At 44.4% G+C, this 144,179-nt stretch overlaps 4 protein-coding genes across 4 annotated transcripts; all 4 read right to left on the reverse strand.

Annotated features, from left to right (window-relative positions):
• Nucleotides 1-12,405: 12,405 nt before the first annotated feature.
• On the reverse strand, nt 12,406-18,515 carry LOC126544332 (dnaJ homolog subfamily B member 1-like). The gene is made up of 2 exons (XM_050191615.3): nt 17,109-18,515; nt 12,406-13,344 (listed from the first exon to the last, which is right to left on the reverse strand). Exons 1-2 carry the CDS (start codon nt 17,481-17,483, stop codon nt 12,841-12,843), a joined length of 879 nt encoding a protein of 292 aa, XP_050047572.1. The 5' UTR covers nt 17,484-18,515; the 3' UTR covers nt 12,406-12,840.
• An 8,184-nt stretch (nt 18,516-26,699) lies between these two features.
• LOC126543536 (zinc finger protein ZIPIC-like) lies at nt 26,700-32,782 on the reverse strand. The gene is made up of 4 exons (XM_050190648.3): nt 32,661-32,782; nt 29,463-29,546; nt 28,995-29,160; nt 26,700-27,468 (listed from the first exon to the last, which is right to left on the reverse strand). The coding sequence occupies exons 2-4, from the start codon at nt 29,491-29,493 to the stop codon at nt 27,063-27,065; spliced, it is 603 nt and encodes a 200-aa protein (XP_050046605.2). The 5' UTR covers nt 29,494-29,546; nt 32,661-32,782; the 3' UTR covers nt 26,700-27,062.
• Nucleotides 32,783-37,369: 4,587 nt separating this feature from the next.
• Nucleotides 37,370-50,635, reverse strand: LOC129380254 (uncharacterized). Its single transcript, XM_055061057.1, has 5 exons — nt 50,547-50,635; nt 44,674-44,814; nt 43,410-43,566; nt 39,512-39,640; nt 37,370-37,429 (listed from the first exon to the last, which is right to left on the reverse strand). The coding sequence occupies exons 1-5, from the start codon at nt 50,612-50,614 to the stop codon at nt 37,397-37,399; spliced, it is 528 nt and encodes a 175-aa protein (XP_054917032.1). The 5' UTR covers nt 50,615-50,635; the 3' UTR covers nt 37,370-37,396.
• A 26,471-nt stretch (nt 50,636-77,106) lies between these two features.
• Nucleotides 77,107-107,376, reverse strand: LOC129380255 (venom metalloproteinase antarease-like TserMP_B). The gene is made up of 12 exons (XM_055061058.2): nt 107,295-107,376; nt 107,076-107,205; nt 102,047-102,082; nt 101,839-101,963; nt 92,654-92,725; nt 92,470-92,600; nt 91,438-91,487; nt 88,627-88,735; nt 86,066-86,206; nt 83,194-83,368; nt 81,475-81,603; nt 77,107-77,368 (listed from the first exon to the last, which is right to left on the reverse strand). The coding sequence occupies exons 1-12, from the start codon at nt 107,334-107,336 to the stop codon at nt 77,342-77,344; spliced, it is 1,167 nt and encodes a 388-aa protein (XP_054917033.1). The 5' UTR covers nt 107,337-107,376; the 3' UTR covers nt 77,107-77,341.
• Between the last annotated feature and the right edge of the window lie 36,803 nt (nt 107,377-144,179).

Here is a 144,179-nt window from a genome sequence, read left to right on the forward strand (position 1 = left end):
AGTGCTTCGTAAGGTACAATAAATTGCAGTTAACAAATATAAAAAAATTAATACATACAAGTGACAAAACAAATGTTACAGTAACAAAGATATATACATGTCAATAAAAGTAACAAATATTGGCGCAGTTGTTTTAACCAAGATATTTCTCTTTGCGCAACTACTTTCCAATGCGATCAAGTCCGATCCAGTCATCCAGCTGCCGCCGTTGTGTTTACCGTGTTGACCATTGCTGGCTCAGATTTTCGCGGCCATAGGTCCTCGAAAGCAGGGCCCATGAACAATGCCCATGGCCTTCCGGCAGCCACGAGAACGTATCTTCAAAGGCGTACGATGTCACAGTGCGATTCTCAAGCCATGTCGCAAGACAACGATGGAAACGGCAGTGCGGTGTCGGCGCCAGGTGTGCCGTGTACCGACAGTGACACGGACCATGAGCAAATGATGCACGATGATAGCTTTGGACCTCAGAATGACTCAAGACATCCTGAGGCGCAAGTGTCCATCGCAAGTGATAATGAAGTACCACCGATAACACACTGAGGAATTCGAAGAACCATCTGCTAATGACTTGCTGGTACTGGCACTGTACTTTTCACTGGAGTTCGGCTTGCCGGAAAAGGCAGTTGAAGCTCTGCAGAAGCTCATCGCGCACATACTTGATAGTCGCGGCATTCCGACGTCAAAGTACCTGTCCACAAAACAAGCAGGAGCCAATATCCGTGATGCCCGGTTCCATTTTTACTGTGCACCTTGCATGAATTTACGGGCGGAAACATCGGGCGATCTACAAGAACGCAATAGTCTGCGGGCCAGCTGCTCTGTCTATAAAAGAAAGTATACCGGGCGGAATTCGCTGCTAGACGGTCACTCTTTTATCACCTTGCTTAATGTGTAGCAACTTTCTTCGCTGCTATCGAAGAAACCCATCGCAAATTTGCTGGTTAAAAGGCCGCAGTCCATTGACCAAGTACGGGCCGGCACAGACATGAACGAGGTGTCTGACATTACGGATGGTTCTCTGCACAGGGAGCTGAGACATAAATTGAAAAGGCATGATCTGACACTCACTTTCAATGCTGACGGCAGCCCAGTTTTTAAATCCTCGAAGTTTTCTATTTGGCCGATACAGCTGACTGTCAATGAGCTGCCACCGAAGACGCGGCAAAAAAAATGTCGTTATGAGTGCCTTATGGTAAGGTCAGTCACACCCCACCATGACGCTGCTTCTCGGCAACTTTATCCAGAAATGAAGGACCTTGCCACTGGTGGTGTGACTTGGAGGGCTGGCACGGATATGGTTCATTCTGAGGTGAGTAGAATTATTTACGTAACTGTTTTCCCTCATGGCAATTTGCGCAATTGCTGCTTTTTTAACTTACAAGTAGCTAATGTCAGACCTGCATGCCATCGGGACTACTGTTTGAAACAGACACCTAAGTTTGTATGCCTAATAAGGAAGGATATGTGACAAATTTAAGATGGCATAATTGATTTCCCTGCTTTACAGGCATGAAGCTTCTAGACTCAGGGCTTGACCAAGCGTGTTTTAAAAATATACTGTAGGTTTTAAGACGAAAACAACAGTAAAAATGATAACTTATGCTGCAAGTGTACTGCCTCAGCTGTTGTGCGGACGCTCCGGCTCGAGAATCACTTCATAACTTCACCAGTACAAAAGGTATTACGGTTGCGGGTGGTGCCTGCATCGTGCAAAGACCGTGGATGGTGAGCACAGCTGGTGAAAACTCTGGCCATTTTATGAGTGGTGTAGCTCTCAGATACCTATAGCCACTTTCAGGCTTCTTATATTGAACAAAGGTATGCAGACGGACAGTTTATATGGATTATTGTACTGCTCCTCACAATTGATTCTTACTCCGAAAATGCTGCCTTTTGAACCTCTACAGTACATAATCACATGTAAACATTAGAAAATAAATCAGATGTTATTTGGAATCCACAATAATCAGGTTTAATGTTGTTGGACAGTAATCGCATTGGCAATTCACTGCACTGGTTTGGTGATTATGGTATTATGCTGCCAAGTATGAGGTGGCAGATTCAATTCTCTGTTGTGGCAGAAGCGTTCCGCAGAGGGCAGAAAGCCAAAATGCTCATTTACGGTGGTTTGGGTGCATGTTAAAAAAAGGCTCAGCTTATCAGAACTAATCCGAGCTGTCGGCTGCAGATGCAGAGTCCCTCATAAACCAGTGTGTAATTTCAATTATTAAATCTGATAATTTTATTCAACCGTAAAGGCAAGATCTTTCATGTTCCATTTGCACTTTTCTTTCTTTGTCAAACAGGAACTATCAAGTGTCCTATGGATAGGAACCTCAAGGATGAAAGAAATGCAGAAAATACTAAGAAACACATGGAGAAGGCATCGTTTCTGCACCAAGTACACAAAGGTGTAAAAGGCCCATCTGCTCTCATCAATCTGCCGTACTCTGATGTAATTTGGGGCTTCACCCCAGATTACATGCATTGTGTCCTGTTGGGGGTATCACGGCATTTTACATAGCTTTGGCTGTCTGCTGTGAATGAGCCACATAAGATTGGCTCACCACAAAGTCTTTCAATCATTGATGAGCGCCTATGTGCAACAAAGGCCCATCTTCGTGCGTCGCGTCTCCCTCGATCTCTTTCAGTACGAAAGTATTGGAAAGCGTCTGAATCACAGCAGTAGTTGTTGTACTTTTCATTATCATGCCTTGAGGGGCTTTTGTCAGCACAGCTTTTTAACCATTTTTCACTTCTTGTACAAGACATTTGCACTGCCGTTGCAAGACAAAGCGAGCAAAGACAATATAACTGCTAGTACAAACTGCCTTGTACGGTTTGGAGTTGATGTGCAGTTCTTATATGGTGAAAAGCACGACCAACAATGTACACAAGCTACTGCACATTCTAAAGAGTGTTGTCCTACAAGGTCCCCTTTGGGCACACTCTTGCTTCAGTTTTGAGGCCTACATTGGTCACCTTAAAGAGCTAGTGATGTAAGCCAAAGGGGTGCCTATTCAAATTGTCGAACAAATCATGATGGCCAGTAACTATAGGAGTTTGAGTGCACAAGCCAGTCCACATACTTTGCAATTTTTGGCAAAGCCTAGCTGCTAGAGTAACGATGCTGTTCTCTTTGTGAACAAGCCACGAGGTGTCCGAACCACTGCTCAGCTTTGTTCGCAAACATCTTTGCAACATTATCTGTGGTCCTGTTGTGGAGCATAACCAAGTCATTGTAGCCGGGAACATGTTCCGCAGTGAGCAGTACTCAAGGCCAAACAAAACAGACAGCACTGCTTTTGTGACAGCTTCAAAAAATATTTATTGTGTCACGTAAGTTCTCTATTGAATGTGCCTATAGTACAAATCATGTAACGGAATCTCGGAGAGCAGAGCAGGAAATTTTATTTCAATTATCAGCAGACGTTAGCCCATGCACTTACATGGACTGTGGCGGGAAAATATTTTTTCTACGGCTAGCGCAGAAAACACTGCTGGCGAGCTGAGTTTCTGGTAAGCTGAACTGAGTGCACGTATCAATTTAAATGTAGACGCTTACCTAGAAATTTTTCTTTTTAATTTTAATATTATAGGGACTTTTCAGAAGCTAGCTCACAATTAGAACACAACTTTTTGTTAGAAATTCAAGCAGGGCTTTTACAGTTGCTAACTAAAATGCGCTGGAAGAGTATGGTGGCCATGAAAAGAATGCAGTTTATATTAATACAACTTTCTACAGCACAGTTGACGAACACCCATGTGTTCTTTCTTCTGCGATTGCGGTTGAGAAACCCTTTTTATGCTCATCCTCTGGCTCTTGGAGAGTGAAGGCAGCTACGCCTTGGTCATGACTCATCGTCATAGCCACATGTTCTGCCCATGTGTTGTTTACTGTAAAGAGTTTTTTTTTGCTTTTTATATTTGTACTGCTAGCACTGTTCCGAGCCACATGCCCTTCCACTTGTGCTTTCCCTTTCTGATGCCTAATAAAATAACATGTTCTGTACGCCCATTCACTCTGATAAAGGCCAGCGCACCGACCAATATGCTAGCAAATTAATACTGCTAGGCTGTTAATTGTGGGACTTTTTGTGGCTACATATATATATATATATATATATATATATATATATATATATATATATATATATATATATACCGCCATCTGAACAACATTACTAAGAAGGACGTCTACCCGCTGCCACGTATAGACGATGCCCTTGACTGCCTCCGCGGTTCCAGCTATTTCTCTTCCATTGATCTTCGTTCTGGATACTGGCAGATTGCTGTTGACGATATGGACAGAGAAAAAACCGCGTTCATCACACCTGATGGCCTATACCAATTTAAAGTCATGCCGTTTGGATTATGCAACGCCCCTGCCACCTTTGAGCGTATGATGGACTCCTTGCTCCGTGGTTTCAAATGGTCCACCTGTCTATGCTACCTCGACGACGTCATCGTCTTCTCGCCCACGTTCGACACTCACCTTGAGCGTCCAAATGTCGTTTCGGCCGTCGCCAAATTACTGTTCTGGGCCACCTCGTTGACGCTTCCGGAGTACAGCCTGATCCCGACAAAACTCGCGCTGTCCGAGACTTTCCGGTTCCGAAGACAGCCGCAGACGTTCGAAGTTTTGTCGGGCTATGCTCGTACTTTCGTCGTTTTATTCAAGATTTTGCGACAATTGCTAGACCCCTGACTAATCTATTGAAGAAAGGCGTACAATTCTCGTGGGGTACTGCAGAAGCCGCCGCCTTCTATCGTCTCGTCACTCTTCTCTCCTCACCACCCATTCTCGCCCACTTCGACCCTGATGCCCCTACAGAATTGCGTACTGATGCCAGTGGTCATGGCGTAGGTGCCGTCTTAGCCCAGCGTCAGCGTGGCCAGGATCGTGTTATTGCTTATGCAAGCCGCCTCCTCACAGTATCGGAGCGCAACTATTCCATTACGGAACGAGAATGCCTTGCTGTAGTCTGGGCGGTTGCGAAGTTCCGTCCTTACCTCTACGGTCGCCCTCTTTCCGTAGTCACTGACCATCATGCTCTCTGCTGGCTCTCATCGCTAAAGGATCCTACAGGCCGGCTTGGTCGTTGGGCTTTGAGGCTACAAGAATTTTCGTATTCTGTGGTCTACAAGTCTGGCCGCCTGCACCAAGACGCTGACAGCCTGTCGCGTTACCCTGTTGACGACCCTGACTCCTCCAATATTACCAGTGCTGCTTGTGTATTCTCTGTGTCGCAGCTGCTTCATTTCGCCGACGAGCAACGTCGTGACGCCAACATCAGAGGACTCATCGACCGCTTTGAACACTCTCCGGCCGACGCCACTCTACGCCTCTTCGTCCTCCGCGACGGTGCTCTGTACCGTCGTAACCTTCATCCGGACGGCTCTGAGTTCCTACTTGTCGTACCTAAACACCTCCACTCAACCGTTCTAGAAGAGCTCCACGACGCACCAACGGCAGGACACCTCGGCGTATCTCGAACCTATGACCGTGTACGTCGCCGTTTTTTCTGGCCGGGTCTTGCCCGTTCCGTACGACGTTACGTCGCCGCTTGTGGCGTTTGTCAACGACGCAAGAAGCCTTCCCAGCTCCCCACTGGTTACCTGCAGCGGCTCGACATTCCTGCCGAGCCCTTTCATCGTGTCGGCTTAGACCTTCTCGGCCCATTTCCGGAATCTACATCAGGGAACAAGGGGGTTGCAGTCGCGGCTGACTATGCGACCCGCTACGCTGTAACCCGCGCTCTTCCGACCAGTTGCGCAACTGACGTTGCGGACTTCCTTCTACATGATATCATTTTGATGCATGGTGCTCCGCGTCAACTGCTAACAGACCGTGGCCGTACGTTTTTGGCGAAAGTCAGTGACGACATCATGCGGGCCTGCTCCATTCAGCATAAATTTACTACCTCCTACCACCCTCAAACGAACGGCCTCACTTAGCGTTTGAACCGCACCCTTACAGACATGATATCCAAATACGTTTCAGACGACCACCGTGACTGGGACCTGGCTCTACACTACATTACCTTTGCGTACAACTCTTCCCGTCTCGAAACTGCCGGCGTTTCCCCGTTTTACCTCTTGTATGGCCGAGAACCGACGCTACTACCAGACACCGTGCTTCCGTCCACCACAGCTTCAACTTGCGCTTATGCCCGTGATGCAATCGCCCGTGCCGACCATGCTCGTCAAATTGCGCGCGTTCGTCTGCAAGCCTCTCAAGACAAACAGAAGCGACGCTACGACCTCCGTCACCGTAATGTCCATTTTGCGCCCGGCACCCTCGTGTTGCTTTGGTCACCATCGCGTAAAGTTGGCCTTTGTGAGAAACTGCTTTCCTGTTATACCGGCCCATATCGCGTGCTCCACTAAGTGACCGATGTCACCTATGAAATTGTTCTAGACACGCCCACTACGTCCTCCGGTCTGACAACCAGTGACATTGTCCACGTCACCCGACTCAAGCCCTACAACTCTCCACGTGCCTTGGATATTTAAAAGCACCGTGACGGCGCTTTTGCCGCCGGGGGGGGTAGTATTACGATATTATCGGTAGATACCCGAGAGACGAGTCGCCGCGAGGACGACGACGAAGTGGGTCTGTGCCTTTTTGCCGCGAGCGAGTGTCGGCCTGGCGATCTGGCTCCAGTGTAAATAACCTGTATATAGCTTCTTTATTCTGTCTCTTTCTACACGTAACAATATATATATATATATATATATATATATATACACATTCTTGATTTAACATGTTCTTCTGTCCTTATGTTTAGCTGCTATGATGCTGTGTGCATAAGGTAGCTATCTTCTGCTCAAGTCTCAATGTTGTGCAATAAATGCTATTCAATTCGAAAGAACTTTTCTCTGGATTGTGGACATTTTTATTAAGAATTGAATCGTGTCAGACTTCCATGGGCCTTGCTCGAAGCAGATGCCACCCAGCATGCTTCTTGTTGGTTGTATTTGCAGACGGCAAGTGTAACCAGTGTGTTTGGCTAAGATCATTGGAACGACATGATTTGCATTCCAGCCAAACACCACATCAGGCAACACATACCCCAGGTCCTTGTGTAAATTGGAAAATGTTCACACTAGTAGACAATCTTTCAAGAAACTGTTCCAAATGGCACATGATGATTACCAGCTTTACCTAAAAGCTGACTGAAACCAACCACAGTTCATGCGAGATTTCTAATGCACACTGCTGAGAAAGGGCATCAGTCAAAGCCGACTGTGCAATGCCATTTGAATGCAGTAGCTTCCAACTGGCACTGTAGTTAAAGCTAGTGCAGTTTCATTTGAAGACCAGTAGATACTACTGGAACCAATTCAAATCCAGCACAACCCCAAATGAAGACCCATAGCCAGCAACTGGGATCAGTTGAAACCAGTAACAAACCACTTGCTTTTCAACTGCGCCACACCAGACCAATTCATCCAACTTGAAAACTAGTAGTGCCACTTGAAATCCAGCACGGTTCAAGTTGAATACCAATAGCCTTCTACTGTGACCAGTTGAAACCAGCAACAGACCACTAGCTTTTGAACTGGGACCTCATCAGACCAGTTCATTCCACTTGAAAACAATTAGTACCACTTCAAAACCAGTAGTACCATTTCAAAACCAGTGCAATATTTTCACCTGGGATCTCACTTTGAGAAGCCTCCTGGTGGTTCCTACTCGCTTTCCACCGCCTTGGCAACGGCAGACCATGGAATCTGATATCATATTTGTAGAAATATCAAAACGTGCACCTGAAACGCATATATCGTCCTACTTCCTTGAACGTCATGCAGTGCACTGCTGCACAGAATTTTACACCAATGCTTCCAAGTCTCCCTCTGGTGTCGCTTACGCAACTCTGCAAGCCTCGTTTCTCACATCCGGTGCATTAAACCCCCACCTCAGTGTATTCGCTGCGGAAGTATTTGCGATACTAATGATCATGAAACATACAAGGGAGACAAATGTCGCTAAAGCTATTGTGTTCGTGGTCTCAGTGAGCGTCGTTAGAGCGCTAATGAGCTTACGAAAACATAAGAACCCTGCTTCTAATTGCTACGCGCAGCCTACTTGTGCAACCAAGTCATTCTCTTTTGATGGGTACTTGGTCACAGAGGCATAAAAGGCAATGTAGAGGCTGACGAAATCGTTACGTCTGTAGCCTTCAGTGACACACAAATATGCACACAATGGCCGCAGGCCTGCAACATTTCATACGGCATTAGTTAAGGAAGTATTTCTCAAGGCAATGGAATGCTGAAGTATTAAATAACCTGCATATGATAAAACCTAATCAAGGAAGCGAGAGGGCAAGAAAGACGCAAGAAAGAATAGGCCTTACCTACGGCACTAGCCGTTACCTACTCATCGCAAGTGATCCTCCAACATGTAGTAAGTACGCCAAAAGCCTTACAGTTCGCTATCAACGTCCTTCTCCAGTGCCTGAAATAGCCAAAGATACAAACACTTCCCTTCCCTGTATAGTAAGCACATACGTACATTCCAAACATTTTTTTCTCAGCAATGAACCATTTTCTTTTTTATTCGAAAACGGTGTCGAAGTTTTAATAGAAACTGACATCCAAAAAATAATTTGGCCGTCTTTTTTTTTTTCCATAACCTCTCTTAAGATTTTGTAGAAGCGAAGCAAGCATATCTATAGGGCACGTACGTGCCTCCCAGTCCTTGCGTCCAAGAGCTGTGTTCGCGTAACAGTGCAACAGCCATATAAAAACATCACTTAATTATGCTTCGTCGCAAATCTTTCCCCTTGCAGCCGTCTTACAGCCTTGTCTCCATGTACCATTGTTAAGGCATTACACCATGTGTTTGGTGCACTTTAGACACAACTGGCCTTTGTGCCATTAAAACACATTGTTGTAACATTATTGTAATTATTGTATTATTGCATTATTGTATTATTGTAATTGTAACAAGTGAAAGGCTCCGGAACTGGATGTTCAAATGGGGTCTCATGGAATAGTCAATCAGGTGCGCTTGTATTTAAAAAGAGATCCCGAAAAGAACTCTGTTGCTGCGAAAGGTGCGCCATCTACACTTCAAAAAGAAACCATCTGCTTAAAGCTCCAAGACTTCGTAGACAGATGGCATCGCGTGGACAAACTTTCCTGCGTCCCACGATTGATTTCCGTCGCTTTCGATGGAGCCACCGTTCTGCATATGGGTGGTAACTCCCGGGAAGATAATTTGGTTTTCTCGTGAGAAAAATTGCGGACCCACTTAGGAAGGAGCTTCAAGCATCGAAATTGCGTTAAAATGTTTTAATTTTCATCCGTATTGAGTCATTGTTTACGTTTTTCCTTGATTTTGTTGACAACGAAAAGATTATTCGTCAAATAAAATTACGGCACATTATGTTTCAAGAGACATTCTAACAAAAACGCAGCAAATGAAAACTCAGCTTCGTAACAGACAAGTATGTGGCTGTAACCTTTAAACACAGTTTTTAAAAATATGTAATAGGGTCATATTGTACACTGTCAAGATGCTTACATGCTCAAGCGTGTTTTCTTGTCGCATCGGTAAGAATTTATAGAAGCCAACAACGGAGCTCTGTAACTAGACGTGCGACGACAAAAGTCGTAGCGATAACTATGTAATCATTCTGACAGCCTTGGACTCACACTGCGTTCACTGCAAACAATGCATTCTCAATGCATTCTCAATGCATTGTTTCATTCTTTTCGAGTTAACTTTCCCTTCAGGCCTTCACTATTTCATCGCTGACCATCTTTACCTTGTACGCAATTAACAGACATTTTACCTTCGTCTCTATTATTCTTGGAGATTCAAAACCACAGTTTACATTCAGATCTAGCAGCCGTTGGATTGCTCCTATTCGCATGTTCGAGTAGCCCTTTTTGTCATCCTATCATTGTGCAATGCCGTTTCTATCTGTCACACTATATTGTAGCCCAAGAGGAACTAGAAAGCACCACTAAGTTATTCTCACCTTGTAAAGTATATATTTTGAGACTGCATTTGCATTAATGTGTGGGGAAACGGTTCCTTCTTCAGATAGTCAAAGAAGGGTGACACCTTTATTTTGAGATAGCTTTTATTGGCCCATATCCAGTGATCGACCTGATGTCCACCGGTACCTATAGCTGGAATCTCAAGGACACTCGCGAGAACTTAACAAACACAAAACAGCAGTGCTGAACAAGGATTCGGACTCCTGAGCTACAGACCAGAAGTCGCAGATTTTTTCCTTTCAACCACTCCCTGCAGCAAGGAATACTGCGCTTGCGCTGTGAAGTAATTTACACCGTTGATGGCCAATTGTATTTACTACAATGTGAGCGAATATTCGAAGCTTCGAATACGTATAGTTGGTGTGTAACATTTCATTCGTATTCGAAAATGAATAATTCGCTCTTTCCGAACATCTAAGCTAACAAAATATTTCGCAACAACCGACTGCTAAAATCTGGTTACTGTCCTCCACCTGCTGAACAAAGTATCCAACATTATAATTATCAGAAGCTAAACAGCGACTAAACTTTTGAAGGAAGGCAAGAACAAAATTGCCAATGAAAGCTTTGCTTTCGTCATTGCAGCGGATGTGTGGCACTGGTTAATACTCCTTGGCTTAGACCTTGTACACACGCATAAATACCCAAGAATGCGCGGACGTGGGAATAGCCTTCGCGGTAGCACATTTGATAGTGCAACGCGCGCGTAATTCGGGAGTTGTGGGTTCGGCTGCCACTATCAGCAAATTGTTTTAAATTAATTACCATTTATTTTGTTAGCCAACGAGAGCACTCTCCGTATGTGGCGTAAAGGTACGTCCTCACTTGCGGAAATAAGCGCGCGCAAGGCGTAGCGCTTAAGCGTTCCGAAGCCCACACCACGGCGCGGTCGCGGAGAGCGACGGGCAGGCGAGAGTTCTCGCCCACTCTCCAGATGCCTCGGGAGCCCGCGAGAATTCCCCGCGCGTTTCAGTAGTTGCTCCGGCCCGGCTGCTGGGACAGCGCGCGCGCGCCAGTCGGGCTCGCCGGCGAGAGCATTGACCTCACCACCCACGTGATGACTTCGACGCCTGTGATTGGCGCCCTCGGTTTTGCGGCAACGCGGCGCCGCGAAAAAAAATTTGTTCGGGGATCCATCCTCGCACAGCAGAGAATTCTTGCCGCGAAAGCGCCTTTCGCTGCGCGTGTTTGTAAGCGCGCCGCTTTGCGCGTGCTTATTTCCGCCATTGAGGACGTACCTTTAGACGATGACTTTCAAGATAGCAAGAAACGCGAGAACATAGAGCACATGAAGGTGTCAGGAGTCGGCGCTCACTCGCCATCGTAGATCGCTTTCAAGATATGGCCTTCGCGGCTGCGCCAGACGTAGCCACCGCGAGTGTGCGCTCGGTCATGATTCATAATGGTTCGACACCCATGCATAAGGTGCTAAAGAGCGATAACGGCTTATAATGAGCTGAACGAGATCAGCGTACCTGGCTCCGCCACCTGGAGTAGTTTGCTTGTGTCATCAATTCACCTTGCACTGCACGCCGAGGGCAGCAGTTCGTGTGACCGCAGTGTTGTCGTTTGCATTGGCCGGATCAAGTTTGATAACATCGATAATGAAAACCGGGCTGCGTGGAGATAAGCAAGCGGCACAATGCTTACGCAAACTAACACAACTCCGAGAGGAGCATCAGCGTAATTTTTTTATGCTCCATTTCCTTTTAGCGTCTCATTTTCACACTCCAATAAAAAATTACTAATCATTACCCCCATGCTTTCCACTTGTAAATTATTTCTTGGTTTCATATGGTAGTGACAAGTTTTCCTTACGAAAGACGGCGCTCTTACAATATCTCTGCCCTTGGTTTCCCTTCTTGTCGTCCATTACATGACAACCGGTTATATTTCTTCTGGCTTGCCAATTTGCCTATCTTGCAGTATAGGCATGCAGCAGCTTTCTGACTGGGGGGGGGGGGGGGGGGGGGCATGCTTTCCCACCCCCTCCGGTAGATACGAATGAGACAAGTACGGCGTCATGCGCGCACAGGCAAGTATAAAGTTATCTCACTCGATGACTACGAGCATTCGGTGTGACAACGCTGACTTGACGAATAACACTGGCGGCAAGAAGCGAAGGCTTCCTGCTGTCTCTCGTTTCCCCGCGAGAAAACCGGAGGCCAGACCCCCTTGTCATGACTTCAGGCGGCTTTCTGTAGACTCGAGTTATCTTGGTCGGAACTCAAGGCACCGTATTTGCGCTTTTCAAAAGCGGGGGCCGACAGGTGGCCGACTTCCCTCTCTTTATGAGAGTGGAAATCCTCGGTAGGTGCGCCTATGGACCTCTGCAATGCTAACTCTTAGAATTGGAGTGCAGTGCTGACACACAGAAAGAGCTCATAAACGTAGTAAGCAAGATTTTAATAAGCTATACAGCGCAGTTACAATGGCTTAATGTGGGAAAATACAATTTAGTTCCAACATGAACAGTTATTTTTCAGAAGATTCCCTTTTTTGAATGCCACAGTAATTTGTTACTACACCGCCAACATGGGGTGAAATCGAACAGCTATAAAAGAACATCATCGTCAATGGTCATTAAACCACACCTGGATAATTTTCGTGCAGTAAACAAACATATGCAAGACAAACATAGTACAAGTGATGGTGTGAGTTAAACGGCAGGCACTGTTATTGCACAATATAAGGCACATTGCAGTGTCGTCCACGCGCAGTTGTTTCCCGTGACCGCTGTTCTTCCAGGTGAACAAGCCTTGCACCCTAGGAGATCACTGTTTGCCTTTTAATGGTAGCGAATGCGTGCCGCTGAGACCGTTACTTTACTAAATCAGGGTAAATGATCTCGAAGCTGACCAGAAGGTCCCCACGTTTTGTCGGGTCCTTCGGGTGAGGCAGCCCTTCGTTGCGGATGGGCTTGATGGCCGAAGGATAGATGGGCCCCTTCAAGCTCAGCGGTACCACGCCGCCGGTAAGGGTGGGAACGCTTATTTCCACCCCGCGCAGAGAATCCGTGAGGGTGATTTTGGCTACGTAGTGCACGTCCACCCCGTTCCGCTTGAACAGCCTGTGCGGCTTGTCGCGAACGACGAACACGATGTCGGCTGGGATGCGCCCGGGCAGCCGGTCTCCTTCGCGTTCGAAGCGGATCTTCGTCCCCGCCTTCCAGCCAGGCTTCACGTTGATGGTCAGGATCTTCTGCTCGCGATACTGCGAGCTGCCGTCGGGGGCAGTCACGGTCCGGGTGACTTTCATGTTCTTGACGCATCCTCGCAGAACCTCCTCCAAGGTCAAAGCAAGGTCGTGGCGGATGTCGCGGTCCTGCGCGCAGAAATCACGTGAAAAGCTTAATCCTCGGCGAGCGTCTGTCGAGATCTCGAATAGTGACGATTGCTCATGAGATCGGGGGGGGGGGGGGGGGGGGGGGGGACAGTAATCCCTTCTAACTGGTCTCGCAGTATTATGACTTTGCCGAATTCATGTTCTTAGATCTAAATTGGGCGCTCAAGTGACCGAAAGCCTAATTCTGACGTCATGTGTAAACATATGGGACAAGAACATGCCGGCTCAGAAAACAACGGTCTGCACGCCAAGTTCCGAACGACTGAGGAGGTTCCAAGAGACTCAGGCGGTTGCGTTTATAAAAGTAGAAAAAAGTGTACACTTATTATGTCTGCAATAGTAACTGTTTTACGGGCACCTATCATATGTGAAAGCATAAGCCTATCAGTAAAAATATTGTACATTGCCGAAATGTGTGAATATAAAACATATTTTAGTTAAGGGCCGAAAGTTACTTTAAGGAAACAGAAATGTTTTTTTGGGTGGGGGGCAATAAATATTTGTCGGTAGAGGTTAATGATGATGCCATCAACTTGCAAAGCAAGAGTCAGGGGATCCCCAGAGAAACATCATGCTCCTGTATACTGGAAGCGTCGAGACATGGTTAGCTTGCTGCGGGAGTAAGAATAATGTGCCTAAATTTTGTACTATGACTTTGGACAACCGACGCAGTTCTGATAATCAACTAATAATGCCGCCCTCAAGGTGAAATTACGGCAATATTTTGTATCATTTAAGCTCTTAATTTTTTCCCTTCGTATTGTTCTCAGAACCTAACAAATAAAAACAAAAGAAAAAGAAAAAAGAACAGCGCGAAGAACGAGCATAGGGCTGCGATCTGTGTTAAGCCAATATTTCATGAAACGGGTAAAGCTTCAGCGCTGTCGATTTGGGGCCCCAGTTTTGCAGCATAGCGATGGAGTGCCGGCTCGACGACAATACACAAATACCCTGATCACACGATCGAAGAGACTTCCGGAACAGCGGATAATATTGTCGGTGGGATCACTCCAGTTTAGGAGCATTACACGGACACTTTGTATCGTGATTGAGCCCGATGAGGGTCGAAATTCTCGACAGCCATTGGTTCCCTCCTGCAGCTTTCGTGAATAAGTCAATCGCGACCGAGAAATTCATCCCGATCGGGCTGATCGCGATAGAAGGTGCGACCCATGACATCCGTGTTAATTACGCCATCTGCGGAATCAACACATTTTATCAAGTACAACACGAAAACTTGATTCCAATAATACAGTTATGGGATTGAAGACCTGTATTTGTTCTAGTCAGAAAATTTTGTTCTTGTAGTTTAATGCGAAAGCATTATACGCACCATTAGGCGAAAATTCGTCGGAATGATCGAAAGATGGTAAAAACACGTCAGCAAACGCTAGGAGCGGTATCACATTTCTCAGAGAGGTTTCTGTAAACAAGGTAAATTAACAAATATGAAACTAAAATTTGGTTAAATTTTGATTCGGATGGGAATCGCATTCGGGCATCCGACGTGCGAGAAGAGCCCGTTTCAGCGACGCCCAGGCTGCAGCAGCGCTCTGTTGTGGCGGAGTGCATGCGTCTTAGCGCACGTGATGGTGCAGCCAATAGGAAAGGAAATGGCGCCACGTAATGAGTGTTTAAAAAACTTTACGAAACTCTGACAGTCACTTAAGCATCCTTACCCGATTTGAATGCAAAAGCATTGTGACTTTTGTAAATAATACGTTACGTCCATGATACGTGACGTAATATGTTGTCACGTGTCCGTCAGAACTCTAGCTTAATCCAGCTTGATATAGTTCGTACCGTCCTTAATCCCCCTCATTTCACCGTAAGACACCTTAATGCGCCTTGCTCTAATATGTAACAACCTTAATCAACCTTAATCCAGCGTGCTCCAATATGTACCAACATTATTTAACCTTAATCAACTTTGTTAAACCTTAGTGCACTTCAATCCACTAATAATCCACTTTAATTCGTCTTCCTTCACATTTACTTCACCTTAATTCATTTTACTCCACCTTAAGCAGCCATATTTAATTCTATATTTTATTCTGTATTAATACTGATGACATACAAGACACTGATGAAGTCCCTGTTGTGATGACTTTTGGTACCCCTCGTTGCCCAGAGCACCTCCTTTTCTGTCTTATGGGACGTATAATGCTTTCGCATTTACTAAAAGCACCAATGCCCAATTGAAAGCCGCTGAGCGAGCCTTCCATCGAGTTATGAACTCCTTGTAGGCAAGCGAGCGTGTTGAGACGGTTGGCACGTTCTGACTAAAGCCAAATATTAAGTGAAGCTAAAGCGATAGATTCGTGTTCGAAAATCTCTAAGGCGTCAATATTATCCTGAACAGAATCATAAAAATCGAGAGATTGAGGTAAACGCAGGACTTGATTGGAGACTCCCCCGGGACATTCAAGCACTTGCCCGACGACGAAAGCACTCCTCAGTTAAATTACATCATTAGTACTCAACCACTCGTTGCAAAAAACATTATTGCATTGTATTATAAGCTACTTGTCCAGTTCTCTTTCGTTTTTTACTAAAAAATAATTCATTGAGATAACCCTTGACAACGACGCAGGCGGCCAAAAGGTTTCGATTTCGCTGCGACTCAGCGCCGCCCACGCTTTCGTGTTTCAGTAGTTTCGTTATCGCGTAGTGCTGCTCTCGATTTGCTGGCTCGCGAAACTCGCACAAACTGCAAGTAGTAGAGAATTCAACTTGCATGTGATGTCGCGGGATGACCGTACGGTCGGTCTACGCCAGTTGACCAAAAACCAGCTGCGCCGCGGCGAATCCACCGCTCGGTGGCTCTATATTGACTCGGTACCGCCGTCTGTCGGGCGCCGTTTTATTCACCGACGGCAGCAAAGGATGCATACAAGGTCACCACTTCCTCGGTTGGGTGGCGGGAGATTTGAACCTCCAAAACGGTATCCGGACCCTTCAGATGCAATTTTGTCGTAATGTAAGTCTTTTTATTTTTTTTGGCACGAAAGAAGCCTTCAGAAGTTTCTGGAATGGTATTTAAACAGTCCACGCCGAAATAGTGTAAAAATGCAGGCGAACGCTTGCGCAGACAAGGAACGCACGGAAAAAAGCATTTCACCACATGGACTATCATGCTATAAACTATAATGCGACATTGCAATAAGTAAGCAGTCTGAAGTGTTTGTGCAGCAATTTTTTTTTTTTCATTACCTCATTTCGTTGAGAACAAGGCGGGTCACCGGCACATGTGTAGTGCTCCTACAAATCGCTACAAGTGTATCAGCCAATTCGTTATGTGAATGATGTCATTTGTGTGAGCTGTTCGGGAAGACGACAGCAGGATCAAGCGCCTGACAGCTAAGTCCATACCATGGTGGTTCGCAAATGAAACTTCGCTTTAAAACGTGCCTGTAAAGCATCTCATACACACCTCGATTGTCAGTGCCACACAATAACATCCAGACCAATTTAGTTGAAGCTACATATAATGGGAAGCGCGGAGGTCTAATTATGGAGTGAAAATTACATATAATTCCTTGGAAACTCCGGACGGCCAACTTCGCTAAAGAAATTTCACGCGACAGGGACGCGAGGCACCCCCTGAACCACAAATAATAACTCAGGAAGTAACTATTTCAATTCTTTTCCAAGCTATTTGAACCATTTCAAACTATTTCAACGTCTGCAGCGCGCGAGTTGTTGCTAGGTAATCTGGGTGGCAATGCGTAAGTGCTGCTTACCTTGGGCGCAGTGTCGAAGTGGAAGGTGTGGAAGAGGTCTTCACCGAACGAGAACGACTCCTTGAAGCCGGGTTTGGGTCGGCCGCACGAGTTGTTGGCGTAGGGCTCGGCCCTCTGCACGTTGGATTCTCGATGAGCAGCAGCACTTCTGGCCTTCCGGCAGTCTTCAACTCTTCTGTCGTACTCTTCGCGCGTCTTCTTGTCGCGGAGCACCGTGTACGCCTCGGTGACCTCCTTGAACCTATCGGCCGCACCAGGAGCTCGGTTCTTGTCGGGGTGGTAGCGCAGTGCCAGTCTACGGTAGACTTTCTTGATCTCGTCCTCGGTGGCGTTCTTGGTGACACCCAGCAGCTTGTAGTAGTCCTTATCTGCCATCGCCGAGCGCACGTCAATCACCTAGCTGTAGACCCTCTGATTTCGTAACGGTCACTCCTGCGGGTCACACGTGTCACTTCTTCGTCGTCGTTTCATTCCGACAACACGTGGTACTGACTGCGGCGATTATGCATATTTTTTTTCTTCTTCTTTCCCTACACTTTGACCCAAAGATGTATACCTCGTTCACAAGCTTCCTTATATTTCAAATTACACTCTGCAGACGTTAACGTCGTATATCGGTCTTGTTGGTTAAACAGTCTTAAAATTTAACAATGCAGCAAAGAACGAGGAACGCTTCCTTGGCACTGGCAGAATTCATTGTACCGAGCGTGTGGGGTGCGTCTCCTTGGCGTTGTCGTTTTTGCAACCTAACACACTGTGTGCCTCTGCAGTCCTTCGAACCATCTACGTGCGCGCCGTGCTTGCGCCGTTGTTGCAAGGACAACATGATGTCGCCAATGACACAAAGGTGCCCCGAGTGTTGCTAAAATTGCTAGCACGCCAAAGGAAACCTAAACGAAAAGCATGGCCGAAAACCTATTGGAAGAGCCGTGACGTCGCGTCTCAGTTGCTCAAATACAGACGCCGGCAGCGTTTCCACCGTGTCTCAACAAAAGGTCTCAATCGTAGGTAAGCTGATCGCGGCGTTGACTCATTTGTTTTCTTATTCCCACATGTAGGTTCTGCCCCGACATGCACTTTGGCGCATAGTGGCCCAGTGTGTAAGCTGGCAATGCCTGTTTACCTAACGCGTTCTCTTCTAGGAATCCCTCAGTTACTCCATTATTCTTGTGGTTTAAAACGCTATAGGCTCCCTGCCCATCCGCAGAGCTGTCTTCAGAGAAGACGGCATATACATGCACGGCCTCTGGATAAAAAAAAAAGAAAGAGATGTGCGCCCTGCCACGTCAGGCGGGCTGCAATGGGAGCGAATGTCTCAGCGGTAGTTGCACTCTCGGCCATTTGGCTGGGCCGAACAGCGCTAGCTGTCGGGGACAGGACGCGTTGGTTTCCACGGGCGACGGTGTTCGAAGCGCGTTCCTCACGCGTTCCCTATGCCACTCTCAGACAAAAGTCTGCGAACGGCGTCTCCCGCGTCGGATGACAGCGTCTTTGATGCACATGGGAGGCAGCACCTTTCCTTTCTTATTCAGCGGCCCCGATACTGGATGTGTATTCTTCTTTATATCATAAAGAATTTTAATCCAGCACCTGGGGCAGGTAGTATAATTTTAGTTATTGAGCTGGATTACTGAAAGAGGTGTGGACACTACTCGCACGATAAATGGAAATGGATAATCCACTGATTACAAAAATTTACGAAATTACTTTTTCATTATTCACCTCACGGCACTTAGTGCAATTTGCAAATTGTAGGCGGTGAGTCCGCAAGGTGTATCCACTAAGAAAAATTTTTCGTATGGCATGAATTTGGAGATACTAATTCCCGAAGTAGGCGACGAAACAATTGGGACACAGTTACTTTTATGTGCTTCCATGAATAGTTTGCCCCTATTAATCTTCAGCCAATTTACGGCTGTAAATGCGAAGTCCACATATTCATTCCATGGTGCGGACTTTTCTTGGACTGCCCCACCTTTATCCGCCTGTAGTTCCGCGGCACGGCGCTGTTTGCCAGTTGTTGAAGATGGCGCTTGTGCTTCACACGTCCACGCGTACAAGCAACGAAGTGCGATTCGTTTTCTATGGAGCAGGGGATGAATACCCACAGGACAATGCAGCCCACATATGGGTAAAAGTGTCTCGCTTTGAGAAGTGTGACGTGGTGGTGGTTTGTGTTCACAAAAGAACGCGAAGCCAAGACAACAGTCCGACGGTGGTTGCACAGTCAGCCGGACGAATACTACCACAGAAGCATCTCAAATATAGTGCTGTGGTAGGACAAATGTGTGAACAAGTGTGATGACTTTGTGGAAAACTAGTCTAGGGTACTTAGAATAGTACGAATATTTGTAATCACCTGTATGTGCCTTTTTGATTCGCCCTCGTATATAAATGGAACAACAGTGAATTTTGATAACATTGATCGGGCATTTATTGAATATGGTGCGATCATAAGTAGAACGTTAGGCAATATAATAACATGAGCTTGCTGGCGCAACCCACAGCCCCGTTCCGAAGGGGACGCTCACAGCATCATCTATCGCGGCCCACTCAAGAGGCCGCGTTTCTGCCAGAAAGGTCGCCTTCGTGCGTAGCGTCTCGCGCCAGCGTATCCCGGAAAACATTACCATTACATAGGCCGTTTATGACTGGGTTCTGGCGGATCTCCTCTCCGTGGACATAGATCAACAATTTTTTATAGGTGGGCCAATACCAAAGATAGTGCAATACCGGACCGACCCACGGCGGAGGCGCTGTTCGCCAATAAAGGGCACACATACAAAGCTTCGCTGGTCATCCATCTTCAAAGAGTCGAAGGGCACTCAATTTTTGGACGGAAGTGGTATACAGCTACCCTCCGGCGGTGGTCAATGTCCCTCCGTCTACGTGTCGTGTCGACACGAAAAAGCATTTCGTGTCCAGTTTGTCGAGAATGCTCCGCAGCTGTCAATATAATGTAAATATCTTGGAAAAGAATGATACTCAAATTGGCCTCTAAGGATATTCTATCATAGAGACAAGTTTGCTCTCAAATAGTTAGCTTACAATGAAGTGGTAAACGTTAAAGAATTGCCGTCTGCTATCAATACATGGCCGTCTGTGTAGGCAGTATGGTTACAGAAAACGACTGTAACTCTTGTTTTATTGAGACCACCGGAAGACAAATTATATGACCATTAACCGCAAAGAGGATTGTAGCATTAAGCCGAGTTTCGCCTACCTTTTACAATTGCCTAGTTCACAGTGATGTTGTAAATATTGTGGAATTCCCGCCTGCTCCCAATACATGGGCTTCTACGGGAGGGAACGGACAGTGCTATGTTTATAATAATAATAATAATAATAATAATAATGCATCTATACATAGGTGCGTCGCTTGAGGTAAAGCACACCGCAGCTTCACTGCTCATCCTTCTTCACAGAGAAGGGCTGATGAGCTTTTTAACGAGACAACGTTAAGGGCCCTGTGTCGCAGAAAATCCGGCGTCGCGGTCCCGCGTCGACCGCTGATCCACCAAAAATCATTGCGAACCACGCAAACGCAACCACGCATACCCAACCACGCGAACTCTCCTTGTAGTGCAAAGAAGTCACTCAGCTCATTGATTTTCTCAAAGTAAAATATATCAGTAAAATTGTAAAGTACGACTTACACACTACCTACGCACATGATAGCGTCGGAATGTAATTTCAATATACGAGAAAAGACGATTCTGTTACGTGGAAACTCAGGCAAATACCTTTTTGCAGCGTTTCAACCATTCATAGACCGGCCACGGCGTCAACGATTGGCGCGCGCCGGCGCACGCAAGTATTCGCACATAAATGACATTCTTCCTTCGAGGCCACGGAACGGTGCGCCCGGTTCCCTGCAAAAGCTGACCACTGACGCACTTTGACCTTTTGACCCACTCGTGCCGTAGATTTGGGTATTCCCAAATCTACGGCCCGAGTGGGTCAAAAGTGGCTTTCGTTGTGAGGCTGAGTCAACTAAATGTTTTCCTCGCGGCGTCCGACAGCGTAGACGTCGTGAGCTGTGGTGTTGGTGGGAGGCCTGGGTTGATTAAGTTCAATTAGCATCGTCAGCCTACTTCTCGCAAAACAAACTTTAAACAAAGGTGCCTTCAGCAATGCGCAGGTTAGCTACACAGCTTGAATGCTAATATGATTAACGTCGCGAGCCATCGCGGGATGGGTTGTGCCCGAATTTTCGGTGGTATTTATTACAAAGAACGCTGCCCTATGATAGCCGAAAAGTAATTCAATTTCGCTTCCTTTTCGGACAGAGCACTTTGAATTTAGCGCTGCTTATGACAGATTGCAAGAAACTATTCGCCTGAAGTCGCAAGAAGCGCACGTAAATGCAGGACGAGCCGCGGGATCAGTTGTAGTGCACAATGTTCAGTCACAGCATGTTGCAGTCACCGTGGTTTCTCAAAGCTACATCACCTATCAGTTCGATGGCTTTGTAGAAATGGCTAAGCTGGAACGTTATTTCAGGGGATGCATTGTTTACATTTTCGTCAAGCGAGCACACAACCGGTGATCATGCAGCTTATATGTAAACAAGCGGCCTAGCTGACATCTTGCTGTTGGAAAGGCTTACTGCATGACGTAATGTTCCCTTCTAGTTCATTACATTTTACCATTGTGAAAACGTCACGATGGCAGTCTTTCTTGTGACTACACCCTGCGTCATGACATCATGGCAGTCACCTCTTGGGAAACGAAACCGAAGCAGGCTATCAAGCAGCTATTGTAATAATTTATTAAGACACGCTGAGACTTGCGAGTACTTATTCGGCGTTCCGAAGTCGCGGACGATCATATAACGAAAGCAAAAAAAAGAAGCACAAAACTCATTTCAGTACTCCATGAAGACATTCGCTTGCATGTGTTCCAACTTGGCTTTCATTCTCGTTTGCATTAGTTTTGGGGAACAACTTTGCACTGCTCAAATTAATATGGTTCCGGAATTACAAGAATGATCGGTTTATCAGACAGTACACGCAAAAGCGCTTGTCTCCGCCTACCTTGTCGCCCTTTGTCTGCTATAACGCTGTGCACATCCTAAATTTCTGCAAGAGCATACTTCTCCTTCACAGCGCGGCAATCTGTTCCTGATCGAAGAAAGAAGAAAATAAAAGGGGAGGCTCTGTAAGAGGATATGGGAGAGAGCTTGCTATAATTGCAACAAGTGTAATACAACCAAGGTAAACATGCGGGGCTGGGTATTGGAAGCAGAGTACCCACACGTTGTTGTTGGTTTGCTGCTGTTGCCGCTACTGCAGTGGTCCAACAATAATGTGGCTCACATCGTGGCTCATTCAGTGAATCAGTACGCGCCCACTTTCAAAAAGAAACCACTGCTGCGAAAGGAGCACCACCAGCGTTTCAATGCGAAAGCAACCACCTGTGAAGCTTAAGGAACTTGAGAACAGATGGCGCGACGAGTCCACCCAGTCTCACGGCTCCCGCGACACTTTCGGCTTGTTCTCGAACAACACACCGCACGAGCCAGGAAGTTGACGAGGAATCGATTTGGACTTACGTGCCGAAACACTGAAGGTTTGCGTTCCGAAGAGCATCTATGCATTCAATTTGTTTTAAGTACTCTCACCTCTCAAATTGGCAGTTCCTCTGTCTTAAAAAACACGAAAGTTAGTGCCATTTCACTTTGTGAACGCGGGTGCCGTGCAGGTGTATGGGTGCTATAGCACACACGACGCTTTCGGCAGTCGGTGCGCTTGGACACCTGCGGTTTTCGCGTCACAGATTGTAATCAAGACAGGGCACAAGACAAGACGCATGCAGCAGCCGCCTGAATAGAACGCCCCATTGTAAGCATTCGCTTACCGTCTGAATTACGTAGCATGGTGTCAACGCGCACAGGCAAACATGAACACGTTCACTCGATGACCACGGACACTCACTGTCAAAACGTTGGTGTGAGGAACCGCGGCCACAGCACCTTCGTGCTGTCTGTCCCTTCAACGCAAACTGAGCGGTGAGAACACAGCGCACGCAAAACTACGAGCCGTCGGCCCACCTATATAGACTGCTGCCCCAAAAGAGATCGCTTTCACGATAAATCCCGCGTGACTGCCCGCGGCCTAAGTACACTACCCTCCGCCCTACCCTTTCCTGTTGCCATGGGCGCGAAGGAATACGGAGCGCTTCCTGCCCTTGCGCACGCGAAATTGAGCCGCCATCTTCGGCTCACCATCGCGTACTTTCACTCGCACACACAGCGTACCGCGCGCGAGTACGATGTTATCATCAGACGAACCTGGTACGTATGCATCGCGAATAAGACGTGTAGCAACTGCCAGAGGAAATCAACCCAGAGCGCCTGTGCCTGCCTTCCTCCTCCGTGACGCTTCACCTCGTTTCACAATCCCCACATCGCTCAAGGTTACCTATACATTCCTCTAGTTCGCAGTTGCCTCGGCGTGCGATCCTCTTCACCTCCAGGCACCTTCCTCCTTTGCTTGCTTAGCGGCTTAAAACATACACCGCCGATTTCACGAGCTGGTTAATTACGCTTGCGCGTAAAAACCCAGCGAGTAATATGGATGAACAGACGCACTGAATTTAGGGTTTTTACGTACAAGCAACACAATTTCAAGATGAGGTGTGCCATAGTAGATGACTCCGGAATAATTTTGAACAACAGAGGATCTTTAATGTGCCCCCAAAGCACGGGACACGCGTGTTTTTGCATTTCGCCCCCACCGAAATGCGGCCGCCGGCGCCGGGTAGAATTCCGCGACCTCGCGTTTAGAAGCACAACACCATATTCGCTAAACCACCAAACCGGCGATAAAAAGACGTGGACGCAGAGCCCACTAAATACGGCACGCTAAATCATACCTGCCAACTCGCCTGCCGCAATGGATGTTTCGCCAATAACCCAAAGGATTCATCTATGGCAATGGTTACAAAGCCCCTAAAGGCGAAGCATCCGTTGCAATAGAAAATTAGACAGCCATATGAAGTAAGAACAGTGATTTTACCAGCGATATAAATTTGTAGACATTCGCTTAGTAATTAAATTAACAAGCATGGTGTCACGTGTGCACAGGTAAACATGAACATATCACTGTCGATGACCGCGGACACTCGCTGCAAAAGCGCTGGAGTGAGGAAGCATGGCAGCAGCAGCGAGCGCATTGACCTTCGTGCTATCGGTAGCTTCAACGCGAACTAAGTGGCGACAACGCAGCGCACACGAAGCTATCCGTCCTCTGCGAACCTAGACTCTGCCTCCTCAGCAGATCGCTGTCAAGATAGGGCAAGCGCGGCCGACCTCAGCCGCGCCATCGCAGCTATCGCCGGAGTTAATCGCCCTCCCCTCCCTTCCTCCACTTCCCCCTTCGGTGTCATGCGCACGATGGGAGATGGCGCACTACATGCCCACTTTCTAAAGTCCCTCAATCATTTAAAAGTACCGCCAGGCTTTGATCCAGCCGACAACGCCTGCGATAGGCTGATCGGTGGCATGTGACCTTGCTCCGCCCCTTTGCCGCCATGAAAGTTCCTGCGCGCCGGGCGAAGAGCGCGCGTTTAGCCTGTTGTGCTTTGCACATCGCTGCGATAATTTCGTTCCGGGAGGTCCGAAATGCCTTGTTGCTGTGCGGTTGGGTGCGGAAACCGGACGAAGGATGGCAAGAAGTTATTTTGCATCGCGCGCGGCAACCAGAGCCTAACCAGACGAAAAGTATGGTTACACAGAATTGCACGGACGGACTTTGAACCGTCGGTAACAGCACGACTATGCGAGGCAAGTAACATACAACGATACAAAGCTGCGATAGAAAGTATACACGTGCGTGTGTCGAGCGGTGATAGTATTTCACTCGCGTGCATGAATGTTGAGGGCCGATGTTTGTGGAGATTACTGATTTTAGTGCATTGCGAGCCCGTTGACTTAGCAAGTGCAGTATGACCTAGCATGCAAGTAAATAGTGGAGCAGACACGCATTAACTCGCTGACAAATATCCGCATTGCGTTACGTGCGATAAAAAATAAAATTCAGCAGCGAATTCTACTTTTACACTTTCCTCTGTTTGTGCGCGCGTTGTTCTGCGCTTTACAACATGTAAAATGTAATTTCCAATATCCTAATCGTATTTTGTGCATTGCATATGTGAATAAATATATTGCTAAGTGCCTGCATTACTCTGTTTTTAAAAACGAATACTGCATAGCCACAGCTACTGGCCGTCAAATAATAAAGCGTAATACAGTATATCAAAGTACATTACATACAGCTGCGAGCTCGTTCCTTCCAAGTTTCCCTTACACTCGAAGATGTTTTAGTAATCGGCAATGCCATTTTACTGATGAAAAACACACAAGTGCAAATGAACATAAGAAAAACGCCACAAGCGATACACGGATTGCCAGCAAAATACAGTGCAGTAATAGCTGGGTCAATCCGCGTGCGTTTCGTATAAGGGCCCTCTAATTCTTACGGGGCTTTAGCGGTGCACGGAGGTGAAAAGGGATAAACACAACAATGCGCGTCATGATTCGAGTTTACGCGGCGACGTCGCACGGTTCACGAGAACAGTCAACCACATTCACACACGCGCACACACTACGCTCGATGTTGGTGTGCCGCGAGATCAGATCGCGCTGGCAGCCCGAACACGATCGAGGAGACACGCGGACACGATCCATACCGCCTCTTCATCATGTCACGACAGTTGCACTGGCTCGTAGCATTGAACCACAAGACACAGCAGTCGTCGTGTAATCGCTACACGACAGACACACTCAGCGACAAGAAGACTGTTGGCGCACTCGTTTCCACAAACACACAGGATGTTGTTTAGTTGCCGTGAGGGTCGCGCGCTTTGAGAATCGCACGTTTGAGCTACGTTATGTCGAAAGTTTTCCGGTCCAAGCGACTGTCAGCCTTCATTTTTACACGACTTCTTCGTTCAATGCAACCGCTATGTGTACGCAGCACACTTACATGCAAAAGATTTCACAGAGCATACGGGATTAAGCGTAAGCAATCACCAAGGCTCGCGCGGTGATTGAGGGCAAACGAACGAAATGTAAACACGCGGAATCGAGGCGACCAAGCCCTCATTACGCTCTCTTGAGCTATTTTCTTGGAGCACTCATTTAAAATTAAAGGACTAAATTTAGCAGTTCGGGTCCTTCTTTAGTTTTTCTCCACAGTCAGGCACCAGTAGGTTTTATTTCCGCGCGTATGCAGATATATTTTCACCTCACGAATGCCGCGGTTTAGCGTGGGCGCCGTCTGCTACAGGAACTTCCTAGGTGGCGCGCGCGGCAGATGTCGCTACCTTGGAAATTATAGAGGGACCTTACCACTTTCTTGTCTTGTGCACGTGACTTCGAGGGATCGAGCCGACATCGTCGGATAACCCTCGCATGTTTTCACTAGCACACACAGCATACGGCGCGGCCACGATTTTCTCGCACTTGGCCTTTACCCGTAACATCCCGGCGACGTTGACGCCGATGGCAGAAATGCGTCTGGAATGTACATATATTTTATAGCAATAATACGCGCTGAACAAGACTACGACCTTTTATAACAGCTAGTATTCATCCTCAAATGTTATTATCGCTAGAAATCAAGCTATTTGACGAATCATAAATGAACATAGTGTGATGGGCTCTGCAGGTTCAAACAAGCAGTCAAGGTTCAAACGAAAGAACGAGGGCTTATCTAAGGTATTCCGGCTCACTATGAGGATTTCATTTTTAAATTCTAGGATTCGCGAGCTTTAACATGGCGTCCTTAGTTTGACGTCCTCGAGGCCATGGTTACCGCATCGTCCACGTACATCACACTGCTGCGCTACTAGAACATCGTGTCTTGTGCGGCCTAATATTGTCAAGTAGCACAGCCCGAAGCACGTGTGCAAGCCTGCCCTATATACCGGTACACGTCCCATGCCAGCTCCTTACTCCTGGGCCGGCACCGTCGCCTGCTTGAGGTGCGCCGAGCGCCTGTGCCTGTTCGCGCTGCCACTCTGGGTAAACCGTCGTCCACACACGTCGCAGACGTGGGGCTTGAGTCCCGAGTGCGTCCCCAGGTGCCGCAGCAGGACGCACCGCTGGTTGAATCCCCGGAGGCACTCGGGACACAAGTAGGGCTTCGCGTCTCGCGTGTGCAATCTCCGGTGGGAGGCCAGCGAGGAGGAGCTGCGGTAGCGCTTGTCGCAGACTTCGCACGCGTGCTGCTTCTGTTCGCTGTGGGTGTCCATGTGGGTGGCCAGGGTGCACGGCTGCGCGAAGCCTTTCTGGCAGACCTTGCACACGAACGGTCGCTCGCCCGTGTGCGTCCGCTCGTGAGAAGTTACTCGATGCCTGTGCACGAGTGGACGCAGAAAAGAGATCAACAGACTGAATTTACAAAAGCTTTTTTCGGTAAGTGCTTCTTGCCATGGACCGGCTGTTTTTGTCCATACCAAGTCTAAGATTACCAATACCTGGCACCTAATGATGCGAACACTTCTAGTGTAGGAACCTTGTCTCGAATACCGTCCAATCTCTTATTCGAGAGCGCCGCTGAGGCAGAGACAATGTATCAAAATCAGAATCAGAATTTATTGTTAGAATTTGGGTCATATTACAAGTATTTAGTATGCAGGAGGAGGTCCCATAGTCAAAGACTGTATCGGGACCTCCTGTACAAGAATAGTTATGATTGACATCTCAAACAACAGTAGCATATAATAAGGTATTATATAAGCAACAGGAAATGAACGTTAACAGAGCAAAATACAGAATTCATTACAAATAATAACAAGGTTTAGCTTATCTTACGGTAACATAAAGAGTTGCATGTGAAGAAAATACCAGTAGTTTATTTACAAATAATGTATGCTGTAGTATAGCGAGGTTTTTTTTTTTTTAATTGCAGCAACGGAACTCGCTCTGATATCTCCTGGAGCAGTGATTTGTGAAATTTAATTTTGTACTAAAAGGTCAGTTTATTTAGCTGGTATACTGCCGTTTGCCTCCTGTCACTGAATTGTAAGTAATGGGCTAAAATATGTCCGTTCGTCCGTCTGTCTGTCGGTCGGTCTGTCTGTCGATCTGTGCGTTCGTCTGTATATCTGTCTGTTTGTCTGTCTTGGACTGCGTCGCTGAAAGGGGCAGCGCAAGTACACGCATTTCGGAGGCCACAATAGGCCGTACTGAAACGAACGTGTACCTACTTGGTACACGTCACAAAGACATTCTTAAAGAAATGGTGGGTTTTTGCTAAAGGAGGCTTCCACTGTCGCAGTAAATTACTTGACAGCTGAAAGAATCGCCGAAGCCTACTGACGGCATAAGTGGCAGAATACGCGGATACTCACCCACACTCACTACTCAGTTCAGAGGCCTTGTACTCACTCACACGGGTCGGTACTCACTAAAGTTGGTACACGCACCCGCTCATATTCACAAACACTAGCTCGTCTCATAGTCGTTTTCATTCACGCTGACCAAGCTCTCGCACTCATCGCCAGCAACCTACCGTCGTACTCACCTAATCACATAACCTTACTCACTGACTTTCAGTTGTGCTCGGGTTACACGCGCTCACTCCCGATCATACATACATTCACACATTTCGCCACTTGCTAAAGCTGAATCTCATCCCCTCGAAACAAGTGAGAAGGGGATACGAGTCAGTGCACTTGTGAGCGAGCATGCCGACCTATGGCTAACAGGGGGAGAGCATTCTCAAGGTACCATGTCAGCAGGTTTGTTTTTCAGGCCCATTGGTTCTGTAATTTAAGAGCACCACGTAAACTGTTTGTCTTTGGCCAAGTTTGTTTGTTTCTTTTTCTGAAAGTGTGTTCATTTGCCCCCTAAGAACATGGGGTAGCGATGGGACTCACCGGTCATTGCTGGAGTAGGAGCAGTAGGAACACTGATGCTTGCCCTGAACTCGTTCCCGGTGCCTATTTCGTCGGTGCCTTCCCAGGTAATCGAGTGACGAGAAGCATTCGCCGCACTCGTCGCAGAAAAGAATCAGACGCGCCTCAGTCGTCATGCCGTTGGTTTCTGCAATGAACACGACATACTAACAGCGTAAATTCTCCGGTTGGTGCACAAATTAACACGTGGACGACATCCCAACCCCGTTCTTCGCTGAAGACAAGCACTTTCTTCATCAGATCACGTAAGGTATGACTGAAAACAAATGAGCATGGAATGTAAGCATGCACACAAGCAGAAGATAAGGAAGCGATCAACAAAGCTGTAATCAACAATCACCGCACCAATCATCTAGATAAACTCTGCTTGCACACTGCTGGTCAAATGAAAAACAAAATGGAAAAGAACTGAACAATATTTGTACTTACGTGGATCAGATGAAGATGATTCGCGGTCCATGCGTTCTCAACGGGCTCGCATACAGTAAATATTCGGAATAGGGGAAAGCACTCCTGTAAAAGAATCGTATTTCATGTAAAACAGTAGATACTGGTAGAAGACACAACCTAGTATGAAGGACGGCGAGAAGAAGCCGTGCTATTTAGAAATGTTGAAACGCGAAGGGGTCGACAAACGAATGCTTTATTCGAATTTACACGGCCGGGCATTTCTTCATATCTAGGTTTTTTTTTTACCCCGAAGCTTTCTATGTATCACTGATTCGTCCGTGAGCGCCAAAAACGCACTGCAGGAAAGCTAACTTACACATCTGCATAGAGTTACATTACAGTTTACATTCACAATACTGCGCCAGCGTCGACTGGCCGGCCGGTCGTGCCTGATAACTGCGCGAAGCGACGAGCTCAGAAAGAGTAACGCATGCGCACAAAGTTCACTGGAAGCGCAAGTAGCGTCTGCTAGGCATGACACCACCCCTGTCGCGATTAACCGAGCTTCCCTGCTTATCGGAAACAGCAAGTGCGCGTGAACACAGGCTCGTCTTATGATCTGGAAAAAAAAATCAAAGCCCCTTTCTTAAAGAAAGGTGTTTGAACGCCACGCTACCCTGGCAAACTGTATATATATGCATTGCATTACGCGCGTCACGCAATGCATTTTTGGCCGTCACCACAGGTAGGCCGTGGGTGCAATGCATGGCAGAAGAAGAGGCCGCCGTGCGCGAACGAAAATGTAGAGTCGTCTGTGAAAGTGTGAGTGTGTGCGTGTAATCAACGGCTAAATGATCTAAGATAAAGGCTATGTAGCTTAACTAAATGCGTCTTCATTCAACTTCAACGTTCAAAACATACAATCCTAAACAAGCAATCGATTCACAAATGCGTAGCAACGGTTCGCTGAGCATTTCTTGGGTTCGTTGTGTGGTCGTTAGCTTTGGACTATTAGTTTGATTAAGTTCGCATTGCGGGAAACCTTCACGTTCAACCATCTTTAAGAAAGGGGCTATGATATCTTTTCTTTTTTTTTTGACGTTCGAGTGTTTTTTCCGGGCACTTAAGTAATCCGTAATTTACTCACTCAAATCAATCTACTAATAACGTACGTAATGTAGGAAGCGTAGCTGCCAGACGTGTTTGGGTGTGTGTGCTTTTCATGAAACACTTAGTGGACATGCACTTGTGAAAAACCAAGCGGGAAATTTCCGTCATCATCTAGTCTTATATACCCGTGGAATGAAAATTCTCAACTAGGCTTCGTAACATATTGAACATTGCAGTCATCCGCAGGCTGACACGCGTTTCTTGTCTATAAATGCGCCGTTGTAAGTAGCAGGCGTGATAACTTTATCATTGCTAAAAATATGATTCTAAGTTATAATACCAGCAACACAAATACGCTTATAATCTGGAATGCTGGTAGCGTATGCCGTGGTATTGGCACTTGCCGTACCAATTAGAACCCTTTGTTTGGTGCGTAAACACCAGTGGTGTTACACCTTGGAGATATAAAAGAGATCAGGTACCCCACAAACACATAAGAGAATCGTTATTATCACACATCACTCGCTGCTTCCCCAGACCCAAAATATCCGTTATGGTGGACTGACGTTCACTGACCCTAGCCGATTAGATTCCAAGCAGCATCGGGAATATATTAGATACATAACTTTGCGGCCATTGTTTATGTAGCTGCAAGTACGCCCAGCACAACTAGTTTACGTTTCTTTTAACCTACATTGCTCGCGTGAAAAGAAAAACACGGCTTATACATCAAAAATAGACAGCCGTCACCTTGACATTTCTCCACGTTGGCGCCCTTGGCAAAAGTGAAATCAGTGCAAAGCTGTATTTACAAACTATCACTAAATCAACTACAGAGAAACTTCATATCGCTTACGTGTTGGAATGCGAAACCGTTATATAGTCCTTTTGCTGAGTTTTTTTTTGTTGTTGTTGTTGTTGCACGGTCCATGTCTGCGCAAGCTCTTGCCTGCGTTTTAACTGCGCATCGGTAAGGCCAAATGAAGAGGCTCAAAGCGGTAAATTGAAAACTGCCTCAACCAATTTCTGATTATGAGGCACGCCATAGTGGAAGACTCCATAAATTTCGACTACCTGGGCTGCTTTACCGTGCACCTAAATTTAAGTACACGAGTGGTTTCGCATTTCGCCCCATCTAAATACGGCCGCCGTGGCCGGGATTCGATCCCGCGACCTCATGCTCAGCAGTCTGACACCATAGCCACAACAAGCTCAAAGCGTCTCAACACGCTTGTTTGTCCGAGGGGAGCTCATAATTCGAAGGACCGCTCAGTGGTTTTCAAGTGGACGTTGATGCTTTTTATTTCATACACTCATTTTATACACTCATGACGTGGCGCCACCACCCATTGGCTGCGCCACCACGTGCCCAACGACGTAGGTTGTAGGCCAAACGTTTAGTAAGCCAGATGACGGCGACGTGACGTGCGCAACGACGCAGACACTATAGGCGTACATTTAGCCAATCAGAAGCATGGAACCGCCGCAGCTTCTGGGAAGCGAGCTCGTCACGCAACCCCGTGGGCCGTGGCCCTGGTGCGATTTCCACCGAAACCGAAATTTACCGAATATTCTTTTCGAAGGCACTGGTTTGATTTGTTTGCAGGAACCTATCCGATAAATTTGACGTCAATCCGAGTATTTCTTTGCGTGTTCTTACTCTTTGCCGTCGGCCATTTTTGTGCCGTCATTCGGTGACGCCGCCGACTACAACGTGGGATTTTCCGCGTACTTTTCGCATGAGAAGCCAGTTCCAATATGCACTCTCTGGAGCTGCACGCAAGAGAGACCTATTACAAAGCACGAGAGATCATATTCCATCTGTTTCATTTGTTTTAAGTTACTATGTTTTTTTCGTTGTTTCCTATGCAGTACTCGAAGGCTACTTTGCTCCTTATATGTACAGCATCGGTCCTGGTTATAGCTCATCATTGTAAGGCAAAATCCTTTTTTATATTATACTATGTCCATAATTCTGCAAACGAGAATATGGTTTGCAGGTTCATGTGGCTTTTCTTGACCTAGATCCCTAGATGGGTCCTTGAATGCACGAGTACTGGTTCAGCTGCAGAGCGTTCCATCGCTCTAGGCGGGTGAGACGGTTGCGTGCTGCAAAAGTTATCTTACGTTTGTCAGCTGACCAGTTGTCGCCACCTTCAGCACGCGGTGTCGTCCTTCCTCTTTCCAGACCACGTCGACGCTGACTTCTGCGGCGATAAGCAGCAACTGGAACCAGTTGGCGATCTTCCTCCTCGCCAAAAGACCTATGGGTTGTACCCACTATGAGACAACTGGCAGTGATAGTCGGGTGGATAGCCCGGATTGACAAGAGTAAGTAAAATGTTAGGGTTCAGCTTCATTTCGTGCTTAACAAAGGATAAACGACAAAAATACCAATCCAGAAGAAATACCGAGAGTGATTATTCATTTACTTCTCTCGGTCATGTTGTGTACAGTGCTATTCTCCCCGTGTCAGTTAGCTTCTTTTTTTTTTTCAATTTGTGTACTGCGAGAAAAAAGCATGAGTTTGCTTTCTCGTGCTTCAGGATCGTTTTGGATCCCATTTCCAACTACTTTGGTGTCTGAAGATAACGGGTCAGTATATCAGGGCTTGATCTCGAATCATGTTCTTGCCTTTGAAGCTTTGGCTGTTCATCTATTTGTTCTCCCTTTCCGTGGTTATGCTACAAATGTATGAATAAACAGATTACTGTGCACTTACTTTACTATTGCGACAGCGTAGCGAACCCGCCAAGTTGAAACGACATCGGCAACTCTTCAAGCGTAAACATGGACGATAGCTTTACAGTTATTACATTAAGTCGCAGACACCTCGCTCACATAAAAGTATACCAAGCGAGCCCCACCCTTCAACGGAAACCATATTTTTTTCGTGTTCAGCATGGTAGCAAGCACGCAAGCATGCACGCACACACAGGCAGACCTACAGTGAGAGAGAGAGGGAATCCTGAAATTTATAATGGCAGTTTTTTTAAACAAACAGCTATGCTAGGATAGGAAATTCTGCTTGCATGTGCTTCGACATTTTGGCGGACACACAGTGTCGGCGAACGAGTCGACAAATAGGTAAAAGTTTAAAAGACTGCGAATTTTTATGTAATATTTGTCAATTATGGCACGTGTTCATGCAAAAACGGCTCATCTGCCGCGCATTTCCTTCACGTTTAATAACCTGAGGTGGCAAGTTATTCCGGAGTACCCCACTAGGATGTGCCTCATAATCTGGTAGTCATTATGACGCGTAAAACAGCAGGTGAATAAAGGCACGTTATAAACTCAACGTCAATCATGTTCGATGAAAACTCCATTTCATTTCACATTTTAAGGCGCTGGTGTTCCAACATATTCATTATCATGTGCACTGCGCATTGTGCTAATTGTGCATTGAGAGCCATGATTTTCGACAAAGCTAGGAAACTCCCATGTGACGAAAGTTATTGCTGGGGAAAGCGCAAAGCCAATACGGGCTCGCGTTCCAGGCGAAGAAAAAAAAATGCTTCGTTAAGAAATGTGAGGGTGTCGGTTTGCTCTCACTCTGAGAAGCCGGAGACTCCACCGTTCTACGCTGTCGCTCGTCGCCACAGTTTGATGACCCGGATGTGATCATGTGATACGCTCCTGTGGAAGAGATGACCAACGCTACGAGTGCTTAATGCCAAAACCCTTCCGAGGAACGCGGGAGCCCTCCTATTCGGCCATCGCCGTCCCCCTCCCACAGTACTGGGACCAGTATCCCTCGGAATGGATTCTTCAGGTCGAATCGCAATTCCAAATAGCTGGTATATGCCCTCAAACCTCAAACTTTCATTAAACCATCGCAGCACTCTCACCCACCGCCATTGACGAAGTAGCAGACTTGTTGAACGCCACACTGTCTACAGCCGACTATGACGATCTCAAGGCAGTTCTGCTACAGCGCACAGGAGCTTCACAGCGTTCTCCCATCCTGCGCCTTTTGTCCGCTGAAGACCTGGGTGACCGACGCCCTAGTCGACTTCGCCGAATGAGGCAGTTGCTAGGAGACGATGCGAGATCCATCGACGACTCGCTGTTGCGCGAATTGTTTTTGCAACGACTCCCGGCTAACGTGCGAAATGGTCTAGGTGACAGCTTCTACCATGGCTCTTACCGGACTTCCCGCGTTGGGCGCCAAATCATCGAAAAAACCACCCGAACCATCGCAGCCACGACATCGTCCTTGTGTGACAGTAGGACAGCCCTGCACACACTTTCTTGCTCTTCAGCAACGGAATCTTCACTCGACTCCTTCTGTGAGCGCCTGGAACGCATCATATGTGCCGTGGAACATCACCGCACGTCATCGCGTCGCCCCGCGAAGCAGTAATTCCAGCAAATCAAGCAAATGCAGCAGATCACCTACAAAGCCTGGCGTCTGCTACTACGACCACCCTTTTGGAAATGACGCTCGTCGCTGTCGGTGTCCCTGCGCTTGGCAGTGAAATAGGCCGGCCGACGACGAGGGGTACGGCCCAACACAGAAGTCGCATTTTCTAGGTGACATACAGAAATACGGGACAACAGTTATTCGACACAGGAGCTGACATGGGCATTATTCCCGCCCAACGCTCCGGCCGCAAAAGGACACCTGTGTCGTTTTTGGAAGCCGTCAACGGCACCGGGATTCCAGTTTTGTTCAAATACACGGACACTCCAGGCGCACTTCTGCCGTTGGCGTCACCGTGAGGTACCGTGTGAGTGAAAGCTTGTGAGGGTGAGCTGGCGAACGCGGTTCAATCTCGCGTGCCCTGTCCTGTGGCGCGCGAGGCAGGGGGAGGGGGGGGGGGGGGGGAGGGCGATGGAAAAGGGTCGTTGTTCTCCGGCGGCTGCTAGGGTGCCTCGATGTTCTCCTTACCCGTCAATCTGTGCAGAGGGGAGACAAACGCGGCGTCTACTAAGGCTTTGGTCACGTGAATTGCGGAAACCGTAGTAGACGCCTTTGGCGGAAGCCGTAGGGACACGCTGCCCGCGCACGTACGTCTCGAAAGTGATCGGCGACGTGGCCAAAGTGCGCGCCCGCGCGCGCCTCATCTTCAAAGCGATCTGCGATGTTTGCAGAGTGCGCGTAATGCTGGTAGCTTCGTATGCGCTGTGCCTTCGACGTCTCGTTTGCGTTGAAGCGAGAGATGCATGAAGGTCAATTAAGTTGCTGCTGCCGCGATTCCTCACTCCAGAATTCTGGTAGCGAGTTTCCGCACTCATCGAGCGAGATGTGTTCATGTTTACTAGTGGCGCTTGACACCGTGGTGGTTAATTTAGTTGAGACACGTTGGCGGTCTAGTTGTTTTGAATCCATGATAGAATGTGTAAGCGCGACTGAACTAGGACGTAGAAAGAGGCACACACACGAAGGCAGCGCTGTCTCTGTGTGTCTGTTTCTTTCTACGTGCTCGTTGAGTCACGCTTACCTGTTCTATGATTGTTAATTTAGTTAGTAAGCGAATGTTTACAAGTTCATATGGGCGATAAAATTACTCTCCTTACGTCGTACAGCTATCTACCAATGTGCGATCGCAATGGGTGCTTCGACTTTTGAGCGGAACTAGGAATTTTTGTTCTTCCCGCTACGTCATGCTACACCTTAGCCTTCGATGAGCGTACCGCTGGATTTCCCTGGTTGCAGATGTTTTCCGGTTGCAGCCGTTCACAGAATTCATTTTTCTGTGGGTATAGGTTGGGTACTGAATTTGTTATGTTAGCTTGCCATTGTTAGCGTCAAGGAAGGGACACGGCTACAGAAACAGGCAGCTGGGGCTCTAGGCCAAACCCCAAACAATGTACACGGAACGCAGTGTTCCCGCCTAGTGTGTCATGAAAAGTGCCGATAGAACGGGAACAAATAACTCCTATTTGACGCTGTTTTCTTATTTATTTATTTATCACATACTGCAAGACTGGATGTCAGGCTTTAGGCAGGAGTGGGGTACATAACAATACAGTATATACGAATACGATGTACATTTGGTCGAGCAACTACGTCATTAGAAGAACCCACATAAGCCATACAAAGCGAAGTACAAACAATCTCTTGCTCATCAAAAGTGTACTATTCACGTAGGTCGCGACATTTACTACTGGTAGACTGACTGTACTATGCATGCTGAGCTCCTACATCTGAAAAAGAACCAAAATAAAATCAGTCTTAACATCTTCTATGGGCACCATGACGATGATTATGACGCCAACAACACATTTGTTCACTTGAAATAAATCTAAATTCACATTGCCTACGTAGAGAGTAAGAATCTTTAAATCATAGTTTATTATCACTGCAACTTGGTGCATTGTGGCCATGTCAGCTATAAAAGAAATGGCGTGCACAGGTATTTTTGTTAAGCTATCCTAGTAGCGAGTGAATTTCGCTTTGACCGGTGCTTATATTATGTTTTAACCTATCACGTGCCCATATCAACTTTGAACCAATAAATATATATTAGACCTTTCATGTGTGATGTCATATTATTATATATCGCCGAAGATTTGCATCACATTACAAATGCATTGTTAAACTGCTTCAGCAGATGCAGTAAAAAGAAAGTCTTTTGGAATACTTGTGGATTGTGGAACAAAGGCAACAGCGTCACCTCTAGTAATAAGTAGAATTGATCTAAAAGAGTATTGGAAACAAGATGCTGTGGGCGCTCCATACAAGAATAAATGAGCGTCATCTGCTCTGCACGTATTCATAAAACTAATCAGAATAGATCAATTGGCAATATATATATATATATATATATATAATTTATGTGAGCATGCTTGTGCGCGTGGCAGGGCAGCCTCAACGGTAGACGTTGAACTTCTATGCAAAAATGATGGTTTTATTTCTATTTGTTTCTGCAGCGTCCTTTCTTGCAGACCTGAAAAATAAAGAAGGCGGTAAGCAGCATTGTCCAGGTCAATAAGGCAGTGGAATTACTGAAAAAAATTATGCAGGGCTCATCATATTATCAGGAGTGAATGAAGTAAAGCGACGTTCGTTGAACACAGCAAATGCAACAATGCATCTTGCAAGCATTACACCAGCAGATGTCCCGAAGTGGAAACACCGTAATGGGACCTCTCCTACTCAGTACGCAAAAAAAAAAATTGTGTGTTTTGTGTAGCAAAACCACATTCTGATCATGAGTCACGCCGTAGTGAGAAACTCTTCATTGAATTTAGACCACCTGGGATTCTGCACCACGCACCGAATACATGTTTCACGAGCGTTATGGATTCCAGCCCTTCTGTAATGCCGTCGCTATGGCCGGGTTTGGATCCCGCGCCCTCTGAATTATCAGCGCAACGCCAAAGGAACTTCACCACCACAGCGGGCAGTAAATAAAAGAAAGTATGCTGCGGGCCATAAACACTAGGTTGAATGAAAGCAAAAACACTTCAGCCATTATAAAACAATAGAAATACAAGACGGGAGAAAATTCCAGTAAATGGTCGCACAGAACATCTCAAGTAACAACAAGAAATAGGAACGATCAGATGTCGTGCTGTTTATGAACTGACAAGCAAAACGTCAGCATGCAGGTTATTCAGAATATAAGAATCGCAGATGTGCCGGCACAGAAGCTTGACCACCCCTGTTCACGTAATTGTATGCAGCGAACGAAACATTCTCCAGCACACCGCCGCCTTGATTTGCTCCTGATAGGTAAATTCGAATTATCTTACGTACCGTCATAATGCTTATTGAAACTGAGTAACACCATGATTGCTTACAGGAGCAGGAACATCAGATATGGGCACCAGAATGCCAAAAAACCAGAAATAGCAAGGAACGCAAAACGAATGTGAAAACGCAAAAATATTTTTTCTCAGAAAAGAAATCTTTAGAGCTGCATAGCCTGCCGATGTTCACATGTGCGGACTCCATCCAGGTGCGCAGTGGCAAAAGTGGCTTGCGGCACCGTAGCTATGCCAATGCCGCCACACAAGGTTGTTCCCGGTTGCACAAGTGGCGTGACGTCAGTCATTCAACAGAAAAGTCGTACAAAAACACTCATCTACGCGCCAACTTACCATCGTGGCACAACGCCACCATTTAAACTTTGTGCACGCACCTCTGTGCTGCGTTTCAAACAAAGGATGAGAACACTACGAAGGCTAGAGAGACTCTCACTGGTGAAATCGGCGACCAAGGAGGAGTACTTCACTTATGAAGGAAAGGTAGCAGAGGCGCGAATTAGAAGTAAAATTAGGCCTGGTCTTTCTAGTTCACGAAACCTGACGCATTTGTTACATGGATTGCGTCGGAGAGCAATACCTATTTAACATAATATGAGCGAACTGACACGTTTCTGCGCCCAATATTCACGTAGCTCCACTTTCGCTTCGACAAAAACATATTGCGTCGCATTGTAGAAGTAGAAATATCCAAAAGTATTGTGTGATTTGACATAACCTTCTGACCGAGGGTAGTAGTTGGTATATATAAAAGTTATTTTGTAGGAAAAGCTGCACATCAAGCACAACTGTGCTTGAAAGCACCGGCAATGAGACCTCATAACCACACTACTTTCGTAGCTTCTGCAGCGTTGTAAGGTATATATTAACGGGGTTAATGGTGCAATAAGAAATGCAGCACGACTTACGGCTTCCACCACAGTGTAAAGTTCGCTTCCTGTGGAATACCTATATTCACACAATGCCTATATTTATGAGCCACGTATTAGGCATTCAACTCAAGAATCTTTAAGTTCAAGCCGCTCTGCTTAGCATCAGGACAGTGAGCAAATAACCACACGACATATGCAAGACGCACAGGTCCTGTGGCTCCTCGCTCACTGTCCTCGTGTTTTTGGGTCCAGTTGCATGGAATAAGTGACCCTGTTTTATGCTTACATTAAATGTAAGTCTGGTTTATTCATCGAGGAGCAGTAACTGTTCTGTTTTCGTCAGAATAACCATTAACACCAAATGCGCTTGAGCGGCAGGACGATTGTTACCTTAGAAGGGCCCGACTTGCTGCATGGTGTGCCATCCAGCGCAACAATGGCATAAACCCTCTGCAGAGCTGATGACCTTGAGCGAGCCGTGCAGATGACAATACATTTTTCGTAATGTTGATCCCTCTGCTGCATTGGAAATAAAAATGTTTGTTGGTTCTGAAAGAGTTCTATTTGCCAAAATATAAAACAAACATGTGCAGACGCAACGCAAATTTCCGAATCTATGGCTAGTTGACCTTCCGTCAAACAGTTAATGAAGTGCCATAAGTATGCCCATTTGATTGCTCTGTGACTAAAGAAATCTGACGTGCTCGCATGGGCTCTTAAGTACCAGTGCCGTGCAAATGCGACAACTCTTACATTCCCTTCTATTTCGTAATTTGTGATTTATGTTAAAGGTACCACCTGCTTCTTCGCCAGTACTCCATTGTTGGTGAGTGTCATACTAGAAAACTCATCGTGATCATCCTTGTATTTTTTATTTCTTCTTAAGAGGAAGCTTTAGCTCGGGCCCAACTCCGACGCGGCCTTTTCAAATACATGTAAAATGCAAAAACGTTTTTCTGCGCTAACCCCTGGACCGATTTTAAAGAAATTTGTTGCATTTGAGAGAGAAAGTTAAATTCTAGTGACTGGTGGAAGCGGAATTTCGATTTAGTGCTTGAATGTTTTTAAAAAGATTTTCAAATATTCCATCGACCGAAAAAAAATAGAAGCACGAAGTTTACAAATTCATAGCTCTTCACCAAGAACAGATATCGCGGTTCTGTAAACGGCATCCATTAGATAATTCAAAGCGGACAAATTTCGTATGTCATTTTCCCTGTTACGTGAATTTGTTACGTTATTTACAAGGGTGTTGCAAAAGCTGTATGTACATATTACTAAATTTTTCTATATTCGTGTGCAACATCTCACTTTTGTCAACTTTATATGTATCATTAGATGCAATTCACAGAACTGTGTTATCATTTTTGGTTGTTGAGTTACAGAGTTGTAAACTTGATAGTTTCATTTATTGAAAAGTTTTAATTGTTGCCAATTTTTTTCAGAAAAATTGACGACCTAACTCAAAAGTTCGAAACCAACAGTCACTAAATTTTGTTTTCCTTTTAAATGCAACAAACCTCGTCCAGTTTCGTGAAGCGGTTACCCGAGTGCAGCGTTTACAGAGCTTTAGCTCGGTGCACCAGAGCTAAAGCTTCTTCTTAAGTATTTTGAGCATATCGCCCGCTTTTTGGCCAAGCTCTATGACGTAGTTTGTCTGCGCCATGGTATGAAAAATCATGAACATCAAAGCAGGCGATGACCGCAAAGAGGCAGTTGGCGTTGGCACGATAAAAGCATACTTACGATTATGACCTAACAAAGATTGAGAGCTCTGGCCACTAATGCGTGTAATTTGTTTTTCACAACAAATTTCTTCTTTGTGATGCAAATGCTTCATTTTTTCAGGGTTCACTTTCAGCGATTTCACCGAATATTTCCAACCGTTGTCTAATCATCAGCCCATGAGTCAATGAGGCATGGCAATATTTTCAGACCAGTCATTAAAGGCGGACTTCAATTGGCTCACTTTAATGTTATAAAAATACATTCCTTTCTTCTTTTTTCAAGCCTTTTCTCATCCGTTAATTCTGGCGTTCTTGCTACTTAATGTCGACAACGTGATACTACCGAATGCAGTACTTTCGACAAATGTTGCTTCATGTCCTCATTTGCAAGGATTCACACGTGAAAAGTACCACTCAGCTTGCTATCTGGCAAATAGGTTCTGAAATGAATACTTATTCGCCATCTCACGTAAAAATCTGTATTACGATCTAATAGATACGCTTCTCCTACCTAGGTGATACCACTCACTATACATCGGCTTACCTGGACATGACGTCATTGCGAGAGTTTGTGAAATGCCTACATCTCCAACCTTCAAAACACTATTCTACAAAGTGGACAAAAAAACACTACATGTTCAAGACTGGTTAAGTAGGAAAGAATTTTTTATCTGTGGCTAACGGTCGTCACTGAGATATACCGGAAATTATACAACACTGCTTCATTAACTGTAAGGACGCCATGTATTCTTGGGGCGTTCTCCAAAGTACTTTTAACAAGAATTTTGATGTAAATCTTTACACCATGCGATACCTTGTGTCGGCTAAATGTGCAGATGTGCCTTCTGACATGCGGCTACTTATGGGCTTGCACAGTTTACGAAACACTCCAATGTTAGATTGGAATGCAGAACCATTTGCATCCTAGCAGTCACATTTAACTCAGATGAATTCACAGCTGCAAGCCTTCATTGACCAAACATATTTCCAAGCAAACCGGTACCCATTGCCTTTTTGAAGTGTTTCCTTGTGTTTCCCGCTTAAATAACTGTTTACGAAAATAATTGTACTGGAAACTGTCTCTACTGTGCTTGTAGACACGGCTGTGACTGTTTTGGGCGCTATGTATAAAGCTTACGCAAGTAGGTTTTGTACTTGTAATAAACATCATGAAAAAATCTGACTGTAGCCTGGTAATTCGAGCTTCGGGCTTGCGTGCAGAAGGCACGTTATCCATTTTTTAAAATTATTAGCTGCACGGCAAGACAGGCGCAGCACTTAGCCAATGTCACGAAAGTGCGGGAGGGTTTAAAAAAGGCTTTGCATTGTTATGTATGTGTGCAATACGTAATGCATTGCATGGTAGCTTTCTGGGAAGCGTACGCACAGATACAAAAATTGCGTAACATATAAAGTGACCGCTGACAGCACTTTCTCTACATGCAAATTTGCTTTTGTTCATGGTTGTGTACGCGGCCCTGAAATCTGTTTTCGAGTTACAATGTGAACTCGCCAGACCAACGGCTTCTTAAAGCACCGCACGTTGTTTCTCTACACTGAGGCCAGGATTCAAAACCACTCCAGTAAGAGCTAAAAAAAAAATATGGTTGGAGGTTTTTTTTTTGCTATGAACGCTTGAAGTACAGATCCACTAATTATTCTGATAACTAAATAAATTGTCTTGGCCAAACAGCTGTCTATACAAGGAGTCGAGGAAATTCTATTCATTCGGTTCTCACCATTTTTCTATGAAGGACGTATCTATGAAAATTCCGGCTTGTATTCTGCGTGCGTCATTCCAAACTCTTTGTTGAAGGCGCAGAATTTTTTTGAAACTACCGCAGAATGGGTTTGCTCTCCGCCGTTTCACATGTGTCGCAAAATATCAGTGAGAAGAGCTAGATTTAGCGATTTCCAACGAAGTTGCTGCAAGTGGGTTTGGAAATTTATAAATCCTGAAGCTCGCTATACTCTTAATTTAAGAGGCATCTTTAGATTTTTTCGGTATATTTAACGGTATGTTCTAGCTGCATCGATTATTTATTGGCTATAGCGTTCAAAACAGGAATATATAATTTCAAACGCAACAAACAGTGTATAAAGTGAGCTTCACGTCGTCACATTTATTCTCAGGCCTCTCCGTAGAAAGTCCATGGTTTCACTTTTTCTGCAAGACAGCCATGTCAGAGTACGTCAATAAAAGAGATAGGCCATATAATTTCTTACTGCCAGAAGTAAAACGCCGCAAGGTTAACAGCAGAATGCAGACAATGGTTCTGCTTTATTCGGTCCCGTACCTGTACCCCACTGCGACTCTAAATAAATATAAATGTTGCTTGCTGCTAGGAAAAACACATTTCCACAAACGGAAAGCTCCATATTCGTGTGTGCCTGGCGGCCGCGCTTTAAGGTGCTTCGCGTATATTCGATGATGGAAAGACAAGATGCGGCCCTGTTCTTCCGCAATACCGATGTGGCCATTCCAAGACAGGTCAACTACGCATGTAAGGGTGGACTAAAAGCGAATACATATAAATTGTCGATGATGAAATTTACCTTACCTCAGCACGCAAGATATGTTCTCCTCGCTCCAGGCGTGTTTGGCACTTCCGCTTGTTTTCCTTTTCATGTTTTGTTTCCGTCTTGGGTTTGACAACCTGTATTGTAGTCGCAGAGGGTACGATGTTATTCTGTTGGAACAAACACGTGGCATGTGCCCTGTGTGAGGAAAGGAAATGCGCCTTCTGAATTTCCTGACATGTTGTTTTTAGCAATGAGCCACTGGAACTAACGTTATACAAACGGGCTAATTTTGTAAATTCACCACGCTTTAGCAGGTCTGAGACAACAAGGTGCTCAAACATAGCTCTCGCAAATCCCGCCTACGAAATCTTAGAACATTAGTCGCACCGCCCCTTATACTTAGTATTACTCTCATTTCAACGCCCCTTCCTAGAAATTTTCTTTGCAGCTCTATAATTACGAATTGGTATCGCCCACGGACTTTTTCTTTCACCTCGAGAAACTACAGCTGGCTTATGGAGCAACGTAGCACGCAGTTTATATATATTCGCTTATTGTAGGCTTTCTCTATAATAGTAACGCCCGCGTGGCCTTTGTCAAGCCCCACACTTTTGACTTTTTGCCCATGTTCCCGACATTGTGTAAGCATGATGTCAACTAAGTCGGTCGGTCGGTCTGTGGGCCGGTGGGTCGGTGGGTTGGTCGGTCGGTCGGGTCGGCCGGTCTGTCTGTCTTTTGATGCGTAGAAATTGTTTTCTTTTTTAAATTTTCCAAGAAGAAAAGGTCGCGTCGGTAGGGTCGGTCGGGTGGGGTGGGACCGGTCGGTGGGTCAGTCTGTCTTCTGATGCGTAGCAATCATTTTATTTTTGTAATTTGTAAAAAGAAGCACAGACAAATATAAAAAAGGCACCCTCTAGGTGGTGTCGCTGTAAGCCACTTAGCTTTTTGAACTTTGAGGACCTGGTTGTAGCTGTAAGGCAAAAATTCTTTTGAAACATACCAATACGCTTGGACACTACAATAACATTTATTTGTGCGTTTCCGGCACGTATCGCAAAGGGGGGTATTAAAATATCGCTAAATGTTCTTTACGGGGCATGGCAAGGACCAGCAATTTGGGCCTGTTGGTATAACATGGTAATATATTTTTAATAGCGCGAGGATGTGGAAAGCAAAACAAAACGACTAAGGAAAGATCGTTCTTTCTTCTCTCGTTTTTTCTTCCCGCGTCCTTGCGCTATTAAAAATATTTGATCTGCAGTCGCTCTCGAAAATTAGGATCACGAAAGGAAGATTACTTACGTCACAAAGGTTGAGATGGATGCCTTGCTGCAGTCAGAGAATTCAAGCCGAATATCACCTGTGGCACTTGGGCTCATTATGAATCCAGCATTAGCCTGGCACGCTGACGAACTTTCATACCCATCATGAGAAGAACCTAACCTGCTCCAGAAAACACATCCCTCTTGCGACAAAATAATAACAGCATGCGTGCACAACAAGCTCTCTTCTCTAACAAATATTGAAGCAACAGTGCGTCAATATCTTTAAAGCAGGCATAAGGCCCGCAGATTTAAGGAGAATATAGAAATCTGGCACGGAACAGGAGGCTTATATTGATTCGGAGGAGGCAGAGAACAGAGAATCGATATTGATTCTGATACATAATGCCGGCAGTTTCTTTTATTTTATCTTTCAACAGAATATTTAGTGCATAGAGTATAAAGCCCAATGTTGCCTGTCCAGGATGTTTAGTAGAAAACTGGAAGTTAACTTGCAAATAAAGTGGACAGCCCCAAGTTAATCATAAAAATATTTAATAAATCACTTTTTAGTGTTAACAAAATTGTTATTTTTGGGCTTATCTAGGAATTGTGAAACGGAAACGGTGCAGTTGTGAAGTTGAGGGAAGTTCATAGAAATTCCCCGAGCCACACTTGTTGAAATATTCGTAGCCAATTTTGACTAAGTATAGTTGCACAATCCCTGAAGATTATGAAGGGCTGGGATCGGGGAGATTGATTGTGAACCGAAGACCCAAAAACAAGCGCCAATTTTAACCAAAACGTTTCTTTTGTAGAAACAACCTAAACCCATTGCTTTCCCGGCATCAAACGCTAGCGGGCCACCATAACACAATATTAAGCCAAGAGAACGCGAGCATGGGTCGTATAAAGTCATCGTGTACGAAAGGATACATAATCGCAAAAGAGCAAGCCCAACAGCCAGATTAGTGAACACCAGGCCAGATCTAGTAGATTGCTGAAGCGGAGAGTCACATCTGGCTAATAATGATTAGTATATGACAGAACGATTAGACCACAGTCAACTAGAAAAGTAATTCTACTAGTTCTTTTGATGCTCTTTATTGTTTTCTGCATGGCTATTTTTGGGAAGTGTCAAGAATTAATATATTGAAAGGGGGCGATAATCTAAAGATATCTGATAAGGAGCCATGATTTTCCTAGTATTTCCCTTCAGTATTGCATTGTGCACGTGCGCTGATATAAAAAAAATGATCAAAAATATTTTTTTATAATATTAACGTTAACCTTGTGATTAATGATTGATGTAATCTCCGTCTCCACCTGAAACAAATTATCACGTGTGAGAGCGGTATATGATGTGTTCGTTGTGTTAGAGCAAGGAAATGAGAACAGGTGGAGTAAACTTGAAGAAAATGGAAATTTAAAAGTAACACTAACGAGTGAAAGAGATGCACGTGCGAATACGATTCTTATGGGAGCTCTCGTGGTTCTGAATATTAGTTATGTTGCGTTTCTAGTTAAAGGACACTGTAGACGTAAAGCATTGCTGTGGAACTGGCGTCCATATCGTCTACATTTAGTTCTCACTTCTCTCTTCTCTTCCTCTGTCCCCCCGGTTCCCCCGCTTCTTCACCTTCTATTCGAAGGCTCATACCGCTTCACCCTTCCAGGTTTCTTTTGCTAACCCCTCCTGGGGTAATACTTGAAAACGTTTCCAATCGAAGCACATTCAACTGAGCCCCGTTCACCAATGTACCACACAGTCTTCAATATTCCTTTCTGAGTGGCTGTCTTTGTCACAGAGTAAGGACCATAAAATTTGGCACGGGATTCTCTTACTCCTTTCCTAACTAGAATGAGGTCGGTGACTTGAATGTCTGGGATATCTGAGCAATGTCTCTTCTCAAAATTTTTTTTCATTCGTTTACGGTACCTCTCCTCCTGTGATTTTTGTTTCCTCTCCTCGACCATCTTGAGATTTTCTAACAGCCCCAGTTCACGGTCCTCCTGAAGAATAGGGGTCTCTCCTGAAGAAGCGAACTGCGGGCTGCATCCCAAGCCACTGGTGTAGGAGCGATTGTGATGTCTGACAGCTGCTGCTAAAGAGCATTTCCATCCACCAGGGAAACTATCGTACATCCTGATGCATTGTTTCACATCTCGTATAGCACGCTCTGCAAGCCCATTCGCCACGGATGGTATGGCGCAGAGAATTTGATTGATATATTGTGGTCTCGAGCCCATCTTGCTAGTTTTTCACTCTTGAACGCTGGACCGTTTTCACATGCGATCTTCCTGGTTGTCCTAAACATATCCCGTTGGAGGAGGGCGATGACACTATTCGCATCTTCTTTTCCTGCCCGTGCCGCGACCATCCTGGTGCACTCATCTATGGCCAGAAGAAAAGCTTGCGTTTTTCGGACTCCTTCTCGTTTCTTATTTAGCTCGGCAAAATCCAGGTGTAAAACTTCAAAAGACACGTTCGAGTGGCAAGGTATTATCATGGCGTCCGTAGGCTGCTTATATTTCACTTTGTTGACTTGACAAATGTGGCATGAACGAACATATTGATGGATGTCTTCTTTCATGTGAGGCCACGTAAATCTCTTGACTAGTTTGTTGTAGGTGCGCGAAAATCCGTCGTGTCCTCCAGATTCAGGGCTGTCGTGGTACAAATAAAGCACCCTGGGAACCAGCGTTGGCGGGACTTGATAGCGACTTGCCATAAAAATTAATTGTTCAGTGCCTTCCCACAATTTTACTCCATTGATTTCTTCCGGTTGTTCTTTGTTGGCCTGTATCATCAGTTTAGACAATGCATCTGCAACAGTCAAAAGGGGTCCAGGTCTGTGGGAGATGGTGAAATCAAGCTGCTGCAAGTAGTTCATCCATCTGGCGATACGTCCCTTAGGTTGGGTCATATTCAAGAGATGAGTGAGTGCCTCGTGATCCGTGAGCGAAGTAAACTTCGCACCTTCTAGGTACGTACGGAAGTGCTGAATTGCTTTAAGGACAGCAAGAGCTTCCTTTTCAGTAGTGGTGTAGTTCACTTCAGGTGGCTTGAGGGTGTAGCTGTAGTAGCCTACTACATGTCGCTTTTCTCGGCCGGATGCTTCTGGACATTTCTGGTACAAGACGGCACCTGTTCCATAATGTGAGGCGTCGGTATTCAGTTCAAAGGGTCAAGTGAAATCTGGTATGCGTAGAATAGGGTCAGCAGAAATTCTGTGCACCAGATCACGGTAGACTCTCTCACATTCCCCATTTCACTCAAATCGAACTTCTTTCTGCGTTAGGCGCGTGAGGCATCTTGTTTTTATTGCAAAGTCTTTTATGAAAGGTCTGAAATGTCCTGCTAATGCCAAAAACACACGCAATGAGCGGACGTCATATGGTTTCACCAGTTGGGATATTCTCTCGATGGACTCTCGTTTCGTGCTTTTGGTAGTCCCATCAAATACTCTTCCAAGAAACACAAGTTTTCTTTGAAAGAATGCACTTTTCCTAAAATTAACCTTGAGTTGTGCCAAGCTCAAGGCATTTAATACCTGAGAAAGGTGTTCCTGATGTTCAGCCTCTGTTTTGGAGAAGACGATAATATCGTCTATGTACACGTTACAAAAGACACCTAGGAAAGGCTTGAGGACTTCGTTCATAATCTTCTGGAACCATGCTGGCGAGTTTTTCCAGCCGGAAGGAAGCCGGTTATACTCGTACAGATCGAAGGGCGCGATAAAAGCAGTGTACATTTTTGTTTCTTCGGTTAGCGGGATCTGCCAAAAACCTTTGCACAAGTCAATGCGTGAAAAACTCCGGCAACCACCTGTCTCATCTATAATCGTGTCTATCTTCGGCATGGGAAATGGTATAAGTCTTGCCTGGCGATTGAGAACCCTGTAATCTGTGCACAGTCTGGAAGTTCCATCTTCCTTCGGCGCAATAGTTATGGGAGAAGCGAAGGGTGACACCGAAGGCCGGATTATATCGGCGTCTAGCATCTCCTGCAATTTCCTTCAACCATATCTTGCGTTCTCTTGACATGTTATAAGGTGATTTTCTGATTACGGTCTTGTCAGTTAGTTCGAAAGGCACCTTGTGCGACTTCATCGCTTGTGGATAGCTTCCTGTGCATACCAGTTCAGGGTAGGTTGTTGCAATATCCTCCGCGCACTTGACAATTCGCAGGTTATCTTTTCTATCTTGCTGTGTCTCTTCCCTTGATAGTCCTTCCACTAAAACTGCATCGTCCCAGTATACGTTGATTTTTAGTTTCTTTATATCTGGTCTGGATAGCAGAAAGTCGTGCGTCACCCCCATTATCACCAGTACTTCACTCTCTATTTCATGACCTTGGAACTCGATGTTTACTGAGGCCTATTGATTATGCATTGTCACTTTTCCATCGTACGCTTCCACCCGTAGTACTCTTCCACTGTGCAGGTGACTTGAATCTACCAGCTTGGCATTTATTACAGACACAGAAGCACCGCTGTCAACCAAAGACATCATATGTCTATTTCCCACTTTGACAGGAATGTGAAGCAGGCTAGAGGAAGGTAAATAAACAGTCTCAGTTGTGGTCATTGGGTCGGACTGTTCACCCTTGTTTATTAGTTTTTTGTCGTCGGAGACTCTTGAGCGTCTGAAAGTAGGGGGACAGGGTCGTTGTCGACGTTATTCACCCGACCTCTGGGAGTGCGCCAACCGAAGTTCTCTGTACTGCCTGCAAGGCGGCTCGGTTCTCGCGGATTACGGCTTGACCAATCCGCGCCGGTCCATCTGAAGCGACTGCTTGAGCCAGTGGTTATATTTTCTTCTGACGCAGATGGTATGTCGTGAAGGCACTTCAGGAGCCCCTCTATAGTTTTAGGTGATCGTGCTTGCACTACCTTCAGGACTCCCACGAGCAATCCGTGCAATATTAGTGCTACTATGGCAGAAGGAGGAAGCATAAGCTTGGTCAGCTTTAAAAGGCGTCGTTTTTCAAAGAAATAATCGACGGGGAAGCCCTGCTTGAATTTCAAATTAAGCGCGGCGTCCCATCTTTGCACTGGGTTGCTTCGGAATATCGTCAAGAATTTTTCCTTCCACTGGTGGTAAGAGTTGCCAAAATTTTCAATAATGTGCAGATCGTACCACTTCCGTGCAACACCTCTTAAATAACTACGCATGTTGGTAATCTTGTCCTCATTAGAGTGCCATTTGTTCTTCCCAGCGGCACATTCATAGAATTCAAGCCAACTTTCTGGGCTTGAAGACATGCCGTCGAACGCATCGGTTTCTACAAAATTAGTCGCCGGCTTCTCAGCGTTTAGAGAGCTTATAAGTGACGTCACCAGTTGGTTTTGTTGCGCCATCTGTTCTTGTTGTAGCTGAAGAGCTTTCAAAACGAGGCTCCAGAGTCCTTTCCAGAGTCCTTTCGACGCATCGGTTGAAGAACTAATTCGTCGAAGATCGCCAGGCGCAAGTTCACTTTCACCGCACCCTGCCGACGTAGTTCAGCAATGTCTATGGAAGCCTTCTCTAAAACCAGGTTCACGAGTTCTGCCGAGTTGAGTTCGCGAGGTAGTTCCACCGCTGGTTCGTCTTGAACTTGGTATCTCGAAAAGATGATCTTCTCTGCGGAGGTCTCCTCGAGGAAAAATGTCACCCACATGTTGGAGTCAGTTGTCGGCTGCGCCAAAATATTGTAACGTTCCTAGTTAAAGGACACAGTAGACGTACAGCATTGCTGTGGAACTGGCGTCCATCTCGTCTACATTTATTGCTCACTTCTCTGTTCTCTTGTCTTGTCTTCTGTTGCTCTGTCCCCCCGGTTCCCGCGCTTCTTCATCTTCTATTCGAAGGCTCATACCGCTTCAAGTTACACCGGAAATATCACTCATGACTTTTCTTCGTAGTACTCACAGGTGCCCTACTTCGTGAACGGCGCTGATAACACCCGCATAGCTTTCGCCGTTGTCTGCAACAACCATGACACTTCGAGGAGTGCACACGGCCCCTGTAAATGAAGCACCTGCATATAAAGAAAGGAAAATCAGCAATGAATCAAGTGTGCTACCAAGAGTGGATTTAATACAGATAAGCAAAATCAGCGAGATCAAAGCTCCCAAGAAGGGAACGCTGGGGAAGACCTCAAGCGAACCTGTGACTTAATGCAATAGCTATATATTTGTTCGACTAATTTTTTATGGTTACAGTTGGCAGAAAGTGCCAAAGAAGACGAGAGCTATGTGATGCCATCGTGTACTCCTCGTGCGTGCCGTATTTAGTCATGCTGCGCTTTCGTGCTGTTTGTCCAAACTGAGCCTGTGTTCACGTGCAAGTAAGCCTAATATACATATCGTTGAAACCAGTTTCTCTATTGGTAAAACAATTCGTTAACAAAGGTGGAGAAGTATTATAGCAAGCGGCAAGAAATAGAGTCATAGGACACCACAATAATTTGCCGCTTTATCTGGCCAAATGCAAACGTCTTGGTCTAGAATGTTTTATTGCTTTATTTCTTAATGATATTCAACAAATACATACGAAAGGAAATGGGAAACGGTTTCAACAAAGACTATGTGAGATACAGTAGATAAAAACAATTGTTCATCTGCATAGTCTAGGTAACTGCACAGCCCAAGACTGGCGTTTGGTGCCTGCTTATCGAAGGTCAGTGTGTACTCTTGAGATGCACCACCATGACGATAAAAAATAGAAGCTTTCCTAAACAAGCAAAACAATTATCGCAGTGGCGAGAAAATGACCACCACGTGGGTTCAGAATAGAACGGTGGTGTCAACGACTTTGTCGAGCAAACATCTGCTGCTGCTAACGATCGACGTTGTTGTGAATACCGCTACCGAGCAGGAAGATAAAGTTAAATATAAAGGAGCACACTAATATTTGAATTCGCCTAGCCCTTGCATACGTTTTTGTTAATAATGGTATATGGTTTGTGAACCAGTTAAAAGGTTAACAAGCACTTGCGTCAGCACTATCTGAGATCATGCAATGTTGAGTAGTATTGCCTTCATTACTTACTGAAATTCGAGAACTGTGTTCTCCTATCTGCGGTTTCTTACATCGTGGCTTTAAAGTGAAGCTTTACGTTTACATCAGTAACCTATGGCGTTTCCAGGCTGGATTTCTCGCCAAGTAGGCACAAGTAGTAATTTTCCTCCCATGGAGTAGAGAACGGTGGATTAGGACCAAATGGCAGGCTCTTCTTAAGGTTGTAGAGCGACCATGCCCGTGGGGAAATATGAGCAGCGGCTTTTGGGGAGAGTGTTTTGTTTGTGTGGTGGCGCACTGCTTTCAAGCGTCACAAATAGGTCATAATGCATTTAACAGAAGCTGTCGCCGCATGAAAAATCACATTTCCGATGCGTATCCCCCAGCGTAGCACGCCGATATGTTACGCATCAGACCACAGCAAATTTTTGTTTATTGCGTGCTAAGCATTTACTATGCTAAAATCTAGCACCCTTTAATTCGAGGAAAAATGTAATCTTGACATCAATTTTGCATAAAGCTCACGATTTTGTAGTCAAAGCCTCGCAGTCAGTCTGTAAGACCTGCTTTTCCACCAATTCTCTAATGTACTGTAAGCTGTGAACGATACTTTTTGTTGTCAATGAGACATGTATATCCCTGTTACGAAAACGAATTGCAGTTCTTCAAGGCCATTGCAGAATTAAGAGTATTATCATATCGTATGATACACCTCCTTCATTGTCTGTCCTCTGAGAGAATTAATATGCAATAGAGTGTAATTCGGAAGTAATTTTTAACTATTTTCTTCATGTAGTAAACTCAGAAGCAAGATGGTGTCCCTTTCCACAAAATCATGTTAAGCAGCCAGCTATATTGCACAGGCAACAGTTGGGTCACATAAGTATAAACATGCCTCCTTCACTCAGCGAGATATTAACCTTGTAAGAGTTGTGTCCCCTTAAAAAACTGATTTCATATTAGGTTTTACAGGCGTCTTTATGCTCCATTTAAAATATCCAGACCCGCAATACCACAGCATAAATATCTGCACAATAGGGTAGCAAATAATATGTGAAGAAAATTTTGAAACACTTTCTTCCGTAGGAAAGTTCTTGAACAATCAGGTGAGAAGCAGAACTTTAGGGTCTCGAATGTGATAATGAGCTTCACAATAGGCCAAAATAGGCCGCAGATGGATGCAGGCAATGTGCGAACAAATTTATTCCTGCTTCCTACATACAAGATGACGCTTTCCCGTGCTTGCGCGTGCATCGCGTTATAGAAGAAAAATTAATTAAAGTAACAGCACGCCGGTTCCCCTCACATTTCCCACGACGCAACTAGCACATTAGATGCCGTCTGATGTGGCACGGATTTTGGTATTGACCAAGGTTATTTATTTTGCCCTGCCGTCGTGGTAAGCCTAGGTTGGCAGTAGAAAGGACACGCCCAGTGTCCGTTTCAATTAACCACGTACTATCACTTGCAAAAGCAAACCACACGCTGGCGCGGAAATTAAGTCGCAGTCACACGCCTCTTGCTCACGTCTAAACCTGACTGCGAGGTCCAAACAGCAGCCGCATAAAACAACAATGCCCCAAACAGGACATCAAAAGAAAACGACTCAACGGCAAGTGTAGTAGGCCGTGTAAGCGAACACTAACGCGCACTTTGGCAGTCAATTTCGACTGTTACAGCTTTCTTAGTTAAAGCTTTCTTGCATATACGTAGTTAAGATATGTGCTATTGTTGACCAAGTGAACGGAAGACTGGGTGTCAATTGTAGCACCAAGAATTCACCGGCCTTGTTTCGTGTTCAGGACCAGGCACGCCGGCGAAATCATTTATACTTTATGATTCCCACAATAGTCCTCTTGTAATAAGGGGAATAAGGAGTTTGAAGCGGAAACTGTCGATACGGCTATATGTCTAAGGGCTACAACTGGATCATCTCTTAAGAAAGGTGATCACCGACCGAAATTTGTCAAAACAGGACGCCGTTTGCTGAAGTAAATATGTACTGAAATTATTTTAACTGGTATGTTTAGACTCGACTGTGCGTCTTCTGTCGGTCGCCCGTTTTCTTCTTTCGGAATATTTCCTTTTGGATAAGGAATTTTTAGATTGCCCGTTTTAGATTTATTTTGTCGCAAGACATTGTTTGGCAGGCCCACCTGCTTCTGCACATTTTTTAAAAAACAAAAACTGCAAAGTTGAATAAACCAAAGGTAATCACTGACTTTTATGGGTTGTACATGAGCGTTCTTGGAACATTATTTATGCGCTTTCTACGCAGGCCACCAAATTTTATAAATTTCTTACGTGAAATGTAGAGCTACTTGCTGCTACACTCAATACCTTCATTTAAAGCTGCTCGTTTGCACAAACTGCGTTTGTACTTGCGAGCTACAATATATCAATATATATATATATATATATATATATATATATAGTAGGTGCCTGGTATTTTCTTGGAGATTAGAAATCACACCTCCTTGGCTAACCTTATTAGAATGCTGTATGGGCGAGAAAGCTCGAAAACATACAAACCGTAAGACACCACCTCTTTTCCTTCCGGACGGACCTCCACCATGCCTCGCCTGAAAGTTGGAAAACACGGTAATGTGTTAATGTTAGAAATACGTAATTTGGCTGAATGGTAATGCTCCACATATTTCTTACGCATGCCCTCTCCTAAAGGAGGCACACACTTTTGCTAATTGAAGTTTGACTGCGGCGTAACAGGTACAGCACAAGATTAACCCGAAAGTGTCCGAGGGCATTTCTGCTTGATCATTTACCACCAGCAGAGCCAGGGTACTCAAGATTAAGCTTGCCATCATTTGTGCTCATTGTCTTGTTCTTGAAGAAGACAGAGTTATTTTTTTCTCACCCTATTAAGAAGGCGATGATGTCCACGCGCTGCAATTCACTTCTTGACATCACGTGTAGTGCCAACTTTGTGAGCGTCTTCAAGCTGTCGACACGGTTATCCTTCGTGAACACCAGATATTGCTCCTCCCCCTGCAAATGTGCCATTGTGAAAAAGCTAACGTACCCACATACGGAACTACGGAACTGTTGGCCTGAACATTTGTCACAACAATCTTGCCAGGAGGTTGAAGGGTCTGTAGGACCACGCTAACCTGCGCAGAATAACGGCAAATATGTGGCCCGCATCATTAAAGACGCCAGCTGAACAAATACCTCTTCCTAGAGACTTTATAACCAAATTTGGAGTGCCAATTCCCCATCTTTCACATTGTGCGTATATACAGTAACAACGAACATGTATGAGAGGTACAGTTATCGAAGCAAATCACAATTAATAACCATGCTTTCTTAGTGTCAGCCAAGGAGCGCATATTCTAGGCATTTGTCCGCACATTTTCTAATTAACATATTTACAAACCAATTTACAGGCCCGCTATCATTAACAATCGCAGGAGTCATTACATTATCGTGCAAGTTTGCAACGTGCATTGCATTAGAAAACCTATGGTCGCACGCCGTTGCTACCAGACATTTACTGCAATTTGAAATGAAAGTATAGTAATGCTTCCTCAGCTTAATCAACTTTTTGTTACAATTCCACTAAATACACCGATATCTTCAGTGACAAAAGTGCACGTGGTAAACAAACTAGACGCAATATCGGAAACGGAGAAAAATGACCGGATAAGCATTGTCCAATATTGAGGTGTGATGTGCCATCCAAGTAAAAGTAAATTACATAACGTAAAGAACGAATGAGATTGCTATTTGAGAAACAGACGAAAAAAAGGGGTGTGAAGTGTTTGTGTTTGGGCCACGTACTTTCTGATGGCAATATAACCCTAGGTATCGTGGCAGCGAATCAGCCTACTCGTTATGATATATAGGAAACAAAACTATGGAAGCCCACTAACTTTTTAGCTAGCAGACGCTTTTTGTGACACTCATATGAAGAATATCAACTTTTTTTTTTTCGCTGGATCTAATCTTGTGCGTTGGCTTTCTACCGAATGAGCTTATTCTCTGCACCCAAGCAAGGCTAAAATTTCATGCGACGGTACGCGCTTTTTTGAAGGAGCCATTGGTGAGTTGTAGGGCTTATTATTTCACTGTCGCATGTCCAGGGTCATCAATGTCACATTACTTTTAATAATATCTGTTTGCCAGCTTTGAAAACTCTGCTTGGAAAGGCAACTTTAGCGCTTTGTTGGCACTGGTTTAGGCGGCAAATTAGAGCCACCAAGCACATCATTAGAAAAATCTACATAATTATCACAATTATGGTATATGTTTGCCTTTGAAACGCTTGGAAGATTGTACTTGTGGACAAGTTACCTTTTGTTTGTTCATTATGCAGGGCTTCTGTTCCGGGGCATTCATAGCAAAATTCGACTCACTCAGGTAACTGCGTATTCAAAGACGTAGACTTTGAAAGAACATCAAGCATCCATTGTGCCTTTATGACTTGGATTATTGCGAGTACAACATTGCTTGCAAGCTAGACGAAGCTGATAACCGCGGAGGTCTTGCTTTCGGTAACTAAAACATATAACGACCGGCCTTTTCCTTTCCCTTCAGCAGGCTGTCGCGTAATTGCCAAGGTGGACGCTGTGTCGAAATCCACGTCCCTCAATGAAAAGTTAGCTGAGTGGGTGTAGTATTTGTATATGAAAATCTCGCAATGAACCTGCCGCTGAACAATAAATCTAAGCTAGCGGTCTTCAAATCCGCTTCCCCTAACATTTTCAATTTACAATATGTCATAATAATCCTCTGAGCCATATGGTTAATCAGAAGGTTTTGTTATATGCGTTTCGTGAATGCAATCGGTCACTCAAATTATGTGAGCCAAACTGCTGACATCAACTGGGGAGGCAGATTTGGGTAGATAGCAAAGCGGTCTTGCGCAATTTTTTATTTTGATGACTCACTATAATTGCTTTAAAATTAGCTTCAGTTCTCATGCGTAAATACGTTTGGCAAGTATTTCATTCCAAGTTTGACTGTACTCAGAACAACAGAAACGCATTTATCAAACTTCTGCTTCCAGAACATCTCGAAAGGATAATGCAGATTCTATGCAGAACTCATGCAAACAGTAGAACTGATGTTTCACGTACATACCGATGCCATGAAGGTAGTTGAATATTCTTGCAAATCTTTGCCTTCGTTCTGCACCCTCTTAATCAGCTCACTCTCGAGAATGACGAATGTTTCAGCGACGAAGGCCGGAGACGATTCACTCTGTTCTGTTAAAGAGAATATTCCGCCTCGAATTAATTCGCTTGGAGTCTTCGTGTAATACAAATATGCACAAGTTGAATAATGCGCCCTCATCCTTGAGGACGACGCAACGAGCTATGGAAAGAAGAATGATAGGTGTAACGTTAAGGGATAGGAAAAGAGCAGATTGGGTGAGGGAACAAACGCGAGTTAATAATATCTTAGTTGAAATCAAGAAAAAGAAATGGGCATGGACAGGACACGTAATGAGGAGGAAAGATAACCGATGGCCATTAAGAGTTACGGAATGGATTCCAAGGGAAGGAAAGCGCAGCAGAGGGCGGCAGAAAGTTAGATGGGCGGATGAGATTAAGAGGTTTGCAGGGACAACATGGCCACAGCTAGTACATGACCGCGGTAGTTGGAGAAGTATGGGAGAGGCCTTTGCCCTGCAGTGGGCATAACCAGGCTGATGATGATGATGATGATGACGATGATGATGATGATGAATACGCACCTTTTTGCGCAGGTTCATCGTCTGATTGTGGTTCTGTGTCAGTAGTGGCAAGAAGGTGTTTATACGTGCGGCATACTTATGCCATTAAAACAGACGTTTGGGCGAGTTGGTAAGACATTTGAAACAACAGCGCGGTATTCACGCGGCCAAGAAGGGAGAAACGGCACAGACGAGCGCTGTCCATGTGAACGACCAGCGCTCCTCCGTGTCGTTTCTCCCTTCTTGTCCCCGTAAATTTCGCGCTGTTGTTTCAAATACTTATGGCATCACCATATGGGGGTTGAAATTGTGTGCTGCCCTTAGGTATATACGAAACACGCTGTCTCTATCTTTTCGTCCTTAACTCAGCTATCAGGACATCAATCTAATATCACTAACGTGATAGTACGCCGGTGAACAAAACTTTAGAACAGTACACTATACAGTAGAATATAAAAAAAATGCTGACTCTGTTCCTGGCATTACACAGGGTTCCTCACGTAACACGTGCCAAAATCTAAAAAAATATGCCATAGACACGCAGCTGGAGAGAGCCAAGGTAACGTTGTATGCCGTCGTTTTGAGCAAGTCAGACTATTTTTCTTGCATTTTGCCTAAACAAGTATTTGTTTATAATAAATATTTACCTTCTGAAAAATCCTAATAAAACGAGAATTTTAGATAAATGAATTCTCGATTATCATCAGAAATTCGCGGTCCATCTTTCTGTTGTTTTATATGTGCAAAATAACAGTTTCTTTTTTTTCGCAAGGCTGCAAGAAGCCAGGCAAAGCACGAGAAAAATCCAGTGCGATCAGTCGTGAGGCCTATTTTGGCGTTTCGCTCGCTTTCAGAGCCAGTGATACAAAATTGCCAGACATGAGCCAACCCACGGCAAGTAACATTACCTTGGTTCTTACAAGCTACGCAGCACACATATATTTATTTTACTTTTTGGCACATGTTACTTGGTACACTATGTATATCATCGAATGCTCAACAAAAGCGAAGGTATGCTGAATACCTATACCTCGGGATACCTACTGGTCAAATAAAACTGTCTAGCTGGCTTGTAGCTATACGTCCCAAGCATCATCATCATCATCATTATCATCATCATCATCGGCCTGGTTACGCCCACTGTAGGGCAAAGGCCTCTCCCATACTTCTCCAACTACCCCGGTCATGTACTAATTGTGGCCATGTTGTCCCTTCAAACTTCTTAATCTCATCCGCCCACATAACTTTCTGCCGTCCCCTGCGACGCTTTCCTTCCCTTGGAATCCAGTTCGTAACCCTTAATGACCATCGGTTATCTTCCCTTCTCATTACATCTCCTGCCCATGCCCATTTATTTTTGTTGATTTCAACTAAGATGTCATTAACTCGCGTTTGTTCCCTCACCTAACCTGCTCTTTTCTTATTCCTCTACGTTACACCTATCATTCTTCTTTCCATAGCTCATTGCGTCGTCCACAATTTAAGCAGAACCCTCTTCGTAAGCCTCCAGGCAACTCCTCCCGCAGGCAACTCCATGCAACGTCCCAAGTAACTTCTTAGAAAGAAGAAGTACGTTACTGCTGATTTTTCCTGACAGATTGGAAAAAGGCGCCACTGCAGAATTGATATATATAATGTAGTTCATAATTAAGAACGGCCTGAACGGCGTAATGAAATACCCTATGCGTGAACGCGAAAGCTCATATTCTTTTCATTGACTTCAGCCTGTTAGGCTGGCATCTTTGTTGCGGTTGGGACTCAGAAAGAGAACATAGCCATATGTGTCAGCGAGGACATATTGATCGGCAAAAAAGAAAGAAGTTTTCGACACAAGCGCTGATTCCGAGCATAGTCTCGTTCTCTCAAATCATGCGTCATTCCTGAAACGGCACTTCTGAGTAACGAAGCATTTCGAACCTTAATGCATTATGTAGTGGTGTTAAGCCCCATCCTTCTATAAGATAGGTCGTAAAATGGTTGTTCTACATCGCCAATATTGTGTACTTTGTGTGCATTAGATGTAACTGACAATTTGTTCGCTTGATTGAAATATGTAAAATTAGAAATGCAATCTTACTCAGCACACTTATCGCATTTGCCTAAAGTAGGTTTTCTAAATACATTTTGTGATATATTACTAAGTGTACCAAACCCTTCTACTTCTGGTACCTCACTAAGGTCCTTTTTTGAAGGAAATTGGGACGTACGAGTGCAAATCAGAATGTTTTGCCCTTATTTTTTATTAGCGAGAATAAGGTACACACAGGCAATTGCAAGTGTACATGCTTTACATCATACCTTCCAATATTTTTCTGCATAGTCCTCATACCTGGGGCCCTATAACGTAAAACTATTCCAATATGTTTTTATTCCAAACTCCTGACGTCAAATTTGCGCAACTGCCGACGCAAGCATCGGGCGGTCACCCGCAGGGTTGTCTGAACAGACCGATCAAACGCCCTCCTCGTTCACAAGAGGTCACCTTTGTTTACGTTAAAGACGAATATCATTGCCTACACTGAGCGGCTTGTCTTATCTAATTAGCTCACAACAGGCGAGGAGCACACTCAAGTGGAGAGGGATTCTATGGGGCCGAGCCACTGCACTGAAAATCGATAACCGGTTAAAGAGGGTGGTGCCGGCGTCTGCGATTGGTCCACTTTCCTCTACTTAGCTTGCGGTGGCTTCTCGACAAACGCGGCGGTATGCAAGGAAGGCTTAAGAATGACGCTGAAACGGATCCTTAGCAAAGGAGAGTTGGCAGAATGAGGTCATAAACGCGCCGAAAGTGCTCGAACACGGTACATGGCCATGCAAAAAGTTTTACTACACGCAAATAAACCCATCCTCTCCGGCAGGTGTGAGTAACCAGTGCCTGAGCGATCGGCGGCAGCCATCTTTTATTCCTTTCGGAACAAGGCAGCCTGCGGCTATCCAGAATAAAATTCAGTTTTGTTCCGCATATTAATGCATCTTTAACGCGTACACGTCACTTTGACGCGGGGAGTTTTTGCGGTTTTGTGAGGTCGCGTGGCAGGCAGGTGAAGAGGGTGCAGCCCAAAAACTTTTGACCAATAGCCGAGGGCTAATGGCGAAAAGGCGTCGAATCAGAAATAGCTATTTTTCTTTTGTTCGGTCAAATCATGCATAATCAGTGTGCACACGTCATATCAGAGGGGGAGTTATCGGGGGTTTGGTGACGTTGCTTGGCAGACAGGTGAAGTGGGGGTGGCCCAAAAAAGTTTTTCACCAATCGCGGGGGGCTGATTGCAGAATTGGAATAGAAAAGTTTGAAATATTTTTACGTTATAGCGCCCCTGTTGACGCATTTGTCCCATCGAAGCACTAAATTTAAGATGCCCCTTTGGTATAATTCATCCGGCAGTCTGTGGAACGACCGTCGGACTGCTGTCTTGGCTTCATAGTTGCACGTAATCGTTGTCGTGCCAGGAACTTCGTCAGCGGAGGGAAGCGTAGAAATCATTTGGGGTGAGGTCCGGACTAAGTAGTGGGCGGCTCAGACTTTCCAAGTGAACCGGCCGGAGCTTGTCGACGGTTCTGATTGCCACATCTGACCTCGCATTGTTGTGAAGGATAATTTCGTTGTCCAGATGGAATATCTCTCCGTGTTTTCGCTTGATGGTAGCCAGGAAAAGTGACAGTGTGGAAAAATAACTGTCAGCGTTGATGGTTGCGCCTTGTAGCATGAAATCGAGCAGGAGCGGTGCTTGGTGACCTCAGCAGACCATTAACATAACTTTCCCAACCGACGGCACTGAACGGAATGTTGTTGTCACAGGCTAACCCGCATATTTCCCCACCATGCCCTATTGCTTCAACTGCACTATGACATGCAGAATCACTGTTCATTGACAGCAACAATACGGTACAGAATGCTTTCAGCCGCATCAGCATACCGTTGCACATAATTCAGTGAAGCAATCATTCGCTTGCCTTTCATCATGTCGTCCAGCTTCTTAAGCATCTACCAACATAAAGCTTCCGGTACCTTAAGGACCTGTTGACAAGGTCATAAACACTCCCATACGAAATCTCAAGCTCCCGGGACATGTCATTGAGGTGCGCACGTTGATCCGCTCTCACCAGTGCATCCACGCGAGAAATATTGTCGTCAGTCACCGATGCACGCCGCCTCCCCGAATGCTCATTGCCATGGAAGCCTTCACGGCCTTTTGCAAACTCACACCACCATCACCTCGCACTTCTCAAAACGAGATACTTTTACCCATACGTGGGCTGCATTTCCCTGTGAATTTAGATGGGCGTTTGTCCCTTGCTCCATAGAAAACGAATCACACTTCGTTGCTCGTACGCCGTGGACGTGAGAAGCACAACCGTCATCTGCAAGAAACGGCAGCAGCGCCTTGCCGCGGAGCTTCCCGCAGATAAGGTCGGGCTGGTCCAAGAAAGTCCATCGCTGGCAATCTACATGTTTGACATCGCATCTACAGCCGTAATTTCGTTGATACATACGGGCAAATGCTTTCTGATTTGCCATCCTAAATTGTATTGCTCACGTGACCTCCGAGACGCCTAAGGGTGGTTTTAATGCAGTTGAGGGTTTCTATATCGACAATAGAGCAGGAGAAGCACTGGAAAGTGCGAACACTGGTGCAACAACGAGCCCATGTTCGCGTTTTTTCTTTTGTTTTGCTTCTGTATCATCGTTATCCAACACTATGGTCATATGAACAGCTTTTTAGCATTTTATTATTTCGGGTCACGTAACGCTACATCCGCTTTTTCTTCCTAAACACTTTTTTTCGTGAAAACTAGTATAGATGCCTTTTGTAATATTTTGGGGTATCCATTCCGTTTCAATATCAGTTTATTACTAATTGTACCGAATCATGTTGTGATGCCTTTCACAAGGCGTAAAATAGAGCACTTTTTCAAGCAATTGAATTCATTGAGATTACGAAAGTGGAACAGCAAAACAAACAGCCAGATAATAGTATATTGCCACCAGTTCCCGCATTGTCGTAGTCCAACACGAGAACTGCGTTATGTTGTGATTATTAGTAATTTGGTTAATAGATCCTGTGTTTGGCTCTGGAATGCAAAAGCTAACGCATAAAATGAGAGATAAAGGAGTTGTTTGGGAGTTAAAGTGTTGAGTGCTTACAGAAGTGAGGCGGCAGCAAAGTCAAGCACAGACGCGAGTAATGAGGCACTTAGAGAGGGATGCTGCTTCCTGAGAACAAGTTACCTACAGTTTAATAATACATAAAATTGCGGGCAAGACTGACGCGCAATGCCATTCATTTGTCAAATTATATTATCAGGTTTGACCTTCAATATTCTGTATGATTCTTATCGTGCTAGCTGCTTTTTGTTTTGAACAAGCTGAATAACGTGAATGAAATAGAGAACGCCTACTATATGCGATGAACGAAAACAAGAAACATACCATATTGACTCGTAAGGGCCGCACCCGGGTAAGGGCAGTACCGCCACCTTCGGAGCCCAAAACTTGGAGAAAAAATTCCAAAGCGGAAGCAATCACGTTGGCTGTCCGAGTGCCGCGCTCGCACATCTGCGCATTTTCGCGCGCTTTGTATTTCCGCGTGCCGCTACTAGATGTCGAGAGCCAGGGTGTGTACAATATCTGGGGTGAGTACAAGTCGCTGGTGGCGCCGGCACCATTTTGGCAACAAAGGTTTGGTCCCATGTAGAGCCCGCACCAAGTCGAAATTGTAAAAAGCTGTTTCATCTGAATCACTTCTACCACATAAATGCCTGTCATACCAATATGTAATCTCCGCTTTTCCTCAGTTTCGGGGAGACCGTGCCACTTTGGTCTTCAGGAGACCACCCCACACGTTTTCAAGACATGAAGCGCCTTTGGACCTCTACTGCTTATTGGATATGTGCCTGGGAATAATTTTCTTCGCTGTTCACCATACAAAAGGTGCCATTCAGGCCACCAAATTACTCAGGTACAAGTTCGCTGCTGACTATTTCTCATAGTTTACTAGTATGAGCCCTCGGTTTTTACGCTCGCAGCTCACAGTGAAAAAAAAAAGAAAGTAAGGTAAAATGCCTTGATCGCGCGCAGCCCGTAATTTACAGGTCTCACGCAGACCCCATCTTCGGTAATTTCTCGTATTATTGTTTATTTATTTCATGTATTTATTAATTACTGCGGTCTGAAGGCTAGGTGGGAGGGGCATAGCACAAATAATTGAGAAGATAAATGAAAATGAATTAAAATTTGCAATGAGTCTAAACAATTCAAGATATATATCTGAGCCATGTTCTTAGCTTCTGTACACCTCAGGACAAAATTACTCTGGTTTCTGGTATCACGTTATCCTCGGTGATGTCGGAGACAAGTCATAAAATCAGGTACAGAAAACAGACTAAATAGCGTGTTTTAAATAGCGTGTTGTGATTGCACGCCCTTGGAAGCTGACGATTATTGTTAACAACAAGTAGACAAGCTGTTCGTTCTGAGCCCCTAAAAAGTTTTGTTCGAAGGCTGTAGCAGTTTGAGTGTTAGCGGCTAGCAATAGAAATCCACAACATGAAAACGCGAGTGTTTGTTGGCTCGAAACGTGAAGCAGAGCGGCGTCGAGTGGCGTCCATGAGCTCCGAGGAACACATTGAACATTTAGCACACAAACGAGAAGTGCAGATGCGTCGATGCGATGCAATGATGCGCTTCGCCGTTGACACGCGGCTGGTTTTCCAACAGTGCATCTGTTGTTCGCTCTCAACGAGCAGCGGTCGTTGGTCTCTCAACGGTGCCTTTCATCCCTCACGTGTCTTATGTTCCGACAGAAATTGTCATACTGAAGCCAGATTGGACAGTGATATTATGTTCAAGCACACTCAAGGGCTTTAGGTGACTCAAAAGGCTTTGCGGCGGTGTTGCAAAGTCTCCAGAAAGCGTTCTCGACTTGAACTTCGGGTCGTTACTTCAAAATTGCCTTCACTATTCCTATACAACAAAATAGGAGAAAGGACCACAGACTAAACGCCACAAAAGTGAAGCTTTTGTGCATCTGAGGCCCAACATAAGCAAGTACATGGCTGAGAAACAAAAACTCCACGTTGGTTCAGGAATTCCATGCGGACGATTACATCCCGTGTGCAATATTGCAAGATAACGAAGGCTGCAGGATAGGTCTGGACATTAATTGTAATCCTTGCTGTGAAACTTCCAGTTGGTCATGAGTGGTAATTCTTGCTGTGGAACTTCCAGTTGGCGTTATTAGGGGTGCTCTAACTGTCCCGATGCGAGATCCTTTCCACACAGTTCTAACTTTCTTCAACAGCACGGCGAAGGGTCCACTCATGACAGAGTAGTGCGCCGCTGTGTCCGCTAAAGCGGTGACTGCATTGCCGTTGAGAAGCCCGCCGACATCACTAGTCATTTGTCTTGCATTGCAGTTATGTCTTGGCATGAGATCACGGGTACCTCACGCTGTCTCAGTGATGTCACGTCGTGTCGTCAGGGTCTGTCTCGGCAGCGTTTTCCTTGCTTCGAATGTTCAGGACAGCGGCGTATTGTCGCAACGTCGTCAAGACTGTTCCTGTAGCAACGTCCTCAGTGGCGGATGATATTCGGCCTATCGACAAACAACCGCGCCTCAATCAATTACTGTCGATAGTTTTCCGAATAAGGGGTAACAGACTAGCCACGCGCTTGGACAGTGTATACAGCCAGTGCTGCGACGGATGGTAGCGTCGTGGCGACGGCGAACGAGATGGTCGTCGAGCGCTCCACTCAGTTGCTGCCAAGTAGTACATAATGTCTCGTTATCGTTTTCGTTTTTACAGGCAACGCCTGTTTAAGCTGAATCCTTGTAGTCTCATCTGACGGTACCGGCAACAGCGGTAGATGTGGCCAGCTTTGCAGCTATGATAGGAAAGCGCGCGGTAGTCTGGGGCGTGCCAAACGTCTTTCGCCGGAAATTTCGTGGCCGTGCAGTCTGCATTGCCGGCTGGCGATAAAATTGCGGTAGTACACTGCTTTGGCGCGAGCTCCGCGGATAAACCAAACGAGAGGCGACGGCGCCGTAAATCAGCGCTTTCGGCTGGTGTTGCGGTGGTTCACTAACTCAGAGAGACTGATGGATCTCTTTGTGGACGATGTCTGCGAATGAAACTGCTTGAGACTGCGACGAAGGGAGAAACTCTTGCAGATCCTCTCGCACGGCCTTTCTGACAATCTCGTGCAAGCATTCGACGCCTAGAGTTTCAATGTATGTGTAGTTTGTCATCAGCGCACGATGACTGTATTCCCTCCACCCCATCTCCCGTGACTTCTAGATGTTGCTGGCCTCAGTGCGAATCTTTTCAACGGTCTTTGGCAGGCTTTCTATCATTCCGGCGAAATTTCCTTGCTGTGTGTGCCGCTGTGAAAACTGACCCTCTTTTCCTCTGGCAGCTTCAGGGTCGGCGTGGCAATAGAGGTGTATCCTTTCCTCCATAAAATTGCGATGTTCCCGATAGCAAGCAGCATTCGAGCTTCCAGTAGAACTCGAGCTCGTTTTCTTGAAACGACGCTGATGAACATCTTCAGGAAGATGCTGCGAAAATAATCCTAGTTTATGAGAGAGAGTTCCGGATTTCAAACCATGTCTTCGCCGCATCTTCCAATGAAAAATGTGCGTGATGAAGTTTGTCTTCACAGTTGCAGTTGTTGGTTGACAGTCTTTCGAACGTTTGCAGCCAGGTTACGGGGCCATCTGACGAAGCTCCACAGAAACAAGGTGGCTCCCTCGATTCCCAAAGTAGAACGGCTGCTGACGATGGTGGGTGCGTCATGGTAGCTCCCAACAGGGTCTTGGTATTCTTGGTCATCTGGGGTAGAAGTCCGTACTGCGGGGCAATGTTCTGAAGCCTGAGGCTACCTAAATGGTCTTGAAGCAGAGGCACCTCTACCTCCACGGCACAATCCCCTCCGCCAGAGTTCACGTTGTCGTGATGACGTAAACTAACACAGCATCAAAAGCGTGACTGCTAGACGTGAATTCTTTTTGGGCAAACTTATGTCCAGCCAAACGAGCCGCACTCTAAGCTCAACAATAATGGCACACACATGAGCGATCGTCTCAATATGATCTTCAGGTCAAGCGCCTCGACTTTTATACTTGACTCGTCAAAGCTCTCATTGCTATCTTGAGTGCGTGCGTGTCTTCGAGAAAATAGTACGCAGTTCGTGTAGCGCACATAATCTGATTACAAAAGGTTCGGTCGCAACAGACAAAGAATATAGCCAACGATAACGCTCGAGATGCTTCACATATAGAAACCGAGTCTTGCGCTGACCGATTACTTCTAATAATTGTTAGCCAGGGAAACGTCGTCACTGGTTAAAGATAAACAAAGACGCCGGTCAATATTCTGCTTTAGCACAACAATATAGGAGGCAGTAGGGGGCCGCAGTGTAGCTCCCAGCACTCTTGTGGAGATGTACAGCCTGATTTTGAAACAAGCTGATATTCAGCGACCAGCTAGCATTGTTTTGTTTTGTTTCTTTGTGCTACCAATATATAAATAAAGGTATATATCACACGAATGATTTTATATTAGGTGCCAATTTTATGTGCTAGACAATCGCAACCAGCACGGGCACCTGCAGCCGTCACGAGAACTGAGCGTAAGCAGGAACGGCTTGATGGCATCTTCCTAATAAAGTGATCCGCAATGCTGGAATGTCAAACGAATGACCGCTCGCAGCGTTTCTACGAAACTCTAAATTCGTGATTCATAAGGAAGACGTCACGTTACCACACCTTTCTGACCGCTTTCAAAGAAAATATCAGCCCCTGTGTGAAGACTGTGCAAAGAAAACTTGAAGGGCAAGCAGTAAAATGGAAGCATAGTTACCAACGTTGAAGAAACAGATGAAAAGAACCATTGCAACTAGGTTGACCTTTGTGCATCCTGGCACCCATGGAAAGTCCATTTGTTTGTGGCACCACTTGGAAATTATCAAGACAGAAGAGCACACAGACGCATATGCTTTCTTCAGAACAATGGGAGTATACTTAATTTGAAACATGAACTTACAAGAGTGGATGTGCATACAGGCTTCCTTGTATAAGCCGCCATCTGCGTACATCATGATTAAACAATTCAACGGAGTCATGATAGGCGCCGTTTCAGGGTTATTTCCGATATTCATTATTGCCACAGACGTCAGCATATAAAATGCCGCAGACTCTGCTGAAATGCCTGGACACGGCTACGCGTGCGTCATATTGCTTAGGACACATAGGGGAAATGCAACATTTTGCTTTGAAATAATTAGTTTTAAACTCACAATTTGTATACCACCGAAGCAATCTAGGCAAAGCTTCGCATCACGCAATTGTGTAATTTTCCATATGAGCCAGTTTTGAGCAGCACTGAAAAAGGCGCCAGCGACTATGACGTCAGTCTCAGCGCCGCGTCCGAGACCTTACAGAGCATCGTGGGCTACTTCGGATGACACTTAATGCCGGAGATATGACACGACCCACACCTTTAGGATCACGCTGCAGTTCCAGAGAGTGGTAATAACGGATGCCTTTCTTTCTGTGTTTGGTGTAAAGGAATCTACTTTTGTGAGCTTTTCGCGATACATCCACTCGTATATAACACGTAAAATATTGCACGGAGGCTGCTCCCATATCTGGCACAATATCTCAAGTTTGGCTTAATAACGGTTCAAATTTTCGTTGCTATTGCACGTTAAAGGACGTCTTTTATGTTATTGACCCTAAAATTAACAATACTAAAATAGCAGATGGCTCAGGTATGCGCATTTGGAAGTACAAGCACTATAGATTTCAGGTTATTGTTTTTCGCGTGTACTTCGCAGAACTCCGTCAATGTTTCCACTGGCCTTAAAGCAGCGTCATAAAATGTCATTTGAAGACATTTGTCTCTTCGTTTTTGTATAATTGAAGCTTCCTTTGGCCCCTTTCCTCTAATTAGCGTAGGGGGATAAGCTGCGACCGCGGTGTCTCGCACGATAACGACCTTCGCATTGACGTCCGTGGAGCAAGGGAAGTGCACGCGCATCAGTGTGGGAGTGGAGGAGCGTGACGACAGAGCACAGACACAGGAGCGCTACGCGTGTGTGGCGCAAATAAATTGATCAGAAACGCACACTGTCGAGGTGGCGAGCACGCACGGTGCCCAGCTATTGCAGTGACGAAGCCTTGAGAAGAAACACGGCGTAGAAACTGGTGTTGGCGAAGGGCAACCCCTGAAGTCGTTGTGTATTTGGTCGGTTCAGAGCACGTTAACTTCGTTACCAAAATCAGAGCAAGGGTTTTACTCACGTTCATTTAGACCGAAGCAAGCAAGAAAATGAACAACGTTGTTGGGCTTGTGGCATTCAGCGGAGGTCTCAATGTGACGGTTTGCTGGCCCAAAAACCCGACGCTAAATGACGATGCTTGGCGGCGTTAAAGAAAATCGCGATTGGTACTAGCCCGCATGGTGGAAAGAAAGCGTAGGAGATGCGTCGGCCAGTCCGGCTGAAGTGGAGGGAGTTTGGCCGTAGTCACCTGGTGTTTATCGCAAGAGACCACTGGGACTGGTGTTGCAAACATCTTGGTTGCCGTAGCAACAGTGTTTGTGAAGGTCGACCTCCAAAAATTGAGATAAGCTTTTTCACCGCACGTCTTTCTCGAAGCACAAGCAGTTCGCGAGACAAGCTTCGTTTGAAGTGTGGCGTGTGAGTTTTAAAGTGGTGTTTCGGGTCTGGGAGTGTGAGTGTCAGCCAGAAACTCACAAAATCGGAGCGAGTCTTCGGTGTCTGCTTCAACATGCCACGGGAAAACACAGGAGCGCGTCTGTTTCAGTAAAACTGTTGAAATTTTGTAGTTACAGTGGCTATTCGCAGCCCAAGCTTAAAGCTCTGGCCAATTTGCTCTGTCGAGCTTATTAGAGGCACAAAGGGAAATGCGCCCCAAGGTGGCTGCACTTCCGGCTTTAAAAATGTGACGTCAGGGCCTCCTCTAGCTGGTTTCTTTCCACGACGTTACTCGGTGAAGTGAGAAGCCCACAAAAAGCTATAAGAAGCCGCGAGACACGAACCGGGTGGCAGCCTGTCGAAGTAACACGTCTTGCTTTCGGTGATCTACGGGAACATTGAGCTGGACTAGCTAGGATGTTGGCCCAGCGTGTATGAGGGAGTGTGCTTCCGATATGAAATTTCACCTTGTGCGATGGTGTACGCTACCCAAGGCAGTTTCCTGGGCAGGCGTGACAAGCATTGCAATGCGATTGCCCTGTAGGGCGTCATTGAATCAGCATCGCCCTACAGTAATTACGACATCGCGTTGAATCCACAGATTGTTTAACATCATCAAGCCATTCGTTCGCGCCATAGCAGCCGCTGATGAGTTGGTCAAGGGCTATTTTATGTTCACGATTCGAGCAAGCATTTACTTCAGGTTATTGGCGCTTTCCTCCCTTTTAAAAGCTGGGAATATCATTTTACAGCGATATTGTAATTCTGGAATATTTAGCAGTGCGTTGACGCTTACGTTCCGTATTAAGCACCACGCGTAATTTTACGTGCATCTTTGGGCCACCATGAATGCAGTTCCTAAAGGCAGAAGTGTTTCTTATTGTTAAACTCTGCATTAGAATAGTAAAAATAAGGTAGAAAGTAACTAGGCAATGTCGTACATCCAGTACCTGAAAGCAGTGCGACGGAACGCTAATGCACTTATTTCCCGTTTGCCGCTATATCGCCATTTTCTTCCCCCTTTCCTTCCTTTCTTCAGATTTCCAGTTTCCGTATTTCCATCGGCGCCTTCCAAAGGTAATAAATCAGGTGTAGTGATCCTTTTTTAGCCAATTTGCTACTTACGCTCTTTTCTATGAGTTTGTGTGCTTTGAAACGATATAATTATATTATTGCATATATCTCAGGCGAGAAACTATTCATGAGACGCATTTACAACGCTCACCTAAACGTAACTGTGATGACAACCAACTAGTGTTTGGCAATACTGTGTTCTTCGGATTGCCCTCATTTTAGCGACGTTGAAGTAGGCTTCATTTCGCCCCTGTTCTGTATAAATATATTTCAGGGAATGTGCAAGGAAGGGGTAGGCTTCTTTAAGGTTCCTCAGAATGACGAACAAGACTTTGAACGATGGAATATATGCCCTAATAAAGGTTACTTACCCATTTTCTAGATCTCACAGGTTGACTCACGAGCATTTGCTCGCGAATCGTGCATTGGTTGGCACGTACTCACTGACAAGCTGATTATAACATCTACGCCGACGTTTTGGAGATAGCAAAAAATCACAGCACTTAATAATTCCAAACGAACGCATGTGTTCTGTTATATGAGATTCTAGATAATATATTGTATGCAGTGGTAAAATATTTAGCTAGCATGATCATGACAGCGCTGCGTGCACATTGGGAAAGTATTATCAGTAGGACAACAAAAACGTATCAGTACCTTTTTAGAGCAGGAAAGTAGGTCATTTATTTCAAATGAGCTTAGCCGTGTAGTTGCAGTGTTTTAATTGTAATGAAACATGTAATACGAATTGCAGGTGAATAAAGTAAATACGCTGGTTTAGTACAACAAAGTCAGGCAGTAAAGTGCAACATTATCTTACTCAACACTGTTCATGCACTGGACTAGCTGCCTGATTTTGAAACAAGATGTTCACCGGACTTGTGTTGTGTGGTTTCTTTATGCTGCAAGCATGCATATCACAGAAATAAGGGTAAATAGGAACGGCTCGATGACATCGTTCTGGAAAAAATGTTCTTGCTCTGAAGTATGCGAGCATGGCAAAAGTCGCATTATGACTGCTTTCCTACTGCTTTAAAAAATATCGTCACCCGGTGTAAAAAATGCACCGCAAGACTGCGATAGAAGCAGAAGAATGTAGGCATAGTAACCAACGCTGAAGCAACTTATGAAAATAGCCATCAGATGTATGCTGATCTTTGTGCGCCCTTGCACCCATAGAGAACACATTCCTTGCTTGTAGGACTACTCTGACCTTCAAAAGAGGAGCTAGAAGCGGATCTCAGGCACTGCTCAGCCACATTTGCTTCCTTCTTATGTTGGGCATACATTTAATTTAAAGCTCATAATTAGATGAGTGGATGTACCTTGAGGGCTGTCTGCATAAGCCATATAAACACACAATTGAATTCAATTCAGGAGCATGCGGCGCTGAAGTGAAATCTCCGATATTCAACAATACGACAACCGTCAGCAGAGCTAAGGTCGCAGCCTCGGCTCAAATGTCAGAACAAAGCTTCAGCTGCTTCATGTTTTCTTATAATGCGTAGGCAAAATGTGACAAAGTTTCACTTCGGTCTCTTGATTTAAGGGTACCTAATACAGTTTTTAACGTAGTAAAAAAAAAACACTGCCAGTATACTCTAGAGGCCGCTGCAACCACGTGAGGCAAATGTTACTGCACTGTATGCAGCAAGGAATCTACAATCTTCTTTCAAACAAAGCGAGAATTTGCTTGCTCTCGCTTTCAAGATGTCGTCACACAGCGTCATTGAAAGCTGCCGCCCTGCAACTCTATTGGCTGACTTCGCGTTTGCGAGTGCATTCTTAGTAGCCCATAACTGCTAATGTTGAGGTAAATAAATCAGAAATACATATGTTCGCGATGTAACAAAAAACAGGAACATTATTTTATTTACACTGCCTGTAGTTGCGTATGCTGCGCGTGGCATCCGCGATGGCAGCGGTGCGCTGCGTAGCGTGGTTCACGCCAGCTGCTGCTGGTTGCCGCGGTGAGCTCTTTCACCGCCACGGCACTCAAGATTTGGCTGTGGCTTTGTCCTTTTGGATTCTCCGTTGTATTGGCGACTCCAACTATATACTGGCCTCCTAGCGGCCACGTCGAGAAACAGTTTATCCAGGTTGAAACCTGAAGCGAAAGAGGGCCTCCTATCATGGCATGCGCTGAATGCCTCGTAGTTCTCAAATCGTCGTGTCCCGCCACGCACAAGTCAGAAAATGAAAAAAAAGGAAACCGATGTCGAAAGACTTGCAGTGCACCATGATGCGTAACATGGCGGGGGAAGAATCAATACATGATTTCATCTTTCCGCGAAAGAAGCAGACGACGCGCCTCAGAGAGCGGCTCGGATAAGAAACTTCGCATTCGGAAATGGTGGCGAGTGATATCGTACCACTTTGTTGGAAACTGAACCTGGAACTCGTATCCAGCTTTGCTTAGTTGTACAGTGTTGCCAGAACAACGCATTCTCGAGTTGTCAATAGTTTCCAACGCGCTAGCGGAGAAGAAAGCACAGAGAAAGCCGGGCATTGGTGGGATGTCTCTACGTATAGTTCAAGATTACGAGAAAACTTTTCCGCACGACATTCGTGAGACTGCGTCTTTGATAGTGTTGGGATTGTACGATTACTGAAAAAATTTTTTCAGAGCACATTTAAAGCGCCGTATTTATACTGTTGGAGCAATGTACGCAAATGCTGCAGGACTGGTATGTGGCAAATTTTCTTGATAGCACTATTTAAATAGCACCAAAATACGTAACGGGTGCACAATGTAGGTAGCGAATATGATGTCAGCGACCGAACATCACCTGCGCGAACTTTCAGGGCCCCACGGGTGTCTGGCAGCGTCTAATCTCGAAGGTCATGTGAAGCGCCACGTGGTCAGGTGCGCGTTTCACCTCCATCGAAAGGTCTATGGCGTTTTATTTTAGTGGCTTTTTTTGTTTGTTTACAGTACACAGAACATCTACATGTGCGAGCTCCTCGTGAAGCATCAACGGGTATTCCGTTTCAAAATATTGCACGAAGGGTGCACTATATGCAGGCCCACTCAAGTCAAAGCCTTCATACGCTTCGAACAGTCGTTGCACTTGGGCTTAACACATTTCGTTTGGTTTGCTGACTCTAAAAGTACAATACCTTCCTCGCTGTCTCCGAACTTTTTAAGCGAGTTTGCAGTACGAGCATAATACATTTCCGGTTGTTGCTTCAGCCGTGTACTTCCGAAACCACTGTTAAATGTCTCAGTTGGCGTCACTGGTGCACGTAAAGCAGCACGATTAGGTGTCATTTCTTTGTGCGAGTGTCCGTTTTTATTCTCTCTATTTAACTTTTTAGTTGTGGCTCTTCTCGGTCTTCCTTTCGAATTTGAGTGACGGGAAGCCCTGATAATATGCTTTCTTGCAGAATAACGACCTTCGCACGACACCTGTGGAGCGGCGTCATGCGTGCACATGAGTGTAGGAGTGGATGAGCGTGGCGTCAGAAGACAGACGGAGGGGCTCGGCGCAGTTGCCGTGGAAGTGGTGCGAGAAAAAAACGTATGCCATCGGACCAGCGAGCAGGAGCAGATCAAAACGGGGAAGGAAATGAACTGAAACATTTTTTGCGGCGCAGTGGTCATTGAGTATGGCGCTCAGTGTGAGCGCATGCTGGCCCGAGAACGTGAAAACACGTGTCGACGCATGACGGCAGTAAAAAAAAAAAGAAGGAGCGAGTGAGCAGCATTACTGGGAGAAACGAGAGGCCACGAGACACCGTGAGAAATGACAGGCACGCAAAATGTTCGCTTGCCGGAGCAACGTGTCGTGTTGGTGTGGGCCGACTCGTAGCTTGAGAAGAACATTCTTCTGGACGAGTTTGGTCGCGTGTGCATCACACACGACAAGCTTTGCTTTCGAGGTGACGTGTCGTTTGTCGCCTAGTGTCGCCTGTTTAGATAACCCGAGGCGTACGCTGAAGCAGACGGGACTAGCTTTGTGCTGTAATCAACGTGTAAAGGGTCATTTAATCAGAATTGCTTACCGTTCTTTCAGAGACTGCGAGGTATGCAACGATTACTTAACATAATCGATTCAATTACTTGCTGGATAACAGCGTTTCATGATGTCGAGGACTGTATTGTGTATGCATTAAGCGGAATCACTCACTTTATACTATTAATAGTTCCGAAACAGTAAAATCGTAGCATTAATTTAAAACCAGCTGTAACCTTCTCTTCTTTTTAAGCAATACATTGACTATTTCACTTAGATATGAAAACGATTCCTCTTTAACGTGCATCTTTGTGCGTCCAAGAATTTCTTTTTTGCAACGCAATGTTTTACAGGAAAGGTGTTAGTGTTGGTAGAAATGCACAAATTTCTTATGTGCTTTTTGCAGGCTTTTCCGGAATGACTTGATAACTGACGTAGCCTATGTATTGAGGAAATAAAGAAGATACTACGGCTGATGTGCTGGCAAATTTTTAATAGCGCGAGATGACAAGACAATAAATGAAAATCGCAAAATATTCCTAGTCACTTTCAGTCATTTCTCGGCACCTGTAACATTCCAAAGAGTGATGACACGGTGCTTGCAGGCATAAAACGCCAGACGCTTCTCGTCCAGTTGGATGACGTCGTCGCCCTCTCCGCAAACTTTGACGATCCCCTCAGACGACGAGGACAAGTGCTAAAAGCAATCAAATCATCCAAACTCGCTCTGAAGCTGGGAAAGTGCCGCTTCGCGTACGAAGAGCTCATGTACCCGAGCCACATCATCAACAAGTGCGGAATTCATGATGTGCCACTGCAGACAGCTGCCATTTCAATATTGCCGCTGCCCATCTGCAAAAAAAGCGGTGCGCCAATTCTTTGGCCTCTGTGACGACCATAGGCACCTTGTCACGCACCCTTATCGCACCGCCGAGCCACTGACTCATCTCACAAAACTAAACGTCGAGTTCAAGTGACACAGGCTGCAAGATGGAGCATCGCAAGAGCTGATACGATGCCTGTAGTCACCAGTGTACTCGGACACTTCTACGAAGACACCGTTACCAAGATCCGAACAAGTAGCGTAGGCCACGGTGTCGTACCTAACCCACAAGAAACACGGACCTTAAAGTGTCATATCTTAAGTTAGCAGGTCGCAGTTGAAAGTGGAAACCAATTATCCTATGGCGGAAAAGAAATGCCTTGCCATAATTGGAGCTACCGTGAAATGTCGTCCTTACCCATAGGCAGTCCTTTCGTAGTCGTAAGCGACCGTGACGCTTTGTGTTGCATAGCCACTTTAATGGACCGTAGGCCTGATCAAGACGCTTGCCGGCATGTCTACAATGTACGTCGACGTCGAACACAAGACAAGGAATACCGACGTTTCGTACGTGGCCGTCGCTTGCAACACTGCAGTGCAAGGGACAGCGCGGATGGCGCCGTTCAAACTGGTTTTCCAAGGAGCCCGCCAACTAGAATTGGCGCAATGGTGGTGCACGTCGCCGACGAATAATAATATTTCAACCTCGCTGCTTATCTCCAGTGCACCGAAGAATTCCGACAGCACGCCCACCTGCGCATCAAGAATCAACAAAGGACGGACAGCCGACACTAGTATCTTCACGACGCTACGCGAAATATAAGCCCAACGACTTCCTTTGGGCTCAAGTCCAGATACGCCGACGAGGACATAGAAAATCTTGCGCCGCTTTTTCAGACCCTACAAGATGAACCGAAGAATTGGCGCGCTGGACTATCAGGTTGTGCATCACGGCCTTACACAATCACAGCGGCGCCACTCATGACCTGAAATAGTCCATGTTGAGGGCCTTAACCCGTTCTACCAGAGCTAGAAAAACTTCAGAACGTTGTTTCCTTGTTACTTAGTTAACTTTTTTTACTACGTGTGCTTTAGTTATTCGCTTTCATGTTATATTTGTAGTAGTGGGACAATACAAACGATGCTTTTGAAGAAAGGGCACATAGGAATGCGTACTTCTTTATCTTTATTCGGTGACCGCCTAACGAATACTCAGAATTATCGCTCAGCGCAAGACGTGCCTTTGTGTATCTGAAGTTTCTCGAAGATTATCACTGATTTTACATGTTGATGCTTTGACCGAGCCTTGTGTAATCAGATTGCGTGCGCGACTAGAATTATAGCGTGCATTCTAGAATTTATGCGAGCAATAGCCATTGCGTGGCTGCTCCAATGAATCATGCATAAAGTGGCGATGTATCTGACCAGCAGATAAAATTTCGATGATCGACGAGTGTGCTAGCCGTAATCAGTGTGCTGAGTGTAACGGTTTCGTTGGGCCCAGGTTCGTCCAGAAACAGTTAGTTTCATGCTTTGCGTTTTGTTATTGTGGTTCTTTCCCGTCACTGCAACGTGACAATCTAATCAGCTCATTGACATGTTTGAAGCCTGCATCTGCGCATAAATGTGATCAACTAGGGTGGCATAGTTAGAATATCTGAACAAATCAGGCATTACACGAGAACGTATGCAAAACAGATGAATAATTCGTACAAATCTAGGCCACATAAATCTTGTGACCGCCAGCCTTGAAATTCGATATGATCACAAAGGCTCTAAGAGCGTGGTACTTGTGTATGTGTTTCGGAGGCTAAAATTGGCAACACTGTAGCGGACGAAAACATTGCTGCGTGCACGATTATGTAGTACTTGATTACGAGATCTAAATGACTTCAGAGCTAAAGGACTGCCAGTGACTGTATATTTTTGTGCCAAATGCCTAGTTAATTAAACATACAACACTATCCAATATACGGCTTGAGAGTCGTATATTTCATAATGTGCAATATTCGTGCAGTTATGCTTGACTGTTTTGGGTGTGGTTGTCACTGCGCGCGATACTAAAGGCCACGTTGCCCATATTTAATTGAAAATGCCGAGATACCCTAGCTAGTTTTTTTCCCTTCTCTCGTTGGTGCAGTTGTTTGCTGCATGTTTCATGTTGCCGATACAGTACTTTAACCAATAACCAGAGCGTGTGTAACTTTTTATTCAAGTTTTTGAAAGTTCTTAAAGCTTTTCTACTATGTTTCCAAGCGCATTTCAAGCTTGCTAATCAGAGGCATGAAAACCAAAACGCATACATTCGATACAATGTCTGTACGTTACAATACAGACAGATTGACTCCATTACGTGCTCCATAGGGTGGTGAAAGATTGTCTTAAGGTCCACTGAATTTTTTTCAGAACACGGGTCTCAATATATTTGTTTCTATATTATACGCATCGTCCTTTCTTGCATAACTGGAAAAAAAGGAAGCGACAAGAACGAATGACCAGGCTGCAAATAAAACATTGTCGACTAAAAAAAAAGAGGGTAGTTTACATATCCAACGAACATATTACGAAATTCGTCAAGTGAAGTGTCCATTAGCCTCAGATGCACCAATACATGAGGCCGGAATTCACTGTATACACTAACATACACTATTCTCGCTTATTTTGTTTGCGCAAGCAATTATGTACCTAAGGGCAACTACGAAAATACTTTTCTTCTTAGAGTTTTGTTGGCGAATTTAATTCTCCATTATAGCGCTCTTTGCCTACTTCATCAGTTTTGTGCACGCCTTCCTTCCTGCTTGCCTGCTTATCTGTATATCTTCTTACGCTCCCCCGGTGGTCCAAGTATTTTACCGACTTAGGCCACTATGCATTCGCTCGTAGTCGCGATGCCATCGTTGTCGTTACACCATCGTCATTCCAGCTTTAAAGAATTAGGAGTTTTACGGGCCAAAACACTATCTGATTATGAGGCACGCCGTAGTGGGAGACTCGGGAAGGATTTCGACCACCAGTGGTTCTTTAACGTGCAGCCAAATCTAAGTACACGGGTGTTTTCCCATTTCGCCCCCCGTCGAATCGTCTCCGCCGTGGGCGGGATTCCATCCCGCGACCTCGTGCTTAGCAGCCCAACACAATAAACAATAAGCAACAACGGCTGGTCATTCCAGCTTGGTCTTCTTACTATTTTCATGTCACCGTCATCAGGCTTTCGACATCAACCCAGTAGCCGAAGTTACCTAATCGCTTAAGCCACAAGCTATGTGCTTGCGGTCATAATGCCTCTGTGGTAGTTGCATCGCCTTAATTCCAGCTTTTTATCTAACTTTTGCCATGCCGTCGTCGTCACACAATCTTCGTCACACAGTCGTCATGCATTCTTCGTCATTCAGTCGCCATGAAGCCATCGTTGTCGTTCCAACATCGCGACTCCACCTTCGTCATTAGATTATCGTCACCTCGTCGTCATGCCATTGCCATCATTGCCTTGTCGTCATATAGTCGGCGCCATGTGTGCATTGTCGTACCGTCGTCGCAATTCCGTCGTGGTCGTTGATAATCATATGTGCAACATCGTCATTCGAATCTCGTCATGCCATCGTTTTCCCGCCGTCGCCGTCACATAGTCGTCGTCGTCATACGATTGACTCCATGCTGTCGTCGTCACGCCTTCGTTTTCGATTGGCATTGCTTCTGAAACGTCATCACACTGTTGTCATTCCGTCGTCACTAAACGGCCTTCATCGGCCTATCGAAATCGCTCCTTGTTCGTCATTCTAACGTAATAACGTTTTCGTCTTTCAGTTGTTATTATGCCATCATCGTTATGCCATTGTCGACATTGCGTCATTCGTCAGACAGTAGCTCGCACGCATCCGCTGTTAAACCAACCTCGTCATGCTGTCGTGATGTTGTCATCAATGTCACCACAGCTTCATCATGTGGTTGCCTTCATACCATCGTTCTCACGCCACCCTTATGAATACTCGTTGTTAGTTTATTGTTCTCATGCCGTAGTTGTCACGCTGTCGCCGTTATACTGTAGTTATCTTTTTAGAATCACCATCTCATTGTCGCAATGCCATTGTAGGTCATAGCACTTTGTCTTTCCATTGGACTTGATTTCTTCTTCGTCATTCTATCATCATCAATGAATTGCCATCTTACATTCGCCGTCATTCTGTCATGCTCATGGGTGATTTTGGCTAGCCATTGCCATATCAAAGTGGGTCATTACCGAAGACAGCGTATGTCGCATGTAGCCAAAGCAACGGAAGCGTCAGAAGATCGCTACTTGTAAAAAAAAAAACGCAAATTCTGTAATACGGTGTGTCACTACATTGATTGAATGCTAATCATGTTACCATGGACAGCCATCATGAGATGGGTTTCGCCGTAGTTTATCAAGCATCGTTTCTTCACGCATAAGTGTCAAATATTAGCTGTCTAGAACTGATCGCTCCTTCCGTATTTCACTTCTTACTCTTAGCTAACTACCTCTCGATACAACTAAGTTTTCTTGTCTTTTGTAACAGTCTTTAGATGCAACATGTTACACCTATTTACTATCAGTTTTCTTCAACAAGTAAGCCTACCTTGCGAATACGGCAACTTCACGAAACATTCGTTATTTCTGCTTTTACCCCCAAGAAAAAAAAAACGCAGCAGAAGGATGTCACCACGCAACTCTTACAACTAATCACCGCTGTTTGCGTATTTCCATTCCACTTACATGGTTAAGACTTTCCTCTTTCCTGCTTATTTATCGTACTCGTCATTGGGGAATAGTGAGGAACGCGAATGCTGGTGAGAAAATTAGTTATTGCTGTAAGACGAATCTGTCGGAATTGCTGGCCCTCTACAGAGGCTGTTTCGCGAATGCTATTACATTGTAAACGGTGGGTTTTTAGTAAGAAGAGTTAAAAAAGAAGCCCACAGAAGTAATTCAATTGCCGTTCACTATAAATTATTTGTGCGTCTAGGCAGATGTCGTTCGCAAGAAAAAGAATCCAATCCATTCACTAGGTAAACTTATTACATTGATCACCCTCCTAGGTACAAACTTCGCTGAACATGTTTATACTAAAAAGTTGAGGTGAATCTTCATTAGGGTCTAGTTCCAAGCTTAAACACTTGAAAACGCCCATGTAAACTTAAATTATTCGCTTGCACTATATGTTGCGTTTGCCTGGAAAAGTAGGGAAGCACGGATCGCGGTGCAACGCCTCTGTGATTTAGCACAGCAGTGTAACACAAAAGCTGCCATCGCATGTGACTCTTCCCGTGATCTTCTTCTTACTGGCCCTGTTCAGAACTCCCGATTATATTCATAGATATTTCTGCCGCTGAAACCTATACGGGCTGCTTCATTGATCTGTGTAGCCCAGCTTGATTTTCGGCCAAACTCCTACGTCCCACCAGGGTTTCAATTAGGAGCCCCGCTTCGAGCTGTTGCGTGCGTCATCGAGCAAATTGAACAAATCATTGGACACCAGTTATTTATACGCCAGTTATCTCGATTAAGCCATGGTTTCAATACGTTGAAACACGGAGCTAATTAGCTATGACAATTTCCTTGAACTTTTAATAATGTGAGCAAATTCTCCAAAGCTGGTAACTAATAATTTGTCTAATGTAAATATGTTTGCTTACTGAATTGATTGCTTCAGTGTTTCATGCAAATGATGTCCCGCCTAGGCAAATAATTAAATTGTAGTGGCATTATTGAAGTAGCTTATGGGGCTTTTGTTTCTAAAGTGTTAGAAGTAAACAAATGCCTTATATACGCTTTGGCGTACTATTGTCAAGAGAAAGCATGCCGGTAGTTCGTTTAGGCTGATATGCGGAAGTTTGAATAAAGCATCTTCTTCTGTATCTCGATGCGTACACAAAAGGCACAGTGCATAGTGCCGTTCATGTCATAACTTTAGTGGAATTGTGCAGGCGTCCACCAGGAATTAGACAGTTATGGTGCCCGTAACATGTCGATGCGTCCTAACAAGACTTTAGTGTTTAATGTTGATAGCGACTGTTTTTTTTTTTAGCTTTGGAGTCCACACGAGGCCTCCCTGTAGATCCACATATCCCTAGCAGTGTATATAATGGCCTAATACCTCCGGTATATATCGCCGTTGCACCTAATATTGCATCAGACGAAATTTTCACGAATATATGAAGTTACGTCAGCCATTCATCAGCGAAATTATGCAACCTCATGCCACGCGGGTCTCCCTGTCATAACATCGCGCAGATACGTCCTAGAGCAGCTATAAAAGCCAGTGCATTCACGGGAGTGGAGGGCGGGAACCTTCCGCTCCTGTACATGAATATAACAATATGCGGGACATACATGCTGATCAGCCCAAACTAGCCAGTCATCTAAAGTATGAATCTTGCACTGGGATCTGCGTCAAGGAACAAGGCAATAAGAGAAGAGCCAACATGCTAAATGGTGAACCTAAAATATATTTTGACAAACTCCGTTCTTTTGGAAGGTGGATTTGATTGAACAAAAATAAGAATACTTCTCCCTGGAAAAAGGAACAGCGGTAGAAAGCCAAAAGGGTTACCTTAGTAGTGTCCGACTGGTCGCATGGTGTGCCGTTTGGTGCAACCACGGCAAAAACGACGTCCTCATTTGATGTGTTTGAGCGAGCGGTGCAGAGAATATTACATTTTGTGTTGTTTCCATCCATTTGCTGCAATAAAATGTGAAGAAGGAGATGTTCGTGAAAATGTTTGGGTAAACAAAATAATATTTACGTTTACCAAAGGCACCCCGTGTTCCAGTTTTCTATATGGTTATATAATATTATCTTTGTTATTCTAACGTTAACGGCCGCAAAAATATTGAGGAAAGGTAATGTACACTTGGCGTGTAAGGGTTTTTATTGCTTTAAACCTTCACAATTATTCCGCTAAAATAACAATGTGTTAAAATCACAAGTGATGTGCCAAACCTGGGTAGTTTATTATTAAAAATATATTTCTGCAAATGAGTGTTAGTCTGTGGCAGCGCTATGTTCAAAACCTGTATTTCGAGTTATTCTCTGTAATTTCGTTCCAGTCATTTTGTTTAAAGTTTGATTCTGTTCTAAAAAGAAAACTGCACGTAATTATTGCCACAATATCTATTTTTGGCCCAAGCCTTGCCACTTTTATATACAATATTTATTTCTGCTCACTAACTGTAGTCACCATGCAGCTAAAAATGGTATTTTATAGCTACAGACTGCAAAGGAAACGGTATGATCCTATGTTGCTGGTAAAAGTTCAGGTCATAGAGGCTTTTTAGGCGGCTCAAACGTGGTGCTTCCACGTATCACTCATGGAAGCGATGTCATAGCTGATGAATATAGGTAAGAACTTACATTGTTAGTTTTACGTGTAACCGCAGATTGCCCGTCTGTAAAATCGGCGAGATTATGTTTGAAGCTGCGAGGGAAGCGAACGCCGGAGAAAGAAGGCGCCTGAAGGCGGAGAAAAGAATGGCCGCGTTCGTTTCCTTTCCGGTTGTACCTCGACGCCATGGTAGTCTGCTGCTACATGTTCACGGCGTCCATACGCTTGTGCGCAACTCGCGTGCATGAAGTGAAAACGTCACTGAAGCTTTTTTTTTGTTCTGGCATAATTCTAAACCACATCCCTACATGACCACACGTTGTGTTTCTCTAATTTGGATTATTTACCCGCAAGCTAACTTGATATTAAATGAGTCAATTGTTTCTTCATTCTCATAGAAAACATATTCCGAACTTAGTAGGGCAACTTTAGCCGGGAGATCCTTTGTAAACGCACTTGAAGGCGCAAACCATGTTTTGCGGCATCTACTTCAGGAATTTCGATTACAGTTGTGGAATTTGAAAGAAGAGATTATTATCTACTCATTGTAGCAAGCAGATTTTTTAGGTTGTCAGCTTTTATTAAAGATTGTTGCATATAAAAAAAAAAGGAAATTCCAATTTTTTTCCCTCTGCAACTTAGTAATAAATCCAACTCATGCAAACTGCGCCTATAAGCGCCTTTAAGGCAGACAAGAGATTTACTATACACCGCTTTCACATATACCATCTATTTGTGAACTTATCTTTCTTAAAAACGTTGTAGGCATTGCAACAATGTTTAAACATGCAGAAATTTAAGTTCCCTGGTACTCTTCATTGGAAGTTAGACAATACAAGATACTTTTACTCCAAAGTCCCCATGTAACCATTTGAACGTTTACTGTGCATGTCAATGGCGAATACTAAACACCACAGTCACGACTGATACACGAAAAATGTCACTACCTGAGCAGTCAAGAGATGTTGGTCTTTCAGAAGGTACCTTCGACACTTCTTATTTGACTTCTTTTCAAAGATCTTTTCTTGATCGGTGGCGCCAACCTCCGTATTGGTGGCAACCTCAGGAGTATTCGCAGTGGCTGTAGGGACATTTTCTTTGAACAGGCACTGAGCATAGCCCCTGTGTGAGCGCAATAAAGAAAATGGTTCTGTACATTTTGTTACAAGAGGTTCGCAGTAAAAAAAGGGCAACATAATATGGTCTTTGAAGCAGAATTCTCTAAAATTTGTCACTTCAATGTACCCCACAGTGGCCGAAAATGGGAAATCAGAGGTAATTCTCTGGGAATACCAAAGGGAACTAGTTGTGCTTTGATTTCTTTCTTGAAAATGTTGCATCCGGAAGGCTCCAAGACGTGAGTAAAATTTTTACCACGCTGTAATGCAGCAGTTTCAAATACCATTCCAGACATTTTTTTTTTTTTTCGCGGAACTTTAGACTAAACGTTTCACACTCTCTCCTTTCTGGTTTAACTGGTGCTTACTAACGTCTGCTTGTAATGTCACATATACGGTAGTGCATGGTCAGCATTATTGTTGTTCACAATTATAGCTTCCTCCTTAATTCTAGATCTATCTCAACCATCCGAAATTGTGTGGAGACTGCCATTTGCTGCGATCCCTAACCTCCTCCCTTTAATCGAAGCCTTCTTGGCTAATTGGCTTCTTGGCTAAGAAACAGGCAAGCAAACTAGCTAGCACAACATGGCAGAAATTAAGTGCTCATGAGTCGAACGCAAAGCTGTGAATTCAAGGAGATTGATGGCGGGTAGCTGAAATTTGTGAAGACCTGGCTGCGAGACCAGGTTGCTCCGGCCGCACGACGTCCGTGACGCTGAAGTTTCTATGCACTGCTCGTGTCCGCGTCCTGCTGAATCGTTTCCGATAGACTCGACCCATAGGCACTCCTAAACAGTGTCCTAGTCCGATTCTCGATATCGCCCTCCCACTAGGAGCGTGACTCCTGTGTCGTTTTGCCGTGCTCGTGTTAACAGTTGGGTAATATTTGCTGCTGAAACCGCCGGGCTGTAGACGAGATTGTGCTGTAAGCCAGCGGAAGCTACCTTGCTGACGGCGTACCCGGACCAGCGGCAAAGCCTCGCGAACGAAGCATCTAGGTTGAGACCGCCAGTGAAGGCCAGAAATTTCGTAAGTGTGCATGACACAAAGACCATCCTAGTGGAGGAGGTCTAATGTTTGCTACACGTACCGATAGTGTTCAGCGAAGGCTCTATGCGCAGCTAAGTAACCATAGGGTGTCATGCGTCCGAAATGATAACAGCTATCAATGCTATAGCACTTATGTGGACACTCCAGGTGCATTTCTTCAGTCGGAGACGGCGTGAAATTTCGTATAAAGCCAAATGCGATAAAATCGGCACTGCGCACCATATGCTGAAGCTGCGAGGAAAGCCTAAACGCATGGTGGCTTGGTACGGCGGTATTGCGCGTGCGCGCGCGCAAAGGTGGAACGCCTTGTACAAGGAAGGAAGGCGGGGAGAATGCGTGCCGACTTGTGTGCGCTAGGAGGGGGGGGGGGGGGAATGCGAGCAGGGTAACGTGCGTCTCCACTTTTACTCCAGGTGCGGCTGCCGATGGCATAGTTAGGCGTGGCCACGCGCCTCTTACGTTGGAGGTAATCGGCACTGGGTTCGAAGGCTAGCCGACATCAGATAGCTGTTGGCTTCATGCGCGGTGTGTTCTCACACGCCCCTTTTTTGCGTTGAAGCGAGAGGCAGCAGGAAGGAGAGTTAGCTCGCCGCTGCTGCCACTCTTCATCGCGCCAGCGTTCTGACAGCGAGTGTACCCGATCATCGAGTGAGACGCATTCGTGTTTGCCGGTGCGCGTGTTACACCATGCTTGTTATTTGACTCTGCAAACGAACGTTTGCAGCACTTTATGTAGCCATATCAAATTACTAACCTTACTGCGCGTAGCTGTATAATAATGTTGTATCGCAATTATTGCTTCGCTTTTTGGGTGACACTGTGACTTATTTTGCATGTGTACAGTGTTCCATGGGCGTCTCTATATGTTCTCGTATTAGCGCTGCTTTTTCTTCCCTGTACTCGATTGATAATATTGTTTGCATACTGTTTGCATTTCGCCGGTGTTTTTCCGGGTTGTACGAGCCAGCTACCGAGGCAGTGAACAGAAATGATTCATCTAATATCAACACAGGCTGCGTCTTTGGTTATCATAACGTGGCATGATTCTTTTTAAACATGGTAGAATTGATTCCTAGATCGCATATGCCGGCCTATGGCCTTCAACGTGACAAGGTTGCAAGAGAGTATCGTAAAGTCAGACATAGTGTTGATTACACGCAAAGCGATGAGGCTGTATGATGACGATGATTGATTGATTGATTGGTAGCCACTTTGAAATGAGCCGTTGACAAATTGCCATCTATCCTGCATAAGTTAATCAGGTACGCTGTATATGCTTTTCATTTGAACATTTTTGTATGCAATTCCCTATTCTCCTTTTTTTTTCATTCTTCGAAACTTCTCTATCTTCCTTGTACCACTACATATTCGTGTAATGGATGTGGTCGTATACATCTATTGCGTGTATCATTTTTTACCAATACTCTGAACGACTCTTCCTGAACTCGATTAGCGACCGGTTGATGCTTCCATCCATTCTAAATACAAGCTTTTCTGGAAGGTGTACGTTATTTGCGTGTATCCCTTTGTGAATCAGTTCATCCGCAAGAAGCATTCCTCTCTCGGTGCGCACTATACGCGGTGCATGGCGCTCATATGTAAATCCATCCTGCTCTGAATTTACTGTTAGAGATGTCAGATTGCTTACGTCACAAAGTTGGAGATGGCATCCATGCTACACTGCGAGAATCGTGGCCGGATCTCGCCTTGGGCCTTTGGACTCATTAAGTATCCGTCATTAGGTGAGCATGCTGTTGAAGTGTCACTCCCGTCGTGAGGCGAACCTAACCTATTGTGGACACACATGACAACGACAGAATCATTAGTTAAGCCTGCAAAGAATAATATATCAGAATAATAAAAAAACAACCGGTCGATATCTTAGGGCGTGGATCATTGTACTACAGCACTAAAGCAGAAGCACATTTAAAGTAAAATTGCCCTTCTTCGATAATCGGGAGTAAATGAAAGCATGAAATGGCAACCGGTAAAGCAGATTGGTTTGAGATGACACAAGCCACAATATTAAAATGGGTGTAATGCATGTTCACAACCGCACACCCACCACACTACACAGCACCACACTGCAACACGCCATACTGTGCACTCACACACGCTGTTCAGCTAGAAGAAGAAAACTGGTTGATGAAGGCACGACAGGCAGCGAAAGATGCGAGGAAGACAGAGCGCACTGCCTAGCTAGAAGAACGAAATTGCCTGAAGGAGATGTCATGCAGCGTAGCGCCATCTCTGTTGGCGCCGCCTGGCGCCAGCTCGTGGACCGCTGGCCTTCAAGGGAGCGCAGGCAACACTGTCTCATCGCGAAAAGATGACAACGAAGTGTATAGTGCGCTGTATCGGGCTTTTCAACGTCGCTATAGGAAATGATGCATAAAACGTATTAGAAGTTACAACTTGAGTAATATTGTAAACAAACATTAGGAAGAACCCGAAAGCAATATTTTTTCTAACTTGTTTGGGCAGTAACCAACGTATGCAATGCGTTCCTGTACGAAGAAAGGCTTGGGGACCAGAGACTCCATTTTCTTAAGTTTTGACTGGTTGCCCGGATGACCTCGTTTTGTCCTCGCGACTTGCCCGGATGTTCTCGTCTGAGTGCCCGGATAACCGCTCCGGCTTTTGGCTTAAGGTCACTTGAAGGTCGCCGACAATCATTCTATGTGTTTCATGCTTAATAAATCACAGAACACGAGGATAGCATTATTTATGAAGCTTAAGAAACGTACAGCATTCATGAAATATGGCTAGCACGCAGGAGAAGCTGGAAGTTTAAGTAAACGGATGAGCAAGTGTTTCAAGCAAATTTATATAAATCATGTCAATAAATGTCTAACGCTTTAATTTAGAAAACTACACTTTAACATAGATCCGAATTCAACGAAGTCATGCGGTCGCCCCAGTGCCGGGAAATTCGACCTGGTGCGCGAAACCCATATTCCAGTACCTTTTTTAGTTCTTTATATTTTAGCTCAATAATGGGCTGCCGATTGTGCGATCATGTTTCAACACACCCACGGGAGAAGTAAACGTATGGAAATTCAATATATATATATATATATATATATATATATATATATATATATATATATATATATGTGTGTGTGTGTGTGTGTGTGTGTGTGTGTGTGTGTGTGCGTACGTGCGTGCGTGCGTGTGTATGTTGAGAAACCATTGTGGCCGCGTAGTGATAATGAAACGGCTATAGCTTCAATCTTTTGGCTCGATTGAGAGATCTTGTTGTGGCTTCATGGTTACTGCCGATTGGTAGATGCGCTGGTACTTCATTGCCGATATTGAACTCAGAATAGTTCAGAGATCTTTGAAGTGCTTTGGGAACACATCTGATCAATTAGACATACACACAATATTTTGGCTTTTGCGTGTGTGTAATTGATCAGATCTGTTCGGAAAGTACTTGAAAGACCCATCAACTATTCTGAGAAAAAATATTTAGAGTACCAGCGCATCTACCAGTCCGCACTAAACATAAGTCCACAGCTTTATATCGAAATTGTGCGAAGAGATAAAGCTAACAGCCGTTTTATTAAAGACCAGGGCCGCCATGTTTTATCGTTCGTCTAACTCTACCATCACCAAAGGCGCTCTTTCCTCCTCACCGTGTATCCTCCCCAAGTGCATGCAGTGCAACGAAGCCTACAAGTCACATGAACCCAGCCTAAGAAAGGCTTCTCCATAGTCCACCTGTGCTCGCCCCCCCCCCCTCCCCCGCTCAACGCCAACTCCGTGAATGTTTCACGGAAGAATCAGTACAGTATAAATTAGAGAAGCGCACTCTTTTCTAAGCACATACAGCCGGCTATTGTATCATTGGCTGCATCATTCATCACCGGCTCACTGATCGACAGCTTCTAGCCTCTCAACACCACACAAAACACTTTCTTGGCATCTCGGCGTGCAAAGGGACCCCGAGCCAGGTTTTAAGCAGGGATTCAGGAAATGTTTTCTTATTTCGAGGCTTACTCGTCAATGGCAGCGCTGTAAGCTCTAACAGCACAATCGTCGCAGCATTCTGTATGCGATGCGTACGTTTATTCAAAAGCGTGTTTTCAATGGCAAAGTTACTGTTGCGAAAACGTCTGTGCTTATAATTGAATATGTAAGCTCAATTGGATGAAAGACACAGTCAAGTGAAGAAGACAAGCGACATGCTTTTCTAAAGGTACTCACAAATGTCCTATTTCGTGAGCAGCGCTTATTACCCCCGAAAACTTGTTCCCGTTGTCAGTCACAAGGACAGCATTTCGTAGAGTGCAAACTCCTCCTGTAAACGCAGCACCTGTTTTTGTCACAGGTAGAAAAATAGAATTACTAAGGTGCGGTGCCGATAGAGAATTTGGCTAGCGTAAAAGCTAGAGGAAATGACGAAGCTCACTCGCACTAATAGCTTAAGAAGTCATTCTCACAGGCCACTCTTGCTGAGCATGATATTAGTAACATCGCTTTTAATGACAGCAAACTTGTAAAATTTAAGTCAGATCCTTTTTTCGGTATAGACTACAACATTCTTGCACTTAAAGATACCGAAAAATTAAGGTATTGAAAAATAATGTATTGAATGGAGAGATAAAGACAGTGGGATAAGGACTGCTGCGCACCTGGGCAGGAAGGCCATATATTGTGGTATATCCTGTCATATGGATAAAAATCAACCACGTCCCGCATGATCATTTTACTGTGAAATAGCTGAGCTTTGCTGACAGTGATTTTTAGGTATACAAGGCGAATTCCTGCAAGCTTATTTATAAGACTTTATATAGTCATTTTATACCTTGTTTTCCACTACCAGCGAAGCCCTAGCTGGTAACGCAGAATATTTTTCGAAGAAACATATCCAGAGTCATCGCTAATGAAGATTTAAAAGAGGAGGCGTACGACGTGGACACTACGTATCCAGCACGATATCCAAGCAAAGACCAATGATGTCCGAATAAGAGACAATTTACTTGAAAGTACTTATCTTGGGCGAGGTTTATTCCGCTTTAGTGGGAACAAAGGGTCTTTAAAGAATCTTTGTTCTTATCAATTATTTACTTGTAATTTTATTGCTTCTGAGTACACAGATATACAATACCACTTTCCTATCTACTATTTGTCCAAAACGAACTCGAATCTTGCATGCGGAAGAGAGAACTAATAACCTCTTTTGGCTAACAATTAGCAAAGCCTAGATGTTAGGCAGCCACTTTCGAATCCTTGGATCTATTTCTTTTTTTTTGTTGCCCACCCTTTTTACCACTTTTGTAATATAGTATGCCTGTTTATTGAAAAACTTATTCGTGCTAAGTTGGGCATTCTCGCAGACTTTAATGTAAAAACACGATGTGTACCGACTTCATATCTCTTTTCATTAGGATAAACGCCATATGTTTAAAAAATGACACAGTTTCGCCCGAAAGGCGAAGCACCGATTGCGATAGCAAATTCTTAGAGAAATATTCGCAATAAGGATGGTAATATTATCGGCAGTGTAACCTTGCACACATTCATTGACTAGCTAAATTAACAAAATTTTAGCACCACGCGGCCTCAGGTAAACGTGCACACCCCTCACTGGGCGACCGCGGACACTCGCTGTCAAAACACTGGAGTCAAGAAGTGCGGCAGCAGCAGTGAACAAATGACCATTTCAAAGAACATCACAGTAAACGCCCACGAAGCGGAGTGTAACTCGCCTGACGTGCTTATTTTGACACAAATGCTTAGAATTTCGGGATGAAATTCGTGCACTGAATTAGCTGTCGAAGCTTCCGGAAATTATAAATTTTCGTGCGAGAAGAAGCACGCCAGGCGAGTTCTTCGCTGCACCGTGTATCTATGAAATTCCGTCGAGTTGCGGCATAGTCTACATAGGCCAAACCGGCCGCTGCGTTAACGACCACTCAGAGGAGCACTTGTCACTTAAGAATGGTGCAGCTTCAAAGCAGCCTTTACACTGGCCTTTGTGTGGCTGCGCACCGCTCTTTGGCCACACGCCATAGTGAGGGTGGCGTGATTCCACCTATACCGTGCTGAACAAGGACGCGTTCTCTGAATCAAACGCTGTCTCTACGTATGGCTATACCCATTCGCCTTTCAGCTTGGATGATAGCGACAGGAACTTGGATCTTCGCCGACCACCGAGTTCAGCTTCTTTTGAAGGAGCAAATTCACTCCAATAAGTTCTTCTTTCCACAGGTAAGCACCCCTTTCTTGCCTGCCTACCGTCACCGCTTCGTAACCCGCAGCGACAGACTCAAAAGGTACTGTTCGCATGCATTCAGGTCAAACGAAAACAATGCCATGGAATGTTTCACTGAGTCGACAAAAAGCACGCGCGTTTTAAGGCGAATTGATTTATGTCGGGCACGAAAGTTGTAAATAAACGCAGCGCGCACATGAAGCACTTAGGAGAGCGAAAAACTAACGAAGCCGCATACAGCAAGTGACAGCATATGAGATAAGTAATAAGCGAAGAATCGCTAGATTACCTCACAGAGCCGGGACCATTGCGTTGGTTTGAAATCAGCTCGGCTGATTCTTTAAAGCCAGACCTTCCTCTGTGCCGTGTCTCGCTTTGCAGATGGTATCCAGATAAGTCGCTTGCCGTCAGTTTCACGTCTGCTGCACTCGAAGGCATAGCAACACGGCATCGCGAGCACAGAACTACGCCACAAAAGCACAAAGGAGGCCCAATATTTGGCCCCGCGATAGCGGTGGACGCAAGAAACAAGCAAGAACAATAAGAGCGTCGAGAGGACGTTACAGCTTTCGGCCATCGGGAGGGCCCACCATTCAGGGAAAGCGCAAGGAAGGAGGGCGGCGGAAATCTTCAAAATATGGCGCTGCTTTTCGTTTTACTTAGGGGCTTTAGATTGGGCGAACTGACGCTATACCGCGTTTATTGGAAGCCGTGAAGAAACGCTCTCATTCTGCACTAAAACAGGACGATTAGAACGATTATGATAACGACGTAACATGAGATTTGCCAATATTTCATACCAAAAGACACACGCCTTGTACCATCGGAATTCACTTGAATCATGTCTCGCCTGCAATGAAAAAAATAAAGTTGATGGCGAGTCATGGTTTACAGAAACTGTATCACGCGTCTCGGTAGCGAAGCTACCTGTATTTGCTAAGCATACTCTTTTTTTACAAACGATTTACAAATTGATCTGACATTATTATGGAACGTGGTTGACAGATTGTTACACTCCTTAGTACCGGCCATATAAAGCTAAAGATAATGAATCCAAGTAAAGCGCAGGGGAAATCCGCTGTTTTTGAAATTGAAATGTGAGAAATCCTAAAGAAAGTGGACGAAAAGACCACTTCGGCGCAGAGGAGACTCGAAATCACGACCTCTGCATCACGAGCAAGTTGCACTGCCCATTGTGTTGCGGCAACGACTGTCATGGGTATTTATGTGCACCAGATAGAGCCCTGGGAGTGTTAGGCAGCGCCACTCAAAGTCATGGCGGACACGTGTGAAATATTCTGTTTTTCCCGATGGCTTCACGTAATGATGACCTTCAGACACCTGGCACGAGGTGCGTAATGGCATCTATGGTACGTAATGGCATCTTGGCTTCTAGGTTCGACATCCTCACTATCAATGAACGAGAAAAAGAAGGAAAAACGAGAGGCTGGGTACTCGCTAATCACGACTATGTAAAGCCAGGAGCAAATGAAGCTAAGGAAAGCGCAGGAGAAATTAGCTCCGGAATAAATTGAAATGTATTTGCCATGAAAATAATGTCTCAACTCATATTTTCTACATTTCAAAGTAAAGCGCACGTTTCATGGCTTCCCTGCCTCCTGGTTTTATATCGGCGTGGTTAACAAACATTTAGACCCTCTGTTTCCCTTCGTCTCTCGTACAGTCCCTAGTAGTTATGCACAGTGGATAACAGTGCGCTGTTCAACAGTTGCATGGTAATTACCCATAAGCAGAACCAGAGAATGTGGGAGAATACTTGGTAAGGTTGTTCTTTCCCCAAAATTCCTAATAAACAAAGATATCTTACTTACCCTATCAAATAAAGAATCATGTCCTGCTGCTGCAATTCGCTTGTTGAAGCTACGTGTATTGCCAACTTCTTCAGTGTCCGGGTGCTATCCACAACATTGTCATTGGTGAAGACAAGATACTCCGCCTGTGCCTGTAAATTTTCCAGTCGGCAAAAGGAGAACGCACGTAAATCACGCTACTCACATCACTGTTTGTTTGTATGCCTGTCAATAAAATCATTCCAGGAGGTTGCAGCTGTTGCAGGATCATGTTGACCTGGGAAAAATATAACAAAAATGAAGTCTGCGTAAGCCGAGTTATCATATGGAGTTATCAAATCAGGAGGTAGGGAAGTCAAAAAGTGCCCTACCTTCTGATATGTTTAACTGATGTCTTTACGCCTTGTCATGTTTGTTATGCAGTGGTTTTCTTGCAATCACCTATATATATATATATATATATATATATATATATATATATATATATATATATATATATATATATTCGTTTGAATAAAAGTTCAGTTGAGAGTTGGCGCTCGTCCTGTATGCTTCTAGTCTGTGTCCGTGTCACTTCGCGCTACAATCAAAGATCATGCTAGAGCAGTGGCATAATATTTGTGGTTGCTAAAGCCTTATATGTATGGTGTTTCAGTTTATTCAACGTGCGGTAATTTACGAGCAGAACATTCGAGCAAATCGATTAAGTTGGTAATGTCGCATATGAAATTGGCTTTTTTGTTGTGCGGCAGTCGCAGGCAGTGCTTTTGGCAATACATGATGTCGTCATGTGAGCACAAACCTTGCACCGTGTTTTCTGTGATATATATAGAAATCTGTATAAAAAGTGACAACTTTGCATCCGCAAGTCGTAGTTGAAAACACAACCGCTTCAGCACTTAGCAGTTGGACAAAAGCGGAAGTGTAGCCACTTTTGACGAAGCATGGTCGCATGCGTTGCTGGCGTCGCATTTATAAACTGTGTCTGATGCGCTACTGCTGCCGTAAACTTGTCATTCAACTTATCATCTTAGTGTGCCTAAATTTTCAAATTTATTTGCTGCACATAAAAATATTCAACTCGGCAAAGCACTTGTAATTTCACAATACCAATTAGAAAGAACACGTTTTCTAAAGCATACCTTTATGCAATTATTTTAATTCGCCTTTACCAAGGAGACCAAGAGGCACGAAAAATAACACATGGCCGCGCATTCATCCGCGCATATATTCAGTGCCCTTAAACAGGCAACCTTAGTGGTGCTTGCTGGCTATGTACCAAAGCATTGCGTGGACTCAAATAATGCGGCGGTGTAATTACATAGCATATTCGAACAGCCATATGACAACGTTCCCCGCAATCCGGAATCAGAACCACGCCACGCGCCTACTGTACGGCTGTGCCGCTAGACGGCGCAGCGTGTGCAGTAAGAAGCACGAAAGGGGATGCCACGTGCGCACACGTTTCGACGTTATGAATGCTAATAAGCATTAACGTCGACATTCATCCTGCGGTAGGTTCTGATAAATTTTTTTTGTTATATTCCCAGTGACCCATTGGTGTTGGTCTGCCGGTTGGTTCCGAACCTCATTCATTCAACGCAGCCACCCAATGGTCTACCGATTTGACACAATGAGCTACCTAGCGATGAAGTTTAGCCATTCGACAATACAGCCGCTGCTTCTCTATCATCTGCAGCACCCATGCAGCAGCCCCGACCAACTAAGGCTGGGAGATTTGCCAAGCAACCTTCGCCTTAAAACTGTACGCCCTAGTGAGCCTGTTTGAGGGAGCGGTTTTCTAGTTCAGGTAGATGCATAGGAAGAGAGCATTCTTCATGGCTTTCGACCTTATTTTGTGAAGCGGAAAAATATCGGCGCTAATTGTAATTCCTTGTCGGCTGTATACACACACACACACACACATATATATATATATATATATATATATATATATATATATATATATATATATATATATATATTATTGAAACATATTTAATCTGTGAAGAATTTGAACGAGTAAGGAAATATGTTTGACTTCTGTAATTGAATGTATTGAACAAAAAGAGCCTTGGCAGCTGCTGAACTCTACCGAGGTTTCGTTCGCCTCAAATGAATCGTATTTCTTTTTTCTTTTTAACGCTACGTGGCGTTATACATACGACTGCCCATATTGTTTGCGAATGTTCAGATGTGTACTCGATTTAGAAAAGCCCTGAATTTCCGCCTAACGCGAAAGACAATTTTACAAGGGACGAGGCATAATGTGGCAGCTTTCCTGAGGCATGCGCATTTTGGAAAATTAGGCCCACAGCTGCATCACTAGAATCATTTAACCTTATTTATATTTTCTAAGGGCTTATCGCTCCATCTAGAACCACACACTCATTTGCCTATACTCAACCCGGCAGTCCAGTTCTCGTATTGCTTAAAATGTTGCTATTCTACAATATGCTTCATTATTCACATGATTACGTATACGTGACTTGATACAGTGCCAAGACCGGCGGCTCAGCTGGACCGCCATAGACAGAATTCGCACTAACAATCATTAAGCATGGTTTTCTTTTCATGGCTTCAAGAGAATGAATGAATGTTTGATGTTTTGTGGCGCAAGGGCCAAGTATGGCCAAAGAGCGCCATGTCCGTGTTAATGGGCTTGCAGTGAAATCATGAGTTCGATGAAGTTGGTGTGACGTGGCTGTAGAGGGGCCTTAAAAACGGTCGCGCTAAAGTGCGCAAAATCTGTATAATAAGATTATGGCGATGACTTATGACGTGTACTGTGAACATTAAGATGCATTTAAATAGAATGATACGATGCGTAAAAATATATAAGGTTATCAGATATGCTCGAGCACTACTGCCTCCTTAGAGCCCTCGAAAAAACAAGGGCCTGGAGGAATGTGCTAGGCAAAACTGTTATCGCAGCGGCATCCTCTAGAGCGAGGATGCTCGACGAATTTCTTGGGCATATAACGTGTAGTACGACATCATTTAAGAAGCTCAGGACTGTCTTGGTGTCAAAAAGCGGTTCCTTACCAAGAAACATAACCGGGTGTAGAGGGATGTGATGTTTGTAAGCAAGCGGAAAATGTTTCTTTCTCTCCGTTTCGGCTTCCGGACACTCCAGGAACACGTGGAGGACAGTAAGCATCTCACCGCATCTACCACAGATTGGAGGTTCACTTCCAGTAAGCAGATAATTATGGGTGCCAAATGTGTGTCCTATTCTGAGGCGACAGAATAGGACATCTGTTCGCCGAGATTTTGTTGGGGAGGGCCAAAAACCTAACTGCGGCTTTATAACGTGCAGTTTATTATTTATCTCTGCGTCCCACATGCGTTGCCATTGGTTTCGCAGTTTCTTTCGTATGTAAGGTTTCAGATCTGTGAGAGGGACCAAATCAGTATTATTAACAGCAGGGAGTGCAATTGACGTAGCCATCTGGTCTGCCAAGACGTTACCTTCGATTCCCCTGTGGCCGGGTACCCAGCATATGATGATTTGCTGGTTACATAGATAAGCTTTGCACATGTCGGAATAGACCTCAGTAAGTACAGGATTTTTATGTTTGTAGGGTGACATTAAGGCCTTGACCACACTTAGGGAGTCTGTATATATAACGGCTTTTTGGAGTTTTGCTTTCTTTATATGCTTTACAGCCGACCATATAGCGTAGGCCTCTGCCGTAAAGATACTTGTTTCTGGATGTAGTACATCGCATTCCGAAAAAGAAGGACCGACGGCTGCACAGGATACTCCGGCATGTGACTTGGAGGCGTCTGTGTAAAACTCTGTGCACGAGTGTTTGTACTGAAGTTCTAGGAAATGCATTCGAATTTCTACCTCTGGAGCATGCTTTGAAACTTTTAGAAAGGATACGTCACATTCTGTGACCTGCCAGTCCCAAGGAGGTAATAGCTTGGTTGGGCGCATTAAGCGGTGCTCCAGGAGTGGGACATGCATTTCATCGCTAAGCTTCTTCACACGCAGCGTGAAAGGCTGTCTTATAGACGGACGGTTGCGGAAAAGTGTAGCATACGTCATATCGGTAATGGTATTAAAACATGGGTGTTCAGGAATGGAATGCACTTTAAGGAAATAAGTAAAGCTGACGTATGATCTCTGTAAGTGGAGCGGCCACTCATTCGATTCGGCATATAGGCTTTCTATCGGGCTTGTTCTGAAAGCACCAGTGGCTAGGCGGATACCTAGATGATGGACAGGATCCAGCATCCTTAGCGCGCTCGGGGCGGCAGAGTTATGCACTACGGCCCCATAATCCAATCGTGACCGTATTAGGCTCTTGTAGAGATTCATTAGACACTTTCTGTCACTACCCCACGTAGTCTTGGATAGAAGTTTTATTATGTTCATTGTTTTTAGACATTTTTCTTTGAGATATTTGATGTGTGGAATGAAAGTGAGTCTATCGTCAAGTATAATACCTAGGAATTTGTGCTCTTTGTTGATAGGAATTTGTTGTCCACACAGTTCTAAGCAAGGATCCGGGACCAGGCCTCTCTTTCGTTTAAAAAGTACACAAGAACTTTTGTGAGGATTCATTTTAAATCCATTTTTCTCTGCCCATTTTGATACTTTGTTCAAACCATGCTGTACCTGTCTCTCGCACACTGCGAGGTTACAGGATTTAAAAGCTATTTGAATGTCGTCCACATAGATAGAGTAAAAAATGGCCGGAGGTAATGAAGCACGGAGCGTGTTCATCTTCACTATAAAGAGCGTGCAGCTAAGCACGCCTCCCTGGGGTACACCAGTTTCTTGTGTAAAAGGACGTGACAGTACATTGCCAACTTTTACCCGGAAAGTGCGATTAGACAAGTAGCTTTTTATTACGTTTAGCATATTACCATGAATGCCCATTTCCGATAAGTCTCGCAAGATCCCGTATCGCCACGTCGTGTCATACGCCTTTTCCATATCGAGAAATATCGAGAGGAAGAACTGTTAATGTATAAATGCGTCCCGGATATTTCCTTCAATACGTACAAGGTGATCAGTTGTGGAGCGCCCTTCCCTGAAGCCACACTGATAAGGATCAAGTATTTTGTTCTGTTCAAGGAAATGGATGAGGCGCCTATTTATCATTTTTCAAATACCTTACACATGCAACTTGTGAGGGCTATCGGGCGGTAGCTTGCCACTGAGGAAGGATCTTTGCCTTGTTTTAAAACAGGGACCACAATGGCTTCTTTCCATGCAGTCGGAAGGTACCCTGCGTCCCAGATAGTGTTGAAAAGTGTAAGTAGTGTAACTTGCGTGTCATTGTGTAAGTTTTTCAGCACTTCATACATGATTGTGTCAGATCCCGGTGCAGAGCTCTTGCATGCGCTCAAGGCAGCTTTGAACTCTGCAATACTAAAAGGACGGTTGTATGGTTGATTTTGACGACATTTTCTGTTGAAAGGCTTACGTTCTTCTATTTGTTTGTATTTGAGGAAGAATTGTGAATAATTTGTGGAACTTGACACGTTCTCAAAATACTCCCCAAGTGAGTCTGCCTGGTCTTGCAGTGTATCGCCCTGTGTGTTTACCAGAGGGAGTGAATATGTTTGGCGCCCTCTAATCCTATTCACCCTGTTCCAGGCTTTGGCCTCATCTCTGCACGAGTTAATACTCGATAAGAACTTGTGCCAACTTTCTCTTTTGGCCTGTCGGCGGGTTCGCCTGCCTTGGGACTTTTTTTAAGTTCATATGGTTCTCTGCTGTGGGAGAAGCGCGTAGCAACCCCCACGCCTTGTTCTGATTCTTACGGGCGATCCTACATTCGCTGTTCCACCACGGTACATGTCGTTTGCATGCCAGACCACTTACTTCGGATATGCACTTTGCTGCGGCATCTATTATGAATGATGTAAGATAATCCACAGCAGCATCAATTTCTAAAGAAGGAATGTCGGCCCATGAGATGCTGGTGAGAGTTCGAAATTTCTCCCAGTCGGCTGTCTCTATCTTCCACCTAGGAGCTTGTGGAGCATATTCGTTTTCTTTACATGTTCTTATCAGTATGGGGAAGTGGTCACTCCCGTAAGGATTGTTTGTAACTTCCCATTCGAGTTGGGGCAGTATGGATGGAGAAACTATGCTGAGATCAATTGAAGAGAAGGTTTTGTTTGCAAGACAGTAATATGTGGCTTCCTTCTTATTCAGAAGGCACGCACCTGAAGAGAAAAGGAACTGTTCAACAAGACGACCTCGCGCATCTATACGAGAGTCGCCCCACAGGCAACTGTGCGCGTTGAAGTCGCCAAGAACAACGTAAGGTTCAGGCAATTCGTCTATAAAGGACTGAAATTTATGTTTGTTTAAATTGTAATGGGGGGGTATGTAAAGGGAACAAACGGTAATGAGTCTGTTTAGGAGAACCGCTCGAACCGCCACTGCTTCAAGAGGCGTTTGTAGCTGTAAATGTTGACACGCAACGCTTTTATGGATGACAATGGCACCACCGCCCGATGGTGCGACACCTTCATCGCGATCTTTACGAAAGGTTATATACTGTCGGAGAAAGTTTGTGTGTTTTGATTTTAGGTGTGTCTCCTGTAAACACAGCACTTTTGGATTGTGTTGGTGGATGAGTTCTTGTACATCGTCAAGGTTTCTCAGAAGACCTCTGACATTCCATTGTATGATTTGTGTATCCATATTTAATGTAAATTGGTGCTGTGTATACGGAAACAGAAATAATGAATTAGATTACAGAACCCTTGCGAGGCCCTGTAACCGGGATTTTGCCTTTTTTGGAGCGTTCGAGGGAGCCTCGCCGCTCCTTAGCCGCTTGGTGCGCCGTGGGGATAGGTGTTGTGTCCATTGCCTCTTGTGAGGCGCCGGACACGCGCTCTTGAGAGCGAGAAGTTTTTCGAGAGAGTCTCACCTCGGAAGGCGAGACCCCTGCGCCCACGAGCCCGGAGATCGATGGGGCTCCCTGTGGAATTTGGCTGCGCCGGCTGTTGCCAGCGCTAGGAGGGGCCGGGGAGGTCGAGGCAGCCTCGGCTGCGCCTACCTTCATGGCCGCTATCGGTACTGCGGGATCGCTGCGTGTAGCGCAGGTTGCCGCAGATAACTCTTGTGGGGCCGGCAACCCAAGGGTAGCCTGGCTTGGTTGCTGGTTGGATGGAGTAGGCTTACCTACTTCCACCCTGGGGGCAGGAGCCAAAGGTACCTGCTCGCTGCACGCGGGCTGGGCACTTGGCTTTGGCCGCTGCGACGCTGCCCCCCGGCGCGCCGCATCAGCATAAGGTGTGTTGTGGAAAGGTGAGCACAGTTTACGGGCTTCCTTAAACGAAATATTTTCCTTGACTTTAAGTGTGATTATCTCTTTTTCTTTCTTCCAGTTCGGACAAGAGCGTGAGTAGGCTGGATGGTCACCACAGCAGTTCACACAGTGAGGTGTGCCACTGCAGTTGTCGGAGGGGTGGCCCTGGACTCCACACTTTGCACAAGTTGTTTGACCACGGCAGCTCTGCGAGCCATGGCCGAACCTCTGACATTGGAAACACCGTCTAGGGTTGGGGATAAATGGTCGAACATTTAACCTGATGTATCCTGTTTCGATTGTTTCTGGCAGTACGCTGGATGAAAATGTTAGGATAAGATGTTTAGTGGGGATTTCCTTGTTGTCTCGTCTAATTTTAATACGTTTTACGTCAGTAACATTTTGTTCTTTCCACCCTTCCAGGAGTTCAGTTTCTGTCAAGTCTAGGAGGTCTGCCTCTGACACGACTCCCCGTGAGCTGTTCATTGTTCGGTGTTGTGAAATAGAAATTGGTATGTTACCAAATGTCACAAGACTGCCAAGCTTCTCGTACTGATGTTTCTGAGGGATCTCAAGGAGAAGGTCTCCGCTAGCCATTTTCGTTACCTTATAACCTGACCCTAAGGCTTCGGTCAAAGATTTTGCTACTGTGAATGGAGAAATAAATCTAGCTTGTTTTTCAGGATTCTCACTGTCTACTACGTGGTATTTTGGGTAGGTCTCTTTTGTGCGGTTGAAACAAGTGCTTAAGTCTTCGGTGCGTCCCCTCTTCTGAGGGTGACGATCAAGTAGGCGGGGAAATGCGGGTGTTCCCATAGTAGTTTGGTATGTTTTCAGCAGCAATGGCGGCCACCCACCATGGAGCCCAACTTGGGGACGCTGCAGCACTTAAACGGGTAAGGCTGCAGGCGCCAACCGTACACCGCCACAATAACCTAATATATTATACCCAAGGGAGGGCACATACACAAGGTTAACCCTTGCCGCCGTGGAGAAAGGAAGTAAATGGAAGAGAGAAGAAGACAGGAAAGATCAAAAAGGGAGAGATAAAGACGAAGGTTTCAGGAGAGAGAGACAGGAAAAGGCGACTACCGATTTCCCCCGGGTGGGTCATTCCGGGGATGCCGTCTACGTGAAGCAGAGACCAAAGAGGTGTGTTGGCTCCGCCGGGGGGCCTTAAAGGTCCGAACACCCGGCATCGGCTCAACCCCCAGGATCCCCCTTTCCCCGGACACGGCTAAGCCGCGCACGGCTACACGCGGGAGGGTCCAACCCTCGTGTGCTCGGGTACGTGGTGTCGCAACACACCAAACGCCTGCTGACGCAGACGCCCCTGTGGGGATGGCTTCAAGAGAATATAAAGCATGAGGTGTATTGCATAGCTCCAGTCAGTTGTATGCTTGAATAAATGAGCAGGTAGCCCTGCCCACTTTACAAAATATATGCCACTGAGCGTATATTCAGCACTTCGAGGGAAGACAGCGTTTTTTTTACTAACAGGGAAAAAAGGCTAGAATAAAGAACATAATTCAGGAGTTGAGCTTAGTTTTAGGTAGGGTAGGGAGAAAAAGATCTTGAAACCAACTTTGGCTATACCTCAGAATTGTGTTATTAAACAAAGCTGCCAGTAAGATTCAATATTGTTTCTAGCCCGGTTAGTTACCACGTTGACTACACTTACTGTGACATTACACTGTGCACCACAAGTACCGTAGTATTTTGTATATGTTAAAATTTTTGTAAGGAGCTAATAATGTACTGCTAAGGAATGTCACAGGGGAAGTTTTTTGAAATAGACAGAAATTTGAAACCTCTTAATACAGGCTTTCATTTTTTTATCATGCAAAATCTGAAAAGACTGATCCGGATTTCCGAAAGATTAAAAAGGAAGCGAGTTGGAACATATTCATTTTTGGGCAGCGCACGTAACGTTTCTTTACCGTATTTCGTTTTTGTGGGCGCTGGCGAAAAATTGACTGGTTTCAATTTTTCATCCACAGCAACAGCACAATAAAAAGTAAACAGCCGTTGAAAAATAGGTCAATGGAACATTCTAACCTATTAACAGAAATAGACCAAAGGGCCGGATAACATTCTTGCTACATACCGTTCCAGTAAAGAATGATGCATACGCATGTATTTCATTGCCTGTTCTCTGCACGTACTTTGCGAGCTCACTCTCGATAATCAGTAATGTCTCAATGACAAAACCAGATGACGATTCTCTCGGTTCTGTGAGGAAAAATATAGTGCACCAAATGTGACCATCTCTAATGCTGAAGAAGTATTTCAATGCAAAAATACACTCTACGTACCAATCCTTACTGGGTCTTCTTTGTATACTGTTGGTTCTGTAATGCAAGGAAAGGGACAAGATGAAAGTTATGTATACACATCCTGCCTAATATTTAGAATAATAGGTAGCTACGAATGATTTTGTCCGTCTACATGAGACACACCTAATAAGTACTCGTTCATCTTTATCTTAACCTCACAAAGATTATTGTCATAGAATTCAAAGGGTATTACGCTGATGAACCACAATAACATTACGCATAGACATGCCATATGCAACCTAACAAATGAAATCGCGCCCCACGTCCCTGGAATTACCCCTCAGAAAAACGCAGAAATATTATTCTGTCGCTACACCATAAGGGACTGGATATGTTATAGCCCGCCCCATTAGCCTCAGTCATTGGGAGCTGAGCATTCCAAGCTACACTTTCACACAAGCACAACACTTAAACTGTATTGACATTGAAAAAAGGCGCAGTTTTGCCCGAAAGGTGAAGCATCGATTCCGATAGCAAATTAGTAGACAGTTATACGAAGAAAGGATAGTACATTTATCGGCTGCTTAATCTACTCAGCATTCTCTTGCTGAATAGATTAACAAGCATGGTCTCAGTGGCGCTAATAATATTTATTATTATTATTATTATTATTATTATTATTATTATAGCGCTAATAATTATTATTTATGTAAGGAATATCAGACCAAGAATGCCGTATGAAATATTGATTTGCTTCTGTAAGTGGCAGTGCGGTATTTAAAAGCGTGATAGTGCTGGCATCGAAGAGTACATTACCTACTTTCGCATCGGGATTCCGCGTTCGATGTTGTCCACCATTGGTGACGCTCTTAACACACCTACACCAAACTACTAACCTAATCCAACAAGTGAAGTTTGCTCAGGCAGTTCCAAATCGATGAAGAGATGTGCGGTACGAACCAAAACATTGGAAATTATTGTTTTTCTTCAATACGTTTCGTTCGCTAACTATCATTTATGTGCAAGAAGAAACGTTTCCTAATTGGTATATTCCCTTTCGCTGTACATTCCACCATCCTAAAACAGCAGTTATTGCAGAGATGGTATTTTATTATGTATAATGATACCTGTGCTTACGTGCTTGAAGCTCATATTACGTGCTTACGTGCTAGATTAGTTCATATATTGAAATTCATACTCCATTAATCCGTGCAGTTTCATTGTATATGCGCCAATGTTGGAATACGAAATACATTGCATTTTATACTTATTAGGACAAATACTAGATACTTCAACCTGTGAAGCCTTATCCATCTCACTGAGCTTCGTTTACCATCATGTAAATTTCACAGAATTGACGCTTTCAATATAAGCTCAACAAACGTTGAGGTAAAGTTTACGTAGTTCACTGCTTTTAAATTTTCAGCACTGAAAAGGTCAAAATATATCTAGCTCTACCTGCAAAACGTGCATGATTGCACGTCAGACCAGATAGAGTAGGTTAGATGCTTTGTATGGAGTGCCGGGTCATTTAGAAATGATGGTGTGACGATCTTATGTTTAATTTAATGAAGATGGGCACAAAAATTATTACAATAAAAGTGCGCAAACTGAAGAAAACGCGCCTTACACGCCTTTTAATCGATGATGAAAATCATAGAAAATGTTTTGTGTTTTGATGTTGCTTGGACAAGCTTAACTTATTTAGCCTGTCCAACATTACAAGAAGGTTGGAAATGTATAGGCCTGCTAGTCACTTTTCTTTCTTACACATCACAGAACTCAACATCAATTTCTTTTCCCATCTCATTGCAGGCATACGCTCCTGCAGATATCAACTATCATATAGAACGTCTTTGCATTATCGCCATCATTATATTACTAAAGCGACAGCTTTTTGCGGCTCTGTTCCCCACATGGATGTTGTATGTAAATTTATGGCCTTTTAAGTGACCTTAACATGTGCCTAGAAATATATAATTACATATGCGCTGATTCGTTTTGAATCTCGTTTCCCAGCACATAAACTTGATGATCTGACCATTAGGCCGCGGATGGATGCCTGAAAAGGCGGAATAAAGCGCCTTAATTAAATGTCAGCCAGCACATAGCTTGTTAGCCGCGTCAAATAGCAACCATTTACTTAGAATGACTCAGTGCATGCGTCTTCTAGCTGACGATGAAAAAAGAAGTAGCGTGATCGTTCGTCACCGTGAGTCACTGCGCGTATCTCATCGTGCTGCGACTTTATGGCGCACTCCTACGAGGTTCAGTACATCATGCCTTGTTATCCAACACATTTTAATGATGAGTAAATATCCCACCTCACCGACAAGGCCCACCTTGTGGGCTGATGGAGTCATTCCCCACTGATATTGGCTGCGCGCCACTTGCCGTAATGCATCATTTTCTCTTGTTTGCTCGTGAAATGTTTGCGTGCTTCGAATTCGCACATGTTGTTTTTATACTAAAATTACTTTAGCATTTTGCCCAAGATGGGAGATGCGTCTCTAGGACGTACTGTGGCTATTTATTTAGAGAAATTTGCCAACAACCAGTCGCATCAAGTCACAGGACAATCAAATGTCTGAGGAAGAAAAAGGTGGCATCATCAAAATGTAGAAACAGTTGGTCAGAAAGGGGCAAACCTTATACGAAGCATGTACACATTAGAACAAAAAATGAAAGCTGTTGCGGCCGATTGTCATAGAACAGAAAAGTAACAACCTAAAAGAATTATCAACACGGCAACTAAGCTAGCCGACATATTCTTATGAACGTGTAAGATGGAATAATAAGAAATGGTAGCCGCCATATTATTATAGATCTGTGAGATGAAATAGCAGGAACAATGAAAAAACGGGCACACTCAGGCTGAAAAAGAAACATTACTGAAGTGAATTGCGTGTGGCATACACTAAGCACGTATTATTAGCAGCATTTAGTGCCACCCCGGCCGCTACCCGAACTCGGTGTCTCACGCGCCGATAGGGCCTTTTTACTCCGCCTCCGCATTGGCTGCTTCAACACAGCCATTCAGGCACAATCAGTTCCGTTTGTCATAACTGCACTGCTGGCGTTGATGAAACTCTAGCAACCATCCTTCTCCCCTGCGCGGCATATAGCTCAGCTTGTGATATCCTAATCGCCTCCTATCGACGCCTAGGACTCGCCACAGCCTGTCCTGAGGACTTTGTTTCTTAGGGGTTTCGCGGGTTTACTCAAAAGAGCCTTCCCAGCTCACATTGAGTTCTTTGAGTCCTCGAACCTTTACAAGCGGCCATAGGCCCCGTTTAACGCTTCGTTTTCTTTCTCTTCACGGCCTTACGCTCATCCTCTTTCATCTTTATTTCTATTTACTCTTTTATTCCCCTTACTCTTCCCCCATGCAGTATTTTTGAGGTGACCTCCTAAGCGAGAGACAGTTACGGTACTGCACTTTTCTCTTCTTTTCCCATTTCAAAGTCACATACTAGTACTACTAGTGCCAGCAGTGTACCTACAAAGACTTCGCCTTAACAAAGCAGCTATAAAAATCATACAGTTGAGTCTTGTACGTTACAGCCTATTGCTTAGAGGGAAAAACCTATACGTAAGCGCGGTATTGGCAATGTGGCCACGTTGAATACGGACCGTGCTGAATTTATTGGGATTTTACGTGCCAAAACCACTTTCTGATTATGAGGCACGCCGTAGTGGAGGACTCCGGAAATTTCGACCACCTGGGGTTCTTCAACGTGCACCTAAATCTAAGCACACGGGTGTTTTCGCACTTTGCTCCCATCGAAATGTGGCCGCCGTGACCGGGATTCGATCCCGTGACCTCGTGCTCCGCAGCCCAACACCATAGCCACTGAGCAACCACTGCAGGTGCATGCTCAGTATAACTAAGGGAAAAAAATTATGCAAATCCGATGAACTGTGGGAGCCGATGTAAGCAAAACCTTTCTTTGCTGTTTGTTTTGACTGACAATAATGTAGAGGTGTTTGCTTGAGTTGTTGTGTGCCACATTTCATAACCTCTGAGAGGGTTCAGCATTGCCATTTGCGCACATGGCACATCGCATCGTGGCATAAGCATTAAACTTGAATTGGATTATGGAGCTGCACGTGCCAAAACCACAATCGCGTTTTGAGACAGGCTGTAATGGTGCATTCCGGAGAAATTTTGGTACCCTAATGTTCTTTTAAAAAACGTGGCCATAAATCAAAGTGCGTGAGCTTTTTTTATTTCGCCCTCATCGAAATGCGGCTGTCTCTGTCAAATCCGCGAACGGGAGCAATGCCACATCTACAAAGGTATCGCGGCGGGCACAGAAGTGCTGATTTGACGTGCGACCGCTTCCATTGTGACGCCTAGACCCTGCGGTTCGCTTTAATTAATGCGGCTCTGCTTCTGCACACCCTGCGTTAGTTGTCCGGTAGACATATCTGCATGTTTTAATTTTTCAGAAATAGCAGGAACGCACTGTACCACACGTTAAACTTAAGTTCATCCAGCGCTTTCTTGCCTTATCACGTCAGATTTTCCCTATACCCCCCCCCCCCCCGCCCCTTTGTATCAGTATGGGAACTGCTAACGAAGAGAGGCAAGGCTTCGCGAATGCATCGTTTCTACCTATTCCCTGACTCCTTTGCCCCTCCTTTCTTCCATTCTATCTAGCTTCTCCCAGGACATTCAATTTAGTAGAAAAGTAAGCGCTTGCGGGGGGTCACCGATAATTACAGCTGTCAAGATGCTCAAGAGGAGACGACCCGGGAGCTCCACTGTGTGTAGTGCGGTGCGTTCCAAACGAGTTCCACGCGTCTCTGTTCTTCTCTGCTAGGCTTCTTTCATGTAGATACACGCTCTGAACCCTCCTCACCCCCCACCCCCCCCAACGCGTTGTACCGAATAGCAGCAGCCACAGCAGCAGCAACAGCAGCTGCGGGAAAGTCAAAAGACAGGGCAAAGAAAGCTTCGCTTTAAAAGAGACAGAGAGACGTGAGTTGTGCGTCATGTACAGAGTGATAGTATTCTGCATAGGGACACAACCTGCAGAACTATGAAGTGACGACAAATACTCACGGATCATACTAGTTCTCTTGGTTCCGTCAGTTGTTTCAACCTTCTTTATTCTGTGAGCTACTGATTCCAGTCCCATCCCTCCTTGGTTTACAATGGGCTCAATTTCATGAGTTAGATTGAGGAGGCCATACTAGACAGGAACATAAAGGACGATAAGAACAATGTTTGTTTACATGTATGCATTTGAAATCAGTGTAGTGATGTAAGTATATGACTTACCACATCATAGCCTCCCGACTTTTGGGGCTCCACAAACACCATGGCTTGCTTATTTATATCTTGGTAGAGATACCTGTCGTAGTAAGTGCCATCGACCTAAAAACTCGAAAAGAGCGTCACCCCTAAATGTTCAAAATTCTTAAATTCTTAACCATTTTGCAATTTTCTTTAATAAAGAAAACCGTTTTAGAATAGCGTGGCGACCATACGTAAATGCACTACGTACGTAAAGAAATAGCGTTGACTTCACTGCACATGCGCCGAACGTTATCGAGTTTTTATGGTTTACGTGCGCTATGATAACGTACGTCACTTGGCGAGCTTAAAGGGCCCCTGAAACGGTTCGAAAAAATTTTGTAGACGCGTAGGTTACAACTTAAGTAGAACATTCGCACCACAATTTAAGTGAAGCGTTACGTATTAATGGAGCTACAAGCGAATACAAGTTACCCTCCTCCCTAGCCATGCTTTTCCTCGTCAGCTTGTTCGCCGAGCCATCGGGGCTAAGCTCCGCCTTCACTTGTTCTGCGTCACGATGTGACTTTGCATCGTCCACTTCCGGTTGTTTTGGAGCCCGCCCGCGCGAAACCTCTCCGCTAGCCGCTCGGCCGTCGACCGCATGCGATAGCTGTCGAAGCAGCGTGCGTTGCGAGCATTCTGTCGCAGCGCCGAACGTGTCTGGTATTCCGTTAACCACGCACTAGCAGAACATTTCGACTTACGGTCGAAGCATAAACTCAAGCTGATGAAGGAACTTTAGCGTAGACGTACGTGAGCTGCCTGATCGGTCTCCACGGTCCAGCCACCCATGGCGCAGAGCTTAACGAGCCAAAGGAAGAGCTAGTATTGCTCTAACCAAGTGTAAAACATTTTAAACATTTGCAAAAACAACGTCTTAATGGTTACACTCCTGCGAAATATTTACACCAGCAGCAAAGAAGAATACATTTTGTTACTGCTACTGTGTCTGGTTGAGCTCTATGCCACCAGGTGGCTGCACCGTGCAGGCCATTCACATTTGCGTTTCTGTTCATCCCATGAAACGACCCGCAAGGAGACATGGCCAGGCCCAGTCCCATTTGCGCTTGCGTTTACCCTAATACCGGACTCGCGAAACGCTATTGCGTTAGTAATCTTCCGGTGTAAAGTGACGGCCACAATCGCACAAATCCTGGCGCCGATCAGATATCGGCAGTCCGATGCGCTGCAGCCGGCTCGCTCGTCTACTGGCTTGCAGAGGGACACGATTCGCAGCTTGACATATTGCCAGCCCCTACGTTTGCAGACAGACAGAAAAGACAGAGCGACACTGACAGCGGAGCTCTCGTCAAAGACGGAGCACTTTGTAACACAAGCAGATGACACTTGCTGTGTGCCGGAAGTGCTGAAGTGTACTGAAAAATTTTTGTTGTGCATTCCCTTTATGTTACTTTCTTTTTATAAAAACAAATTAACTAACATTTCAACTATTACGAACACCATTTGTTTACAATAAAGTTGGAGAAATTATCAATCACACGCCCTGTCAGCCAATCGGATAGCTCGCCCCACTGACGTGATATGGGTGATTTGCGTCATATGGGTAAGGGCGGCTTAAATTTCCGCCTCGCAGTGTGCTGCGATCGGTAGCGATGTGCATTTTTAAAACCTTATACTGAATTACACGCTTTACGCAGAGCACTCAGATGCGTCAATTAATGATCAGAAGGACCTGGTCTAGCGACTCAGTACGTTTGTAGAAAATCGTCAAAATCGTTTCAGGGTCCCTTTAACTTTCGGAATGCTTACGCACGCTAAGAAATTTTAGCGTTGCCAACATGGCGGCACCCATGGCTTCCGCTTTAGCGTGAATTCTCGTCATGGCTACGCTCTCACCCTCGTTGATGGCCAGTAGCTATTGACATGAGCTTTCGCTTCCTCTAAACACAGCTGAAACGTTAGTTAAGAGTGCATAGCGCCTCCAATTTCTGCGATCATTCGGCGAATCTGGCATCTATATGCCTAACGTGTCCGCATACGAACAGGATTGTTGCTAATGGATTGCCTTGGCTTGGATACGTTTGGCACAAGGCACCATACGGTGTTCTGTCTGCCACCGTGCTTCTTACGTTTGCGTTCCTGCTCCTTAAAGTAAATGCCTAGAACGTACGCCAACCTTAATTTGGCGCAAATGTGCTTGCGTTTCACATACACAACGCGACAAGCGCTATTCTAAAGCTGTCTAATTGCAGTAAAGTAGTGCGATCAAACCTAGTTGTCCCAGCACAGCAGCCCGTTGCTCTAAATATAGGCCGCAGTCAAGGCCATATATTTCTCGAGCCACTCTTAACTGTCGAGCATAACTACGCCTATGTCATGTTGTACATCTTGATTGTGAGAACGTGTGCACAAGATCGAGCCACTTTCTGCGATTTCTTGCTTGATGCAGCTAGAGCATTGACGCACTGTAGGATTCCAGCCATCGCCATTTTCTTGATTAGTCAATATTCCCAGAACTTTTTTTATTACACCTAGAGCTTTATAGATGCTCCGCGGAATTCTACAACCTTTGCGATTGGCCCACATCGCAACACAATTGGTTTAAAGTTCCCACGCTGGTGTGCCAAGCAATGTCGTCATATTAATATTTCCCGCTTTGAATTACTCTAATAACTGACGACTTATAAGTTCATAAGTGTCTGCTGTGTCAGAATCCGCGTAACAGACTCTGAAATCTTGCAAACGGATAGAAAGTTGGGCGAGTTGGTACGGTAACATGATCTTGAATTGTAGCGCGAAGTGACACAGACATAGACTAGAAGCAGAAAGCGCTCTTCCTGTCTGCTTCTAATCGCTGTGTGTGTCACTTCGCGCTACGAATTCAAGATCATGTTCTGCAATGTTCTTAGAGAAAACATAAACAAACATAGGGTCCTACTAACTGACATGGTCACAAATTTGGCCACTTTCTTGTATATTGCATTCTATAGCAGCCCACGTGAGAAAACAGAACAATGCGAATTAATCAAAAAGACAAAAATGAATGCAAATCATATTAGGCTGTATGAGTGCTTGTTACGGTCGTAACAAATAAAAATAACGCTTCTGAGTTCCCCTCATGAATTTTTCTCAGAACGCTGTGAAATCTTTTTTCTGATCGGATGCAGCACTTACGTATCTTTCAGTGATGCCATCTTCGGTAACCTCCCTGATTAATAGCTTCTTCGCTAACACTGAAGCTTTCTTGAGGGTAAGCTTGCATTCACCTTGAATAATAATAATCTTATCAAATCCTTCTTCGTGGCCATTGTACACCTCGGGATACACTTGGAGCCTGCTGTCAGCGAGCGCACACATTGCAGTGGTCGCTGAAGTCAAGTGAAGAAATCAAACGTTACTACATTAGTATGCAAGAGATATTTGTATTGCAAAATTTTCGCTGCATTTTGATATTATTATGAAATAGAATAACTAGACCGTCAAATATGTCAGCGTATAGTCAATGAAGCCTATATATTAGTGGACATTATAATTATTGTCATCTAGCAATTGAAACACAGCAAACCAATCCGCCCATGAATTCTAAAAAAATATTATTCGGTTATTATTGTCACAACCTTGCTCTTCGGTAAGAAATCTCTAACCCAGTCTTTAGAGCGCGTGGTGCATAATGGCGCCTACTGACTTTCTCGCTACTTTGAAGAAAGCATCATTGTGCTTAAATTAACATCACAATTTGGCATTTCAGGCACGGACGCACAGTGGAACATTCAGAAATGTGATGAACATGACGATATTTTTTATTGTCCTTCCCATTCACGCCCGCTGGCAACAAATAGTCACCTAATCTGCTGGCTCTAATCAGGCTTCGCGGCAGCTATCGCACTCTAGCATTTCGGCTACCTCTAGTTGATCCTTCTTTCTTATTTCATGAAACCTATCTTTGTATTGTGCAGTTACTTATGGCTGTAAGAAGATGTGTTCTATAGATTCCTTCCCTTTTTCTCGTCCCCAAATACTGTAAGCGTCTTTTGCATATCTAGTAGGCAGTTATTGCTTCCGTCCGCGTAGAATACCAGCACGTATGGAAGATCGACGCTTCCTGCGGGTCTTGGTGAGATACCGACCACATGTAGAAACTGGGGGAACTTTGTTCGAAGCGATCATATACAGAAAAGGGATCGTCGCTTCAAAATTCAGTGCAGTACAACCCTTCTCGAAGCACTGAAACTACTTTGCTGAGATCTTAAAAATCATTGCTGACAATGTGGCAAACACGAATTCCATCTCAAAACTCTCCAGGGTTACACGGCTATTTTTCTGATGTATATAGGAAACAGAACATACATTGGGCACTCTGAAGTGGAAAATATGAGTGACAGGCATGACAAATGCGCCGAAGCACAGTAAAATGCAGGCATAAAAGCGTGGTATTATTTACCGAAAATAAAATAACAGTAAAAAGCACTTTGAAGAAGGTAGGCCTTTCCGCACTTTGGGACCCATCGGTAGCACATCTATACTTTCTGGCACGACAGACACGTTCAGAACGCTCTTTAGGAACTAAACTTCAAACGCCTTGGGCATATTTTTATGCGTCTCAGATTATATATTGATTTAAAAACGTTTACGAAAGAGCGTGCTCACTAAGACCGCTGCAGCATCAGTCCCACATCTGTGCGGCGACACATTTGCCAAAGTTCAATGTCGTCACCAAGTCACTTCAGCTAATTAAACTCGCCGCTGCAGAGATTGCCTGAAAAAATTGTGAGGTTGCTGCCACAATAGATGGGTTCACTGCATCTGCTGAAATGCCTAAAAAAAACTGCTTTCTGCTATGTGCTTTGTACATGCAAACTATCATTTTCGGGTTTATTTAGACTACTGAGATAATGACTGCAAAACAACTACCTTTATTATAGCTATTGCTAAAATACCAATCCAGAATTTTAGTGGCGCTGTCGCACTTTGTCCTCATCACAGGTCATTGGAGCGTAGATCGGACAAACATCAAAATACCTTCTACTTAGCTTTTATTGCGATTATCTGTAAATAATCATCGTTCCCGTAAATATTACTCATGTGGCCCACTATTTATTTTGCATGACAAATATTACTCCATCTCTCTCATCTCTAAGACACCTGAGAAGCAGATGTCGCATTAGCATTAGTCATTAACGAAATGTAGTCATTCTTTAGTTCATTAGCGCAAGATATAAACATATCGTGGAGGAAATTCATGTGATATTTAGCACCGATTTTAAATTTGTATTTGAGGTTGTTTTTTTTTTCTTGAAGAAGTTGGCGCCGGCTACACTATACAAGTGGGAGACATCCGCGTTTTCCGTGCGTCATTGCAATTTCCTCAATGCAGCCCGTGGTAACTCAATTTCGTTCCCCACTCTTCAGGACTTTTCAGTACAGCAGCTTGGTATGGCAAAGAGAGCGCCGCTAAAAAGATAACGCGAAATAAACAAGACCGGGCGAAAACTGCAGTGGCAAGAGAACAGAATTGCGTGGCAATCATCTATAGCGGTAATTTCTCTGAGGACAATATAGACAGAATAAATTCAACCAAACACACAAAAAAAGACGTCAGGTCCCACTAACATAAAACAACCGAAAGGGAAACTCATCTGAGACTGGGGAATCAAAATAAAGAGGGAGTATACTTTACAACTAGGAGTTCACAACTATGAGTTATTATAAACATGCATCATTTGAGGCTACACGGGACCTTAGTAGTACGTTTTGCCTGATTTCGGGCAATAAAACAAAAGGCCACCTCGCACATGAAGAAATAGAAGATACAAAAGGGGAATGCTAACTTCCCCCTTTTAAATCTGCCGACAGTGACGGCGAATATGTAAGAACATGCCACACGTAACGCACTGAAATCTCGGACGCACATTACTTCACTCTGGACCGTGTCTCTGGAGGTCGCTGATACGCAACGTGATACACGACGGTAATGTCACTGATACACGACGTACCTCCCCTCTTAACTTGAAGAGCCTATAATAATTCGCATGCCATTGCTTTTCTACTTCTTTCAAGAATCCTTATATTGTCTTCGACTTAAGCCATCGGCGTTGGCAATGGCTTAAGTGAAAGCCGCCAAGCCAAGACTAAGGCTCGACAGCATCAACTCTGTGCTCTTCTTTCTTACATGGAGTTTCATGTTCATGCTAGTTTTTTGCTCTGTACGGTGAAAAAGAGCATGTTGCAGTGATTTTGACAAATTCATCAGCGTTTTTTTAGTGGTGCTGTGTTAATTTTGTGAATCGCCCTAACTTCTAACAGAGGAAGTTAACCTTCTTGAACTTAGAACATGCATTGCACTTGCCGGCTGAACGGTGTCGCACTCCTGCTGACGCTTGCCCTAAACCAGAGACTGCAGCTCGACCTGAAGGGTCAAATGAACGAAGCATTTGATATGGAACAAACTCCTGTCAGACGAAGCGCTCCGGCTTTCACCGGACGAAATAAAAGTTTTGGGTATCCGCCTGTAGCGACCAGCATCAGTGTAATGCATCAGGACACCGGGAGCAGTCCCGTGGCCATCGCAATCTCCTTCCCCTTGTCGCAGCTCACCTTTGTGAGAAACAAATTTTGTCGCGTGGACAAATAACGACTATAGTCCGGATCATAGGAATACCTAGAAACCCGTGATGGTTGGTGACCGTTGGCATGTGAGTACCTTTGGGCCTTCTGCCTCTCAAAGTCCGTAGCGGTTGGCGCCTGCATTGGTGCCTTGTCCAGTCAGCGAAAGCGACTGTCGGACGCCGTTGGACTTGTACCCCTGGCACACGGCAATATTTAATTTTATTTCAATCAAATGGCATTCGCATATAATCCGGCTAATCGAGATTTACATGGGAAAACTTGATGTCATTCGAATGGAATGACATTTGCCATCGAATCAGTTAGGGGAACTCATTCGCATTCGATTTCGAACCGCTCTTGACCCCAGACAGACAACAGCGACACACAACGCGAGAAAATAATGCGTGCATCAGCAAACTTCGAGGATATTTTGTAGACTTATAAAAAGGAATATATAAATTTGCCGCGATGATATTTCCACCACGGGCTGTGCTCAAGCACTATTACTCTTTGCATCAGGAGTCTGTTGCGGCGGTTGACCATATTGGATGTGTTGATCGAAGTGCTTCTAGTTGTGAATAATTGGCATCAAAATGTTTTCGTCTGTTTTAAAAGTACTCGCAAAAGTTCTTAAACGCGTTGAATAGGCACAAAACGTCTTTGAATTTCCCAATTCATTCTTGTTCCAGATCATCATTGCTATCCTTTGCGAATGCCATTATATATTACTATGTAGCACCGCAAGAGACCGAATGGCATTCGATGCATCGAATGCCATTCGATTCCAATTACATTATATCTTCCCGTGTGACAGAGGTATTACTCTCATGCACTGAGCGTAGGCCGCAAGCATTGCGAGAGTCTTCCTCTTGGCGAACTATAAAATTGCGCCACTCAACAACCAGCCTTCGAAAACAAGCTTTTACCATTCGTGTAGCTTTTCAATCGTCGAGCAGCCTTTCTAGTTGACCACTGCTTACGTAGCGACGTACTTAAACGCTTTCTTATTTTTCTGCCGCGCCGTTTTTCGCTGGGCCCTTCTGCCAAGTCGCTGAAGCTGCTGGGCCTATGCTGCCACTATAGTCTCAGGCGGCCCGCTTGTATTAGGGGTACTCTATGGTTTAGAAGGGTACATCATCACGCTGCTGTGGTGATGGAACCGGGTTTTCAAGCCAACCATGAGACCAAGTTTACAAACAGGTTACGTTACAATGACAATGTGCCACTCCTCAATTAACCTTTCCCATGCCAACTTCGGTGACTTGGTTTGGCTACTTGATATCTTCCGCTCATCAATGAATGGACGAACGGACGGAAAAAATTTTATTGAGAAAAACACATGCGAGGTTGCCAGCCCAGGCTCCAGCCACTCGGGCATTATGTGCGGGGAGGCATAGCCGTCCACAGCTGCCCGAACTCGCTGTAGTGCCCATAGTTGGTCGTGTAGATGCGAGCCAGTCAGAGCGCTTAGCCATCGCTCCTCGATAAGGTCCGGTTCTATGGTGTCCTCTATATACTGGGTGGTTTCTTACGCGTGCCAAATTTTTAAAATGAGAAAAATATAAATCATGGTATCGTTACGTTTACCCTTCGTTTGTACGGATTGGCAGCCTCTAGATACAGAGCAACTTCCGCAATTACCTGCATGATTAGCGAAGTTACGGTAATTAACTTCCTAATGATCAACGATAGGTGGCTACAAGATATGAGCACTTTGGATCCCACGCTCGACACTACCTATCTTAAAGATTGAATTTTGGGTAGCAGATTTCATGTGTCAGCTACTCGAAGAATTAGTTCCCCTTGGCAGGCTCCTTGAAACCAAAACTGGTTGGAAAAAAAGCGTCTGTGTCATCGTTGTCGCCGCCCTGTCGACACATGAGCCCTGTCGACATATCGCCATTACATCCTTTTCGTACTATTTGGCATCATTTGACCTTTCCGGTATGCAACCCCACCCTACAGCATCGTGTGTTACGGGATTCACGAAAAGACGAAGTCTGGTCTGCCTAACTTTTTGTCTTATTATACAGGACGACATGAGAACCTTGGCGGCTGAAGAAGTCGTTATGCATGCTAAAACTGTAGCTAGATATAAAATAAAACACTATATGAGAGAACAATGTTTTTAAAAAATATGAAGTCAGAGAAGTGCCGCATGCTTTTCCATTTCGATAAATTTAGAGAAGAGCTGTTTCTTCATATATTTACCATGCGTGAAGCATTTTGTTTATCTTATGAAATGTAAGAACGCTAGTTACGTATTTGTTACGCATGAGTATGTGCGTACGGCCTAAGCTTTCGAGGAATGTTAGTCAGATTGGTGTGTCCCCCTTAAGGATGTGATAGGGTCGAGCAGGTTATTGTGTTGCCATAGATGTACGTCTGTATTCAGCAAGGAAATGAAACACTAAATGTGAATACGCATAAGGAGACGTCCCAGAACACGAGAGAACAATTTTATTTTGTGCAACAGATCTTCATTTTAGCTCTCATTATATATAACCCGCCATAGTTATAACTCGGCAAGAGAATGCTTGCATGCTGCAAATTTGAAAGTCAGAAATAAAAAGAAAACGATAAGCTATAATATCGTGCTGATCCACGCAGTGTGGGAATCGATGTAGGCAAAGTTTTTACTACTGGTTTATTTGATTGACGATAATAATCGGTGATGTTCGCAAGGAATGTTAATTTCGTCAGCGTTTATTTTATTACGAGAGTGATGGTTGGATGTTAAACGTTACCTTGCGCGCACCACTGCTTTTTTAATGCGTAGTACACAGAACACGTAGCCAGACGTGCCTGCTTGTTGCGCGCAAGCAGGCACGCCGCTGCAAGATTGCATCCATAGCCGGGTACCTCGCAAGATGCTTCGTATCCCTCCAATTCCTAAAGTGCGGGGGAACTGTTCATTTTTTATTTTCTTGAGCATTTAATTTAACCACTGGAAAACACAAACACGCGCGGTGCTCCTTGTTTAAAAGATATTATTTTAACGTCTCTCAATTCTCTATTACACGTGTGAAAATTTTACAATTCGAACCTTAAACGACCTATTAGACCTAAAGCACTAGAAGTTGCTAGCTCGTAAAAGAACGTATGTTTTAAAGCTTTGTGCACAATCACCAAGGTACCCCATATATATATAGACTCCTTTTTCTAATTTTGACGCTCAATTATCCGCGTTGCTCTTGCAGAAACAGATCTTCACTCTCTTAGGTGTCACAGACCAAAATAATGTCATTATGTCAGTGCTATCTTTGCCCGCCACCTTTATACGGCAAATAATTTTCATCATCATCATCCTATTTCATGTCCACTGCAGGAGGAATTCCTCTCCCTGCGATCTCCAATTCCCCTGTCCTGCGCCAACTGATTCCAGCGAGCACCGGCGAATTTCTTATATACATCAACCCACCTAGTCTTCTACCATCCTCGCCCTGGGTTTTCCGGCCCTTGGCATTCATTCTGTAACCCTAATGGTCCATCGGTTATCTGACCTACGCATTACATTACATGCCATTACATGACATGCAGACTTAAAATGCAGAGCATTTTAGGTGTGCCTAAATGGGTAACCATAGCTAGTTGCACAAGTACGTAGCATTGCATGTTTACTATTAAAGAATACAAACCTGAATGATTCGACGTATGTGGCGGGACATTAACGCACATTTCAGGCATTTTGTCATGTGCTTGACGTAGTGGCGTTTTTGAAATCCGCATTTTTTTTCTGTGAAAATATTTTGTCGGCCGAAAAATCTGAAAGGCGGAATCTGCGGATTCATCATTACTATTTTTTATCTGTGAAATTTGTTTAGTAACCTATCACCCTGTAACGGTACCTCAAATTCCTGCCTTTTCATTTATTGCAGGTAATTTGACTGACAGCCAATATATCGCATAGAACATTGTACATATACTTCCAATAAAATAGATACCGTCCCGCAATAGATGAATAACATGCCTATCTGCAGCATTTAAACCTGCTTTTAGTAGGGCGCACGCAATTCAACGATTTCACTCTTTAACACTTGTATTATTAGATGACACCATGCGTATAACACACGGACGGTAAGCAAGTAGCTTTCGGCCATACAATTGCCTTGGCCATGCCTTAGCCATCGGCATGCGCTGATTGGTTGTTTTAGGAAAATCGGTTGAGCTGATTGGCTGCTTGAGCACTACGTCATCCAATTTTCGCTCAATCACCCAATCAGCGCACGCCTGATGGCGATACTATCGCGAGGCGACACTGTCCCCGAAAGTTATCGTCGCGCAATACATCCCCTGGTCACGTGGGAGAAGGGGGCATTAACCACTGCGCCATCACTAAGGGATATTTGTCCAAATCTGTGCGACCCGCAACAGAGCGGTGATACCTTTGCCAATACTTTGTAGGCCACATTCAGATCAACTGTGACGTATTATAGCGGACTAAAACTAGGTAGAGAGTACACGCTTTGAAGTCCATTTAGAAGACGTGAGTGTCCAATCATGGACCTCCCCCAAGTGACAGTAAATGAGTACAACGCTGGAGAAATTGCTTGCTTTGTGCAGAATATTTTTTTTTTCGGTGGTCATATTTCGTCTTTAGTACTCACTTGTGAGAAGTAGCGCATTTTGCTAAAATATAACGATTGGGCAGGTCATAAAATACAGCTGCCGCCAATTGTGCTGCTCTGAACACATTATGGCAAAGAAGCAGACCGACGCAGCTGCGACTGCCATCCTCTTAGAGCTTTTTCATTGTCATGCATACAGTGTGGTTTTGGTTGCTTACGGTGTTTCTGGTTCTAGTCTACGAAGTAGACGCATCATGGTTACGAATATAAAGTGTTGGTTAGGGCAGAACAGATCATTCTTTGGGAAGCACGCGGTGTCGCCCTCATCCCTTTCAGTATTCACTTTCTAGGCCAAGAAATAAATTCACAAACAGGAGTAATTTCATAGTGATGAAGGGAGCCGATCGGGCGCAATGAATCCGACTGCAAAACCGCTGAATGTGCTTGCATGAGCTAAGAGTGCACTTGTGGAAATTCACTTTTATTTCGAAGGCACTTTTGATTTCCTGGATTAGTATTTACTGAAAAAAGAAAGCGACAAACGTCGTGGCGGGACTGTCTTGTTTATTACAAATTAAGTTTTTTTTTTTTTTTGTGAGAGGAATAATAGCGCGATTGTTGTCGATGACATACGGCAGGTGTTGAAGCAAGCGGTAATAAAACTAGTAAAAAAGGAGTAATCACAGGATACATCGCCGCTATGACACAGTGATTAATCGAGATGGTGTTTCTAAGATGATATCCTGGTATAATACGAGTTGGATGAATGAACAAACCCTGCTACGCGCTTCTGGTAGGACTGAACTGTAGTGAAAATGTTTGTTTGTGGAGGAGAAGGATAGGACATATGTGCTCAAGCTCGGGACGCGAAATTGTTTTGTTTTCTTAAATCTTTATGCAGAGGCGTGGTATAGATCATTTTCTTTAAAACTAGACTGACGGATAATCGACTACAATGACAATTGTTAGGTAAATATGTCAATCGAAATCACATAACAGCGTGACACACCGATTTAAATATATTCACTTGTCCCATGGACTTCTTGGCCGTACTGCTGGAAACACTTCGCGGTTTCGGGTGATATTTAAAACATATTCCTTTGTAGTCAGTTGAACTGATGGTCACCTCAAGTGGTCACACCAATCCTGATAATTAACATCTTGTTGTCGTGCATATTAATTGAACTTGATAATATTTTAATGATATATAAACATGAAATAATTTGAAACTCAGTCAATAAATGTGTATCTTAAGGGGGTGAATCTTCAGACCGCAAATGCTTTCGCAAATAACCTGAGGCCACAAAATGCATAGACATTTGCAATATAATTCGAAGGGAAGTGCACACAGAGAAAACAACGAGCGCAAAGAAATCACATTTTTTCGTTTGAACGCTTCAGGTGCGGTTCTAATAGATAGCGGTAGGAGTTGCGTCAAAGAATTTTTGAACATAACTTGGCATTTCTTCTAGTTATTTGGTCGTGATTTTTGTTGAGGGCGTTGGTGGAAGTTGCGTGTCTCCTATTTTGCTCATAAGAATTTCCATTGATAAATAGGTGGTGTAATAAATTTATTCCAATGAATACCGACATTTCCAAAGCTTAGTTCTCACAATTTTACCAGCATTTTTAAGCTTGCCTAGCAGCATCATAAAATCACAAAAATAAAGGTAATAAAATGTCTGTATTTAGGGGGCTTATACGTAATTTTTGTTTGCAATAATTAAAATCAGAAGACTTTTTATATATTTAACATTTCCTATCCATGTTTTTGTTATTTACCGAATAATAATTTTTAAACAAAACAAGGCATAATGCTTGCCAAAATTGACAAAATAAGAACAATGATAGGGCACACAAGTGTTATTGAGATATATTATGGAATTCCAATACAAAAGAAAAAGTTCTAGAGCTGCCACTAAGACAATTTGAATTTGTTTTAATATACGTTAACATTTTAGTAGATGTAAAGTACGAAACGCCAGCGCAACAGTTCACAATGTTGCCCTAAGAACTTGTTCTCAGAAAAGCACAAACAAATTGGTTTCAAGCACCTGTATTACTGAAGCATACAATGATCGTAGTTTTTTTGCTGGCGCCATTGATATCCCCTTTGCCTACTTCTTTACATTTCTTCTACTGCTATTCTTGGCCTTTGAGCTTAATGTCACTTTTTTGTAGTCTTCCTGATCCCGTCGATGAGAGTAAAGGCACAATAATATTCTAGCAGACAATATAAAGGTCCCTGTGTCTTCCTATTCCCAAATACACCTATAAAACTATGGAGGATCTGTAAGATCATTATATTGAGGCTTCATTGTACTGCAGGGCAGCAACTCAGGAGTTTCTCTGCTGGCTAATGCTTTGCCCCCTTAAATCATTTATATCCACCGCTGCATTTCATCAATGACAGCCATTGCCGCTATAGTATTTAGCAGCTAGATTTGCCATGGTATAAGGGCGGCCTTAGCTGTTGTTCTCACTAGTGGACATCGTTTGGGACACAGCCACTTACATGTACACACGACCAAGCAAATATATATATATATATGAGTGTGTGTTTGTGCGTGTGCGTGTGTATTTTGTATGTCGCACGTAGAGTTCTGGAAAGCTACATGCAGGCTTCAGATCTATACAGAGCAGATCAAATACCGCAAAACAAAAACAAATACCGAGGTGCTGTATCCTGTGCGCCTTCTCTTGTGCAGTGCATTTCTTTGTGCAAAAGTCTATTAACATGTGATACCAACTAGCCCAGCGGTTTGTTTTGTCAAATCGAAATATCTAAATGACATCGCAATGTCTCATCGCATGTATAACTGTAGAAATAAAGGTACCTTTATTTCGCCACGCTCTTTACAAAGAATAAAGAATATCATGTTTCTTACAGATACCTCATGTGGAGTACATATTTTATTTCCGTTCTATTTGCATCGCCCTCTCCTACAGACCTGAAAAACAACAAGACACCAAGGAGGGATCAGGCAGCTCACCAAATATTTTGTCCTAGGGATGTAGAACACGGCGGCGCTATTCATGCTAACATGTCAACAGTATTGTACAGGGAGAGAGTCAAGGGTGCAGTTTTGAGATACGCGTGGCGGAAGTGGATGTTTATTTCATATTAACGGTACATAACCGTACTACTGCTGCATTTCTTTATGAATCAGAATAGTTGTAGCTGCAGACGCGAAACTCGCACCTTTTTTTTTTGTTTTTGTTCTTTGAAGGCAGTCGCGACTGCGACACATATTCTGCCTACTGCTTTGCCGCTCCTACAATGCGTTACAGCAATCAATGTAACCAAAAAGCAGGGAATTTTTGGAGTCGCAATTGAAACGCTGGTGTCATTTCCCTCATCCTGCTGCACACACACACAAAAACATATGTTTACTGTTTTATTACGGACTGCAGCCCCAAAACAACGGAGGAGCTTCGAAAAATGAACGTAAGTGTACATCTTATACTACCAAATAAAACGATCATTTGTACATAAATAACAGCACAGAAAAACAAACGTGATTTATAATAGCTGTAACAAAGATTACGCAACTCTGTAAAAGCAGCCCTATGCGCACAAAGAAGAAAGCAAACACCACACGTTCACTCAAGAGCTGTAAAGTACACAAGATATTGTGGTGTTATCAGCCATGAAGTTTACACTAAACGATACTGCCATTTTAAAAACCAGGAGCGCCACATTCCGAAAAAAGCCCCTGATGGTGGTGCGTTCCATTTCCTGGTGATTAAACAAAAAAAAAAGAGTTTTCAAAAAGCTTAGTATGCGATAACTATGGTGACAGGTCGTGATTATGACTGTGTGTGGCCTGCCGGGAGAAGGTTGGATAACTCTTCCCCGACTGATAATAACCTGCCGGGTGTGAACCACGGAGAACACTCGAGCCTGGTGGAAGCTGTGGGCCGTTCGAAGAGTGCAATATCGTTGCAAGTCATCAGCAATGAAGGCGAATCAGGATTGTGATGGGCGTTACGGATGACTCATACTGATGCCCTTTGAACCATTTCCAGCCCATAAATATCCTTTTTCCTAAATACCTTTCTCAGGCCAGCTTGCATACTCCAGATGAGCTTGAACATAATTGTTGCAGGCAAGAATTCGATATGCCGTGGTCCATAGATTTCTCTGTGAGAAATCTGAGTTTTTGAAAGGACCTCAACAAACGTCGGCAATATGGCTAAATGATAACAGTGTATTAATAATCATCACATACAACAATTTATATTTGTCTAATTTTATCAGTGAATTGCAATTTGGCGTATACCTCAATGTAAAAGGACTTATCCGGTTTGTGAATAGCATAAGAAAAGTGTTGTGAATGTTTGAGCTCCCCAGACCAGGCGTTGCACCACTCAGACACAATTTAACCCTATTTAGATATATATTTCTATTTGTCGACTTTCTCTAAAGCAAGGAAGCATCTCACTAGACCATGTTGTTATATATATATATATATATGGTAGAAACCAGCAGTTGCCCCAACTTCGAAACATATTCCACCTCACACCTAGTCAGGACTGCACAGAAATTACGCAGTTGTATTTTGTTCTTCGCGACTCTTGCGGGTGTCCGCATGGCAAGCTTGAACTTTAGTGACTATGCCCGAAAAATTTCCTATTATTGGGCATTTCTCCAAGCAATGTCACAATTTCTACGAAATATCACCAAGGTATTGCTGTTGTCAAACGTACTAACTATAAAGGCTCATTCCTCATCCACAAGACATATACAGCACAATAAATAGGAAATTATACCTCATCCACAAATCAGATACACTACAATAAACAAGCAATTTTCATCCAAAAGGATCTCTGGAATTTCAGTGTTCTATCAATGAAAACAGTATAAAATGCATTCCTTAAGTATAGCCGTTTTGTATCGGTAGAAGACAGCGAATCAAAATTTTGTACCCTTCATTTATGAGCCATGTCTTTAATGAATTTTAAATGTAAACTCATTTCTCTTCCCGCTCTAAATTCATAATTCATATGTTGAGTTTTTTTGCTCTGTGTTGATGTGCACCTCTCACACGAGCCTAATCTGTAGGCAGTAATGACTGCGCGTGAGGGGGAAGACCTAAAATGTTCCGAAGTATGGCCGGTGGCTCCCTTTTATTATAGATATCATTGCCAAATCCATCCGAATGCGAATAACAAACAAGTTCATGCGCACATAGATATATGTTTTATAATAATACCCCCCCCCCCCCCCTGTTTTAAGTCGGCAAATATAGATACTTCGTAGTCACGATTACTTTTCGACTCTTCGAGTTTTGCCAGATGGCCAACGTGTGTTCATCTATTTGTTTTTCTTTTTTGAATTCGCAGCTCTTATGGTTTACTGCAAATGTCTTGCTGCAAAGCAATTTTTTGCTGTGTTCTAACAGAAGTTTGTGCAGTTCAAAATTTATGTCTATTTACACTGCCACATTTGTCAGCGTTATGTCTTTTGTCTATTATTAATAGGAATTTTACTTGGCAGGCAAACATGTCATCCAAATATATATTTCTTCCGTTGGCGAGTTGTTCGCAGCCGTATTATTCTCCTTAATGTTTGTGGTTCATAAATAGCAGTATGTAGCTTTCCAAACTAGGCTAGAACTTGGGCAACATTCAAGTACGCATTGTAGTGTTTTCAATGATCCGGGATATCTCACGAAAATTGTTCCTGTACAAGATATTACATCATGTGCAATCTCCACATTGCCCTTAAGCTACGCGAAAATTTGTTGTGTGCCCACGTTTCAATTTTCTGCCACTGAAGCTCAAGCAGTACATCACTTGCAGCATCTCTACATGTACACCGAGTGTCAGAACATAGTTTTCTTGGTCTTCAGCACGACTCTTGAGGAGTCTGAAGAGATTATGTATAAGGTGAAGCTTCCGCTACCATATCAAAATATTCTGAAATTCGGGTGGCATACTTGCTGACAACGCCAAATTATTGGACTTTTCATCAATATGAATGTGGCATTGCGAGCTGCACCAATAGACAATACTAGGCAAAAATGACAAACCACACAGAACGTGTGCCGCTCTTGTCTTGCAATGCGTCCTTTCCTGGCCTTTCTTTTTGTGGCACAGTTTTTATAGGATTTGTCACTCTAGCAGCGGCAGCGGTGCTGCTCCAACTTTATTAACACTTGAAAAGTGACAAGGGCAGCGGAAGCCACAAGCCTTACCTTGGAAGTATTTGACTTGTCGCACGGTGTTTCATTTGGTGCGACCAGGGAATAAAGAATTAGCTCATTTGACGTCGTTGAACGAGCAGTGCAGAGAATTTTACATTTGAACTGATATCCATACATTTGCTGTAATTTGAAGGAAATAATTATTAGATTGTCATACAACAGTGCCTTGCATACAAAATTATAATTACGACGGTCGAAAAAAGGGAGAACTATATCCTACCTTCTAAACTTCACCTGAAGTAAACTGTAATAGTGTTGAATCAGGTGAAAATATATCGTAGAGGTAAATTGGGAGTTCGCATATTTAACCTCCCCAGGCACGGAGCCCACAATATGGCTAGTCACATTTAGAGCCGGTTCTTAATACCGACAGGTATATCATGAACGTGAAAAACACAATATTTCGTTAAAAAACCCCAGCTAGATGCTGGAGGCAGCACCTCCATGTAAATAGAGAACGTAGCCGTCTCCTTATGGTTCTTGTCTTCAAAAATATTTTGATTAGCCAAAGGACAAAGACGAAGAGCTAACATTGCGTGGTACATTGGCTTGTTGATACTGCTTTTTCTGTTTTTTTGTCACCCCGCTGTAATCCACACAAACGTGATGGTTGCCTTTTGTCGTCAGTGGCGACACAACCGCCTCGACCGAATTGCTCAGAGTCTTCACAAGAGCTTACAGCATTAGTACGCGTAAATTCCCTTTCGTACATTTCCAGGTGTTTCATGCTTTAAAATGGGAGTGGGATAGTTTACGTAATTACCGCTGCGTTGATCCCGGAAAGAAATAAAAGCCATGCACCCAATATTTTACTGTACGACCGAAGAGGTTAAGTAATTTTTTTTTACTGCTAGAGCTCGCAAAGGAAGTAGAGTACGAGTAAATCCAGCTAATAATTTATTATATTTGCTTACTGAATATATTCCCAATAGAAAAAATCCAATTTACTTGATCAAAAACAGATGATCTGAATATCAGCGCACCTTTGTTCCAGTTGCGCCCTTGAAAGCTTTTTCTACAACCTAATGTGCGTCATCACTCTGTTTAGTGTCAAATTCAATGACAGCTTGAAAGCGAAGGTTTGTTGATCTCTCGTACCACGCTTCCTGACGCCGATCCGTTGGTTAGCTGTTGTTGGAGTCGTTAAAAATTTTCGTAGATATATATATATATATATATATATATATATATATATATATATATATATATATATATATATATATATATATATAACTTGAAGATAAATTGTAATCTGTCGCGCATATTGTCAATTTATGGACTTTGAAATTCGTAAAATCTTTTGGAGACTACACCAAGAAATCGCGGCTGGGGGAACAACACACATTTTTTTAAACTTGCCTCTTTAGGATTAAATACGTAGTCTATTCACGAGGACTTACGTTTCGACGCAACATGAAAGTAGCAACTAACAAGGTACAACCAATGCTGCGAACCAAATATTGGTTTTAATGCCACAGTGACTACGCTGTGGCCGATTTCGCCTGCTTCAGAAACTTTCCTGAATAAGTTTGCTCGTAGCAAGTACTGCGCATTTGTCCTCTTAGCATCAGAAGATAGTATTTGGAAAATTATCAGATGTACTAGTGAATAGCTTCAGCAAATGGCATTTTTAGTTCCACTTGACGCAATGTTTGTGAAATCTTAAATGACGCCTGAAATCGTAAATATTACGGAACGTTCGCTGGAGTTATCAATTCAATTCAATTCAGGTTCATTTACCACCTGCCAGATGTTTGGAGCATGGACAAAAACCCTGAAAAGGCTTCACTGGGTCCGTCAAGTATGTATATCCTGCTAGTAACAGCGCAAAATGTAGACAAGAGACGAGACAAGAAGACACCACAAGCGCTGACTTTCAACAACGTTTATAATAAACGTTGTTGAAAGTCAGCGCTTGTGGTGTCTTCTTGTCTCGTCTCTTGTCTACATTTTGCGCTGTTACTAGCAGGATGGAAAACCAACAAGCCCAAGCTGCTATTCTAGCGAAATACATTTCTAATACCTCGGGCCAATAAACGTTGTTGAAAGTCAGCGCTTGTGGTGTCTTCTTGTCTCGTCTCTTGTCTACATTTTGCGCTGTTACTAGCGGGATGGAAAACCAACAAGCCCAAGCTGCTACTCTAGCGAAGTATGTATATGTATTTTTAAAGCGCAAGGACCTCAAATTACTAAATTTAATGTCTTTAAAAGTGTTCGCATCCTACTTACTCCACTCTTAGGCACCCGTCTCTCATGAGCACAAACTTACTTATAGGATAGCGCATGATTTACAATAGCGTTTTTTTTTCTCACCTACACCAAGCGTCGGTTTTTGTGCGTGTACCACTCAGAATCTGCCTAGTTGTGCTACTGGCAATCTGCTACTGTGACACAAGCGATCTGGAAGACCTGTTCCCGACTCTTCCCCCGTGAAACATCCTAAACAGCATTTGTCTTTTTAACAGACCTGCACGGCGTATCATTCTATGAACCTGCATATAAGCTACCATTTGAATTATGGCACACATTGCAAACCATCCAGTTTCTAGACTGACATCTTACACAACATAAAAATCAATAGAGTAGGACGAAGTGCGTTTATTTTACAACATTCCTTCGACCACTTCATGAAAACCTCTTTCGCATAGACACAGGTGGGCGTTGAATCTGGATGTAACAACAATGCAGGATTTTATTGCAAGAGTATTTGTTTCCAAACAATCTTGTTACATTCGCGATCGTTTGCGTTACTGAACAGTACACTTTAACTGAAGCAATAAAGTAGTAGGCAAAGCGTTATAATACAGCTGAAAAAAATTTGACTTGAATAGCAACAGAAATATGCATGAGCATATCCGGCGAGTAAAACAAAATTTTGGTTAGGCGTTTGCCTGGCGCTCCAAATTCACATGTAGGTAACAAACGTGGTAGTGGGAATGAAGCGCAAATTTTCCTTCTTACCGTTCCGTTCAATGCCCTCAAATTGATGGATAACAAATAAATGCATTGAAATGGTGCCTAATGGACAGGCCACAAATTCTCGGAACTTCGAAACAGTGCGCCTGGTGGGCAAAGCAGGAGAGCTATGTTATGCTTAGTAATATTCAAAGGATACAAGGAGGATACATGGCAACCTCATTTTAGGGTCCCTATGTTATCGTTTCAGTGCACGTTTACTCTACAAATTAGTGATAGATTAGCCCGAAATATCCTTGAGAGTGTCAAGGAGAACGATTATCTTACCTGAGTTTGTAAGAGATACTGGTTTTTCTGCAGGAGCGTTCTACACTTTCTCCGTCTTTTCTTTTCGTGCGCTTCTTCATCTGCAGTGGTGGCAACTGTACTAGTAGTGAAAGCCTCTCCTTCAGTTGTTGGCACGGGGTCGTTTCTTTCAAACAAGCATTGAGCATGATGCCTGTTTGAGCATGATAAAAAAAAAGAAATACTGTGGAATAATTTTTGCAAGAAGTCCACAAGAAATACTGGAATCTCATGTCTGAATAACTATTTTAATGAATCTCATCGCTTGGCTACCATGCACCTTGATCAAAAAGATAAGATAGAGTTCAATCTTACGGCACTACATAAAAGGGCTGAATTCAATCTTGACATCCCTTTTGTAAAAATGTCGCAGCCTCAAGGCGACACTGCTTTTGGGTTCCCGAACCGCACGTTTACCATTTGGTAGAAATTTCTGTTCCGTATGCCCTAAAAGTTATGGAAATCATTGCACTCTGCTTACGATTTTATTGATTGCTTCGCTGAAATTTGCCGAATTTTTTCTAACTGTCGAAGCCAACAGGCATACATCAAGGCCTTCACTGCTTCTTCGTACATTGCATTGCAGTCTCTTTCATCTAGTCATTAGGAAACACTGTAAATAGCTTATTCCGGTGGCGGTGTCCTAATGCTACCTAGTTTATTTATATTTCTGCTTTTGCTCAGGATGCATACTATAATCCGTTCCATCCACGGCGGGCGACGCTACGAAGGCTTGAGAGCTTTTTCTCTGCTGGAATTTGCGACCAAAACAATAGCCTATGAAACATCAATAAATCATAAAAGTATGAATGTCGTGATGTTTTCATTGGTTGTGTTACATTTACGTTCGAAAGTGTGAACTCAATACTGCATGAAGGCTTCATAAATGTGAACTTACTTGCCTCTAAATGAGTGCCTCCAAATTAGCAACAACCGATGAGAGCAACCGCCGTTGGCCATGCCCTAAACGTAGTACACCGCGCTGAAGAAGCACGAAGCCGCGCAAATGTTACGTCAATCAAAGGGAGCTTTCTTCCAAAAGTCGTAGTTATAAATTATGAAATAATCATTTCGCTGCGTTAGAGCGCAATTGCGCTGTGAAACGGGTGTAAGGATCGATATTCGCTTGACCGCACTACTAGTGCAGATTTCGCAGCGTTGCCTGCTGTGTATAGAATGAAGTACCACTTGCAAAACGAGTGTTTCTCTCAGTGCTCACTGCATAATAAACCTGATTTGTTGCTGAGATTTCCTTCCAGGCTGTGCCCCCAGTTATGGGCGTCAGACAGGTTTCGTTCCTGAAATGTTGCACAGAAAACTCTGGTGCGCATGTGCCAGCACTTGACCACGAATGCAAGACGAATGCAAAACACTAACATCGAACTCAAGGTTTCGCCGATCTCACGTATCACCACGTGTTGGCAGTTTGCTCAAGTTGAACGCTCTAAGCAGCTCAAGGCAATCATGCAAAAAGCTATGGTCCACTCAATGTATCATCAAAATCAGAGACCACTTACACCACAAACGCAGAGATGGCTTCGATACTGCACTGCGAATACTGAAGGCGGATATCGCCCCCCGCTCCAGGGCTCATTAGGTATCCCGCGTTCCATTGGCAACCTGTTGAAGTTTCCTCACCATCATGGGGAGAACCTAACCTGCAGGGAACGAACACACAAGTGCATAGTTGTAGCGAAATAAATATTTGTTAAAATCTTGCACAATAAATCATCCTCTCAAAATGACTAAATTACCAATGAGAGGTTGCAATAAAAGCCTTGTGCGGGTCGAGTGACTTGGGCAGGAAGAAAAAGATATAGATTAACAAGAAAACGCGTGACTAATAATGCTTCTGATGTATAAGGAATTGATAACCACTAACAACGTGTTTGAAGAACAGGTGACATAAGCTGGGCAAGCAATGAAAAACTTTCGTCATCCCACCAATGTATGTCAGTGAAAATTGGAAGACTTCCGTTAAAAGTTACTGTACAGAACTTCATTTGAACGGGAACGTAAGTTAAACGATGCTAGATAGTGCTCTACACAAGCGTTATCGTTGAGCGTATAAGAAAATCCAAGACTCTAGTTACATTTTCCTTCGCTTAAGCTCCTTCAGTCGGAAAATATTGGTATTCAAAAGAAGAAGTGGCCCATGTACAAAGAAAATAAGGAAAGCCGGAAGTAATTTGAAACCGTGCATTTCGAAAGTAAATTAACATTGTAGACTTTCGGCAACGGCATACATCCTCATACGTCAACAGTCTTTTTTTTGCACTGTTGCGGATGCTATTATAGTTGCTCACGACAGATAAACTTTGTGTACCTTAAGGGTGCATTTCCGAATAAGGCTGAAATTATCCACACGCGAAATGGCGATTTCCGGCACATTTCAACCAAAAACGCGTATTTGAAAGGAAATGTACACGCCAGCAATCTGCTTTCGAAAAGAAGTAAGCTTTCTTCCATTCGCGCATTCGACTGATTATGTTGACCACCATGTTCCTCTGCTTCAAAAAGTTCCGGCAAAAATAAATAAAATGGTCAAGAATTAGGCGGCGGCGAGACACGTGAGTCAAACACATCTTCTGAGGAGCCAAAATAACAATGAAAGAAACGACAAAAATAGTGTTTTGTATATACTCGCGCAGTCAAACCTCAGAGAAAATGGATGAGACATTTCAGCAGGAGTATCAGTCAGGCTGTGACAGAGAGTACGGGTGGTGCTATAGCGTCACGGTTTGGCGTGGAAGAAGTGCAGGTTTCGCCGCACTACGGCACACCCATAAGACAGCAGGCACGTTCCCATCGTTTGCGTTTTCTATGAGTGCTATGTAGAAATATGGTGTATCATCCCATATTTTGCATATTTTCCCATATTTCAATCGATAATGCCAAGAAGCCGAAGGGACGGACATTCATCAGCAGTAATCGCTTAACACTGCTCGAGTTACATGCTTCGATGTCCCTGAAAACAAACTATTAACAGTTTCAGCACAATGCGTTGGCGGTCTAGTTCGTGCGAATCCATAATTACTTTGTTTAACGCAAAACAACGAACACAAGAAAGACGGCAGGACAAGGCGTCCTGTTGGCGTCTTGTCCTGTCGTCATTCTTGTGTCCGTTGTTTTGCGCTAAACAAAGTAATTACTAACAATATCATTGAGCTGTCGATGTATGCCGGCTTCACCGATTGATTACTCAAATACTGTGAGCATGCCTGCATAGGTGACCTCGGGAAAGCGAAGCTCCGCTTACTTAGGACCTCACGCGCTCTGACGAGAAAACTGTCGTGGTTTTCATCGCGGTTTGCAGTCCTTTGTGGCTCTCTTTCTCGCGTACTTCTGCACTGAGCCGCTGGCGCCGGTGTCTCGGAAATACGAGCACACTTCTCACATTGATACGAAAGCGAACACTTTTAATATGTGCCATTCTAGTATGGGGCTGGAAATGGGTGGTGCTGAACTGCTGCAGTGGCTACGGACACTGCAAAGAGGAAAGGTAATCACCTTTAAGGCTCCTGTTTACTCGGGGCCCTTGCAAGTACGCGCTCCTGAAGTCACTAGAAAAAATGATGCGTCGCGACTATATGTGTGAGTATATTTGCTACAGCTTAAATTTTCAGAGCGCCGATATCGGAAACGAGTGCAACCAATGACTCGTGGATGCGGCTAGCGATGAATAGTATCGGATGGCCTTGAACTGGCGAAATTCTGCGGTGGCCGCTCCGCGCGCCCTCCTGTTCTGCGGGGGCGGACTTCGACGACAGAGGGCGCGTCACCACCGTGTGCTCCGCCTTTGACTTTATCGGGACGCCGGCGAAAGCGCTGTGTCTACTCTTGAAAAAATTCTGGCTCCCCGAGTCGGGCTAATCGAAGCAACATTACAGGTAACTTGCTATGGAACAGCATACAAAAAAACTATCATTATAAATAATAGTAAATATCACCTTACTTTAGTGAAATGATCAGTGAACACAACAGTAGCGAACATAAAGAACACACGAAAAGAGAAGTTAGGAAGTAAATCGTACTTCCGTTCATAATGCGAAATTCCACACTGCGAACATTCCTACTGCTCATACAAGGCGTTCAGGCCCAAGACCAAGTTACTATTACCACAACATGGCCAATTATTAGGGCTGTTTGGCAAATTAGTTGTCCGGGTACCTCGTTCTATGACTTCCATATCGATGACATGGCAAAAAAGAGTAAAAGCAGACTTGTGCGACCAGGAAGAATTACAAGCAAATCTACAGCGAAGCCGTTTTCTTTTTCTTTTGGTATCTGTTGCACTAGGAATGGGAACTGCCGGTAAATAAATATTGTACTCTGAAAATTTACCCACCGATCAATGGTCCGCTTGAAATTTCGTCCTCAGATAACGCTTTGGAGTACAAGATAAATAATATTTAAAAGGGCAGGTATGCATCCAAACAAATATTTCTGCACCAACGTATTATATATAATATACTCCCCGCCTTGTCCTTACTAAATTTTATCACCGCCACGGCCATAAGTGGCGGTGATGACTAGCACTCTCCAGGTTAGTTCTAGTGGACAGACATAAATTGCAATGACAGTGGACAGGAACACTGTGCCGCTGTAGCTGAATTGGTAAGAATATCGCATGGGTAATCCGAAGACGTGCATTTGTATCCAACCTGCGACCAGTTATATATATATACATACATACATATATATATATATATATATATATATATATATATATATATATATATATATATATATATATATATATATATATGGTCTATAAGAAGATAAGTACTAACTTGTGCCAAAATGCACAGAATATTGAGTTTCTGAACCAACATGGACTCAAATTCGAGTAAAATAACACGAAAAAGGCGACAGTACTCACAAGTGTCCGATTTCGTGAGCTACGCTTGTCAAACCTGTGTGTTGTTTACCGTTGTCCACAGCCAGGATGATATTGCTTGCACTGCAAGCTCCTCTTCTATTCGTAATTCCTATTATCGAAACACGTAAAGAAGCATGCTGACGTTGTCGTTGATGAGAGCATTTGGTAAGCATATTACCTCAAAAAAATCGTGAAGCATGCTGCCACTCATAGCATATGAATACATAAGAATAATTTATTCTTAAAACACTAAATTATAACATTCAAGATTTTGCTTTCTTTTGTCTAAAACAATGCCAATGAAAGTGGTAAATTTTTTACTATGAATACCGTCCTTTCATTTGCCCGCAGAGGAGCAAGCAATATGCAAGACCTGGCGAATAATAATATTGTTGATCCGAAATTGTAAACAACCAAAATAAGAACCTGACGCACACAAATTTTACGAACTATAGAACATGCTAATACTCCTAAACTACCTACTGCTTCATCCGAAATAAATGAGCACATTAGTGCAAGTGTTCAATTGATTTAATTTCCATCGTAAGAGTTAAGAATAAACCAATGAAATTTATAGCCTATGGTGTCAGAACCTTTCCAAAACTTTAAAAAATAACTCCTGAGACGGTTACGAGTTCGTAACGCGAATGTCTAAGCGTTAGTGGCTGTTTGAGACAAAGTAGCCTTGGCAGTAGCCATTATCTTGATTGGTGCATTTGCTTGTAGACTCTGGCGCCTCGCCTTTACCTCGGTGGCTCGAAACACGTATTCAAAGGAGCACGTCGAGACGGCGTGTTTCTTTTTCTGGCGACTTGAAGTGCAAGTTGGACGTGGCTGTGTCACTTTGCATGTGCTTCTGTGGCGCGCAAGGTTCGACAGTTTAGGAGGGCTAGGTGTTCCCACTCCCCATGTCGAGCTCGGCGGATTGCTTGGGAGTTTTACGATGCTGCTTTTTTCCACAACATTTGACGATAATGTGACCCCACTGTGTCGCCTTGTTGGTTGGCTTGCCTTAAGGTAATGCTCACGACCACTATGTGAGACCAGTTTTCGCCACAGGTGAGGCGCTGAGGGCAAGACGATCTGGCGGTGTTCAAAGCAACCGTAATCCTGCGTTACCATGACCTTGCATAAAGACTTTGTGTCGAGGTGGCCAAAACAGCCTCTCTCATTGGTGGAAGCGCATGCTTTAACCAACGCAAGTACCTTCTAGCGCGCTGAAAACATATCTTACGGCTCGCTGCGAAGGCCTGTGCCTAGGAGCGGAGCCATAAGCGCAATGGTGAGCAACAACCTCAGAAAATCTAGCCCTTTGAAACAAACTGCTTAATATGCTGTTGTGAATATTATTTTGAATAAACACTAAGATCTCTCAGCACCAGGCATGTCGGGTATCCAGTGTGGAAATCGAATGGACGAAGGAGTATATCGTACTTTTCGCGATAGCTGTCAGGCCTTTGTTGTATATTTTTCTGTTATTAGCATTATACTATTGGATATTATCACTTTTTTTGTTTCGGAGTATGCAAGTGACAAAAGGCTCAAAAATGTACTATACCATACAACATAACCGTGGTGCCATCGGATTTCACGGCTTCCATGTCTTGCCTGAAATTATAAATAGTCGGTTAATCAGACCACTGTTTAACTGAACTTGAATCACATGCCCCTCTCAAGCAGAACATTTCTGGTGCACATATTCATTTCATACCAAAAGGCAGATAGAAAGCAACCAATAATTTTACGATGCTACTGAAGACTGTGCTAGATGCTGGTTATAGTTATATATGCACATTGCTGTATTGTATTTAGCCCTCAGCCGTGAAAACGGAATAAATACTCAGCTTGCACTACAGTGTTCAACATCCATGTCCTAAAAAAGACGGTTAAATTGAAACCTAACCCATTTACGGCTACAGCTCGGTGGTTTATGCGCCGGTGTGTCGGCGGGTCGCTAACCTAATATAAAAATATCACCCGGTTCACACAGCACATACTGCCGGATATCGCATCCATCTTCTGCGTCACAAAGCTATAAATAGGAACTCACAGACCGGCTTTTCGGGCAATAAAGCTTCTGGTTTCCCGCATATACGGCACGCACCTAAATAATGCCTCTCTCATTCGCGAAAGCAGCAAGCTAGTCACTGTTAATTCAGAGCTTAAAGTCTCCCTTCAGGGGAAAGAGTGCCCTAGGGCAGCGACCAGTAAAGTGCGCGCGCACGCTCATTCTAACTCACTCATTCTCTCTTTCTGTACCCACACAAACACACACAGACACATTATATATATATATATATATATATATATATAGCCGTAGCAAGGTACATCGGAATAATTTGGACCTCCTGGAGTTCGTTAACGTGCGCCTAAGTCTAAGTACACGGGCGCTTTCGCATTTCGCCTCCATCCCTATGCGGCCTCCGAGCATGGGATTCGATCCCGACACCTTGTGCTTAGCACCTGAACACGTGTGTGTGTGCGTGCCTACATCCGTGCATTCGAAGTGCATGCGAAGTGCATGAAGCAGAGTCGCCCTCAAGAAAGAAACCGACCGAGACAAGGAGTGCGGAAAGACAAGCGGAAGTTCATTAGACTGTCTTATCCTTATTTCCTTGCATTTCCGGGCGCAGCCATTCGAACCTGAAGCTGATGTGGGTTCAGATTGGAACCGGTCAAAACCATGATGGTGTCGATACGTCCAGAGTTCCGAGATCGACGGTGAAGAGGCAGTCAGCTTGGAACATCTAGCTGGCTCAACAGAGTTCATTACCTGGGCCGTGACCGTAAGGTACAACTGTGGCCGAACTCCTTGAGCAGTGTACCGTGAAGATTTGCGCCAACATGGACGGGTACTACATATTCTTCCACTCAGTTCCCCTAATAGGTGCTACAGATTATAACAATACTACACTTCAGTAATTCTGCAGCTCATCCAGATTCAGCGCCAACTGTTAAAAAACCAAACGCAGCTAATGTCTGCTATGGTACAAGCGATGCAGCATAAGAAGTATCAGTGTGTGTGGGCATGTGCGTGTGTGGGCATGTGCGTGTGTGCGCGTGTGTGTGTGTGCGCGTGTGTGTGTGTGCGCGTGTGTGTGCGTGCGTGCGTGCGTGTGTGTGTGCGCGCGTGCGTGCGCGTGTGTGCGCGTGTGTGTGCGTGTGTGTGTGTGTGTGTGCGTGCGTGCGTGCGTGCGTGCGTGCGTGTGCGTGTGCGTGTGCGTGTGCGTGCGTGTGTGTGTGTGCGTGTGCGTGTGCGTGTGCGTGTGCGTGCGCGTGCGCGTGCGCGTGCGTGTGCGTGCGCGTGCGTGTGCGTGCGTGTGTGTGTGTGTGTGTGTGTGTGTGTGTGTGTGTGTTTGTGTGTGTGTGTGTGTGTGTGTGTGTGCACGAGAAGGGAAACTTTGGGGTTTGAATCTTGTAATTCATGAGTCTTGTTAGCATCAACTGCCGTTCTGAAGTGGACTCAAATATGTAGCGCTTTGGAATCCGACTCGGAGGACAGAATCGACCAACCGAATTCGCAATTAAAGTTGGTAGCTAGAAAAATGGCGTCGCCATCGGATGGAAAAGGGAAGATACTGTAGGAAAAGAGCAATTAGTGGATATTCGTCCGACTTCGAAGAAGAATAAACTTGAAGCCGAAATCTATGGTGATATTAAGGGCGCAGAAATGTATAAAAGGAAGAAAAATACATGCGCGTCATGAAGACTGTGTAACGACGCTCCTTGTGATATTGGGTTCGATACATGGGCCTCAGTGCAGGACTAAATGTGATTCTACACGGGACAGTGGATTTAGCCACAACTCTCACAGGCAACAACAGTCATGTTTGGGACGTTCAATTTCGGTTTACATTAAGGTTGCTAAAAAAGACAACTCCAAGCACTGTAGTGAAGCCAACTGTCTACAGAATTAAACAAATATTTATGAGTGTTCTGCTTATTCATGTAATATTCTGAGTGTGTGTTTTGGTCAATTATATTGTGTGCCGGTTCCAAGCAAATAGAATAATTTGAAACTAAAGACGGTTTTCTTTTTTAAAAATTACTCCGCAGGTAAAGAGTTAAAGACATATGAACTCAATTCAAGTAAGTCTAGCTGCAACACAGAACATTAGTGGCCGTGCTTCATTCAAAAATCCCCGACGCTACAACAATACGTGTTGTGATTTTGCACCAATATACCTACAAAAGTTAGACAAAATATGTGCGTCTTTGGTATAACACAGCGCTTATAATGTACAACTAAAAAATCAAAATTAGCTGGGGACCTAAAGTAACCAACTGGAGTCTTCACTGATTTACGAGCAGGTAGCGTCACATTGAAATGCTTCATGAAACAGTATGCGGCGTCGAGAATCTTAGCCGAACAAGGTTGGTGACCATTATGTACAGTGCCTCTCGGAAATACATGCAGCACTACGAGAATACCTGCTTCCCTGTTTCTCGTCATGCCAAACCAACCAATTAATTGCGATTAAATAATTATTAGAAGAATAGGAGAGAGTTATAACTATGCTGCAGAAGGCCTTACTGGGGATAAAATTGCCAGCAGCACTTATGGAATGGGTGCCGTAGTGATGGAGTTGACCTGCCAAGGCAAATTGAGCCCCTCTTGAGAAAGATGGAGGAGGCACCGGACCCAGCTGGGCCCACCTGACTTTGAGCACTGTCTAAATTGTCCGGGGAGCACGACCTGTTTTATACACTCAACGTGAGCAGCCTATTATAATATTAAAGGAAAACTAACATAACATTCACAATTGAGACCTGAAATGCAGCCAGAAATTGTAGAAGCCACCATTTCAGAAGTCATGTATTGTTTCACAAATGCGTCAACCAATCTGCTTAAAGCGCTCGCTTCGACCATTTCTAACTTTGAAATTGCAAAATTGCAAGATGTTTGTACACTGAAAAGTCGCGTTCAATACGACTAGCTGCAAGCGCTTGTTCTTCCGCTTTTTGCCTTCACATCCACGCCCGAGAAGGTCTAAAGCAATGAGCAGCTTCGCTCTTCCACTGAGGCAACGACCAATGCACCGGACTTGCCCGCTTGTCTGGTAAGCAACCTATGCTCCTCCTTTCCTTTATATCGTGGGACCTTCGTTCATTGTTTTCGTGGCTAGCGCTGTTTGTGTTCCCCTACAATTTTCTCAAAGTTCGGGCAACAAGCAGTCCTGCTCACTCGCACTGACCCCCTTCTCGTTTTCACAGAAATAAATCTGTTCCCCTCTCAACCTTAACATCAGCTGAGTGACAAGCAATTCAAGGATCGTCGCAAAAATCATACATTTTCGTGGCTCAGCCTAAAAAGATACGTCTTTCTTCAGGTGCGTGGCCTATGCCTACAATTCCTTTTTTTTTCTTTGTTTGGCGGTGACGGTGACGGCCTGGTGCAGACATGCAAGGGCTAAGCAGATGTGGAGCAGACAACGCAGAACACCAGCGTTAATCCCTTCGAAAGCCCGCTTAAGCGCGCCTACAGTGTCTGCGCAAATCGGGTTCTGCTTACGTTCTAGGAGCTTACCACACCTGCAGTCCAGGATGACACAGACGCACGTGGAGGGCTCAAATTAGACGGATGAAACACTGCGCCGCTGTCTAGTTTGCATCACGGCATTTTTTACTGCGGCCGCGTTGTGCCTCCAATGCTGAAGTGGAGTTGCGCGACTGCTGAAATTCACGCACCCCGCTGTGAACTAGATCAGAGTGGCGCATTCAAATCGAACGGACCTATAGTAATGTTTTGCACGAACACCAAACAGAGCTGGATGTCCCACAGCCAACAGAACTTCTCGCAGAACGTCAGTTCCCACAGAGCGTGTAGCAGGAATTTTTTTCTTACCCTATCAAAACAATGGTCATGTCCGCTTGCGGGATTTTTCTGCTTGACCAGCCATAGATCATCAAATTAACATAGGTAATGCTGCTGTCAACACGATTGTTCTTCGTATACTTCAAATATTCATCAGGCTCCTGAAAAATTAGCAGCCTTGAGAACAGGAACATACCTAAGCAAAGCCACTTACCGCATAGTTTATTAGAAGAGATGTCAAAACGACCATGCCAGGAGGTTTAAGCCCTTGGAGGATCAAGTTGAGCTGGTAAAAGAATATCGATCAACAAAATCTTCACGGGTCACGCTACCAGCTGAACATAATCTGCCAAATGTCAGATTTTGTGCAATTAACTTTAGGGACGCCAGATATTGAGTTTACACGAATGCATACTGTGGCGCATTCTTCCTTTGTAGGTCATTCTCGAGGAAGCGACTTGTTTATCCCGATATTATTAGTGGAGTGACCGTATGTTTATCGCTGTACTAAAGTCCTTTCTAAAACCATTTCTAGGTAGGCGCTGTGGCTTCATAATTTAGAGGACACTAATTATTTCATTGCCGCTATATTGCGCATGCATTGCGTCGGCGAACATGTGACTATATTGCATCGCCAACCTTGAGTTATTGCACCCATATTTGCAATATATAAATGAAACCGTGATCACTTGCACGTTGCCTAAATTTTATTGAATCACATAAGATACTTTAGACATTAGGCGTAAAAGCTTGCGGGAACAATCTGCAGTGCAACTTTCAATGTCTTTCTCGTATTAGCAGCCCCGATGTAATAATACTTTACAAGCATCACTTATGCCACAAATTATTGGGCGTAGCATTTATCACTAGTGGTAGAACAGAGACTCGAGGGAGAAAGTAACAAAAAACAAACATTTATGCCAAAGGTCATTTTACAGTTTGCATCCCGTATATTCGGCTACCAAACTTAAAACAAAGATATTATTCTTATCACAGCGCTCAATGTGATGTGAACGTCTCGAAGGGCGGCAGACGCGATTAGGCGCAGAACACCTCTAGCATCATTTTAATTGTAGCCACATGAATATACGATCAGTTAAGCCCGTAAGTACGAGTAAACGAGTGATAATTACTGATTGACAAAAGCGTGAACAAGAGGTGCAATAAAAGGAAAGCCACTAGCTCAGTATTTCACGAGTTCGAGAAAAACTGAAGTAGAGAGACTCAATGGTCACTTTACAGGGTTAATCGTAGCCTCAGAGCGGCTAAAAGACCGCTTTTATAAGCGGTTTCTCAAGCATTAGTAATTTTCTCAGCTACTCGTGTTGCTCGTGAACTTCGAGTTACATCATTCTAATATTTTCGCTGTCAGTCCTTTAGTAACCCTGCAGGGAAAGCAGTGGATTGCCCTATACATAGACAACACTATCTTCCCCATGTGTCTTACGTTTTGTTATAATTTTTTACATATCCACTTCCACAGCGTCTTTAAAGAATGCCAGTAACGGCGCAGGTAAACATTTTAGCCTACCTTGAAGAACAGATATATATGATTTTTAACTATAATAGAGATATTATAATATAGATAATGTTCTCAAACAAAATGCAAAAATTCTAGATATTTATACGTGAATAGTGCATGTATTTTTGAAGCATCTTTCATTATTTCAGAGTTGTATAAGCAAATATGTTTGAAAAGATTGTTACATGATTTCCATTATGATTACCTGAACATTGGTCAGAATCGTGATCCTAGACTGAATAGGAACCTCATGAAACTTTACTTCCCTGTAGTAAATCTAGACGTGCGAACAGTCCATTTCATTAAAAAGTGTAAAAAGGGCACGAATGAAATCCTGGTTACATACCGATGCCACAAGTGACATTGCATAGTCGTGTATATTTTTTCCCTCTTCCAATATACGCTTCACGAGCTGGTTCTCAAAGATAAGACATGTCTCAGCAACGAAAGCTTCAGTCGATTCCCGCGTTTCTGTGAATAAAACAAGGACGCATGTAGATCATTTGTGAACTACTTCGTAGAACAGCTAACGCCTCACACACCTATTTCGTTGGTTGGTTGTTAGATTAAATCAAATAAATTTTACACACTTGAAAATGTACCTTGGTATTGTTTACAAAAAAGTCGCAGTTTCACTCGATAGGCGAAGCACCGATTGCTATAATAATTTAGTATATGTTTATTTGAAGTAAGCATACCAGTATTACGGGCCGTATGAACTTGTAAGTATTTGCCTACTACATAAATAATAATGATATGATGTGTATGCGCGGCTGAACAAGGCACAGAGACAGATACACAGAGGCAGACACAAAAAGGCAGCGCAGTCTCTGTGTTTCATTCTACATCCTCGTTCAGTGGAGTTGACACATTCTGTCATGGATGAAACCAAATAGCCGCCAAGGTGTTTTAACAAAATTAACAAGCATGGTGTCTTGTGCGCACAGTTCAACATGAACATCTCTCGCTCGATGAGTGCGGAAACTAACTTTTAAAATGCTGGAGTGAGGATTGGCGGCAGCAGATGCGGTCGAATTAACCTTCGTGCATCTCTCGCTTCAACGCGAACGAAACGTCGAAAGCACATTGTATACAGAGCTGATGATGATGACTATGTGTGGCGTTTTATGGCCCAAGGAACAAGTATGGCCAAAGAGCGCCATGACAAATGGTTGCGTCATCGATGAATTGTGGATGGCGTGAACAATGGATTTCTTATGGTAGATGTGACATCGCTGTAAAAGCGCCTAAAACCATTCGCTGCAAATGGCGTTAAATATATAGGCACTAAAATTATGACACTGACTAGTTGGTGATGTGGGCTATGGCAATTCGGTTTGGTTAAATACATCATGCAAGAAAACATACCAGTGACACTAGAGCTTCAAGAGAGCCCTTGAATAGAAGGGCTCTTAATCACGTGCAAACCACTTTCTGGCCAAACGATTTTTAGGATGTCTGTTATAGCTAAGAATTCCAAGGACATTTTCAGATTAAAAATCGGTTCATTGCTAAGAAATGCTGCCGGAAGAAGATGTATGTTTTCGTGATTTGCAGAAGGGAAACCCTTTTTCCTCTTTGTTTCAATGGCAGGGCGTTAAATAAGAACATGAAAGGACTGAAATTCTTGGTGCACTTAGTAAAAGTTGGAGAATGCGCCCCAGTCAGGAGGTAAAAGTGAATACCGTAAGTGTGTCTTATTCTTAATCGGAAAACATGTACTTCCTTGGGCCTTGCTTTTTTCTCACTTAACCAGTTCCCCAGTTAGTGTTTAATTATGTGTAATTTATTCAATAGCTGGGTATCCCACTCTCCTAGCAAATGCTGATTCAGCTTACGGGGTAGAAAGTACTTTAGGTCTGCGGCAGGGATGAGATATTTCCATCTGTGCCGCTAAAATGTACTGACGGGGCGTTTTCGTCAGCAGCTACTTTGCGTTTTACACCTTTGTGGCCAGGTAGGTACTTTAGGTCCAAGGGATGGCAAGCGTAGCAGAGGGCGGCAGAAAGTTAGGTGGGCGGATGAGATTAAGAAGTTTGCGGGGACAACATGGCCACAATTAGTACGTGACCAGGGTAGTTGGAGAAGTATGGGAGACCTTTGCCCTACAGTGGGCGTAACCAGGCTGATGATGATGACGACGGCCAGGTACCCAGCTTAAGACAATCACTTGGTTGCACATACACGCGTAAAAGAACAAGCTGTACAGTTAATTATCAACGAAGTTCTTGTGTTTTCGTAGAATAATTAGGGCTCTGACTACACTTAATGAGTCTGTCAAGACTCATTAGGCGTTAGCGACATTTGGCAGCCTTATGTGCCTAATAGCCTAGAGCATAGCCTATACGTCAGCTTTAACGATGCTGGTGCATGCACCTAATGCCCCAGATGTTGAAAATCAGCGTCCCATAGCTGCATAAGAAACACGAGCAGGAGGTTTCGAGGCATCTGTGAAAAATTCAACACATAGATACTTGTCCTGAACTTCAAGAAATTGTCAATATATATGTGCCTGAGGTGCTCGTTTCAATATTTCTATGAGCAAGATGTCACACTAAATAGTCTTCTATTCCCAAGGCAGCGGGAACCGAGTAGAACTCATTCTGACTTCTCTAAAAGAGGGACTCCTGTCATTTCTGACAACGCTTCCAACGGGAGGGACAGAGGGCGCCTGATGGCTCTGCGCTTATGGAACGACCTAACAGCGGCCATGTCGTGAGTTGTAAAATGACATGGATGCCGAATATCTGATTTCACTTTCTTGGCATAAGAGAAACTTAAATATGGCCTTCGTAGATGCAGAGACCACTTGTTGGATTCAACGTGCAGGCTCTCTACAGGACTAGGTCTAAAAGCACCTGTAGAAAAACGGATACCCAAGTGGTGAATGCGATCTAGCACCTTCTTCCGGGCACCAACCTTAACAGAGTTACACACTATGGCTCCGTAGTCAAGGCGCGTGCTTATCAGGCTTTTATCCAAGTTCAAGAGTCACCTTCTGTCACTTCTCCAAGATGTGCGCGACGAGGGCTTCAGTCGATATCTTGTCTCCGGGCACTTCGCTTTCAGATATTTCGAGTGGGGAGTTAATGTTAATTTAGAGTCTAAAATGAGGCCCGAAATATATGTTCATGGCTCACAGGTAGCTGCTGTCGATTAAAATAAATAGCGGGGTCAGGCAATGTACCTCTCTTGTACGAGAAGAGAAACACGTGCTTTTTGCGGGTTTACATTAAACCCGTCCTAGTCAGCCCACTTAGACAATTTGTTGAGACCGAGCTGTACATGTTACTCACAGATAGAAATACCACATGATTTAAAACCTATTTGTACGTCATCCACATACATGGAATAAAATACCGTACGGGGTATAATACTATGGAGCGAGTTTATCGTTACAACGAACACAGCACACTTAAGCGCACCACCGTATGGTACACCCGTTTCCTGCGTAGATAGACGACATAGCACAATACCACCTCTAAAACCGAACGTGAGGTTAGATAGGTAACCTTGGAGGACATTCAGAAAATTGCCACGGATTTTCATTTCAGCCAGGCCACTGAGAATTTCGAAACACCATGTGGTGTAATATGGCTTCTCCATAGCAATAAACACTGACAAAAAGAACTGCTTGCGCACAGAAGCATCGCGAATATGCATCTCGACGAGGACAAGGTGATCCGTTATGGATTTACCTTCCCTGAAACCACACTGTAGGGTATCTAACACTTTATTTTCAAGAAAATGAAGGTGGACCTGGTTAAAATTTTCTCAAGCTGTTTACATGCGCAACTTGTCAAGGCCAGGGCCTATAACTGCTGACCGAAGATTCACCCTTGCCATCTTTCAGTATTGGAATAATTATTGCTTCTTTCCAGGCGGACGGAATGGAGCCGGCAGAGAACACGGAGTGACAGTAGTGTTTTTTGGGTCTTAGGGGGCGGGTGTTTGATCATCTCATGCAGTATTCTGTCACTTCCTGGAACGGACTAGTTGCAACCATTTAGGGCAGCCTGACATTCCGCCATATTAAATGGCCA

This window comes from Dermacentor andersoni, chromosome 10, assembly GCF_023375885.2.
Source record: "Dermacentor andersoni chromosome 10, qqDerAnde1_hic_scaffold, whole genome shotgun sequence".
Lineage (NCBI taxonomy): Eukaryota > Metazoa > Arthropoda > Arachnida > Ixodida > Ixodidae > Dermacentor > Dermacentor andersoni.

Excerpts from the sequence above, each read along its gene's own strand:
- LOC126543536 (XM_050190648.3), bottom strand. The coding sequence starts at position 29,493 with ATGGACCGCGAATCATCTTCATCTGATCCAC. Across the intron at positions 29,161-29,462 it reads ATCATCTTCATCTGATCCAC|AAACCAACGGCATGACGACT; the intron begins GTAAGTACAAAT and ends TGTTCATTGCAG. Across the intron at positions 27,469-28,994 it reads TCCTACTCCAGCAATGACCG|GCATCGAGTAACTTCTCACG; the intron begins GTGAGTCCCATC and ends ACTCGTGCACAG.
- LOC129380255 (XM_055061058.2), bottom strand. The coding sequence starts at position 107,336 with ATGGTGTTTGTGGAGCCCCAAAAGTCGGGAGGCTATGATGTG. Across the intron at positions 107,206-107,294 it reads AGTCGGGAGGCTATGATGTG|TATGGCCTCCTCAATCTAAC; the intron begins GTAAGTCATATA and ends GTTCCTGTCTAG. Across the intron at positions 77,369-81,474 it reads ACCAGTCGGACACTACTAAG|TTATGCAAGAAAGGACGATG; the intron begins GTAACCCTTTTG and ends CTTTTTTTCCAG.
- LOC129380254 (XM_055061057.1), bottom strand. The coding sequence starts at position 50,614 with ATGGTTGTTGCAGACAACGGCGAAAGCTATGCGGGTGTTATCAGCGCC. Across the intron at positions 44,815-50,546 it reads GTTCACGAAGTAGGGCACCT|GTTAGGTTCTTCTCATGATG; the intron begins GTGAGTACTACG and ends TTTCTGGAGCAG. Across the intron at positions 39,641-43,409 it reads AACATATCTTGCGTGCTGAG|CAGAGGGATCAACATTACGA; the intron begins GTAAGGTAAATT and ends TTTCCAATGCAG.
- LOC126544332 (XM_050191615.3), bottom strand. The coding sequence starts at position 17,483 with ATGGCAGATAAGGACTACTACAAGCTGCTGGGTGTCACCAAGAACGCC. Across the intron at positions 13,345-17,108 it reads ACTTCGACACTGCGCCCAAG|GACCGCGACATCCGCCACGA; the intron begins GTAAGCAGCACT and ends TTCTGCGCGCAG.